The sequence below is a fragment of the Arvicanthis niloticus genome, chromosome 1 (assembly GCF_011762505.2).
Source record: "Arvicanthis niloticus isolate mArvNil1 chromosome 1, mArvNil1.pat.X, whole genome shotgun sequence".
NCBI lineage: Eukaryota > Metazoa > Chordata > Mammalia > Rodentia > Muridae > Arvicanthis > Arvicanthis niloticus.
The window spans coordinates 110,873,562-111,000,768 of record NC_047658.1 but is presented as its reverse complement, the minus strand read 5'-3'; the positions used below and the strand labels follow the sequence as shown (position 1 = coordinate 111,000,768).

The 127,207-nt window shown below is 48.3% G+C and overlaps 2 protein-coding genes and 1 long non-coding RNA gene across 17 annotated transcripts; 2 read left to right on the top strand and 1 right to left on the bottom strand.

Annotated features, from left to right (window-relative positions):
* The first annotated feature begins 10,873 nt into the window (after positions 1–10,873).
* On the top strand, positions 10,874–83,857 carry Ppfia1 (PPFI scaffold protein A1). 13 transcript variants are annotated; one of them, XM_034524558.2, is made up of 32 exons: positions 10,874–11,072; positions 12,070–12,333; positions 39,035–39,136; positions 39,304–39,468; positions 40,042–40,116; positions 40,444–40,545; positions 40,715–40,933; positions 42,334–42,480; positions 43,999–44,133; positions 44,989–45,063; positions 45,415–45,498; positions 47,501–47,632; positions 49,832–49,894; positions 50,418–50,497; positions 52,692–52,827; positions 54,702–54,925; positions 55,884–56,115; positions 58,125–58,154; positions 60,649–60,800; positions 61,760–61,932; positions 62,269–62,362; positions 68,456–68,537; positions 68,629–68,829; positions 71,206–71,268; positions 71,743–71,769; positions 75,260–75,435; positions 75,527–75,624; positions 77,792–77,967; positions 78,460–78,528; positions 79,696–79,864; positions 81,716–81,786; positions 82,617–83,857. In XM_034524558.2, the coding sequence occupies exons 2-31, from the start codon at positions 12,070–12,072 to the stop codon at positions 81,772–81,774; spliced, it is 3,804 nt and encodes a 1,267-aa protein (XP_034380449.1). In that variant the 5' UTR covers positions 10,874–11,072; the 3' UTR covers positions 81,775–81,786; positions 82,617–83,857. The 13 variants fall into 13 exon arrangements, with proteins under 13 accessions (XP_034380449.1, XP_076770437.1, XP_076770459.1 ...); XM_076914322.1 differs by having other exon boundaries at positions 75,257–75,435; XM_076914344.1 differs by lacking the exon at positions 81,716–81,786 and having other exon boundaries at positions 75,257–75,435.
* Positions 60,644–67,305, bottom strand: LOC143434721 (uncharacterized). Its single transcript, XR_013104447.1, has 2 exons — positions 66,450–67,305; positions 60,644–61,139 (listed from the first exon to the last, which is right to left on the bottom strand). It is a non-coding gene; the product is annotated as an uncharacterized LOC143434721 (long non-coding RNA).
* Positions 83,858–90,395: 6,538 nt separating the features above from the next.
* Cttn (cortactin) lies at positions 90,396–126,163 on the top strand. 3 transcript variants are annotated; one of them, XM_034500254.2, is made up of 18 exons: positions 90,396–90,481; positions 94,859–94,952; positions 96,996–97,082; positions 97,601–97,674; positions 99,541–99,670; positions 103,595–103,705; positions 104,926–104,980; positions 106,555–106,665; positions 108,753–108,863; positions 109,286–109,396; positions 110,224–110,334; positions 111,595–111,650; positions 115,184–115,253; positions 118,889–119,037; positions 120,864–120,947; positions 121,997–122,162; positions 123,838–123,909; positions 124,765–126,163. In XM_034500254.2, the coding sequence occupies exons 3-18, from the start codon at positions 96,996–96,998 to the stop codon at positions 124,899–124,901; spliced, it is 1,635 nt and encodes a 544-aa protein (XP_034356145.1). In that variant the 5' UTR covers positions 90,396–90,481; positions 94,859–94,952; the 3' UTR covers positions 124,902–126,163. The 3 variants fall into 3 exon arrangements, with proteins under 3 accessions (XP_034356145.1, XP_034356171.1, XP_034356180.1); XM_034500280.2 differs by lacking the exon at positions 110,224–110,334; XM_034500289.2 differs by lacking the exons at positions 109,286–109,396; positions 110,224–110,334.
* The last annotated feature ends 1,044 nt before the right edge of the window (positions 126,164–127,207 follow it).

Genomic DNA, 127,207 nt, shown 5'->3' with positions numbered 1-127,207 from the left:
CCTTCCACTCCTGTAGACTCCTCCCTGGCCATCCAGCATGCTTTGACTTCACTGCCTCTGACCTAAATCGGGGAATGGAGGCATGCTTTTTTTTTTTTTTTTTTTTTTTTTTTTTTTTTTTTTTGAGATAAGAAAAGTCTCACTTTATAGCCCTGAACTCACAGAGATCCACCTGCCTCTGCCTTCTGAGTGCTGAGATTAAAGCCTGGCTTTAATTTCCAGCCTGGCTGGTTTTGGTTTGAGACACTCTCATCTCTCTCAGGTTGGTTTCAAACTAGATATATAGCTGAAGATGACCTTAAACTCCTGATTCTCTTGCCTCCAGATCCCAAGTGCTAGGATTACATGCATGTATCACCATGCCTTTCTCTTGTTTATTTGGTTTTGTTTTGTTTTTGTTTTTTTGAGACAGGGTTTCTCTGTGTAGCCCTGGCTGTCCTGGAACTCACTCTGTAGACCAGGCTGGCCTCGAACTCAGAAATCTGCCTGCCTCTGCCTCCCAAGTGCTGGGATTAAAGGCGTGCCCAACCACCGCCCGGCCTTTCTCTTGGTTTTAAACCATTATTAAAGTTAGCCTGTGAGAGGCCTGCCCATTAGGTAAAGGCATCTACTGCCAAGTCTGACGACCTGAGCAGGATCCTGGAGACCCACATGGAAAAAGAGAATTGACACCTGCAAGTAGTCTTCTGACCTCCATATATATGTCATGGAATATGTCACACAGACACACACGCGCACGTGCACACACACCCACCCAAATAATGTAATTTTAAGATTTATTAAAATAGTAATTACTAATGAAATGAGCCTTAGGAAAAGGAAGTGTCCTCTCCATGAGGACTCTGGAACATTTGGGGAGGAGCAGCAGGCTGGGAGTACTATCTGCTAGACCGGTGGAGGGCTGTGCTGGCCCAGAATGGGCACTATGTAGACCTCCTGGGGTGCTGTGACAAATGGTCACGCATGGGTGGTTGAAAACAACAGAAATCCACTTCCATTTTGGAAGATGCCTAAAATCAAGGTGCCAGCAAGGCTGACAGTGGTACTTGCCAGTGGTGCTCCCCAGTGATGCTCCCCACTGGTACTCTCCAGTGGCTAGGAAGGGCTCCCTGCAACCTGGTGGTTTACAGACACTTATGGTACCCAATGTCTGCCTCAGTCCCAGTTGAGGGTCTTTTTCACTCTGGGACTCACTTGGCCCCCTCTTTTAGAGGAACTGCAGTTGCTTGATTAGGACCCAGGGTGTGGCTCTGTGACCTCAACCTGAGTCACATCAGCAAAAAGTATTTACAAATAAATGTAGAAGGGGGACTGTTTGGAATGGAAGACTGCCTGAGCAGATCCATTGTAGGAGAGAGAAGGTTTGGGTGGGACCCTGAACAACCCCAGTGCTATCAGAGGACAGAGAGTCCCAGAGGAGAACCAGGGGTTATGTCACAGGAGGGTAGGGAAGGAGAATGAGGAATCAGTAGGGTGCAGAGGTGTGGGATATCAATAGATGCATGAAGCCACCATGGTGACATGCTCCTGAAACCCCAGCATGCAGAAGCTGAAGCAGGACTGTGAACTCTCCAAAGCTCATGAACACCATTGCAGCTTGGGCTCCATTGTAAGACAGAGAGAGGGGCAGGTGGGTATGCCTAGGCACAACTGCCTACCAGGTTTTGCTAAGAGCCACCCCAGGGCCTACCTGGGGAAACCCCAACTACATGGAATTGGGTTTTCCCATTTGAGAGGCTGATGTGAAGATAAGGAAGCCATGGTGTGTGAAGTCTAGGATGCAGAAGTCTGGGCAGACCCAGGGGTTTAGACCAGAAACTACAATGCCTCATGCAGAGTCCAGGGCTTCAGACTGACTGCTAACATTTGTCATGAAGCAGGCTCCAGTGTCTACATCCCTGTAGCCCTGTGGGCCTGCTTTTGAGATTCCCACAGATGTCTGAGTCTAAACTTGTCTGGGCCCTGGCCACATGTGTACTATGCATTTGCCTCCTGGGACACCTGAACATGTGGGTCAAGGTGCAGGAGATTCCCCCTGGGGTAGCCATCATTTTTATGCAGAGCACAAGGTGTCTCCCTGGTAGAGAGGTCTCTCCAGATCTAGGCCCAGATGTAGGTCCCTAGATATCTCAGTGGGAAAAGAGCTACAGAGCCAGCACCCTGCCCCCCTCCCCCCATGGAGAGCCCTCTGCCTTGGCTCTCTTCTAGTTGTTCTTAGAGGTCATTATCTGAAGCCCCATTATCCTTGGGCAAGTCCCTGCCTGGCCAGTGGGTGGGGGTTGCAAGGCCGCCTGCCCCCACACAGCCACATCCTGGGCATACAAACTGGGGTGGGCGTGGGAAAGCAGGGAGGGAGAGTGTGTGAGCATTCATACCAGATAGCCAAGGAGGGATCTCCTCTACAGTCTTCTATATGTCCCAGATGCTACAAGCTGTCATCAGACAGAAGGAGACAGGATCAGGGACCTATTTCCTGTGCAACTTCTCATTCTGTAGCAGAACGAATCTAAGGGCTCTCCAGGTCTCTAGGAAGGGGGAAAGGGCCTCCTGACCTGGGTGGTCCCTGCCTCCAACCTTCAAGGTTGTTTGTCCCTCTGCCTAGAACCCTCCATCCCCTACTCATATGACTGACTGACTTATTCACTCATTCTTCTAACCCCACACTCACAGAGATCTGTCTGCCTACTTCTGTCCTCTGTATTCTTAAGTTGGTTCTTTTAGATGGCTCTTACACTCAGATCCCAGATGGTGCTTCCCAGCACTGTGTTTCTAGAACACGCAGTCTCCTTTTCTTTCTTATAATGGAATTTAGCTTCAAAGCCATGTTTCCTTGCCCACCTGTCTCCTCAGCCCCTGGCAGCACAGGTCATCTGAGTGGGCAGTATTGGATAGGAGCCAAATTCACTGCTCACCGCTTGCCTAGCCTCACCCACTGCCTAGGGCTCTTGGCTTCTCCTCTCCCCACTGGGAGCAAAGCCAGCCAGGAGCAGGATGAAGCACAGGGAACAGAAGCAGCAATGAAATGGGGTCCTCAGCAGGATGGCATCTGGGAGAGGCAAGAACCCAGTCACTGCAGGCCATTACCCAATGTGAAGGGTGAGGACAAGGTGTTAAGGCAGGGAGAACAGGCAGTGCAAAGGCCTGGGACAAGCAAGGGCCACAGAAAAGGTTTGTCAGAAACCAGGGCTGAGTATGGTCTGACTGTGCCAGCTCTGGCAAGAGAGGTCTGCCTGATGCTGGCTGCCCATGAGCCCAGGAGAAAGAACAACACACTGGAAGGCTGAAGGCCTCTGGGCCTCCACTGCCCTTGGCTGCCTCTCTACCCTGCAGACACTAACCAGAATATGGAAAATGCCAGAGAAGGTCAAATAGAGTCAGCAGGATGGCTCATTAGGTAGGGGAACTTGCCACCAAGCCTGACAACCTGAATGTAATCCCAGGGACCCATAAGGGAAAAGGAGAGAATGAACTCCCAGAGGTTGTCCTAGCACCTCCACATATGCACCAGGGCTTGCACACATATGTCACGCACACGACAGACAGACACAGACAGACAGAGAACAGATAGGTAGGTAGGTAGGTAGGTAGATAGACAGACAGACAAACAGACAACAGATAGGTAGGTAGATAGATAATAGGTAGATAGGTAGATAGATAGACAGACAGACAGGTAGATAGACAGACAGTAGACAGCAGAAAAAGTGGCCTGTACTCAGGGTAGCAAGGCACATCTCATCTTCCAGTTCCGGGGGCAGGATAAGACTGTGAGAAGCTGGTCACAGACTGAGAGAACCTGCTTTTCAAGTGGTGCAGGGGTGTAGGTGGGTGACCTGGGATGGGGGTGGGGTGGGGCAAGCACAGCAGCAGAACACCTTTGAGTCTGCAGGGCCCTGTGTGCCATTCCTAGCACCACCAAACAACAACAACCACACCACAGTTGTGGTGCCAGCATCACTAAGGCCATGCTAGGCACGCTACTGAGCTGTAGCTCAGCCCAGCTGCCCACCCTCTTTTCCTCTTTTTCTCTTTTTCTTCTTCCTCCTCCTCCTCTCTCCCTCCCCCCCCCTCTCTCTCTCTCACACACACACACACACACACACACACACACACACGCGGTGTCACTCTGTAACCCAGGATGACCTTGAACCTTCAATCCTCTTGTCTCAGTCTCCTACATGCTAGATCACAGGTATGTACCAATAGGTCTGGAAGCAGTGGATTGTAAAGAAATAAAACCAGGTCTGGAGAGATGCTCAATGGTTAAGAGCACTGACTGCTCTGCCAGCGGTCCTGAGTTCAATTCCCAGCAACCACATGGTGGCTCACAACCATCTGTAATGGGATCCGATGCACTCTTCTAATGTGTCTGAAGACAGCTGCAATGTACTCATATAAATAAAAAAAATCATAAAAGAAAGAAAGAAAGAAAGAAAGAAAGAAAGAAAGAAAACCAGGTACAGTGGGAGATATCTGTAATCCCAGCACTAGGGAGGCTGAGGCAGGAGGATTACAAATTCCAGGTCACTCTGAAAAAATGGAGGTCTCCAAAAACTAATTTAAAAAAGAAAGACACCCACTTGTCCTACCCTTACCTTCAGGCTGTAGCCAGGTCTCTAAATCTGTTCTTTTCTCTGCCCTTCTGATTGTCCACCAGAGGTAAGTAAGAAGCCTTAGCTAAGCTTCGAATAACATTTACATATCAGAACCACTTTCTAGCTGGCTACAACAGCCACACAACAGGGTCTTAATGTGACAAGAATGAGTTCCCTTTGTCCTGGGGGGGCCAAAGGTCAACAGTCAGCAGTCAGAATTTGTCAGCAGGGTGACCCTTCCAGAGGTTCCAGGAGAGATCAGTTTCAAGCCTTGGTGTCCCCTGGCTGTGCTGGCTGCATCACTAAGTCTCTTCTCCATCTTTTCACAGCTTTCCCCTGGTACCTCTGTCCTTTCTTCCGGTCTAAGGACAGTCATTCTCCAATCCCCTCCCTCCAGTCCACGAAGGCACTTGCTCTGAAAATCCAAGGTCCCCGGGATTTGAGAGGGTTCTTTCCAGGAGACTGCAACTGTCAGTGGGGCAGAAAGTATCAAGGCTTTGAGATGGAGGAGGAAGTGTCTCTAGGGTATGGGGTGAAGGAAAGAGATTTGAAGCAGAGAGGGGAAGGATGGGGTCCCTGAGCCTCAGGATGCAGGAGAAGGGGTCTCTAGGCCTTGGGTGAGACTAGAGGGAGACAGATAGTCCTGTCATTCAGCATGGCCATCTGCAGAACTCACTTCTGTCCCCACCCTCCCACATCAAACTAGCTTAGAGCTCTCAGGGTGGATTGGATCCTGTTCCTGTCCTGCAAGGCACCTCCCACTTTGTAATAGAACAGTTGGTGTCATTATTGCTGTGGACTTACCTTCTCCCCACCTCTAACAGCTGGTACTTCTTTTATAGACTGTAGAAGACGCTGGGTCTAAGTGACAGAAATCCCACCTGGGCCACCTCAACCTGGTCCCAGCCGGATCTAAAGAATTTCCCCCCAAGAGGCTAGACTGGATCACAGTGTGACAGCCTGCTTTGGGGGGGAGGAAGGACTCAGGCAAATCTTCCTAGTGGTCTAGTGGTATAGCCTGACTCCTTGGTCCCACCTCCTCAACCTTGGGCTGGGAAGGTCTCAAGGGCTGCAAACAAGTAGAAGAGGTCAGAACACCTACTTTGTGTCTGTCAGTCCACACTGATGACTGGCACACTGGCCTAGCTCATGGTGGAAGAAGAAAGAACTGCTTTCCTACCCCAATGCCACTGTGGGCCTGCCACTGTGATCCTGTCTCCGTGTGCTAGCCTGAGTGAGGTCATTTTGCCATGCTTGGGATTTGTAGGAGCCTTGGTAGGGATTCCACACATTTCCACTGTGCCTCTGGCCTAGCACTGCTGCTCTAACACAACTAGGCCTGCTATACTTGAAGCTTGCTTGGTTTAAGTGGCCCCAGCCTGTGTGCTTCTGTTCCTGGCTCACCATACTGTATATGGCTTTTGCAGGGAAGCCAGGTTCCCAGAAGCCCACTGCAGCAGCAGTACCTCCTGGCATAGATGCACTTCCTCCTGCACAGAGGTTGGCGTTTGCTGTCTGCTTGACCAGCCACTGCTTAACACCTGCTCCTGAGTCAGGAGGTCATCACAGATCTGATCGCCACACTCCAGCTGCTCCAGGTGCCCCTGCTCAAACAAGCCTTGCTAAGAGTGGCCTATTTCATAAAAACAAAAACAACCTCCCCGCTCCCACTATGCTTCTCTCTTGTGATCCCACCCAACAAGACTTCTGTACTACCACAGAACAGAAGGGAGGGAGCATTATCCCTCCCCTCTGCCCCCCAACCCCACTGTTCCATCTCCACTGAGCTGGGAGGAGTTCAAGATTGTGTGGAATGAGGCCCAAGGGCTAGGGACAGTGAGTTCCAGCCTGTGAGAAGAGGAGAGCTGGCCACTCTACCATCTGACAAGTGTTGAGGAAGAGACACGGTACGCTTACCAGACATGTGCAGATCTATAAAGCATGAGAACATTGCACAGGCACGAGCCTGGCTGGCGGAACTCTTCTGTAACCTCTACACATGTGGTGTGGCATACATAGGTTGCCTTTAATCCCAGCACTCAGGAGGTCAAGGCAGGTGGGTCTCTGAGTTCAAGGATAGCTCTAGTCTATATAGCAAGTGAGACCCTGTCTTTAAAAAAGGCAAATATTCTAGTGGTAGAAATATTCATCAGTAAACTGTTTAAAGTTCCTTCAAAGTTGGCAACAGAGAGTGCTGGCTGTTCTATTTTTACGGTTTGAGGTGGCCTATTTCTCTGGTCCCTGTAGGGGGTCATTTTTATTTGATGGTTCTGTTGCTGAACACAGTACTGGTATGCTGCACCAGGCTACAGCTTGCTTGCCTTTCTTTCTTTCTTTCTTTCTTTCTTTCTTTCTTTCTTTCTTTCTTTCTTTCTTTCTTTCTTTCTTCCTAAAGTAAATTTTTATTTAGCTGGGCATGGTGGCATATACCCTTATTCCCACCACTCTGGAGGCAGAGGCAGGCAGATCTCTAAGTTTGAGGCCACTCTGGTCTACATAGCAAGTTCTAAGACACCCCAGGCTATACAGAGAAACCCTGTCTTGAGCCCCACCCTCCATCAATGATTTAATTTGTAGGGTGTTTTGCCTGCATGTATGCCTATGTACCATGTGTGTGCCTGGCATTCTTGGACTTCAGAATAGGGAATCAAATCCCCTGGAACTGGAGTTATAGATAGTTGCGAGCATCTATGTAGGTGCTGAGAATACAATCCAGGTCCTCTAGAGGAACAGCTGGTACTCTTAACCTCTGAGCAGTCCTTCCAGCCCCGATAGCTTGCTTTTCTAACATGAAGATACAAGTAAGTGAGGCTGGCATGGCCCATGTTGCAGGCTGAACACCCTCTAAACAGTTGTCTTCCCTTCATCTGGCTCTATGCTGGGATCTGGGGATTTTGTCAACTCATGAAGCCTTGAGGGATGATGAGGGTCCTGTTACCCATGCTGTGAGGATTGGAGAACTCTCACTATGCAGAACTCTCCTCCCCTTCTCTCTCAGGAGAAATAATAATAATATTGGCTGTGGACCTACAGAACCTAGGTTCAAGTCCTGGGTTCTACACTTTATCTGATGTGGGGTCATTGGATTCAGTCCCCACCTCTCTCTGAGTGCCATGTGTCTAGAAGAACATGTATGGAGTTGTGGAGATAGTGGGATTACAAGGGTCCAGGGATCTTGGGATGAGGCTCTGCAATGTGACTTTTATGTGTGTAGACACACATGTGTAGGTATCTTTCTCAGGAAGGCCTTACACCTTATTCTCTGGCTGGCTAGCTAGTTCCAGGGATTCCTGTGTCTTTATTGCCTCAGGCTGGGGTTACATGGATGCACGGCCAAACCCAGGTTTGCTTGTTTTTTTTTTGTTGTTGTTGTTTTGTTTTTTTATTTTGTCTTCCTTTTGTTTTGGTTTTGGTGGGTGCTGGGGACGAAGCTCATGTCCTCACCCTTACCTGGCAAGTCTGTTACTGAGTTGCCTCTTTAGCCCCAAATTCATTTTTGTTATCACTCATTCCAGATCAACCCAAACAGACCACATTCCCAGCAAGGAAGAACAGGCCTGCCCTTGAGCAAGGTTTCAATACAGAGTCTAACCCAGACAGAAGGAACTGCCTGAGGACTCAAGACAAGCAGGCCTTCAGCCTTTTTGTTTCAGTAGTTCCTTGGACCTGCCTTCTCAGTGGCGGAATGAGAAGCCACATGACAGGCGTGGTGGTGAGCGGTTATCATCACATGCTTGTGAGATTTACCAGGAGGAGTTCCAGGCTAGCCTCTGCTACTTTGTAGCCAGCTTGGGCTGTGTGAGACCTCTTCTCAAAAAAAAGAGGTGGTGGCTGGATGGGACTGGAGAAATGGCTCAGCGGTGAAAAGCACTTGTGGCTCTTGCAGAGGACTCTGCCGGTTTCGTGGCAGCTTGCAACTAAAGGTAACTCCAGTGCATATCCATACACCGTACAAACACACAAGCATTGGAATTAAAAATAAATAAAAAGAAGGGGCTGACGTAACACTGCGTATGATAGCACACACCTTTCATAGCACACACCTTTCATCCTGGCACATGGGAGGTCGAGACAGAAGTGTGGAGAGGTGCACATTAGCCTGTCTCACAGAGCCCTCACCTCTAAAATAAATAAAATGCAGGCCAGTGAGAAGGCTCAGCAGGTAAAAGCACTTGCTATCAAGGCAGATGACCTAAGTTTGATCCTTGGGACCCTCATGATAGAAAGAGGGAAATGCTTCCTGCATGTTGTCCTCTGGCTCCTACCTGCGTGTTGTGGCATATACATATGCAGACATACACAGACTAAACCACTGTGGTTGTCAGCCACGTCTCTTTAATCCAGAGGGATAGTGGCCTTGTAGCTTCTGTTCTTCACAGCTATCTCTGCTGATTTATGGTGTTCGGGAACAGGTGCCAATCTGCGGGAGCCAGGATTTCCACAGCCAGAAAGCCTGAGAAAACCTCTGAGCTTTAGGGACCAGCTGGATGACATCTCTTTTGGTCAGTCCCATCATGCCTCCATGTCTCTCTGGGGTTCCACCTTCCATTCACACATCCTGCAAAGCAGGTACTGCTCGCTGTGGCAGCTCTGCTTCTCAGCTTGTGGTGGAACTTGCTGGAGAAGCATTGTTTTCTTTAGCTTTCTGCCATGGGCTTCACACATGTGCGGAGTGTGGGAGAGGACCAAGTGGAGTATGCCCTGCTGGGCTGCATTTGGTCCTGGGCCAGTGTCTTAGGCTGTATCAGCAGGAGCCTCTGGGGAGACATGAGCATTTCCTCAAATCCAAACCTGAGACCAAGGCAACTGAGGACTTGTGTGGTGGCTGATAGTCTTTGGAGAGCCCCTTAGAGAAGTTGCTGCTCCTATTTTACTGTCTGACTTGTTTTTTTGAGACAAGGTCTCACTGTATAGACTAGGATAATACCTCAAACTCAGAGATCTGCCTGCACCCCTGCTTACTGAGTGTTAGGATTTAAGGTGGGTACTATTGTGCTTGGGTTGTAGTTGTAACTTTGTGATTAATTACTGATTTTTTTTTTTTTTTTTTTTTTTTTTTTTGGTTTTTTTGAGACAGGATTTCTCTGTATAGCCCTGGCTGTCCTGGAACTCACTCTGTAGACCAGGCTGGCCTCGAACTTAGAAATCCGCCTGCCTCTGCCTCCCAAGTGCTGGGATTAAAGGCGTGTGCCACCACTGCCCGGCTAATTACTGACTTAAAACAGGAATCTGGCCATGTAACCCTGACTGTCCTGGTTCTGTATGTAGCCTACACTAGTCGACAGTATTTTTGCCTTGGCCTTTGGAAATTTTTATTGGCTTTTCAGTTACAGTTGACAAACATTTTGTTTTGGCTTCTGGACTATCTTATTGGCTTTAATTTAGAAAAAAAAAAGTTTTGAAACAAGGTCTCAGTACGGACCCCTGGTTGTCCTGAAACTCACTATGTAGACCAGGCTTAGCTTGAACTCAGAGATCTGCCTGTCGCACAAGTGTTGGGAACAAAGGTGTGTAGGCCCTCTGGCTTTTTATTTTTATGTGGAGTCTGGGAATGGAATTCAGGTTCTCATTCTTTCAAGAGTGGCTGAGCCCTTATATTTTGTTGTTGTTGTTGTCTTTACATTTACTCTGTGAGTGTGTGCGTGTGAGAATGTGTGTACATGCATGCACCCACACGATATATGTGTGCAGGTCAGAGGACAACATTCTGGACTATGTGGGCTCTGAGGATCTACTGTAGGTCTTCTGGGTCCCAGGGTTCAAACTCAGTCGTCAGGGTTGATGGCAAACAAAGGGTTGCCTTTGTTTGTATTTTACAGGCAGGGTCTCTAACTGGCAGCAATCCTCCTGCCCCAGACTTCTGAAGGCTAGCCTAGAGGTGAGAGGCAGGAGGTACTTTGCCCGGCCTGTCAGCACTTTCCGGTTCTGCAGGTGGCCTAGCGGGACTCCGCAGAGGTCTTGGGTTTTGGGGGGCGAGTACTCGGGTGACGTCGGGGTTTGGGTGTCGTTAATACACGCGTGGGAATGACAGCACGGAAGCAGGACAGCAAGCGGCGCACACCTGCCAGAGTTCTTTACCTGTGGTTCCACCCGCTGCCCGGTCTCGGCGGGGGTTGGCCTGCCGGGGGAGGGGCGGAGCTAAAGCTAGCAATAGCCAATTGGAGCTCTGGATGGGCCGGCCGCCCACTACGGCGGAGCTGGCGCATGCGCACGGCTCAGCGGCCGACCTCTCCCGCAGGGGGCGGTGCTGACGCTCGCGCCGACGCGCCGGACGTCGGGCACGTTGACGCCGGCGACGCGCCGGGCCCGGTTTTCTGCACTCGCCAGTGTCCCGCGGCGGCGGGCCGGCCTTCGTGACGAGCGGGGCGGCGGGCCCGGGGGCCGGGCGAGGACGCAGCCGCGGGGCTGCGTGGGTCGGCCCGCAGCCGGCCGCCGCCCAAAGGCCGCCGCATAGCCCCGGAGCCGCGCCCGCCGGCCAAGGTGAGGGCGGGCGGAGCGGGCCGCGCAGGGTGGCGGGCCAGGGTCGGCGGGGCCGGGTCGGTGGGGTCAGCGGGCGGGGGTCAGCAGGGTCAACAGAGTTGCGGTTAGCCTGGCCAAACTGGGTTGATAGCAGTTAGGTCCGAGTCAGCTTAGATTGGCCAGACTCAGTGAGGTTGGGGGCAGTGAGGCTGGGGTCAGCTGAGCCAGAACGGGTCAGCGGGTCCTGGTCAGATGCACCTGCAGCGCATTCTCTTCATCCCTCACCCTGTACCCTGACAGCATGCAATCTCTAGTTCCATCTCACCTTTCCCTTCTTCTTCTTCTTCTTTTTTTAACCTAGCTCTGTTGTCCCGACTTCCTAGATTCCCAGTGTGGTATATTTTCTCTTTCTGTTCTTTCCTCGTCTTTGACTATGAACTTATGTAAGTTAGGTTGGCTGACCAACCGTTACACAGCAGCAGGCCTTTGCAAAACACTTCTGTCCAGACCTTAAAAAGCCAATCCAGTTGCTTTTTCCGATGATCACCAGATATCCAGCCTCTCAAGTCAGGGAGCCTGGCAGTCCTTCCCAGGAGCTGACTGCACACATTCCTGGAAGATGCTTGGATCCATAGTGCTGGTGTTTGTCAGTTTCCAGTCTTCTTTCTGTGGTTGAGGGACTGTTTTGAATCTTTCTTCCTGGGGAAAGAACAAAATAAGTTAGCAGAAATTCACTGTCTTCAACTATTAAGTGTGGATTTTAAACAGACCCCACTGGTTGGAGGTAAGCTTCCCAGTCCCTCTTACTCCCAGGACTTTCTCCAACAATCTGCTCTTCATATTGGCCTGTGCATGCTACTTCCTAGAGTGTGCATCCAGAGTGGATGATCGGCTCTGACAGCTATGGGGCTGTCAGCCTTTTTCTCACTAGCCACAGGTGGTGGTTAGAAAGCTGCAGGTTTGTGGATACTTGTGTTCTGCACCTACTGACTGTGGTTTGTATCTTTCCTTTTTCAAGATGATGTGCGAGGTGATGCCGACCATTAGTGAAGCAGAAGGCCCCCCAGGAGGAGGTGGGAGCCATGGGTCAGGCTCCCCTTCACAGCCAGAGGCTGATTCGCATTTTGAGCAGCTCATGGTTTCCATGCTGGAAGAACGAGACCGCCTTCTGGATACACTGAGGGAGACACAAGAAACACTGGCGTTAACCCAGGGAAAATTGCATGAAGTTGGTCATGAAAGAGATTCTTTGCAGAGGCAGCTCAACACTGCACTTCCACAGGTATGCCCCCATCAAACTGAAATCAAAGTGTCTGCCGTTAAATGTCTGAGGGATGGTCTTGTTAATCTATTTAGCTGTTTTGTGTAACCACTTGGGAAGTGATGGTTCTGATGTTTTCTGAGCACCAATAAAATTCTCAGGAATTCAATTTAGGAATAAATGGGTATTCTCCAAAGCTGTGTGACCACCCGTTGCACTCTCATGCCTCTTTGGGAAACTGCCTAGATTTGGGAAAGTACTTCCGTGCTTTTGACAGGGGGCTATGAAGCAATTGAGCTTTGTAGGGTCTCCCGTTCTGTCCTAGACTTGTCCTTGCCTGCTGTGGACCTGTGAGGAGTGGATCTCAGGGGTTGTGTGTCTTACCTCTAGTTTCTATCTCGTGGAGTTCCAATTTCTTAGGGAAATCTTGTGGATAAATAGAACTCATTTCATGGGGAAAGTCTATATAGACTTTCTCCAGAACATTTGTGAGCTGTAACTAAACTTTGTTTCATTGGAGAAAAGATTGAAAATTGAATCCTGAGGCTCTTCTTCCCAGGCAGATGAGACTTTGAGAGCTTGAAATGCCTACTGAGCTTTCAGTATCACAGTTGGACTGGTATGCTAGAACCTCGTCTCTTGGAGTTAAATGCAGAGGCAGTCGTACAGGAAGGAGAAGGCAGTATAGCCAGCAAAGCCCAAGGTGAGAGGCACGTGGAGCAGGGACTGCTTAGATTCCTGCTGACAGCCCACTTTACTCGTTCACGATGGGTGTCTCCATGGTGCTCAAGGAATCTGCACTCTGTGGTGTGTCTGCAGATATCAGTTAGCAAGTCAGTAATGACTGCCTTGCTGCAGCTCTCAGCTGTAAAGTCAGTTCTGAGATGGGACTAAATGTTTGAATGTCCTTTTTAGAAACAGTAATTTGGTGTTAGTGTTGTGTGCTGAGGGTTTTTGTTTGGTGGCTGGAGAGTTGTCTTTTCTTCCTGGAGTCTTAGGAATGAACAGGTTAATTAGGTCAGATTTTGTTGCCTCATGCTCAAGAGGCTTTCAGGATGCCGTGAGTCCTGCTTGCTCTACTTTGCACTTGGGTTTGTGGCAGCTCAAGTATGTATGCATCAGTGGTTGGTCAACATTTAGGTTTTTTGAAAGAATAGGCACAGGGGACACAGAGCTGATGGGTGTTGTGGGTGGTGAGTTTCAGGCAGTGAGAGTCGTCTCACCTGCTGGTAAGCCTGTTGCCAGGTTGTGCTGGCTTCCTGCTCTGCAGTGCCTCATCAAATGTAGGACATGTTTGTGTCCACAGTTACTTCATATCTGACCCGAGTCTGTGTCACAGAGTAAACTTGTTCTAGACTATTCGTTTCCTGGAATCAGGAGCCTCTGGTGGCTAAAAATGTGACCAGATGGGCATGTGTGTACGCTGGAGTCAGTGTCCTTATGCTAGAGCATGTATGAGGACTGCACGGGCCATAAGTGAATGCCTCAGCCAGCTCTCCAGTGATGCTCGGAGAGCTTGGATCAAGTGATGGATAGGACCATGCCTCCTATGAAAATCCGCTCTGCTTCCTGCCATCCGTGACTGTTCTCCCTGCTAATGTGGTCCAGCTCTTCACTATTGGTTCCTGTGCATATGCTTGACTTTCTATAGGAAATCAGTGTTTGTCTTTTGACCCTTCCCTGGACAATTGTGAGACCCACCTTTACTTGCCCTGCAGCATTCTGTGTAGATGGGCCCTACCTGTTCCTTCTTCAGTCAGGGCCCCTGAGGCTGATCCTGGTCTTAATCTCCGAGGATACTTTTGCACTTGGGGAGGTGCAGAACTAGATGTGGTGTGTAATGTTGGAGTGTTCTAAGGAGTGTAGTTGTAGTAGATACCAGCCTCAGAAGTTGCTGCCAAAAGTGGCTGTGGTGACAGTTGGTCCAACCACATGGCCATCAGCAGTGTGAGAAACTGTTATGTGCTGCAAAGCTCCAGGTGGAGAGGTGGCTTCTTGACTGTAACCACCCGCAGCGTAGCAGCTTCTCAGTAGGCACATGAGTGCTGAGCGATCTTTTATTTCTTGTTTGTTGATTAGATTTTCTGTTTCTAATTTGAAGTTTTTTGTTTGTTATGTTTTAAAGATTTATTTATTATGTATACACAGTGGTCTGTCTGCATGTAAGCCTGCAGGCCAGAAGAGGGAACCAGATCTCATTGTGGATGGTTAATAAACCATGATATGGTTGCTGGGAATTGAACTCGGGACCTCTGGAAGAGCAGCCAGTGCGCTGAACCTTTGAGCCATCTCTCCAGCCCCTAGTTTGGAGTTCTTTATACATTCTCTGTACATAGATCTATAGAAGATATTTTTGTTTGTTTGTTTGGTTGGTTGGTTGATTTTGAGACATGATCTCTCTACATAGCCCTGACTATCCTTGAACTCCCTATGTAAGTCAGGCTGGCCCCAAATTCACAGAGATCTACCTGCCTCTGCTGCTCAGTGCTGAGATTAAGGTGTGTGCAACCACATCTCAGTAAAAGAAAAATTTTTTTAAAAATTTATTTTTGTGTGTATGTGTACATATTGGTATGTGTTCCTGTATGTGCACGCATTTGAGTGCAGATGCTCATACACATGTGTGCACATCTGTGTGGAAGGTAGAGTTTGATGTTGTGTGTCTTCCTTGACTGCTCTCTACATTAGTTTTTTAGTATTTATTTTTGTCTTATATGTGTATGTGCCTAAGTGTATGTATGTGTACCATGTGGGTACAGAAGCCTGTGAAGATAAGAGAAATTGGATTCTCTGGAGCTGGATTTACAGACAGTTGTGAGCTGCCATGGAGGTGTTGGAAACTGAACCTGGGCCTGTGCAAGAGCATCAAGTACTCTTACCCATCTGCTTAGCCATCTGTCTGGTCCCTTATTATTTTGAGACAGAGTCTTGTTCAGCACAGAGCTTGGTGGTGTCAGAGTAGCTGGCTTGTGCCTCTGGGGTTGGCTTGGTTTGGCTTTGCCAGCACTAGCATTACAGGCATTATGGCTGCCACACCTGGCCTTTAATTGGATGCTGGGCACCAGAACTCAGGCACTTGTACTTTACCCACTGAGCTATCTCCCCAGCCTGGAAGTTTGCTTTTATACTCTTGTGTTTGCCTTTTCCCTCTGTAGTATCTCATATGTAGACATATATGTTCACAAACATTCTTATATAAAGGTTTTGCTATGTAGCCCAGGGGATATGTTCACAAACATTCCTATATAAAGGTTTTGCTATGTAGCCCAGGGGATAGCTCACACCTTTGATAATCCTGCCTCAGCCTCTCAAGTGCTAGAATTCCAGGTGTGTAACCACATCCAACTCAGTAATATCCTTTTATGAGGAAAAGTTTTAAATTTTAATGCAATTCAATTGGTTGATTTTGGTTCCTCCCCCACCCTCCAAGAATATTTAGTTTTGGTTGTGAGCCTAGCTATTAACTACTGAGCCATCTCTCCAGCCCAAGAATATTTAATTTAGGAGCTGGAGAGTTAGCTCAGTGATTAAGAACACTGGCTGATACTCTAGAGGACCTAGGTTTAATTCCCAGCACCCATATGGCAGCTCATAACTTTCTATAACATCCATACACCTAAGTAATTAAAAAAGAATATTTTGTGTAGGCCAGGCTGGTAGTGTACATCTTTAATCCCAGCTTCCAGGGTGAGGCCAGCCTAGTCTACATAGTAAGTTCCAGGCTAGCTAGGACTACCGAGTGAACCGTCTCAAAAAAAAAAAGAAAGAAAAGAAAAGTCAAATTGTCAAATCCCTACTAGACCCAAAGTACTATTTACTGTGTCCTGATCTGCAGTCTTGAGCTAGGGTGTGACTCAGTGGTAGAGTGATGAAGTGGATGGGTAGCTCCTCTGCTCCAGTGATATCTTTGCCATCTTTGCACAAATGACTGGATGACTGCAGAAGTTGTCTTGAGATCTGATATTTTAAATTTTTTACCTTTGTTCTTTAAGATTTTCTAAGTCTGGCTCATGAAATCTGCTTGGGCCAAAGAGAGGCTTGGTGGGTTAAAGTGCTTCTTCACATGCCTGGAGCCTTGCCTTGGAACTCATGGTGGAAGAAGAGAAGCAGTTCCTCAAAGTTATTGTTTGACCTCTGCATGTGTGCCAACACACACACACACACACACACACGCACGCGCACACACACACACACACAAACACATGCATGCACACACCCATGCAAGCACTCATAGTCACATATAATCAGTCTGCATGACTGGGGTTTTATATGTGAGAATGCCTAATCTACAGATCTCTATGGGGCCAGTGTCTTTTCTGCATTGCTCTTCGAGTCTACAGACAGGACACAGCTATGTAACTATTATTGGTGTGTTGAGATAGAACTGGCTCATTTAAAAAATACTGTCTTGAACATTTTTTTTAGTTTTATGTGTATGGTTATTTTTTCTGCATGGATATCTATTCACCACCTGCATGCAGTACCCTTGAAGACCAGAAAAGGTGTTGGATTCCCTGGGATTGGAGTTATATGTGGTTGTGAGACACCATGTGGGTGCTAGAAATTGAACCCTGGGTCTCCTGGAAGGGTAGCCAGGTGCTCTTAAACTGCTGACCCATATCTCTAGCTCCTAAATAGAACTGGCTTTTGTTTTGTTTTGTTTTGTTTTTGTTTTTGTTTTGTTTTGTTTTGACTTGATCTCTGTTGATCAGGTGAGTTTCAGTTTGTTGCCCAGATTAGCCTCTAATTTGCTAGCTGAGGATCTTAAAATGGGACTACAGGCATGTGTCACCACACACAGTTTATGTGCTACTGGGGATCAGACTCAGAGGTTTTGTCCATGCAAGTATTCTACCAAGTAAGCCACACTCAGCCGTATGTCATGGTCTTTCTAAATGTCAGCCCACAGATCATCCTAGTTCTCAAGCTAAAACTGCATCACTTTTCTGTGTCTGCTGACTCCCAGTGTGGATCATGCCTATTGTCTGGTAGCCTGTTGGGGAGTGTGACACCCCTCCTTCAGGCCTTTCCTGCCCTCTGCCTGTTATCTGTGAAGAGACAATGGTTTTGCTGACTCCAAAGATATTCCAAAATATTGATGTTCCGGCTGGAATGCAGCTCAGTGGTAGAGGGCTTTTCCTAGGGTGTGTGGCCCTAGCTTCCTTCCCTAGCCTCCAGAACAAACTAGCAACAGAAATGCCACATTCTGGCTTTTGCTAAGTTGACAGCTCCTTTTGGTTGAGACAGGGTCTCATGTAGCCTAGGCTGGGCTCGGACTTGTTCAAATCCTCCAGATTGGCCCCTGGGTCCTTCTGCCAAAGCACCATTTAGAGTGTTAAGTTGCTTTCTGGCACAAAATGTGTCCCAGGATTACTTAGTACTTTCTTTCCTGCCTGGTAGCAAACCTTCCTTTAGAGCCCTCGCTCCTTTTGTGGGAAATAATACAAAGTTGCTATCTGGGGCCTGTGCTCCTTGCAACTGGTCACAATCTAGGGGAAAAAAGCTGGATGCAGTGGCAGATGTCTGTAATCCCAGCACGTGGGACTGGAAATGGAAGGGTTCAAAAGCTTAGTCACCTTGACTAAGTAGGGAGCTTGGGTCAGCCTTATAGGAGACCCTGCTTAAAAAACAAAGCAAAACAAAAGTAGTATATACATAAATTAAATAGTTTTACTAATAAAATAATTTAGTAACCTTTTGAATGAAGGTTTTTTTCCCCTTTCCTTTGAGGTGATCCTCTCTAGCCTATGAAGTATATAGGTAGAAGTTACATAGTTATAGAAGTTTCAGCTCCAGCCTCTTGAACATTGCTAACAGGATTTCTTACTGGTTTTGGGGGAAGTGGCTGAAAATAAATATATATTAAGAATGTTTAGTTAAAATAATAATTTTTTTTCAAACCACTACTGGGTTTTAAGTAATTTGATTTAGTATGGCCATACTAACAAAATAATTATATATATTTGATACATAGTTAAGTGTATTCATTCTTACTTATTTAAAATTTTCTGTAGTTAATGATGGACTAATTGTGTGTGAGAGTGAATCAGAGGACAACTTTCTAGGTTCGGTTCTCTTCACCATAAGCTCTGGGGATCAAGTCAGGTTCCCAGGCTGAGCAGCAAGTACCCTAAACCATCTCCCCAGCCCCATTTATTAATTTTTAAAACTTTTTATTGATTCTTTGTGACTTTCACATCATTTACCCCAATTTTATTCATCTCTCACCCCCACCCTCACCCTTCACCCTTACAACCTTCCCATTACAGAGGAAAAAAAAATTCTCCTTGTGGGAGCTGTAGTGTATCCCACAGGATACCCTTTTGTCCACACTTCTTTGCTTGTAAATGTTCATTGCAATGACTCAATGGTCTGTTACTAGGCTTATGACTTGTGTTACACTATCAGTACTGGAACCTCATTGGGATTCCTGTGTCATGGAAATTCTGTAGTTTTGGATCTGTAGACTGGCCCCTTCATGCACTTCAACAGTTCATCTATAGGATTGATGTTTTAGTGGGCCAGTTCAAGGCCCTGGCTTTAGGCCTGAGAAGTATCTGAATTGGTCATTCTGCTGGTTCTGCCTCTTTTGGGGAGGGCTCACCAGGGCCAGCTCTACCCTGCTGCCAAGTTGAGGTCCAGGGCCCACTCTCCCACTCTCATGACCATGTAACCAGCTCTCTTGCCTGTCATTAGGTGGTGAGGGACAAAGGAGGGGAGGAGGGCATCTCACTTTTGTCCGAGCTACAGAAGATTAGGCAGGACTGTCTTTTTCAGCTCATACCCAGGGGGCTGACTCACCTGCAACCCTACTTCCAGATCTAGCTCTATTGTGCTGCCCAGGTGAGGTACAGGGCCTGCTCTCCCTAGTGGTACAGTAGGTGAGGGGTAGGGCCAGCTTTCCTGCTCTGATGACCTCAGAGCCAGCTCTTCTGCCTGCTGAAGGTAGCAAGGGACAAGGTAGGAGCATCTCTCCTTCATCCATGTCAAGGCATGGCAGACAAGTGGCAGGACCAGCTCTCTCATTCTTGTACCCTCAGGGCTGGCTTGCCCATACCCTTGCCATCAGGGTCAGCTCTGCTGTGCAGGGCTTGTTCTCCAGAGTGCTGTAGTTAGTGAGGGATAAGGGAACAGCTCTCATGATCTCATGACCCCTGGACCAGGTCTCCCACCTGCTGCATGTAGTTAGGGCAAGGGGGATGGAGGGTATCTCTCCTTTGTCTGTACCACCACAGGGGAGATGGCAGGGCCAACTCTCCCACACTCATACCCTTGGGGCAGGTTTATCTGCAACTCCTGAAACGTGCAGGATCAGCTCTCCTGCTGTCAGGTCACTTCCCAGTTGTGAAACTCATGTAGGTTTAGACCAGGCTGGCTTCAAAATGCACAGAGATCCACCTGCTTCTGCCTCTACCTCTGCCTCCTGAGTGCCTGGGTTTAAGATATGTGCCATTGCTCCATTTATTAATTTATGATAGGGTCTGTCTTTGCTGCTTAGGGCTGTCTCAAACTTCTGAACTCAAGATTCTCCTCTGTCTCCAAAGTGTTGGAACTCCACATGTAGATCAGATGGCTTTGGAACTCAGCAATCTGTGCCTGTCTCCTTGGTGCTATGATTAAAGACTTGTACCACAACACTGGATTTTTTTTTTTTAAATAACGTGTATGTGTGTGTATGTGTGTCTGTTGTGTGAGTACATTCATGTGTGTGCAGGTACTCATGAAGGCCAGAGGAGTTGGATCCCTTGGAGCTACAGCTCCTGGTGTTTGTGAGCTATCTGATGTGGGTGTCAGAAATTGAACTCTGGTCTTCTGGTAGAGCACTGTGCACTTTTAACCATGAAGCCATTTCTTCAATTCCTGGTTTTTTTTTTTTTTTTGTTGTTGTTGTTTTTTTGTTTTTTTGTTTTTGTTTTTTTGTTTTTGTTTTTTTTGAGACAAGGTCTCTACATAGAGCTCTGACTGTTCTGGAACTTGCTATGTAGATATATAGACAAACTCACAGAGATTGCCTGCCTCTGCCTGCCAAGTGCTGGCTCCACAATCTTAATGTTTCTGTGTTCAAAAGACCAGTTTCTTCTGAACAAGGCAGTTGTTTACTATGAGCCCTTCTAATAAAATTAAGTGATAAACTAGGTTTCTAGTATGCATCAGTGCAGGGCAAACATTTCTGCTCTAAAAGGGAGGCACAAGGATGACAAGGAAGGATCTGACAGTCAAGTGACAGGTTCGGCCCGTCCGTGTCTGGCATCTGGGCACTTGGTGGACTTAGGGCATCAGTAGCTTTGCTGAATACACCTACTTCTGTCATCTGTAGCACATGTCTTGGTGTCTTGGTGAGCTGCATGCTGCCTGCAGGTTTTTTCAGCAGATGTCTTTCAATCTTCTGTCTCCAGGAATCTGGGATCTCCACTGCAATGCAGGTGTCATCTTCACAACTACTCTTTGTAGGGGAATCTGGCCCTGACACACACTGCCTGGCTTCAGAAGCTTTCTGGAATTTGGTGTAAGCCGCTATCTTAATTTGGGCCAAAAGTAATTTGTGGAGGAAAGGGTTTATTTTATCTTACACTTCCGAGTAACAGTTGATCATGAAAGAATCATCAGGGCAGGAACTAATGCAGAGACCAAGGTGGGAAATACTGTTTATTGACTTGCTTCTTATGGATTGCTCGGTCTTCTCCCCCTCCCCCTCCCCCTCCCCCTCCCCCTCCCCCTCCCCCTCCCCCTCCCCATCCCCCTCCGTCTCTCTTCCCTTCTCCCTCTCTCTCCCTTTTTTCCCTAGCATAAAGAAATTTTATGGGAAAGGCGTAGGGACAGAGAAGGACAGAGGGAGGAGAGAGAGGAAGAGGCTGGCTGAGAACATGGAACAGAAAGAAAGAAGATGGAGAGAGAGTGGATAGGAGATGGAGAGAAAGCCATGCTTCTTTCTTATAGCATCCAGGACCACCAGCCCAGGGATGGCACCACCATAGTGGGCTTAGCCCACTATGTATCCTGTATCCCTCACTATTAATGCCTAACAGGCTTGTCTGCAGCCCAATCTCAGTTAAGTCTCCCTTTTCTAGATGACTCTAGCTTGTATCAGGTTGACAAAAACTAGTCAGCACAGCCTCCATGACCCCTCTTTGTCATGGCATATTACGTGCTTGCAAGACCATATGAGTGATGTTGCCAAGTTGGGCTGCCAGATCTAGACATGGTCTGGCCCTGTCATTACAGTTGTGGTGACATCTGTGCACCTTTGTGGCTGAACCTACAGAAACCTTTCCTTGGCCTTGGTTTTGAGCAAGTGATCCCCCCCGTTTGCTTTTTAAGCAAAAGTTCTGTACTTTGGTCTGAATCTGAGTTTTCATGACCTGGAGCCTTCATATGGGTGAAGCCTTGCTTTCAAGACATCTTTGCTGTTGTCCCAGTGTAGACTGTGAATTCCTCTTCAGTGGTGCTAATCTCTAAAGATGACAGTTGTTTCTTCTGCACCTGCTCATAGAAACAAGGAAAGTAACTAATACAGAAAACTGGATCCAATGAAGAAGACTGTTGCTGCTAATCTAACCATGCGATTCTCAGGCCATTGAACCTGGTTTGTGTGAGGCATGGGAAAGACTCATAAGCCCAATGCCCCCCAACCTCAAACTTTGTGTTGGCTCTGTACCACAGAACTAAGTAAGTGAAGTGAGCAGCAGAGGTCCTGCTGTCTTAGGAGTTCCTTATTCTCTGAGTCAGGCCTTCTCTGTGTGTGTGTGTGTGTATATATATATATATATATATATATATATTTTTTTTTTTTTTTTAAGCATTCTGGTCTTTCAAGCTCCTGTCAGAGTGGTTCATTAAGCTCTGTTTACTGCATATCAGGCTTCTCTAGCCTCTAGCTTCAGTCTTTCCCATGCCTCACACAAACCAGGTTCAATGGCCTGAGAATCGAATGGTTAGATTAGCAGCAACAGTCTTCTTCACTGGATCCAGTTTTCTGTATTAGTTACTTTCCTTGTTTCTATGAGCAGGTAACTGGCCAGAAGCAACTTAAGGGAGGAATTGTTTGTTTGGCTTACAGTTTAAGAAGGTTCACTACATAAAGGCAGGAAGGGTCATGATGAAGCCTTAGGCATATGGACATATTACACCCATAAGCAGAAAGCAGGAGATGGTGGATTCAATTCATCTGGCTTCCTGCTTTTTCCATTTTTATTCAGTATGGGAACACATCGTACTGGATGGAGCATCCCACATTTGGGACAGACAGGTCTTTCTCCTTAGTTAAGCCTCTCAGATGTATGTCTGCTAGCTGACTAAATCCCTTAGAGTTGACAATCAAGACCATCAGAGAGGTACAAGGTAGCATATGTCTAGCAAGGCAGAACTGTATGGAATGCCGACAGAGCAGCTTTGTCTCACTGTTGTGTGGCTGTGGATATAGGTCATACTGGGTCCTGAGCAGTTAGTGTAATGGGTCCAGTAATGTGGACAAAATGTTTCCAGTGTGTGTGTGTGTGTGTGTGTGTGTGTGTGTGTGTGTGTGTGCGTGCGTGTGCGCGCGCGCGCGCGCGTGTTTTGTTTTTGTTTTGTTCTTTTTAACTGTGGCTAAAAGCAAGGGTTTGGCAGGCTGCTGGGTTGAGGCCCTTTTGCCAGGGGCGGGACTGTGGAGTTCACCCTTTTGCATTTCACAGAGTCTCATTCTTATTCTGAGGAGGAAATTTCATTTTGCTCCAAAAATAAATTTGGAAGCTTGAAGCATATCCTGCATTTCCATGTTTTTCTGCTTTGCAGATGGACTGACCACCCGCCATCCTGTGCAGCTTAAACTGTGCCAGGGCTAATGCAGACATAACTTTCAAGTGATGGTGATGGCGTGTTGCAGTCCAATCACGCATAGGAAAACTGAAATGCTGCTTGCCAGGAGTTAGTGCTCTTAAGCAGTGGGTCTCTGGAACTCCCGAGCTCTCTTTTTCCTTCACTTCAGAAAAAGTGGGTCAGATAGATGGTGACAGAGGAAATCCTCCTGCAGTGCTGAATGGGTTGGAATATGGACTTGAGGAGTCTGCTGCAGCACTTTTATGCAAATTAAAATGCAAAGGACTTCAGTTCGGTGACTGAACTGGAGGTACAGTTGTTAGAGGGGCCTAAAGGCATTCTGTGTGGCCTTCTACTTTGCTGCTATGTGGCTCTGTCCCATGCCTCTACACCACAGCATTAAGCTCAGGTCAAGAGAGGCCAGGCAAGCTGGTTTCTTGTTTCTTCTGTTGTTTGAAGGCATTTCTTGGTTCTTGTGTTATTTGAAGGCATTATACAAATAGTTAAGTGTGCTTTCTTTTTTATGATGAGTGGAGAGTATTTGGCATGCATAGTTTAAAAGTATGCCTTACCATGTCTCTCACCACTTCTAGTCAGGTACATCCCACTGTACTCTTTTCCCCTGTGACAGCCAGGCCAGGGAGGACGAGTGGTAAGGACAAGTGTGTCCTCAGGCATGAGGACATCTGCCTACTTTTCTCCTGTGTTACATCACACATTCCTGAACTTTGAGTTCTCTTATTGATGGATCATGGATAGTGGTTTCTGGTTTCCATCTAGCAAACACTTGTTGCTTGTCTGTTGTGAGTTCAGTACACCCTGTGCTGAGTACATGGGTACTGGGAAGATGGGGTGCACTGGTTGCCTCTGACCCTGGTTAGCCTCTGATGCTTATAATGGTGCTCTAACAGGCTTGATAGCCCAGTGAGGCCTAGCTTAGGGTTCTGTAGGCACTAAGTGGCGGCATGCATCTGAGTTCAGGCAGTCTGGCTTCAGTGCTCTCTGACGGGGACAAGATTGGGTGCATAGTGGTACCCTTCAGGTGACTCCAGCCTATGGTACTGGACTGCAGTGCTGCTTCTGTGACAGAGGGTCTTCAGTTGTCCTTCTGTCCTTCCATACAACTGTTCTCCATCCCCTTTGGGCCAGAACCTGAGGTAGAGCCAGGCACTGAGTAGTCTAATGCTTTTGTGTTCCTTATGCTGAAAGCATAGTGCAGGAGAATTGGTGGACATAGCACACAAATGTCACAAGCCGATGAGCTGATTTTCTGATGTCTGAGGTTGGTTTCTCTCATACCCAAAGTCTACCCCCTCCCCCGGCAGTGGGGAAGAGATATTTTTAGACAGGGTCTTATTGTGTAACAGCTCTGTCTTGGAACTTGCCTTATTTACCTTAAACTCACAGAGATCCATCTGCCTCTGCCTCCTGAGTGCTGTGATGAAGGGTGTATGTGTGCCAAAATGCCTGGCTCTTTCCCCTACTCCCATGCCCAGAATCTTAAGAGTTCCTTGTTGTTAGATGTCTCAGGTGTAGTGCATTTTGATCATGTTCACTCCATTGCCATCCCTTAGTCTTCTTCCCTTCTCACTGATACCCTTCTTTCCAGCTGGTGCCTCTGCTTCTTAACTGCTGTCTCCTTTCCTGCCAGTCAGCTCTTAGTCCCTGGTAATTGAATACATTGACTGCAACTGTGGTACATTTTGAGATAACTGGAACCACAGAGGAAGTAGAGGTGATGTTTGAGAATGTCATGCCCATGGGCCCTGGTTTGTATGTCGTGTTGGGCATACTTCTCCCTCATCTCTCCCTTTACTGAGCATGTGCTGCATGCAGCCTGTGCAGCCTGGCAGCCTGGCGGAGTGAAAGTCACAGGGCCCTTCAGTAGAGAGGTGGCTTTGGCTCTGTTGTGTACTGTCATCTCTTGGGGCCTAGGGTTCTTTCTCTGCAACATACCGAGTTAGGACAAGGAACAGATCTGCAGATCAAAGTGTGTTAGAGGCACATCTGTCTGGGGTCTTTACAGAGAAGACTGACACCCAGGCTCAGGTGAGCTGTGCTGTGAAGGAGTCCTCGGTGCGCTGTGGAAGTGTGAAAGCAGATGGCTTTAAGCACTCTCTGGCTCAGCATTTTTATCTGCACAGTCACTGAATTATAGGCAGGGACCATGTTTTAGAACCTACCACAGAAGGCCCGTGATTAAAGGTGAACTGAAGGTTGGTCAGGCCAGGTGGGAGGTAGGCAACCTCCTGTAGTGTTGAGGTCTTTTCTCCTGCAGACGGACAGGGCTGCATTCCTGTCTCTAGTATAGGAAAGAGGCTTTGAGACATAGGAAGTGGAGAAAGTCTTCGCCATTGTGCTGGTTCTGTGTTTTATGGAGGGTTGCATGCTAGCGCTTGACTTTGAGGTTTTAAGAGTGTGTGGGTCTGGGATGTTGCTCTATTTCTGCTCTTTGCTGTAAGCCTTAACTGTAGGTTGTGAGGACAGCAGTGTAACGTGCTCGGCACATAGCCTGATGTTCATAGTTAGTCCACATAGGGTGGCCATCAACAGCCTCATTCTTGGGGGCACCAAGGTGAACCATTGTGAAGAAGGTATTTCTCTGAGATTCCAGAAGTTCATGTGATCAGTGAAGGAAGCAGAGATGAAGGAATAAGTGAACACCATAAAGTGTTGAACATCTACAACTTCAGTCCCTCCCCCATAATGTGGGTACTACCGGGGCAGCCACTCTACACTGCTCCGATAGCACCCCCACTATGAAGTTCCCAAGTGCAGTGCCTAAAATCTGCAAGCCAGACAGGTTTTGTATAGACAGCCTGTGGAGAGTTCACAGAGCAGTAACCTGAAGGCCTTTGAGGAGGACTGGTGTTTATGAAGGAAGGCTGTGAGCCATGTGGCTCTTTCTCTCTGTGAAGAGTCTGTATAAGGTGCTGGTCTGGAGCTTGAGCCCTATGTTGCCAATGACACTGCTGGGTACATGGGATCAGTGGCTGCCTCTATAGGAGCCTTCTTTCCCTTCAGCAGTGATGGTGACCAGCCTTTGCTGCAGAGGTTAGGACAGTACATGGTTGGAGTAGTAGCTATTCCTCAGGGGTACATGCTCCTCCTTGGGGGTAGACCATACATAGAAAGGGGGCTCAGATGCTGCATGCCAAAACACAGCACATAGAAGCAGCCTAGCTGAACTGTGACAGGCCTGCAAATCTGTGAAGAGCGAATCAGTATACCTCATGGCAGTAAACCCCACTTCCTCACTGAGATTGTCAGGAAGCTTGCCAGGGGACACTATCGCCAGTGGACATCTGCACAGTCACTGAATTATAGGCAGGGACCATGTTTTAGAACCTACCACAGAAGGCCCGTGATTAAAGGTGAACTGAAGGTTGGTCAGGCCAGGTGTTTCCCAGAGTTCCATCACATCACTGCCCTTGTTACTTTCACTCTGGTCTCTGATGGTCTTTTTCTACACAGACAAGCATGGGCATCTGTGTGGCCATATTGGTATTGACTAGAATACAAGCAATAGACCAATACAAAGCAATACAAAGTCTGCACTGCACTTTTTTTTTTTCTTGTGCAAATGATAGAAATACTTGTTCCAAGAAAGCTGAGCAGTGAATAAAGAGCCTGCTGGGAAGCACATTCTTGTGGGCAGCCCTGCATGCTTCCCTTCTGTACGCCTGTGCTTCCCTCTGTAGAGTTGCAGTTCCTCTGTGCAGGGCCATCTGGGAAGAGCTAGATGCTGGTATAAGCTAACTACAGTAATGTGTACCTGTCCTACCTGGACAGTGGACATAAGAACAGTTGATGACCCTGGCCTGGACATTGCTAGTGCAAGGTAGAGCCTCTGGGATTTAGGCAGAAAGCTTTCTATCTTCATGTAGAGACCATACTTTTCTGTGATTTGAGACCATCATAGTCCTTAGTTGCAATTTAATCCTGGAGAATCTCTTTCTACTGCATAAGGGGGCAATGACACAGAACAGTGAGGTAGAGACTGTCATCTTTTTGAGGATAAGTTAGAGTTGTTCTTTCTTATCACAACCATCAGTGATACCATTGTTGCTCATTTAAAGATGTGGGCTCCTGAGGTAATAGTGGTGGCTCACGCCTTTAATCCCAGCACTTGGGAGGCAGAGGCAGGCGGATTTCTGAGTTCGAGGCCAGCCTGGTCTACAGAGTGAGTTCCAGGACAGCCAGGACACAGAGAAACCCTGTCTCGAAAAACCAAAAAGAAAAGAAAAAAAAAAAAAAAAAAAGAAAAAGAAAGAAAATTTGAGGACCTGAATTCAGTTCCAAGAACCCATATTACAAAGTTGGTTGTTGAGCTAGAGAGATGAATTTTTTTAGAGGATCCAGGTTCAATTCCTAGCACACTTGGCAGCTTTTAAGAATCTATTACTCCTGTTCCAGAAGATCTGATGTTTTCTTCTGGACTCTGCACAGACATACATGCAGACAAAACATCCATACATAAATAATGACAATAGAAACAAAAACTGGGTATGCCATTGCCAGGGAGGTGAAACCATGCGTCTTGCCAGCCAACCAGACTAACCTAAAGGCCAGGAAGAAACACTGTCTTTAAAAACCAAGATGGACAGCTCCTGAGGAATGACACCAAAGGTTGACCCCTGCCCTCCACATTGCACACACACACATAAGTACACACCTTCCTATACACGCATGCACCCATGTATAAGAACATGAATGTATCTGAGAACAAAAACATTAGGGGCTGGAAAGATGACTCTGATTAAGAGTACTCTGGCTGTTTGCTTCTGGAGGAGCCTGGTTCAATTCCCAGTACCCTCATGTTGGTTCATGATTGTGAGGTATGAGGGATCTAAAATCCTCTTGCTTTCACTGACACTTCACACATGTGATATACAAACATCCATGCACATAAAGCAGTTAAATATAGATTTAACTTAATTTTTCTTTCCTTTCCTTCCCTTTCCTCCTCTTCCTCCTCCCCCTCTTCCTTTCCTCTTCCTCCTTTTTTCCTTGTTTTTGAAGACAGGGTTTCTGTGTGCAGCCCTGGCTGTCCTGGAACTTACTCTGTACACCAGACTGGCCTTGAACTTACAAAGATCCCCCTGCCTCTGCCTCCTGAGTGCTTGGATTAAAGGTGTGTGCCACCACTGCCTGGCTATAATTTTTTATCTTATGGGGCACTTAACTTAGTATTTTTGTCCATTTTCTTTTTGCTTAGTAAATTTTGAACTAACAGGGCTTGTGTCTATTATCCCAGCTCCATTCAGGAGCCTGAAGGGAGAGGATCACTGTGTTCCAGACTAATGTAAGGCCCTGTATCAAACCAACAAAAAAGCCAGCCTGCCTGCCACTCTCCCTCCTTTCCTTCTCTCCATCCATCCCTTTCCTTACCCCCTTTAAAGCAGAGTCCCATGAAGCCCAGGCTAGTCTCAAACCTTGAACTCACAATCCTTTTACTTTTGCTTCCCCACTGCTGCCACCATGCCTGGTCTCTGTAGTCTTGGAAATGAAGCCAGGCTTCAAGTGCACTTGGTAGACTCCCCCAGCTGGGCCATACGCAGCCTCTCACACTTCAGTTTGTGATTCTGTTGTCCAGCTTAGTGTCACCACAAAGTAGGAAGGAATCTTTAGTATGGTGCCTTTGATTAGATTCATGCCCTGTTCCTTTTAAGGTGCTGCTTGTTAAGTTATGGGGTAAAACTGCTTGTGATCTTGCATGCTTGTCAAGCTAGTTTACAAAGCCTAAACACTCAGAATCCGCCTTGGAGGTTCAGGATGAACATCGGCTTCATTCGCAGACACTTCAACTTTGCGAGGTGATTAGCCCAGGCTTGGCAATTGACACTGCGTTTTTCAGAATGCAGTAAGATGCTGGTGGTGCTACAGTAGCTGCAGGTGAAGCCTATGTCACCTGAGTGCCTCACAAACAGAGGTTGTGGGAAGAGGCAGCAGCAGAGGTGGAGTGGGACCTGGGATCCCTGGTTGGGTACAGGAAGGCTGTGAGAGGAGGACTGAGAGAGGGAGGAGCAGCAGAGGCCTGGAGGGCTGGGAGCTCTCAGGAGGCTGGCTACTTATAGGACTTTAGTGGGCCCCTGAGAACTTGTGTGGGAGGGTTGTGATGGGCAGTTTGCATAAGCAGAAAGTTGCCCATGTGGGCCAGGGAGATGGGGCATGTCCAGACTCTTCCTGGGTTGACAATAGCCCTTTCTTCTTATCTCCCATCGATCACTCATGTCTCTTTATGTCTTTTCCAGTAGGCAATCATTCTTGCTAGGGAAAACTTCATAAACAAGTATCCAGGGCCTTTCTTTCAAGTTCAGCTGCATTATTTTGTGATCTTGAACACTGGAGCATTTGTGTTTCCTGGGCTGTCAGCAGAACATCAGGAAGTGCTGTAATGAGCTGGCCATACCAGGGCACACAGGTTCCTCAGTGTCAGGAGAACTCTAGAGCAAGACACCTTTCAGTTCTGGTTTTCTACTTAACCTTCCATTCATTTTGGAGCAACTCTGACCCAGGGCGTCCTAAGGCATTCCTGATACAAGCAGAAACGGTGACCTGAAGCTCTTTTGCTTGTGGCCACTGAAGCTGAGGTGTGTGTGCCATCTGTGTCTTCTGCATATGTTACAATGCTAATCAGTATGTCTTGTATTGTCTCAGGTTTTGAAGTAGCTCTAGATACCCCTCAGATGCAGTGTTTGGAGATCCATATGTCAGAATGCTATTCTTAAGTCAACTTGGCAGGAAGGCATCCAGAGTGACTCCATTAGCAGCACAGTTGCACTGTGTAGGGTGTCAAGTTTGTCTTAAGAGACACTTGTGTGCACCTCCCCCTGATGAACAGCCTTGGAAAAGTAAAGTAGTGTCGTGGTGGTCAGTATTTAGATGTTGCCTGAGATCTGCTGACCTGTAAATACGAAGTGGTTCTCAGTTGATGACAAGTGTGAGACTGTGACAAGAATTCTGGGTTTGGTCTTTGCCCTGGTCCATACCTCTTCTTCCCTAAGATTCTTCAGTGTGGTAGGAACATCCTTTGTGGGTCACAAGTGAGTCTGAATGCCCATGGTGTCTTAGGTTGGGGCTGGGCACCAGGAAGTTCAAGGTAACCCCAAGGACTTGAGGGTCTCAGTCCCATTCCTTCCCTAGCCTCTAGGGAGGGGAGAGTGACTAGAGGCCAGTGATGGCATCAGCCTGCCGGGACCTTAAAACCTCAGTAAAAAGTAAAAGAAATGAGATGGGTGTGGTGGCACACACCTGTAGTCCCAGAACTCAGGAGGCAGAATGGGGATCTCCAGGCCAGGCAAGGCCAGGCAGAGCCCCCACCTGGTGTGGGAAGTGGTGAGTGATATGTGAGAGAGAATAGGAAGAACTCTTTGTCTCAAAAGCAAAAAACTAAAACAAGACAAAAGAGTAAAAGACAGAGTGAGCAAGTATCCAGATGGGTAGTGGGCCTGAAGGGAGTATGGCGGCACCTCCTCCCATGTGCCTTGTTCTTGAGGCACACTGGGGTGGTAGCTGTGGTCACCCTTCATCATGGCCTTTACAGTAAAGTAGTGGGCAGATGTAGTCACTATTCCTCAGAGTTTTGTGGGACTCCAGCAAGTGACACAGACCCAATAAGGGGCCTGTAGGAACCCTCAACATATAGGTCACAACCTGGAGGGGTCACTACCTTCAGGGGGCTAGGGAGTGTGTAGTCTTGTGGGGTGGGGCCCAGCTATGGGATCTGATGCTGTGTCTGGTTAGGCCTTGTACAGTCAGATGGAATTGGGAACTCAGATAGTATGTGCTGGAGGAATGCTTTGTGTGTGAAGAATACTCCCCCACTGGTGTGGGAAGTGTTGAGTGGTGTGTGTATGTGTGTGTGTGTGTGTGTGTGTGTGTGTGAGAGAGAGAGAGAGAGAGAGAGAGAGAGAGAGAGAGAGAGAGAGAGAGAGAGATAGGAAGAACTCCATGTGTTTTCCTATCTTCACTGGCCTGTGAGACTAGTATTATGTTATTTTACCAAAGGATTGGCAAGTTACTCAGGGCCCTCCCTCAGGTTGGCAGCCTGTCAGGCCCACAGAGAGCAGACACTCACTGTTACTTCCCACACCTACATGCTGTTTTGTGCTTAATGTTCCATTGCTGACAGCACCACAAGACATGGCCACTGTGATAGGACATGGCAGCAGTTTGTGAGGCACATGCCCAGGGCACATGTCTGGTGTCCCGCAGGTACAGCAGACGGTTCCTTTGCAAGATAGAATGTCAGATGGCTCACCTAAAGATTGGGCTGTTAAGTAGAAAGAACAGTTGTGGTTATTCTGTGGGGAGACTTAAATATATGTAGTAGAGCTATAGGTGATGTGTCTGTATGGAAACAGTGTGCATCTGGAATGTTCTGTCTCACCACTGACTCCCACAGACCTGTGTATTTCAGTCAGCTTGAAAGGCTGAGCTGGAAGCCAGTGCTGGCCATTCAGTCTGTGGTTTGTGGTGAGGTGACCAGAGGAGGAGCTTCTCCTCAGACTCCTGCAGTGGGCACTAGTTGTACTGTGTATGTGATGGCTAAGAAGAGTCAACTTTTGATATCAAATAGAATTCACTTTAGGCTTATGGTTGTTTGCTGTTCTATAGTAGATAATATTCCGTTCTGTCCCTAGTGCTAAAAGAGAGCTTTAAAAAGGCAGGTACTGCAAATCAAGAGAAATTATGCTGGTATTCAAATGAATTAAAGACATTATATGCATGTTTTTAGAAGTAGTGAGGCAGCCAGGCATGATGGTGGTGCATGCCTGTGATCCCAGCACTCAGATGGAGGTAGGAGGATCAGGAGTTCAAAGTCATCCTCTTCCTATAAGGTGAGTTTGATACCAGCTTGGACTGTGTGTGCCATTTGTCTCAGAACCAAAACACACACAAAAGGAAAGGAAAGAGGAAAAGGAAGGGAAAGCAGCTGTCTAGGTGCTGGGCTGTGGGACTAGACCATCGGCCTTGCAGCTGAACCAGTGTAGAATACCCTTGCTCACATTTAGGTGAACACTTATGACTATATGTGGCTTTTAACTCTTTCATCAAAGCATAACAAGCCTTTTCTGTAGGTTATAACTGCATTGGAGAGTGACAGACAGTAAAGTTGATGTGTTCAGTGCTCTGTGATCCATGGCAGTGACATTGACAGAGCACATGTCCTCTGACTTGCACCATTTCTAGTTGTATGGCATAGTAGAGTATTATTTTAGCAATGTTTGAAGCGTGAGTTCTGTTGTCATCAGAGAAACTGAGCTACACACATGGCCTTTAAAAATCAGTGCCGTGCCATAGCTCTGCTCTAAGATGCAGGGGAATTAGCTGAGGATGACTTCACAGATCCCACGTGCTGGCACACAGCAGTCATGCTAGCTGGTTCCTTATTAACCACAGTGCCCTCAGGAACAATAAAAGAGGACAGATGTTGGCTCATCAGGAATGACCACTTGCCAGGAGTGAGGAAATGTCCCAGTTGTTGAGCCCAGATGGTTGGTTAGCCATAGATAGGTCAAGGCCACACCAAGGCTTTCAGGGCTGGCCTCCCACAGAGCTGTTTCAGGTTAGGAGTCCAGAACACGCTCTCTTTAGTTGCTGAGACAGAAGTTGAGAAAGGAGTGTGCTCAGCCCTGAGCCCTGTGTTTGAAACTGCTTCCTGGCCCTTCTGTTCCTCTTGGCAATCACCAGGTCTGATTGGCTGTTTTGCTTCTTGTCTTTTGTGTGTAGCTATGCTGAGCTTGAGTCCATATGTGTATGAATGCTTGTATGTATGTAAGTGCACTGCTTGCATGCCTGGCACCCTCAAAGGCCAGGAGAGGGTACCAGATCCCTTGGAACTGAGTTTCTAGGACAGCTATAAGTCATTGTGTGGGTGGGTGCCGAGAACTGACACTGGTCCCCTAAAAAGTAGCTAGTCCTCTTAACTGCTTAGCCATCTCTAGCCCCCATATTCATGTTTTGCTGGGTCAGTTTAGGTCCTAGCAGACTCCTTAGCATGCAGCCAGGATAGAGCTAGCTCCAGAATACAACCTAGGTCTGTGACCATGGATGTGCTAGTGGAGAGGATAAGCTGAGATCCTTGGGTTTTAAAGGGTATCAGACTTTGAGAACATTTGTGAGCTGTGAAACCCTGAGTCCAGGCTGTTCTTGAAGACTTTCTTAGCATAGATCAATCATGGCAAGTGCAGGGTAGAGATCCAGTACTGTTCCCTGAGTGATGGCAACTGGTGCCACATGTGTCAGGAGACTCTTGTTTGGCAAAAATGCTGCCACTGCCACAAAGAAGGACCTGACAGGACTTCAGTGGCTTCACCTCCATCAATGACAGTCAGCATTGTATCTCCAGCCAGTTACCTGGCTCCCCCCAGGAGTCACAGTGCCATACAAATGGATGATGGGCCTTCTGTCAAGCTAATGGACTAGCAGTTCCACTGCCTGTCAGTAAAGTGGCACATGTTCATCATTCTCATGGGATTGCACAGTCCTGGACCCTGGGTAGAATGAAGAATCTTCACATGTATTCCAAAGGTAAATAAGTATGAAGAGGGAACTTGTGTGATGTACCCGAGATCAGAAAGGCCTTTTCCAACATGGGAAGGGAGCTACCTAGGGAAGCTTTCAGAACGAGCCATGTGCAACTATCAGAAGTGTTGACTCAGGAGGGTGAGGCCTAGAAGTTTGCAGGTAGCTTTTCTGCACAGAACATCTCTACTCCGTAGGTCGTGTCATGTTACCTGAAACCTAGGGTTGGTGTGGTCTGCTGAAACCAGAGCCCAACCAGATGGTATCGTGTTTCTTCCAGGCAGCATCTCCTATGATGGTAGTATCTTTTGTGCCCTCACCAACACTTGGGCATTGCACAGTAGCTGAGCAGACCTGGTGGCAGATGATCTGTTATGGAACTGAGCTTCTGCCTGCTGGAATACTTAGGCCAGCAGGAAAGTGTACAGATCGGGGGCTAGGAGGCTGGTTTTGCTAGCACCCAGCAGGGGAAGTTGAAAAAGAGCTCTGTTGGAAGGGCCCAAAGTTTGAACTGTAGGGTGGTAGCAGCTGTTCTGGAGTAGGTAGATTTGTAAATCTGAGGCAGAGGACCAATACGAGGTGATGTTGAGAAGAAGGGCAGTGACAGTGTGAGGAATGTGGGCTTTCCTGTGGGCAGCTGGCTGTGAGGCAGGGATTATGGCTGAAGCCACCACTGCTCTGTACTTGGAGGGCTTCTGCTACCTGGCACACATGCTTATTAGGTTCATTTTCGATGGCATTGAGGTGTCTGACAGAAGCCATCTAGGAAAGGCTATGCCAAGCAAGTGAATTTCCTGAAGATTGCCCACAGTTTTGCATGGCTGCAGTGGGTGCACTCTGGAGAGGCACAGCCCAGAGACGTTGTCCCAGGATTGCTTCTTGCTGCTGATAATGATTCCTGGGATTTAGCTCAACCTATTGGGTTTTCTTGCAGATCAACTTGAAGATGAATTTTCATGAATTAATGCTGTTTAGATGAATTAATGGCCTTATAGAATTCAAGTAATTTTAGGAAGAAAGTTTAAGGAGATGGCTGTAGTTGTTTTGCCAGAAAGGTATAATAAAGTTAGAATTAAGAACAGAATTTGTCCCTTCCTCACAGAATAGTGAGTAAAGGCTGCGTAATAAAGAGAACAGTGAGCTTTCATAAGTTACACTAAGAAGAGGAGTAGGCTTGGGACAGATTCGTGATGAAGGGGAAACATTCATTCTATGTCAGGTCCAAGGATGAAGCCACAGGTGTGCACTGTGATAAAGCAAGGCCATGTGACACTGTTGCTGTGAACTTATATTGAGCTTATGGAATGCAACACTGCTTTGAACTTACTATGGACATCCTTCTGTTGCTTTCCTTTTGTGTAACATTTATCTGTGAGGTCATTTTATAAAGAATATTTTTGTCTAAGAAGATATAAAAAGGCTAAGAACAAAAATAAAGTTGGGCTGTTAGGGCTCTGCTCCATCTCCCAAATGTATATATGTCTGTCTGTCTATATGTATGCACACTTAAGAGTTCAGAGTTTCTCACTGGGCACTAGTTTTGTTCTGTCAGTAATGTTGACCCAGAAAATGGCCCACTGTTGTCAATGGTGGTGGGTGGTGGTGGTGGTGGTGGTGAATCAGCTGCTATTAACACGACCCCAATTGCAACTCCATACTCTGCTAGTTTTCTGTTACCCTGATGCCAGAATAGGCTTTCAGCAGATGTTATTACTTCTCACCAGTACAAAGGAGCTTTGGTGTTGACCTTATGCCACAGGGCCTTTGTGGAGGAATCTAATAAAAGTCTCAGGTTTTTGTTTGTTTCAGAAAAACAGAAGATAGATTTGAAAGCAGGAAGAAGGGAGACCCAGGGAAAGAGGCAGCTCTGTAGTGGAACAAGCAGTCATGGTGGCTTGATGAAATAGTTAAGATCTGGGAAGTAGATGGCTCCAGAAGAGATGTGTTGGAGGGTGCAGTCAGCCATAGGAGTCCCCAGTGGCAGGTGATATAGGGAGTGGAAGGAGGTGACATACTGTCTGCGTATCAGACCTGTTGTGACTGGGTGCTGATGTTCACTGGCTTAGGAGCTGGAGGCAGGGCAAGAAGTGATCATCCCAGTGTGAGAGTGTGTGAGCCTTATGAGGTATCCAAATAGAAACAGGCACAGATGGGCATAGGGCAGGAGGTAGGACAGGCAGGTGCACCCCAGGGTTACCTATATTCTAAAGTGGCAAAGCAGGAAATGGGGTGCATGGGTGGCTTCTGGCAGCCCTTGTTCTCTAGCAGGCCAAATCAGGAGGGGATGGAAGATAGCTCCTACCCTCAGTGGAGGCTGTGTTGGCCTGAACTCTTCTGGGGAGGAAGTGGGCCTGAAGCCAGGCTGCACAGATGGTAAGGACAGGAGTGGGGCTTGCAGGCCAGGGAGGAATGTGGGCCATCCCTGAGCAAGTTGGCCCCAAGTGGCCAGTCCTTAAGCCCATGCAACTGAGCTTCCACCTTCTTCACAAAGGGTATGTGTATATACACACACACGCATGTGCACATGTATGCATGTATGTCTTGTGGCACATGTGTGGAAGTCAGAGGACAATTTTCAGGAGTCAGTTTTATCTTTTCACAGAGTGTTGGCCTTGTACAAGTGCCTTTACCCACAAGTCATCTTGCTGGCCCCCTTTTTCAAGTTTTAATGCTCAACAATCTATCCTTACGGAGAGATATAAATGGTCACTTTTAGCATCTTCACTGGCTACAGTAGATCACAGCACTAACAGTTCAAATGTATTTTTCTGTAGTTGATCTGTATAAAGAAGAGATGTCCATTTGCTTTTAGCAAAACCAGCCTCCCTGAAAGTCATCCTAACCTGGCACATCAGGTCTCTTCAGCTAGGTGCTTCTTTTCCCACCGAGGCCAGACATGACAGCCAAGTTAGGGGCATGGATTCCACAGACAGGCAACAGCTTTAGGGATAGCCCCTGCTCCAGTTGTTTGGGAGCAACACAGAGACCGAGCTGCACACTGCTAAGTATATGTGGAGGTTGTTTCTATCTTTTGAGACAGGTCCTTTCCATAGTCCAGGCTGGTCTCAAGCTGGTGATCCTCCCTGCTTTTGCCTTCCAAGGGCTAGGATCACAGCAGTGCAGTGCTGTACTCAGTGTTTTAACCTGCTACTGATAGATAATGGTTAGCTACTGACAGGCTGTTGCTTCTGTGGTCATGAGGCTCTGGGTGGGTCCCGAGAGGCAGTGAATCATGGGCGAGATTGTCTCCAGCCCTTTTCTCCCATAGTTTGTGTTAGTGTGTACAGTGGGTGGAGAGATGAGTGTTGGTGTGACAAGGTGTACAGCCCCACCCACATTGACTGCAAGTGGCCTTAGTTATGTGAGTCGGCTTTTTTGTTGAGACTCATTTTACTGTTCCTGGTTTTTCTTTATACTTTGTCCTAAAACGACAAGAATGGGCTCTTTGGGTTTTTTTTTTGAGACAGGGTTTCTCTGTGTAGCCCTGGCTGTCCTGGAACTCACTCTGTAGACCAGGCTGGCCTTGAACTCAGAAATCCGCCTGCCTCTGCCTCCCAAGTGCTGGAATTAAAGGCGTGTGCCACCACTGCCTGGCTCATAAGTACCTTTTTAATCATGGATGTTTTTAGTGCAACAACAAAATAAAATTTAAACACTAAAAGGTGCCATTGATGGTGCTGGCAGAGTATGGAGTGCAGACAGTCACACAAGTGTGGAAGGAGCTAAGCCAAGCATTGTGGACCAAATTTATGAACTAATTTTAGTGGTTAATATTAATTTGTTAATGAACCCTGATAATATAAAATACAAATGGAGATTTATTTTGGGAGGGGTTAATTTTTATGTGTATGAGTGGTTTTCCTACATGTACATATGTATACCGTGTATGTTCTGATGCCCATGAAGGTCATCATGATGTCTGTTACATATGGCAATATCAGTTAATAGCCCTGGCTTGCAGCATCCCTAGGCATGACAACTTGAGGGGTAACTACAGTCTCGACCTACACATAGTCTTGGTGCCTGCTGTTCTTTTTCATCCATTGTATCCTGGGTCTGGAGAGAGCTCAGCAGCTATGAGCACTTGCAGTGCTTGTTAGAGGACTCAGTTTCAGTAACCAGCACCCACAAGGCAATGGACAACAGTTTGTAACTGGGGATCTAATGGCCACTCTTCCAACTGTTGGCCTTCTTCACCCACAGCCTTGGGGCACAGGCAACGTTGCTGGGCCAGTCCGATGAAGCCAGAGTGGGTGACTGGTAGTCAGTTGGCTGAGTGGCAGCAGTTATTGTGGGTGGGCTTTGAACACATGGCCTGCTTTTTGTTTGTTTGCTTTGTTTTTGGTTTTGGGTTTTTGTTGTTTTGTTTTTTTTTTTTTTTTCTTGAAAGCAGGGAAGCCCTGTCTCCTGAAACTTGCTCTGTAGACTAGACTGCTCTTGAACTCAGGATCCACCTGCCTGGATCAAAGTCGTGTATCTGCGTTTTAAAAGTAAAATTGCCTGCCACTCTTTATACTTTGAATGCGTGATTGGCTTTGTATCAGGTGGGCCACTAGCCCAGAGAAACAGCAGGTGAATTACTTCTGAGCAATTATTTCCAAGGGTTTGGCTCCATTGAGAAACTGGAAAGAGCTTGTAGAAACATGGCTTATACTCAGCTTGTCCCTGGTGTCCTGAACACTTAGTAGACAGTGTGAGAAGTACCCTGGGGCAGCACCATGGTTAGCCCCCAGGAGCTCTCCTCATCACTGCAAAAGGTTTGGTCTTATGAAAAATCAATCTTTAAGGTTTCCTTTGGGCACACTTTCTGCTTAGAAGACTAGTCCTGAAATGCCCTAGAGAGAGGAAGTTAGACCAAGCCAGGCTGTAGGGGTTTTGTTGTTGTTGTTGTTGTGTTGTTTGTTTTGAGACAGGGGTTTCTCTGTGTAGTCCTGGCTGTCCTGGAACTTACTTTGTAGACCATGCTGGTCTTGAACTCACAGACATCCTCCTGTCTCAGCCTCCTGAGTGCTAGGATTAAAGGCATGTGGCCACCGTTGTCAGGCACCTTGAAGCTTTTTTCTTTGCTATCTCCAGTGGTGCTAAGTCACGTTGTGTTCAAGTCACTAACAGTGTCTTTACCTGCTCTATTCCTGATCTTCTGAGGTTGCTGACGACGTGGGCTTGGATTGCTCCGTGCCTACTGTCCATGACTGGGACATAGGAGAGGGAAGGTTGCAGGGCTGGATGAAAGGCCTGGGTTATTAGGGAAGCCTGGAGACAGGTCAGTCAGTCCCCCTCTCTTTGGAGGATCAGAGACACCTTCCAATGCATTCTAATGGAGGGCCTTGGGGTCTTTGCTCAGATTTCTGTTTGTGCATGAATTCATTCAATCTTTCTTGTGCTTGTCACTCTCTAGGAATTTGCTGCACTCACGAAGGAACTCAATGTGTGCAGGGAGCAGCTTCTGGAGAGAGAGGAGGAAATCGCGGAACTGAAGGCAGAGAGGAACAACACTAGGGTCAGTCACTTATGCCCTTCCCACCCTGCAGAGGGGTCATCAGCCCATTGGCACCTTTGGGACTTTAGCAGATTTTAATTCAGCCTAGGGGGCTTCTCTGCTTGTTCTATGTTAACTTTATCTTCCCTGTGAGGCAAGCGCTTTACTGCTGCTGGGCTCTGTTGCAGCTGCTTCTGGAGCATCTGGAGTGCCTCGTCTCCAGGCACGAGCGCTCTCTACGGATGACAGTGGTGAAGAGGCAGGCACAGTCACCTGCAGGCGTGTCCAGTGAGGTGGAGGTGCTGAAAGCCCTGAAGTCACTGTTTGAGCACCACAAAGCCTTGGATGAGAAGGTACCATCACCATACCGACAGCTGTGTACCCTGTCAGGGGGCCTTCATTGGCACTGTGACCGTGTTTTATAACTTTGGGAGCGCCTATGAAAAGCTTTTCTCTGTTAGAAGGCACTGACTTGTGGGCTGCTGAACATCTTTGACGTGTTGTCTTAAAATGTTTATATCAGTGTGCTAATAGGAAGTTGGCCCAGGTATGATTCCTAAGGCCTGTAATCCTAGTCTTTGAGAGGTAAGGAGGCTTGCTGAGAGATTGAAGTCTGCTTGGCTACATAGATTAGTAGTAGGCCAGCCTGGGCTATGTGGCAAGTTTCTATCTCAACTTTTTCCTCCCCTCCCAAAAAAGAAAACAATTAGTGGTCTGACTTATTTAGGAACAAGATTTTGTCAAATTAAAAACATACACACCTATAGTCCCTGCACTTAGGAGACTGGGGCAGCTGGGGTTTCCAGATTCCAGTCAGCCTGACTCAAAAGTGGCGGTCAGGTGCCAGTCGGCTGTATTCCATTAACGCTGTGTTGCATTGGGCATACGGCAGGAATCCAAGTGCACACTCAGCCCTTCACTTGCAGGTACGAGAGCGACTACGAGTGGCTCTGGAGAGGTGCAGCTTGTTAGAAGAGGAGCTGGGTGCCACCCACAAAGAGGTAAGCATGGGTTCTGTCATGGAATTGGACCTTACGGTGTTGATTCTTATTACTTGCGTTTACAAGTATAAGCCGGTAATAGACACTGCAGGTTACTTCTTTTTCTAGGTATAGATCAACCTGCTGGGGTCACTGGACTCTGTCTCAGCCCTCAGCCTCTCCCAAGTACCTCTTTCTCTGCGGATGATAGATGGTTTCTAGAGCTCTGCCCTGAGCCCTTGGCTGCACAGCTGTTAGACCCACTTGTCTCCCAAAGCCACTGGCCACCTTTGCTCATCTCTCTTACATAAAGATCTCACACTAGTGAGTTCAACTTGTCTCTTTTAGCTAATGATTCTTAAAGAACAGAATAATCAGAAGAAAACACTGACAGATGGAATGCTTGACGGGAACCATGAACAGGAAAGTGCACCAAGCACCAATGGCAAGGCAAGTCCTTGGCTTTTTGTTCCTGTGGGGTCTCTGGTTTTGTTTTACCATATAGGGCTGTTGGGGAATAGTGGCAAGGTCTATGTCTACTGAGGAGCACACAGGCTCCTCTGAAGATCTGTGTTTTTCTGGAGGATGCCAAATGGTGCCATAAGGCTGTGCTTTTCAGAGATCTTCTGATGGCTCCTTGAGTCATGAAGATCTTGCCAAAGTGCTGGAGCTGCAGGAAGTCATAGACAGGCAGGCAAGAGAGCAGAGCCAGATGAAGGAGCGCCTGGCCTCTCTGTCCAGTCATGCAGCAGAGCTGGAAGAGGATCTAGACACAGCCAGAAAAGACCTCATCAAGTCTGAAGAGATGAATACGAAACTGCAGCGAGAAGTCCGTGAAGTGAGTGTGGGGTGTGCCTGGATTCCTACTCCCTCTGTCTTTTGCTCTCACAGACTGGGATTTTTAGGCTACACACTGGGCTCCCTCTCTTCTGCACCCTTTACATGAGGATCACATGCCTCCATGACTGCTGTAGTGTGTTCTTTCTTACATTCAGTTTCTTCTCACTTGCTCACAGAGCCCACAGACATGACGTTAGTTGTGCTTTTGTAGGGGTGAGCAGAAGTGTGCTAGCTGTTTTCTGTTGTTTTGTATTGTACGGTGCTGAGAACAGAGGTTGTTCACTCTGGTCATCAGGGTCTTTTTATATATATATATATATACCTCATAACCAGTTTTCCTTGGTAAACTACAAGACCCTCTTTAATCATTAGAAAAGAAATGAGGGTTACATGCCTTCTTGTAAAGCCTTTTCTGGCCCATCTGAACCTGTCTTTTGTTACTCCAGGAGGCCCTCACCTTATAGCATGTGTGAGACCAGGGAGCTTTAGTTGTGGAGATGAATGTGATTTATTGTAAGAATACAGGTCAAAGGAAACACTGCATGTATTAGAGAACCTACTAGGTTGTGCTGTTCTTGGGCCATAGGGAATTATTTCTGTGGTAGAGAGTTGAGATTTTTTTTTTTTTTTTTAAGACTTGCCTCTTTAAGAAATTTATTAAGGGGGTTAGAGGGATGGCTCAGTGATTAAAAGCAATGACTGCTCTTCCAGATGACTTGGGTTCAATTCCCAGCACTCACATGGCAACTCAAAACTGTCTATAATTTAATTACAGTTAGAGGAAATCTGACACCCTCACACAGACATACATGCAGGCAAAACATCATTTCAGTACACATGCAATAAAATTATATAATCGCCAACAGTCAGTTAGGAAATAAGGAAGGAGCTAAAAACTGAATTGGGGGATGGAAGTCAGACACCAACTATGCCAAAAGTCGAGTCCTAGGCTTAGTGTTTGGGGTTTGTAGCCTGGGCTTTGCTGCTGATTTCTGTCTCATTTGTCAACATGCTTGAGGTTTGTGAGTCTGTCCAGCTCTTACCTGAGAAAATGAAGTGGTTCTGCCCACAGTGCTCCATAAGCCTGGTTGTTGTTTGAGCAGACACAGGCTACACCTTCACTGCAGGTGCTTTCAGAATCTTGGACGCTTGAAGTGTTGTGTGGGGTGTTTTATCAGTCAAGTCCATGCGTAGTGACATGAGCAGATTGACCAGGCAGAGCTGCTGATCATGTGGGCAAACGTGCTGAAAGTTTGTTGATTCTCACTCAGTTTGTAAAACTTACACTGGGGGAGCAGTGGTTCCATGCTTGAGATGTTTAGTGGCTTTCTCTCTCCTGAGTGTTGTGATGAGTTCTGCATTTCTCATCCCCATCTCCTTCTGGAATCTCCAACGTAGGCAATGGCCCAGAAGGAGGATATGGAGGAGAGAATCACCACCCTTGAGAAACGCTACCTCGCCGCACAGCGTGAAGCCACATCTGTGCATGACCTCAATGACAAACTTGAAAATGAAATTGCAAATAAAGACTCCATGCACCGACAGGTACCGGGCTCTGTGGTACTCCGTTTCTAGCTTTATTTGTGAAGCTGAAGACCTTTCCTTTGTAAATTGCATATTGGAAATCGCGTACTTAAGTCATTTTTCTTGTGACTTACTTCTTAGCAGTTTATAGAACCTTGATTCTTTTATTCCTTTTTTGTTTTGTTTTGTTATGAGTGTTAATGTATGCCTGTGCCTGTATGTGTTGGTGTATACTTACACATTTGCACCTGTATGTGTAGGTGTGTGCATGTGGCAGTCAGAGGTCAAAGTCAGGGGTCTTTTCTCTATTGCTCTCTACCTTTATTTTAATTTCAGATATATTTTTTAAAATTTAAAAAATTTTTAATCTTGTATACTTTTGTGTGGGTACGTCTTTGTGTGAGTGCAGGTGCCTGTGGAATTCAGAAGAACGTATAGGATCCTCTGGAGCTGAAGTTACATACAGGTGGTTGTAAACCAGTGAATGTGGGTGCTGGAAATCAAATTTGAGCCCTCTGGAAGAGCAGCAAATTCTCTTAACCACAGAGCTATTTTTCTAGCCTCTTCACTGTAATTTTTTAAGATAGGGTCTCTCACTGAATGTGGAGCTCATGTCTTGTCTAGACTGACAGGGCAGTGAGTACCAAGGTTCCTGCTAGGCTGCCTCCACAGTGCTGGGGTTACAAGCATGTGCTGCTGACCCATCCCTTTTTAAAACTGTGGGTACTGGGGATTGAACTCAGGCTCTCATGCTTGCACAACAGGCACTTTGCCCATGGAGCTGGCTCCCCTTTGTTGTGTTTCATTGGGAGCCAGTTGCTTCTTTTCAGTCCTTTCATTAACTAAGTGGTGGTAAGAACTTGTTGGCAATGTTGAACAGTACACTCAACAGCAGCACTAGAAGTCAGAGGTGATAGGAGTCGGCCATCATGCTGTTCGTTGTGTGGTCTCGGGTCATTGAGCTAACCAAAAAAACCCAGGCAGGCTGCTTGAAAGGATTTTATTAAGGGCAAAGAGCATTGCTTGACCAAAAATAAATTAGGCAGCTGTGAAAACTGCTGCCATGAAGCAGTGCTTAGAATCAGGAACTAGGGTGAGGCCTCATGTTTGCTGTGGGCACACAGAGCAGGGGAACAGTGCCCACAGACAGTAGCTCCCCCAGAGCAGGGGAACAGTGTCCACAGACAGTAGTTCCCCCCAGAGCATGGGGACAGTGTCCACAGACCATAGCCCCCAGGTCTAACTCCCCACATGCACAGGTTCTTTCTTACTTTACTTAGATTTTCTGCAGTGGGTTTCATATCCAAGCATTTTTAGAACAGTTTGTCACAGGCTGGGCTTTCAGGCAGCACTCTGGGCAGTGACTCATTCTCTGTCAGAATGAGCAACTCACAGGAGTAACTCATTTTTCTTTAAGTATAGGAACTTGTATTTGTTTTGGTTTCTTTCTTTGTTTAAAAAGATAAAGCCTTTAAGCCATAAGGTGCTTTGTCAGGTGTCCGAAGCAGCAGCCTGAACTCCTGATTGTGCCCTTTCTAGACAGAGGACAAGAACCGCCAGTTGCAAGAACGTCTGGAGTTGGCAGAGCAGAAGCTGCAGCAGACCCTGCGCAAAGCTGAGACGCTACCAGAGGTGGAGGCCGAGCTGGCCCAGAGGGTGGCTGCACTCTCCAAGGTGCGCCTGGGCCATGTGGGCTCACAGGCCAGGCCTTGATGTTCTTATCCGTGTGCTTACATCCATGGACTGTCCATGCTGCTGTATGATGGGAGTGCTGTTCCTGTGTAGCTCAAGACCTCTATTCCCCACCAGTCCCCAAACCCCTGTCAGGTGAATGCTGCTGTCCTCAGTGTCAGGTCCAAGACTCACAGCTGCTTGGATTATTTCTCTCAACAAATTGAAGAAAGGTTGTTGCTTCTCTCAGGTCTCTCAAAGATGACATTAGTCTTTCAAGATAGTCAGTTTTTAAGTAATTTCATTCTTTTGAAATTACATTAAAAGGTTTATTTGCTTGTTGAAATGGAGTCTCACTATAGCCCAGTGTGGCCCTAAACTCCTTCCTCTAGTGACTCTCCTTCCTCAGCCATCGAATAGCTGGGACTTGAGGAGCATACTACAATGCTTAAAATTGTGCTTTTAATGTATTGCTTGTGTTTACCATCACTGTTGTTAAGGTGTATGCCCTCTGGGTCCTCACCATCCAGAGCCAAGTAGACAGGAATCAGGAGCCTCCAGAGTGATGACTGGGTTTTAGAGGCAGGAACAACAGCATGCACAGAGGCTGTGGATGTATCCCTGGCAGGATCCTATTCCCTAGGCTTGGTCTTAGTTGCTGGGGAGGGATGGAAGAGGGGCTCACATAAAGACAGCATCCTGTTGGTGAGTGTCGGCCCTGTCCCTACTCCTGGATCTAGCTCTGGGCATCTTGTCCTTGTCAGCTGTAACAGTACCTTGGTCCTCCCCTCTGTGGTCCCCTCCTAAAGTCTCGGTTTCTTTTCTCCCCGCTGTCCTTTCTGTCCTTTCGCTTTATAGTCTGGTCCTTTGCCTTCTGGGAGTTCTGCTGCTAAGGAAGCAAAGCTGTTGGAGCTTACTTCCCAGCTTAGGAAGGTAGACTTGTGCCCTGTGCTTGTGCTTGCTGCTTCCTGCTCTCCATGCTGACCACCAGAGGCACTCAGAGAATGGGATGAGTTGTCCAAGGCAGGGCAGGGTGGGGGACACAGAAAGGCAGTCACTAGCACCTACCACGCTTCAGGTCAGCACACACACAAAAAAAAAGTCACTTCACGGTGTACACATTGAAACCACAGAGGAGGTGCTGATGGGTCTGAGGAAGTGTTGTCCCTTTGCTAGGGTTGACACGGTCTGCATAGCATGAGGTGCTTGCTGCTGCTACCATAGTTTGTAGCCAGTGTGAATGGAAATGAGCAGAGGATCAGCTTCTGTCATCTTTGCCGGCAGGCTGAGGAGAGACATGGCAACATTGAAGAGAGGCTGCGACAGATGGAGGCACAGCTGGAGGAGAAAAATCAGGAGCTGCAGCGGGTACGGATGGGGCTGAGGCTGGCTTCAACAGGTGGGACACAGGCCACTGTAGGCTTAGGCTTCTCTGCCACAGTTCCTTCCTTCTATCTGGTTCTTGTCCTGTTGACCTGACCATGGTCTTTCTGGAATGCACCAGTGTGTTTATTACATACTGGCTGTTGTGTCAGCACCGATGATGGCAGCAGAGGTGTCCCAGGCAGCAGTACTCAGGCACAGTCAGGCTCTTTGAGTTCCAGAGGACTTCTTGCTTTTTTTATCCCCGTAAGAGAACTGTTAGGTCTCCCTAGAGCAGTGATACTCAACCTTTCTAATGCTTTGACTTTTTTTTTTTTTTTTAGATTTATTTATTCATTTTATGTGAGTACACTGTTGTTGTCTTCACACACACCAGAAGAGTGCATCAGATCCCATTACAGATGGTTGTAAGCCACCATGTAGTTGCTGGGAATTGAACTCAGGACCTCTGGAAGAGTAGTCAGTGCTCTTACCCGCTGAGCCATCTCTTCAGCCCCACGCTTCAACCTTTTAATACAGTTTTTTCATATTGTAGTGATCCCAATTATAAAATTATTTTGTTACTTCTTCATAACTGTAATTTTGCTACTGTTAGGAATCACAATGTAAATATCTGATATGAGATGCCTGTGAAAGGGTTGCTTGAATCTTGAGGGGTCTTGACCCATCATTTGAGAACCTGTGCTCTAGAGTTTGTGTGCTAGCCAGAGAGCCCTCCTAAACTCAGAGCAGAGGCCTGTTTGCTTAGGTTACTGGCCCTGTTTGACAGGAGGGATTTAAATCCCATGTTCAGGCCAGAGCATTGATCTGTCCTTAGGCCCTGAATTGCCTCTTAGGATGTGATGGTGTCAGAGCAATTGAATACTAACACACCATAGAGAGCAGCTAGGAGAGTGTTGTTACAGCTGGGTTGTAGGATCTGTCCTAGGAGAGGCAGGCAGAGGACACAGGACACATCCAGACACAGGACAAGTAGCAGTCCTGGACCCTACCTAGTAGCCATGGGCCTACTGTGGAGGGAGGAAGCATGGGTACGTGGCTGTGGAGCCCTTGCACAGCACAGCAGCCAGTGTTTTCTGTCTATTTAAAGCTGCAGAGAACTAGGAGAACTGGGAAGTGATGATTTTAAGCTCCTGTATTAGGTCTTGGGCAACATAGGCTTAGGCACATTGTTAGAGAGCCTGTGAGGCTCACAGTAATACTAAACCCTGAGCAGACAGTCACATCACAGTTGAACTTTCAGCTGTTGGCTTAGAGAGTGTTCAGTTTGAACAGAAACAAGCACACTTTTCAGAGAAAGGCTGTCAAGTGTCTTCCTGGAAAGCCTCCTCCCATGGGGCAGTTATTTTCTCTCAGGCATACTCCGAGGGCCTTGGAAGGTGCTACTACCCATAATTCTCCATACAGGGTTGCTGCGCCTGGTGCAGCCCTTTCTTGGAAATTCAGTCCTGTCTAGGTGTTGAGAACTGAGTGCTGTTGTCTTGAATGTGTGCTGAGCAGGCACAGCTCTAGCCTTGTGTTAGCCCGTTGCAGAGTTACTACATTGTCATTTGTAGTTTTGACTGTAGGCAAAGATGGCCTGCATCCCTACTGATTAAAAGTCAGCTTGTTCAGCCTTCACTTTGTAAATTTAATTTTTTCCCCCTTAAACCTAGACCCAAGCTTTTATTCACACCCAGAGAAATTCCTGGGTCAATATTCAGATGCACCGATTCCTCACATTTCTTCTGTCATCTCCTGGAGCTCTGCTAAGTGTACTCGAGAGCTAGAGATGATTGACGTTCCTGAGACGGTTGCAGGTCTCGGTTTAGCAAAGGCAGTGCCTCTCCAGGATTGTCCTGAGTGTTTCATGTCCCAGAAGCAGTTGTCACTTGAAAGTCCCTTGGGGATAAGAAGATGGGAGCACAGCCTCTGTTGATCATTGGTCCAGTGCTTCTGAAGGGCTGGACGTGAGCTTGAAATTGGAAGCTTTTCCCTCCTGTTCTAGGCAAGGCAGAGAGAAAAGATGAACGAGGAACATAATAAGCGCCTATCTGACACTGTGGACAAGCTGCTCTCGGAATCCAATGAGAGGCTGCAGCTGCATCTGAAGGAGAGAATGGCGGCGCTGGAGGACAAGGTGGGCAGAGGAACTGCTGTGCTCCCTGGGAGATTAGCGCGGGACATGTTCTGCAGACAGGGAAGACATTAGTTAGCTAGTGACTGGCTGTGGTTCTTCCCATTTGAGTGCTGTCTGTGTGTCCATCCCTTCCTTAAATTAATTTATTTTATGTGTCCTGGTATTTTGCCTGCATGTACTACTTGAATGCCTGGTGTCCAAGGAGGTCAGAAGAGGGCCTTGAATCCCTTGGGACTGGAGTTACAGTTAGCTGCTATGTGGTGCTAGAAATCAAACCAAGGCCTTCTGGAAGAGTAACCAGTCCCCTTAACCAGTGTTGAGTACCAGTCTTGACCTGTAGGATGGAGAAGGCCAGTGGCTTCCACAGAGGACCAGGAAGTAAAATACATCTGGCTTTCAGTGCTGGTGCAATCATGTCCTTTTGTGTTCATCATTCCTCACAAGCACTTGTAGTCAGGTCGTCTTTGAATGGTGGGCTTTGTACTAGTACCATTGTACTTAAGCTGGGTGTGGGGCTGCACACCCTGATCCTTGTACTCAGGTTGAGGCAAGACTCTTGAGTTTGGGGCCATCTTGGACTACCTAGTGTCTTAGTGTCACCATTCCTGTGATGTAACAACATGAACAATGCAACTCAGGGAGGAAAGGGTTTATTTGCCTTATGCTTTCGTAGCACTGTTCATCATCAAGGAAGTCAGGACAGGAACTCAAGTGAGGCCATGAGAAGTGCAGCTTACTGGCTTGCTCCTCATGGCTTGCTCATTCTGCTTTGTTACAGAACCCAGTGCTACCAGCCCAGGAGTGGCCCCACTCAGTGAGCTGGGTCCTCCCACATAAATCTAATTAAGAAAATGCCCTACAGACTTGCCTATGGCTGGATCTTCTGGAGGGATTTTCTCCATTGAGGTTCTTTCTGATAAAGACTTGACCTGTGTCAAGTTGATAACAAAACTAGCCAGCACATTGAAACTTTGTTTTCCCAGGTTTCTTTTGACAGAATGGGCTCTAGCTGGCTTAGCCAACAGGCCCCTTATACTAGAGCTTAGCTTTGCCAAACCTCGTCCTTACCTGCACTTGGATTGAGAGTCAGTTTCCATTTCCGTACACAATGCTGTGCTTTAAGAGCATGGCCAGACAGAAGGGATCCAATCCATTCAGCACAGGTAGTCCCAGGTTTCAGCAGTTGCCTTTCTTTCTCTTGATTTGGAAGAAGGCTAAGCCTGGCTTCGAGGGCTTGCATCGTGGAAGGCTCCTGATGACTCAGAGTACATTGAGGTTTAGGGTCTCTACAGAGCGGCCCTGGTGGGCAGCACTTAGGCTCCGACTTCAGATGGCCTGTCCCAGCTGTGCTGTTCTCTCAAGATGTAGCTTAGCGCTATACCGAGGGCAATACTTTCATGGAATTGGGCTGGCGGAAACATAGGAGTCCTGTGAGAGGATTGGAGAGTGCCATTAGAGACCAATCAGAATAGTCAGTCACTCTGACCTCCTCACCCAAGCATTTTCCTTTGCTATGGATAAGCTTTTAAAGTTGTTTTTCCTTCTAGATAGTTCTAATAATAACTCAGACATAATAGCCTTAGTCTAATAATAGCCTTGAACTGCTCCTTTTGCCTCAGTTTCAAGGTCCTGGGTGTACAGGCATGCTGGGGCCTGGCTTTGGACAGTAATGTGTTGTCTTTTACTTTACATGTGAAGCTTAACTTTATGTTTCCTAAGTGGCCAATGAATACCCAAATCTAAAAGTTACTGTAGACCACTTGCAAGAGATTATGAAAATAAATCTGAAAGTCAAGTGCAATGGCTCGCTCATACTTGTCATCTCAGATGCTAAGGCAGGAGGATTGCTGCAGGTCACAGGCTGCTCTGGTCTACAGAACAAGATTGTCTTTTAAAAAACAAACAAACAAAACCTAAAAAGCTAAGCAGCGTCAGCAAAAGCCCTTGCACCACGAGCATGGCACTGTGAGTGTGGCAGACCTACCGTAGGAAGACACAAGTTGTGCACACACAGGGACAGACATTAGCATCTGACCTTACTCGTGCTTAGTATTGGTTGACTGGGCTGTGGCCCTGTTCTTGGTGCCTCCCATGGCCCGGCCCTTCTTTGAGGGCTGCTCTCTGGTTTAAGCAAGTGTAGCCAGTGTATTACATGGAACATTTTGAGGAACCAGCCCTGAAGGACATTTTCTTTTTCAGAATTCTCTACTAAGGGAAGTTGAAAATGCAAAGAAGCAACTAGAAGAGACCCAGCATGATAAGGTACCTCACTCTTTGACTCAGTGAGAATTCTGAGAAGAACTGAGTTATTACGGTGACCGCAGGTATTTGGAGGGAATTGAGACACACTTTCCTGGGGGCTCTTTAGTCCTCACCGTGTGCAGCTCCTTGGAGAGCATGCTGAATAAGTTCTGCACATGTCTGCAACCCTAGGTCCTTGGGAGATCTGTTTGAGACTAATAGCATGGGCCTCTAATAAGAGACAGGGCCAGCAAGGATCTGCTGTGTGGCTTGGGGTGGGAGACAATAAGAACTGGCAGCCTGTGGGTTAGGACGGGTGGGTCCTTTATATATACAGTCAGTGCATGTTATACTCTGGTGTTGCCCCTTTTTAACTTGCCTATCACCAGGAGTACTGCTTTTCATTCATTAGGGCATCCGTGGATTTGGAGACCCAAGTTCTGCTTACTCTAGGACTCAGAAGTGTTCCCAGAATTGAAATGTACCTTATAGGTGCCCAGTCCATGTGAGAGAGTTGCCATAGAAGCTGTTTACTGTTTTCTAGGACCAACTTGTCCTGAATATTGAAGCCCTGAAGGCTGAGCTGGAGCAGATGAGACTGAGAGGTCCTTCACTTCTTCATGGGTATGGTGTCACAGATGGGCTAGTTTTCAGCTCTGTGGGTATGCAAGGGCTTGTTGCTGCCTCTGTGGGCAGCAAGTAGAGTTCCAGAAGGTGGGAACAGGCATCTTAGTATTTAGATGTGCTGACTGAGGTGCCCCGTGATATGACAGGCGAGAGAACATGATTGGAGTGGAAGGACAAGCCTCATAGAGGAGTCCCACTGCAGGAGGGACTGCTGTGAGCAGCTGCTCAAAATCCATTTCCTGGCTTCGGTGCTACATTTGGAACTATCTCATGGAAGGACTCATCTCCTGACAAGGCCACAGTGCTTAGTGCACATCTCTAAAGCACTCTTATCTTGTAGAAGCAGTTCTTCTGGGTCTCACTTTTCTGGTTTTCTTATGAGAGTTGATCTTTAGTAGAATTTACTGAGGTAACACCATTAGATATCAAACAGATTTCCTCTTGGAGCAGGCAAGGAAACTGGAAGGCCTGTGTTATACAAGCTAGGCCTCCTGCAGCCTCTTCTTACCTGACCTACTTTACACCAGGAGGAGAAGATGCCCTTTTTTTTTGGTTTTTCAAGACAAGGTTTCTCTGTGTAGTCTTGGCTGTCCTGGAACTCACTCTGTAGACCAGGCTGGCCTCAAACTCAGAAATCCGCCTGCCTCTGCCTCCCAAGTGCTGGGATTAAAGGCGTGCGCCACCACCGCCCTGCGAGAAGATGCCCTTATAGATCCAGAAACCCTCAGTGCAAAGCAAGAGGGAGAGTCTCCAGGTTGGTCACTGCACTGGAAGATATGACAAGGGCCATGGGATAGAGCAGTCATGGCCAAAGTGATGGAGAGACTAATGCTATCACTGTGGCAGCAACAGACCTGCTGTTGGGAGCCAGTAAGCAGCTTGCTCTCTTGTGCAAGCAAGTGCACAGTGTCCACAAAGCAAGTCCACTTTTTTTTTTTAAAAATTGAAATAAGGTCTCCTGTTGTAACCCAGACTGGCCTCAAATTCATGACACTCCCACCTTTCCCAAATGCCAGGATTCAGGTATGTGTCATCACAGCTGGCTAATGTGTGACTTTTTCAAAAAGGAGTTTTAGGTGTGAAGGGAAGGAGAGGAGCTGAAGGGGACTTAAGATAGAGGAAGTATGTTCATGTTTTCTAGCCTGCGGTGTTAGGTCAGGTGATAGGAGAGGAGGGTGACTGGCTCTGGGAGCCCTGCTATCTTCCTTCTTGCCCTTGAGACATTGGGTGGAACAGAGAGTTGCTGGCCTGTTTGCAGGGGTGTGGCCCTGCCCTGGGAAGGAGGAATTCAGACACAGTGGGACCACTGGCTAGTTTCATAGGACTTGACAGTGAAGTAAGTCACATTGCTGTGATCTGCCCCACAGAGTGGAGAGAGTTGGGAAGTAAGCTTGAAAACAGCATGGGGAGCAGGAGGGCCAGCAGCCCCCAGATCCGAGTCACCTGCAGTTACCATGGAGTTGTGCTCAGCTCCTCAGCGTGCAACTCCGACTGGAGTCATGCTGAAGCAGAGTAGGTTCCTGAGGAATAAGAAGTGAGGGAGTTGGGAGAGAAGCGGAGTTAAAGAGGAAGCCATGAATCTCACATCTTTAAAGCTGCCAAAGGGCTGAGTTGTGAAGTCCCATTGGTCCCCTGTGCAGCTCCAGGGGGAGTTCCCTGAGTTCTCTCTGAAGGAGTTCTGAAGTGAGGGTGTCTACCTTCTTTCCCGGGAAGATTTAGGGCAGCGCTGGGAGGAGGGCAAGTGACTGCTGAGCCCAGGCTCCTGCTGCTCTGCTTCCTCTACATGTTGGCTACAGGAACAGCTAGTGCTCAGGTCCTCCTCAGCTCTGTTACTTTTTCTAGAGTTTTCTTCAACCCAGGGTGTTGTCCTGTGACCCTGTGCACCACTGTGTTAAGTCCTAACTTTTACCTACTCCCAGGAATGCTGTGACCAGCAGCTTGAACTTGGTACAGCAGAAAAGCCACATAGCAGGTGATGGCTACATCCTTGCATGACCTTCCCCTGGAGGAGCTTCTCAAGTGAGCCTCAGATGTTCACACCCATTCCTCCTTCCAGTGTAGTAGCTGGGTGGGTTTTCCTGGCCAGAATTGGGTAGTCAGGAGCTCTCAGACTGGTCTATGGGGACTCTGCACAGAGACCTTTCCAACTTGACACCTTCCTTCTGATTACCTACCTTTTCCTATGTTTCAGCCGACCCCATTTGGGCAGCGTCCCGGACTTCAGGTTCTCTGTGGCAGACGGGCATGTGGATGCTTACAGCACCAGTGCAGTGTTGCGGCGCCCCCAGAAGGGCCGGCTGGCAGCGCTGCGGGACGAGCCCTCCAAGGCAAGGCCTCCGCTTGCGGAACGTCACCTATTCCTCTTGGACAGACTCTCGGTCTCCTTCTTCCCCCATGTTCCTTTCCTTGGCTTTTCTGGCTAAGAGCTTGCTTTTAGGGTATGCTTGCTTTTTGGTTTTAGTTCTCTCTTTAAGAACAGAATTTCTGATAAGATATCCTTTAAGTTGATGCTAATTAGTACGTACTTGAAATAGTAAATAAAAATAAATGAGGCCAGATGTGGTGACACAGCACATATCTATAGTCCTGGCATTCAGGAAGCTGAGGCAGGAGGATTGCCATGAGGTCAAGAGAAGTGCACAGCTGCAGCAGTGAACAGTACAGTATGTACCTAGGTAGTGCTCTGTGGCCAGAGCCATGACGTTCTATGCTGATATCATGGTGACATGTACTTCATAGGCCTCAGGACTCAGAGGCAGCATGACTCAGGGACTCAGGTGCTTATAAATGGGGAAGTTTTGCCAATGTGGATGTAGTGTCTACCAGAGGCCCTTGCTGATGGACCTGCATCGACTTCTCCCAAGCTCACATTTGAAGAAAGCCAGGAGGAAGCCCAGGTCCTTCACTACCTGGGTCTGGGAAGGTGTCAGGCATATTTTCTCAATTACTGTGAGTCATGGTCTGTCCCCACATGGGACCCATAAGAGTTGTCCTCCAGTTGAAGAGAGGAGTTTGTTTTCAAATCTCTGGAGTATATGCCAAGGATCAGAAGCAGGAAATGGGTACCGTGGACACCTGGACTTTAGAGTAGCTAGGCTGTCACTGTGAGTGTTACAGGCTAGGGGAATGACAAGCCAGGAGGGGTGGGTCCTGGGCTCACATGAGAAGCCTGTCTAGGGAGGACCACAGCCAAGCCTGTGCCTGTGCCTGTGCCTGTGCCTGTGCCTGTGCCTGTGCCTGTGCCTGTGCCTGTGCCTGCTGACAGCATGGGCAAGCAGGTGAACAAAGGGTAAGGCAGTTGGTAAGGGCTGATTGCCACTGCCTTGGAGTAGCTCTTATGGAGGAAGGTGCTCTGCCCTCTTTAACCCTTGGGAGTGGAGAGTAAGGAACAGAGATAGATGGGCAGTTGCTGGAGAGGTTTTGCTGGTGAGCAAGGAAGTGGGATGTTGGGTAGGAGGTTGGGGCAGGGTAAGGTTTTCCTGTCTCTGTCTGTTTCAAGATGAGAGATGGGGGGCTATGTTCTTATCTTGGGATAAACCAGCTGAGAGAGGGTGCCACAGCGGATGTAGTCTTCTGGAGGAAAGGGGAAAGCATTCATTAACCACCAGTGGATTTAATACTGGCTGTAGTGGGCAGTGGTCACAACAGGGCTCTTCTCTGTACTGCCCTTTCCCCTGGAAACTCCATCATGGGCCACTGGCTGTGTCCAGGTGCCTGCTTTGCTTTCCTCCTCTGGCTTTTCTTGGTGCTTATCAATACCAGGCTTGGGAAGCTCATACCTAGAGCATCATTTTATGGTAGTTGAGCACGCCCCTTCAATGTGCTCTAGGCTTCCTTTTTAATTTGCACTAAAGTGGGGGACCTGAATATAGATGCTAAATGTCTGAGGCATTACTATCATAGGATAAGTGCTTGCTTTCTCACTTTGAGACAGGCTCAGCATGGGCCCAGTCTGGTTGCCAAATCTACACCCATCTCTGCATCTGCCTTCCAGGTGTTTTGATTACAAGTGTGCTCCACAGTGCCCAGCCTTCCTGTCTGTCAGGTGTCTCTTGTTTAGCAGCAGCTGCTCAGGTGCATAGGCATCTTCCCAGAGCCTTGGACTCTATTAAAATATTTACATTTCTGATAGCAGCTTTTCCTGCCTGTAGGGTACTTGTTGTCACTCTTGCCTGCTGAGACATAGTATTCTTGTTGGTAGGTGCAGACCCTCAATGAACAGGACTGGGAACGGGCCCAACAAGCCAGCGTCTTGGCAAATGTGGCACAGGCATTTGAGAGTGATGTTGATGTGTCTGATGGTGAAGATGACCGAGATACTCTGCTCAGCTCAGTTGATTTGCTGTCACCCAGTGGGCAGGCTGATGCCCAGACACTGGCCATGATGCTTCAGGAACAACTGGATGCTATCAACAAAGAGATCAGGTATGTATCTGTGTATATATAGGGGACACAGGATAGGAAGTATCAGGGTTTGATGGCGTATATCTGTCCCAGCACTTGGGGGTGGAAGCAGGAGGAATAGTAGTTTAAGGCCAGCCTAGACTATAAGTAATTTTGAGGCCAGCCTGGGCTACATGGAACTCTGTTTCAAAATAAAAGCAGCAAACAAGAAAGTAAAAGGTAGAAGAAGATGGGGATGAGATTGGCATAGAAGTTGTGAAGGTGCGAGGGTGGAAGGAAGGAGACTGGGAGGCAGCCAGAGGAGACTGGGGTAGATGCTGTACAGGGGTAGGAATGTTATGATGAGGCCTAGGATGTTGTACACTTGAAAACCCAAGAGAGGAATCTGGCAGGAGGTTACTTTCTTGGGAAGCATGGCATACTTGGAATCAACATCCCCATTACAGCCTCCTACAGCAGAGCATTTGGGGTTCTGAGATAGCCTTTGCCTCTGGCAGCCTACCCCCTTCCCTGCGCCACACTGGGGGAGATAAAACTCTTCGGTCCTTCCATGAATAGAGAGACAGGGCCTAGATTACTCCCTTGCTACTGAGAGTTGTTCCTCGATGGACAGACATAGGGCATGTAGGATGCTGGTGTGTGAAGTGAGGGAATAAGGAACAGAGTGGACCAGAAGCAGTTGGGTTTTCTTTTGTCATCCAGTGCTTAACATACCTTTATCTGTGCTGAGTAAGAGCACAGGAACATTGCAGCTATCAGTGGAGGGGGGCAGTCTGACAATGCTAACATCACCAGTGTTCTGTTGTTACATGCAGGGTCTCGTGATGTATCTCAGATTTGTCTTGAAGGCACTTTTTTCCTGCTGTAGCCTCCAGCTGCTAGGCTCACACACAAGATCCCTACCCCAGCTGGACTTGGCTTGTTCTGTTTACACACATACAGGGCTTCCTGATGCAGTATGGCCTTGTTTATATTTTAGGTTGATACAAGAAGAGAAGGAGAATACAGAGCAGCGTGCCGAGGAGATCGAGAGCAGAGTGGGCAGTGGAAGCTTGGACAATCTTGGTCGTTTTAGATCAATGAGTTCCATTCCCCCCTACCCTGCTTCCTCTCTTGCTGGCTCCTCTCCTCCAGGCAGTGGTCGGTCCACACCAAGAAGGGTCCCTCACAGTCCTGCCCGGGAGGTGGACAGGCTGGGTGTCATGACTCTGGTAAGTGGGGCCTTTTTTACTTCAGCCTGCTGGGGAAGGGTTACACGTGGAAATCACATCTTCCTCCAAGAGGTTCCAGATTATAAAAGCTGTAAGAGTAAAGACAGAGGCAGGTGATCTCTGTGTGTTTGAGTCTAACCTGTTATGTGTAGTGAGTTGGGTTAGCCTGGAGTATATCGAGAGAACCTGTCTTTTTTTTTTTTTTTTTTTTTAAGTTAACTAGTGTTTAGTTAATTGGTAATGTAAAATTGTAAATTAACATATATATATATATATATGTGTGTGTGTGTGTGTGTAACAAGTTAATTGTATAAATTATAATATAAAACCATATAAAATATAATATACATATATATATTATGTAGTTTCATATAATACTTCAGTGAGCAGGCCAGCACATTACCACTTAGTTGTGGGATGCTAGGCAGGGGACTGATGCCAGCTAGAAGGGGCTGTGCTCCCTGTTTGCAGCAGAAGTAACTGGGGAGGTGTTATATGTGGGAAGAGGTGTGGAAAGCCTGTTATGGAGGCCGGTAGAGGGAGCACTGCTTAGCCTGGGCCAGGCTTGGCTTCCATCCCCAACACATTTTAAAAAATGTATAAAGGAGTCCCTTAGCCTTTCACTGGAGGCATGTTTCTAGCCCAGAGGCACAAGGGCCACTCAGAAGACCCATTGGCTATGGCACTAGAACTGATGAGCATCTTGACTACTGGTCAGTTTGGGGCACTGTTGTCACAGAAATTCTGTAACCAGGTGTGCGGATCTCAGGATACCCAGTGGCGTTGAGGGTATGTTTGTGTAGTCCGGAGAGCCACCTGCTGCGCTGCACTTGTTTTGCTGCTGCTTGCATTTGCAGTTTCCAGGGCATTGGCAGTGGCCATGTAATTAAATGGTAGAATCACTTTAATGGCATGTTCAATAGTGTGGGCTGTTGTATTTTGATGCACTGTGTAGTAAGTGTCATTAGTGCAGTAGGTATGTTACCTTTCATGGCCTGGTCTGTGTCTTCATTCTCCTTCCAAACACTTTTTAGGAATAGCTGTGTGTCTTCCTTCAGCTTAGAGCTGCTGACTGTCAGTTTGCTTCCATATCATCCTGACCCCAGATTCCTATCTATCTGCCCAACTAGCACTGTATGCTGGGACAGTCCTCCAGCTCCTGCAGATGACCAGGCACCCAAGGGCACATCTGCTGTAATATGCTGGAAGAATGGATTATTGGGCTTTTTCATGTTAAAAATTTGTTCTGTTACTTGTGTATACTGTGTGAATCCACAGGCAGGAAGTGGGGTGTGACCTTTGATTCTGCAGGGGAGTGTCCTGTGTGAAGTACCTCCTGTACTGATGGGAGCTGTGCACAGGCACAGCCCCTTTTGGTTCTAGTGTCACATGGCTCTCAGCTACCTGCTGCTGTCTTGGATGAACTCTCATCAGAAGCTGTGTATACTGTAAGATGTAAAGGCTCTCCCTGGTACCCCACTATTCCATACATTTTCTCACAGGGGAACCTTTGTTCTTACTGCTTTAAACAATCAACAGGGTTTTGAAGAATTGTAAATAATATTTTAGGTAGGGATTTTACATTAATGTACAGTAGATGGTTAACTCAAAACAGGTTTGTTTGACTTTATATCAGATAATGTACCAGCTCCTGGAGGAATTACTACATTCCAGTGTGTTTGTAACTAGCTGCAGAGGCTGCTGGCTCAGTGAAGTCCGCTGGATTTTAATGCATTCCTATGTTCAGACTCAGCCAAGTAATAACTAGTGTTGCCTCCTGGGAAACCTGCATCTTTTATATAAAATTTCTCTAAAATACATTTAACCTGCATTATTTTTAACTGTCTTAGGAATATTTATTTTCAGTGATTTTTCCTCTCAGTGCTTAACCCGTGTCTGTCCTTCTGGCCCTGCTTATTAGCAAATTTGCCTCACTGGTCCTTGAGTCTTTCCCCCCACATGTGTAGTAAACCTGCTCTCTCTCTCCTTTCTTCACACGCATCTGTCAGCCTAGTGACTTAAGGAAGCACCGGAGACAGGTAAATCACTTGCTGACCTTACACACCCTGTGTCTCCATGAGTAACACACTACTGTGATGTGACGAGAAGTAATTGACATCTCACAGCACATCTCATAGCGGTGTTTAGTCTGACTCTGCATGTCATGATGGTGGTCATGTGGGAAGCCTCCCCTGAAACACTGGGGCAGAAGCATCTGTGTCTAATCGTTGCATGCTTGTCTGCTGTTCAGAATTGAGACTGGGAGTTCCTGAGGCAGAGCTGCAGAGGTGTGCTCTGGGAAAGGCTGGGGCTGGCCTACAGAGAGCTCATGCCAGCCATAGGTCTAATGTGTGGCCAAGGCATTGTTTTTGTTTGTTTGTTTGTTTGTTTGTTATTTAACAATTTTGTTTCTTTGAGAGAAGGTCTTCGTGGCTCAGACTATCCTCGAACTCACTGGGTGGCCTAGATCTGCCTTGAACTCATAGCTTCCCTCAGCCTCCCAAGAGCTGGAACCATTGCATGCATCTCTGTGGGATACAGGTCATCATATTTACTCCATTCATCAGTGTGAGAGCTGAAGCATCTGTTTCATGGTCTAGGGCACAGGCGTGTGTTCAGGTCTGTCTGATTTCAAAAGCTGAGCTGGTAGCCACTTTTTTTTTTTTTTTTTTTATTAAACTCTTGGGCTGTTTGTCAGCTTCCCTGTATCCAGAAGTTGGTGTGTATGCATCATGCTGGACAAAGTTGGGAAGAGCTGGCAGTAGCTCTTAGTGGTTGATACATTCTACCTCTGATCTTCCATGCTCCAGTCAATGAGCCCTGCCCTGTCACCAAACTTCCTAGGCAGCGGCTGCACAGTGGAGTAGTTGTGATTTCCACCCCTCCTGCCCTGATGGTGCTGTGGTTTATTGTCTTTTTTTTTTTTTTTTTTTTTTTTTTTCTTAAATTTAAAAAAAAAAAAAAAAAAAAAAAAAGCTATGTATCTGTGCTGTTCTAACAGTGCCCATGCACAACAGGAAGGTCACAAGTTCTGAGACAGTCTGGGATACAAAGCAAAACCACCCCTTCCCTGCCCCTTGTCCCCAACCAAAGAAACCATGCCACACAAGGTGCCTACAGTGACATAACTCTCCAGTTGCCCTGCATGGTGATCGTCTCAGCCCAGCTGGCTGTGTCAGTGAGGAAGCAGTGTGTGAGCCACACTCCTCTTGAGCATGGAGACCTGGTCTGTAGAGCCAGGCTTGCATTAGATGCTGCACTAGCATGTACCCTTCCTCTCCTTTGCTATCACTGGCAAGTGAAGGTCACTTCCCTACTTGGTTCAATGAGTCCTTGAAGAGTCCTAGTGCCACCCCTTCTTGAAAGAGCACAGAGGGCCCACTTGTGAGTCTCTGTCAGGATTTTGGGACCAGCTTGAGAGCTGTTGTGGGGTAAGGTTCTGTTCAAGAATATGAGAGCGCATGTCTCCAGCATACAGATAGCTCCCGAGCTCATTCTTTGCTTTGTATTTTAAACATTGATTGCATTTTTAGCCGTTAACATTTCCTCCAAAGTTTCTAGCCATGGTATCTTTAGGGAGAAGGATGGAATCTTGGCTTCCTGCACGCTTAGCATGTGCTCCTCAGAGCCTGCCTCAGACTTACGATGTCCGCTGCTGTTTTGAGATCATCTTAGATAGGGAGATGTAGAGTGTGTCTGCTACTAGACAGTGAGTGTCCTGAGCTGAGGCAGCCTGACGCTGAGCAGATGGGCTCCGGTGGGACCAGTGCCCCTTAGTGCCATTCCAGCAGTCAGCTGCCAGTCCTCTTGGGCTTCATGAGACTAGACAGTGCAGGCGGATCCATGGCTGGGTGAAGCTGTTCATGGCCGTGGAGCCTCTGTATGCAGGATTATTTTATCTAAACCAAAGGTCTTAAACTGCATATGTATTTGCACATATAGCTGTAGTCCAAACATCCAGAAACGCAACCATGTACATGGATGTGGCTCATGATCTCAAGCTGTTCTGTGTGTTCCCAAGCCCCAGACAGGAAGGTGCTGGCCACTTGCTGGGGAAGAATCTGCTTCCTCAGTGTTCCCTCGGAGTGGCCTGTTAGAACTCCTGGTCAGTGACAGCTGATTGCCCTGTTGTGTTGGTTAGAATGAGGTTGATAACATGAATCAGGTCTCGGCTGCCTTGTTGGGCACTGGCCTCTGATGTCCCCAGACTACCCCCGGGAGGAGTTGTCAGTGTCCTGTGCCTGCCTGCTCCATACTTTCCCCAGGGAGATAGGCTGTGAGTTACATTGCTTTATGCTGTTTGGTTCCCTTCTGGACAGCAGCCCTCAAGATGGTGTGAACTAAAATGTACAGTGGTGTCTCCTGTAACTCAGGCACTGGGGAAGCTGAAGTGGTAATGCTCACAAGGTCCCATCTCAAAATAAAACTACAAATAAACTGTCTGTCCTCTTGTGCTAGCAGAAAGTGGCTTGTAGATGTTTAAATTGAGGTTTAGTGCACTGTTCACTGTTCTTGCCCTTATCTTTCCCTCAGTTGCCAGCTTCCAGAGAAGAGGTACGAGACGACAAGACAACGATAAAATGTGAAACCTCTCCCCCCTCCTCCCCGAGGCCCCTGCGCTTAGACAGGATGCACAAGGGCGCCCTGCACACGGTCAGCCATGAGGACATCAGGGACTTGAGGAAGTAAGGAGTGGGGCTGAGGACAGCAGCCCCTATTTGGAGCTGTGCTTGTCTGGGGTTTAAGAATATTAACCATAACCTGGAAAAAAACATAAAAGAGTTTCAGGTTATTCAGTTGAAGTTACTGACATGGCCCCAGGTAGTTTCCAGCAGAAGGTCCTGTCTGGGGAACATTGTAAAGAATGGTGCTCCAGGACCTCACAGCCTTGCTCACAAACAGGTGCCTGTGTGGTTCTGGATGCTGCTGCTCTACCAACAGCCTGGCTTCTCCTGTTTTCTGGCCTTCATGGGTCTCCAATTGCTGGACAGTCCATGGTTTCCGCACTTCTTTATTAATGCTTCCTGTCAGAAAAATAGGAGCCGATTAGTTGCTGAGATAGACAGTCATTACATGGCTATTTGTAGAGTTTCTGTGCTGTCCTGAGTAGGGTTGGGGAGGGCATTTGAATGGTAGCTCTCACCCAGCTCTGCAGATAGGAAACATCATTCTTGACTGGTCCCCATGGGCATCTCCTTTCTGCTGCTCCCTCACTTGCTGGCCTGCAAGCAACTCTCTCTGTCTGAGTCTAGGCCTCCTTTGTCATCTAGTTAGAGGCCAGGACTCCTCTTAAGAGGTATATCAAGTCCCAAAGAAGCTGGGGTTTCAGAACCCACCTTCATTCTCAGCATCTTCAGCAGCCTGTGTCACTGCACAGCATACAGTGAGAGATTAGATGCATCTTAGGAACTTTGAGGGGCAGTTATTAAAAATGTAGTGTCTGCTGGGTGTTGTGACTCATGGCTGTAAGCTTGGTGATTTCAAGGCTAAGGCAAGGTTGTCATGAGTTCCAGGTTAGCCTAGGCTAGGGTGAAAGCCTGTCACAAAAACAATCCGGGAAAGTATTGCAGTGCTCGTGTTATGGTACAGACCTCCTGTATTGTGATAACAGCTCCTGGTAAAAGTCCATTTTCTTTCCTTAAAGCTCTACAGGCTCTCAGGATGGTCCCGTGAGCAACCCCAGCAGCAGTAATAGTAGCCAGGACTCTCTCCACAAAGCCCCAAAGAAGAAGGGCATCAAATCCTCCATTGGCCGCTTGTTTGGGAAGAAGGAAAAGGGCCGGCCTGGTCCACTGGGCAAGGAGTCACCAGGGCAAGGTTGGTAGGTTTGCAGTAAGCATTTTAACAAAGGTGTGGGGTGCTTTTGGGTGCCTTCTGGGTCTGCCGTCTCCCACATGCCACCATGCTACTGGATGATCTCTAGGGAATGTGGGAATCTCAAGAGTCTGCAGATACATGACCCAAACAGCAATGGCTAGCAGTTCATATATACAGTTCAGATATACCAAGTGTCCTGTCTTAAGCAGTTTACTGGGCTATTTGGTCAGAACTAGCTCCTGAGTATTTAACCTTAACTCTGCCTTTAGAGAGCAGATCTGAACTTAACTCTGCCATATTAATTCACTTTACTCTGGGGCCTCTGCTTCCTTGTAGCTGGTGTTTCAGAGACAGAGAACTCATCTCAAGATGCCTTGGGACTCAGCAAACTGGGAGGACAAGCTGAGAAAAACCGTAAACTTCAGAAAAAGTAAGCTTCTCATTGTGTCTCCATAAAAGGCAATCTCCGGGGTGAATGGTGCTTAGGTTTCAAATTCTGTACACAACTGTATGTTTGCACAGCCTTCTGAAGAAGTAACTCCATACCAAGGGGAGGAGAGGTGGAGACAGGAGGATCCCTGGAGCTTGCTGGCCAGCCAGTCTAACCAAATGGACAAGCTCCAAGTTCAGTGAGATCCCCCTGTCTCAGAAAGTAGTGTGGAGAATGATAGAGAAGAATGCCTGATGTTTAGCTCTGGCCTCTGCATGTACCCACATACATGAATATACACACATACATACTCACATACCCCCTTCTAACACACACACACACACACACACACACACACACACACACACACCAACAACTACAACCTTTTTTAACCCACACTTCCTGGAGCAGAGAACGTTTTTGACACATAGAAGGTATTTGCCTAGATTCTTGCCACTGTGAGAAATATCCTAGTGAGATAGCATGCTCCAGAACCCTGCTTTAAGTCTGAATCCTGCCCTGCTCTGGTCAGCTCTGTGGTTCTGGGGAATCCTGTCCCCTGAGCCTATTTTCATCTGTAAGATAAAAGTCATAACAGCTCACCCTGGATAGTTTTTCCAAGTATTAAGTGGGATGGTGGGCATCTTAAAAGAGTGATAACTGTTCTGGGATATGAGTGCTAACCTAGAATGCACAAAGTCATGGGCCCTCACCAGCGCTATAGAAACTGGGCATAGTGGCACATGTCAAATCCCAGAGGTAGAGGCAGGAGCATCAGAAGTTCAAGGTCATCTTCTGCTACATAGTAAGTGCAAGGGCAGCTTGAGATACATGAGACCCAGTTTCAAATAGGTCTAAGCCCTGCAAATAGTCCTAAACAACTGAGCTGCAGAGGAGCCACAGTTACTGTTTGGGTTTATGTGAATGGCCTTCTGTGTTTTCTGGTAGATTGTGATCTTTTATCACAGACATACTTAAGCATTTGTAACCTGGGGCTGGAGAGATGGCTCAGTGGTTAAGAGCACTGACTGCTTTTCCAAAGGTCCTGAGTTCAATTCTCAGCAACTACATGGTGCCTCACAACCATCTGTAATGGAATTGATGCCCTCTTCTGGTGGGCAGGTGTGCATGCAGATAGAGAGCACATATACATAAAATGAATAAATAAATCTTGAAAAAAAAATTTGTAACCTATTAAATATCAATTCTGTACTAAGTCTTGAAAGACTAGAGGAGGCAGGCAGATAGGGTGAAACAGTGCACAGAACAGGCAGAAGGTGTAGACCAGAAGTGACAGCTGAACTCAGAAGGAGAAAGAGGCCTTGAGCCTATATTGACTGGGTGGCTCTGCAGAGGGTCTGAGTGCTCTAGAGACAGTGCACTGCACCCGGGCTGGTGCTGGCCTTGCTGTTGAGACTGCCAGTCATGAGCTCTTCCTGTCAGTGCCCCAGGTAAGAACCAGGCTCCACTAGCAGTGCTATGGTCTCCCTAACCTTCAGGACTCTGCAAATGGAAATTTTTAGAAACCTCTTACCATCCAAATTTGATCTGGAATATTGCTGTCTTTGAACTGAGTAAAATGTTTTGAGATATCTTGGGAGTTGCCATTTGGCAATATGAGACTTGGTATTAAAACAGCCTCTTGTCTCCTGGAACAACACTGGGAAACTTCTATGCCCCAGATTCTACTAGTGTGTTGCATTTCACATCACACACCATAATGAAAACAGCAAGGCTGTGTGTAGCCTAGCAGCTGTGTCACCACATTCTTCTCCTTCTAGAGGTTTTATATTCCATTTGAAAGAAAATGGTCTAAATTTCCCCAATGTTTCAGTTTACTTGTGATTCTGAATGTGATCGTAGGGTGCAGAAGGGCAGACCTGTGATCTGTCTTGAACGTGTATAATGTATGTTGTGAGTGTGTGATTGAAGATTCAGACTCATTTCTCAGGAATGCTTCTTGTGGCCAGTCCCTGGCTTAAGGATCAGACGGGCGAGAGCTAGCAAGGACCTACCTGGCAAATTTGCTTAGTAAATGCTCTCATGCTTTGGGAACTTGCTGAGCATGTTTAGGGCAGGGGCTTTCCTCCCTTCCTCAGTGTCCAAAGCCACAAACTTCAGGGCATTCCCAGTTCTGTGTGGTGCTGTGGTGTGCTCACAAGTGGGGAACTGGATGGCGTGGGCACTCTTGCTGTGGGATGCTCCTAAGGATACCAGGCTTACCCTCAATGCTCACCTTCTCAGAGGGTCTTTGCCTGTGTCCTTTCCCTGTCAGAATGATGTCACTGATGTCCTTAGGACTCCTAGCTTGCTCATATGATACAGACATTTGCAGTGACTGGTATCAGGGAAGAAGGGCCCCTTGGCCTTCATTCAGAGCCTCAATGGGACAGTGCTGGCATATTGCAAATAAAATTAGTTGAGTGTGGAGTATGGAGAGCTGCATTGCTTACTGGTATCATGGAGTAGGTGACCAAAAAGCTCCATCTAATCCCTGGGACCTGTCCTTATTACATGGGCCATTCCTCATAGAATTGAGTGCATTTTCAAAACTCTACCAGTTTCCTGCCGCTGTTTCCTTGCTTTGCCTTTGAAATGCTGAGGATGAAGGCCAAGGTTCAGTTGATTGCTTAGCCAGCACTGTGCTGCAGAGCCACACCCTCAGTCCTCCAGGTCTAGTTGTAAAGGCAGTGCTTCTTCTCCATGAGTTGGTGTTACAGCAGCCATTTTACATTTAGGAGCTAGGCGTGGTGGCTCATGTCCACAATTCCAGTTTTAGGGAGTCAGAGACAGGAGGATTATAGATTTGTACTCCTGTTACATCTCACAGCCAGGAAGAGAACTCTGCTACCCTGGTGCCATGTCAGGGATTGTGGGATTGATGCTGAAAGCACCTGTGGCCCCAGGTCAGCACTGTTTCTCTCATGCCTCCAAACAGTCTGACACTCTTGGCTCTTAGACCTGAGGTACAGACAGCTATGTAGGCCGTTTAGAAGATATTCTCTTGGGCTGAGGAGATACCCAGTCTATAAGTACCTGTCGTGTAAACATGAGAACTTGAGATAGGATCTCCAGCGATCACGTGAAATCTGTGTGTGGTGGGGACTCAGAGACAGGTGGATATATCCAGTCTTAGCTACTTTGTTGAGTCTTCTTTTTTCCACCCTTTACCTCACCCCACCCCCCATTTCATCCCCTATCACTAGATAAAAAAGAAAGAAGGATAGAGGGGAGAGAGAGAGATCCCTAAGTCTACTTTATTTTTTCTTTTTTCTTCTTTGAGCACAACTACTAACTACAAACAGCTTCTCTAAATGACCAACCCTGCTTATCAGGGATATACACACACACCCTCTGAAAAATTCCTGGGATTCCAAATGTCATATAATCCCAGAAACTATCTGTAGTTGGCAAAACCATGCCTCTGCTAGAGCACGAGGCAGATCATAACTGCTACAAAGCAGCCTTACATCCCCATACAATATAATTTTTGGGATTAAAACAAAAGCATATACTTACAATATTTCTGTGTTTTTTAAAGTAACCAAAACCCAGAATTGTCAAACTTGTCATTATAGGTGGGTCCTTGGAGCTCAGTGACTAGTCTGTTAGTCTAGCCATTCAATGAGCTCCAGACTTAGTAAGAGACCTGTTTCAAAAAAGTAAGGTGGAGAGCCACTGAGGACGACCTGAAGTCTACTTCTAGGTTCCATATACATACATACACACATACATGTACATATACTACACATATGTACACACACTACATACAGACACACCCCAAGAAAGATTTTTTTTTTAAAGATTTTTGTTTTTGTCACTGTGTTTTAAGGTTTGGGGCCACTGGCTAAAAAAGATTTTGTCACCTGGAAAATTGACTAGTAAGAAAATAAATGTGGCTAGGTGTGGTGGCTCATGCCTTTAATCCTAGCACCTTGTAGGCAGAGGCTGGTGGATCTCTGTGAGTTCAAGGACAGCCTGGTCTACAGAGCAAGTTCTAGGACAGCTGGAGTTACACTCAGAGAAAGTTGTCTCAAAAAACTCAAAGAAAAAAGAAATATCAGTGGGGGTTAAATGTCCTCCTTACCTTTTGTGACAGGGTCTTGCTGTGTAGCTTAGGCTGGCTTCAAACTCATGACAATCCTTCTGCCTCAGCTTCTCAAGTGTTGAGATTATAAGCATGAACTGTCACATCCCTCTTACCACATTTACTTTTATAACAGAAAGGCTCAATGGCTCTGTAGCTAGAAAGTGACTGTTGGCAGTCTGAGTCTGCAGAAGTCCTGCATGGGAAACTGGCGGAGTTAGGAGGGTATTGTGAAGATCAAGGGGTCAGCCCATTCCCACATGCAGTGGAGAGGAAGGAGGTAGTCTGTTCTCACAAGATATCTTGGGATTAAGTCAGCAAACTTTACGTGTCTATAGTTCTGACATTATGTCCCATGACACATGATTGGTGAGAGATGTGCACCCCTCAAGAAATCTGAGACTCAAATGTGCAAGCCTTGTCATGGCTGTGTTTGGGCTATAAGCTTACAAACTGCCCAATAGGGAAGGCTAAGGAGGCAGAGGGAAGCCAGTGCTAGCTAGTCACCTTTTTAGGTCCTGCTTTTTATGATTGATTGTCCTTAGTGTTGTCTTACTGCTTCCTAATTCATGTCCTACTGCTTCAACACTGTTCCTGCTGCTACACGGCTCTAAGAACCAGCAAAGGCTTTTTCTAATGCTGGAGGGAGTTCAGGGTACCCCAAGGGTGCAGCAGACTCCAGGTAGCCACCAAGGGCTGCAGTGTGCTTGCTTAGCTAGCTACCTGTTCTCTGCTTGGATCTGTTACTACTGATAGCCGAAGTCTTAGCAAACGTCTCAGTTGAGGAAGACCTAGTCCATTCAGTATGAACTTAGCTTAGATACTTCGTGGCCAGGCCACATACCCAGAATGGTCACTGCCTTGTGTCCTCAGAGTTTCTATCTTTTGGGGATGATCTGCAAGAAGTGACAGTGCTGCTTCCTGTGGCTTCTCTGCTTGTTCTGATAAGTGACACTAGCTGTCTTTGAGGAAGCAGAAAGTTCACCAGTCACCGAGTGCTCCAAGACACTGGTTCTCTTCCTGAAGCCAGGCTGGTCCCACAGACCTTCACTTCCTGAGCCCCACATGAGCACTCTTGTCTGTCTCTTCTGGTTTTTGAATAGCCCTGTTCCTCAGATCAGAAGTCTCTTCTCTTCTTGAGAAGTGCTGCTGCCCTGAGAATCTGCCCCTAGCCAGCAGGCAGTGACAGAAAGTAGCCATTGGCCATAGGAGCCAACAGTGACTGAAGAAGGCAGGCTTGAAGCTGTCTGTGACATTGTAACTGGAGGGAAAGCTCCTCTCTTGGCGGTTACCATGGAGTCAGGATTTAGGGGTTTGCTTTGATTTGGCAGATCTGCATCTCACATGAAGTATTTGTCTTTAGAAAAAAAAATTCTGGAATTTCTGGCTACTTCACGCGCACACAGTGAGAAATGTAATTTTGAGAAAGAACCTGTGTGTGAGGATAGAAGCCACACCTGATGTGTGCTAGGATGCAGTTTGTCCACTGTGCTGGCTCCCCAGGTCTTCAAACCATTCTGTTTTGTTTCTTGAGACAGGGTCTCTATATGTAGCTCAGGCTGTTTGGATCTCACTATGTAGACCAGGCTTGCCTTGGACTCACAGAGATCTACCCTCCTCTGCCTCCTGAATGCTGGGATTAAAGGCACACCCCATTACCTGCAGTTTTGGGGGTACCATTCTCGTAGGTTTAAGGACACACAGCACTAGGTATCCATCTGCTTGCATGTGCTCTCTTTGTGGCCAAGGTAAAGGGTGTGGTGCCTACAATTCACCCTCATGCTACATGAACTAGGTTTGAGGACTACTGGGTGTCACTCAGGCTGGTGCTCATTCTTTGAGAGAAGGTAGGATTCTCTGGGGATAAAGGCTCAGTAAACAACAGCTAGTGTGCTATGAGTGGTACCAGTAGCTAGAGACTGGAGGAAAGTGGTGAGCACCTGTTGTATTTAGAAACTTGTCCAAGGCCTACTTAACTGGTTCTTTTGAATGTGTCTCCCTCCTAGGCATGAGTTGCTGGAGGAGGCCCGCAGGCAAGGTTTGCCTTTCGCACAGTGGGATGGGCCCACAGTGGTGGTGTGGCTGGAGGTGAGTCCTCTTCACATGCTGCATTATAGGAGCTCACTAAGACCTCTCACACTTGCCTGATATGCTCTGGCCTTCTTGTCTTCATTTCTAGCTCTGGGTTGGGATGCCTGCCTGGTATGTGGCTGCTTGCCGAGCAAATGTCAAGAGTGGTGCCATCATGTCAGCCCTGTCAGACACTGAGATCCAGCGGGAGATTGGCATCAGCAACCCCCTGCACAGACTGAAGCTGCGGCTGGCCATTCAAGAGATAATGTCACTGACTAGCCCTTCTGCCCCACCCACATCTAGGACGGTAAGTCTCTAGTTACATGCTCTTACGTAAGCTCAGGGAGGAAGGACTGTCTCCTGGAAGGCTTCAGACCATTGAACCTGCAACCCCCAGAAGGTCTCATTTAAAACATGGCTGCAGATGCCTTAGAACTTGCTTATAAGAATTAGATGACCCGAGACTAGCAAGCATTTTTGGGCTAGGGTATAGCTCTGTGTAGAGTACTTGCTTAGCATGTGAAAGATACTGGATTCATCCCTGGCATTGGACAAAGGTTTTCGTGAAAGTTTGGCTGAAGTTGAGTGTGAGGCCCATTTGATTTCATGGGAGTATGAGGATCAGAGCTTTGAGTCCAGCAGTGATAACATATTGAGATCCCACTCAAGTTAAAAAATAAAAGCTTTTTTAGAAAAACCTCAAGAAGAAAGGTGTTTAAAGGTAGAAATTGATTCTTAAAAACCTCACATGTAGCCGGGCGGTGGTGGCGCGCACCTTTAATCCCAGCACTTGGGAGGCAGAGGCAGGCGGATTTCTGAGTTCGAGGCCAGCCTGGTCTACAGAGTGAGTTCCAGGACAGCCAGGATTACACAGAGAAACCCTGTCTCGAAAAACCAAAACAACAACAACAACAACAACAAAAACACCTCACATGTGGGGCTGGAGAGACGGCTCAGCATTTAAGAATACTGATTGTTCTTCCAAAGGAGCTGGGTTCAGTTCCCAGCACTCACATGGCAGCTCACAAACTGTCAGTAATTCCAGTTCCAAGGGATCTGGCATCCTTACACAAACATACATGCAGGCAGAATACCAGTGCACATAAAAGTAAAAATAAGTAATTTAAAAACAGAACAAACCCTCACATGCACTTATTGTCCCTGTTGTCCTGGTGGCTTCTGGGCAGGAATTGAGGAAGGGTGTACTCTATACTTGCTCCTCCTGCCTTTTGCCTTTCATTTGCATTCACACAGAATGAGCAGCTTGCTGAGCAGGTCACACACACACCCCGTGACTTCTTCACAGTGCAGCAGTAGGAATCCAGGCCCTCTGACTCTACAGGGCTGGCTGCTGGTCTGGGCCTATGGCTGGTCTGTTGCAGAGGTGGGATTGTGCCTCTTTATCTGCAGTGCTCCCTCTAGATAGGGTGTGGACAGGAGGAGCGCTCCTTCCCTGCCATTTGTCTAGCACAAGGGAAGAACACAGACTTAGTTTGCTGAATTAAAATTCACTGGTGTCCAGCCCCTTTCCTCCTCAGTCTATGAACTCTGTTCCGCACAGGCTCGGTGGCAGCATGTAAGGAGTGAGCTGCTCGAATTGTCTCTGGAGTGCTAGCTCTGCAGAGCACCTTGGATGGTGCTAGTGAGGGATAGCTGCTGCCACCCATTGTCCTGGTCACCAGAGAATGCACTTTTTTTTTTTTTTTTTTCACTAGACAGTAATTTTTCTCTGTAAAAATTAACCAAGGGGGAAAGCCAGACATGGCTGTACTCCTGACTTTGCTGAAACTCTGAAGTATCTTTGAGAGATGCCTTTCTGCAACAGCTTAAGGCCACACTCCAACTCAAATTTAAGGTGGTGAAGTTTTTCTGTTCTCTGTGGGATGAACCCTGGGTTCTGTCTTCAGCTGTGGCTCAGAGCTCTTATCCAGAGAATGGTATTTGTTGCCACAAACCCTCCTGTTTCCTAGTAGTTTCATGTCAGAAAGGCGTGTTCACTGAGGCCCCTCCAAAGTCTTCTTCAGCTATGCTTGTATGGGGAGCTCCCACCATCTTAGCTTGGAAGTGTTGCCTCCATACTATCGGGTACTGGCATAGATTCCTCCCTTGAGCTTATAGTAACAAGCATGTAGATTTTGATCCTGTCTCTAGCTGTGACAAGGAGGCAACCGGGACATGGTATGGTTAATTTTGGCCTGTATGGGCTAGTCCCCTGGTGTATACCTGCCAGCTGGAAGAGGGGCCTTCTGCTGCTGTTGGAATGAGGCTGCTTGTTGGAGGGATTCCTTTAGGAAGTGCTGGAGATAAATGAGACCCAGGGCCTAGCACTGATAGGCAGCTCTGAGCCCCACCTCCAGTCCAGTGAGATTGTTGTAAGATAGTGAGCAGAGTTCTGAGAGAGCCAACATTTCTAGAAGTTTAAAATGCACGTTGTTTTCTTTATTAATACACCTCAGGGGCAGACACAACAGCCCAGCCCTAGAAGCTATGAGTTCTTCTATGTTGAGCAGTTGCTGGCACGGTGTAGCTGCCAGCAGGAGGGCTGGGCTGATTGTGGCTTTTTATCATTTTCTGTGAAGAGTGGCCTTTGCCTCAGGCTCCTGTGCCTGAAGTTTATTTGTGTGCCCTCTCTTTGTCATGCTTCCCTGGCCCTGGGATATGGCTGGTGCACTGGGTACCTTAGACCACAGGAAATGTCTGGTTGACACATGAAGAGATGGAAACGCTCACAGCCTCACCACAAACGGTTAGTCACTGCAGCCTGCGTTTGCAGGACACGTGCTGTGTCAGACCAGCTTGGGCTTTGACCTTTCTGTTGGGAATGAAATGTTAATGTTCAGTTGTTTCACAGACATGTTCCCTCTTAGGTTATCAACTAAGTGTACAAACTGGAGTTTGTTTTGCTTTACTTTTTTCTTCCCAGGATTTTACAGTTGGAGACATGCTCATTTAGATAGAATTAATTTGCCCTGGGGACAGAGCTCAATTTAGCACCCCACTGTGATAGTGGAACCCAGCTTTTCCCTCTTATTGATATGCTGGCATGGAAAGGTTGTGTTTCTTGCATGAAAACCCCAGGCTGCTGGTGCTGCACAGACTGCATGCTGCTGCGATCCCAGCATGCTTACATGTCCAACCATCCACGTTTGCCTGCTTGCCTTACCATAACTTACAAACACTAACGGTTTGTTCTTTTGCCTTCCTAACCGTGTAACATCAGGAAGACGAGGAGGGAAGCTGGGCTCAGGTTGGCGTCTTTCTCTACCTACCTACCTTCACTGTGTGGCCACAGAAAGTGTCTGGGGTGGGGAAGTGTGGAACTTGTCTTTCTGGATTAGAATTCCAGTCTGCTCTGTGTGGTTAATGATTTAAACTCAGACAAGCCAAGCCCAGAGCAGGCTTAGCAACGTCTCATGGACAACTTTGAACATTCTCACAGGAGCCTCTGTGGTGGCTCTTTATGAGCACAGGCTTCTGTCAGTGTGGGGGCCCTCACACAGGAACCCACACCTTTTAAAAGTGTGCACAGAATTCCCTGCTGGAGTGACTTTAGTTTCAAGATTCCCTGGTAGAAAAAGTGTGAAATAATTTGCAAACCTCAAAGACAAGGATGCCTTTCCTGTGTCTCTGTTGGTGTCTTACTGAGTGCTGCCCTAATGCTGCATAGATTTAAAGATCTCACTGGGGAACACTGGGCATTTGCATTTTCCTGCTAAGATTTTGATTACATTTGGGTACTTGTGTTTATCTGTGTCCTGTGTGCACATGCCATAGTGAGGTCAAAGAGCAACGCAGGAGTGTTGCTTCTCTTCCCCATCTGGCTTCCAGAGATGGAACTCTGTTTTCAGGCTTGCTGGTGAGTGCCTCTGCCCACTGAGCCCTCTCTCTCACTGTGCTTGCATTCTCAGTCCCCACATTTGGGCAGCTCAAATGAATGACGGTTTTCCCATCCCTGGATTTTAGCAGCATTCATTGCTGAGGCTGAGCTGTGGACCTGGACAAGTAATATTCTTAGTTTTCTCAGCCACAGGCAGCTGCCTCCCTCTATACCGGTGTCGTTGTGATGTAAAAAAAAAAAAAAAAAAAAAAAAAGACACTGGCTCTGGACCACCGGTCTTGCTGTGCTCTGCCTCTCCCTAACATTACTCAGCCTGGCTAGCAGCTCCTTACAGGATGGGCAGCTGGGTAATTTCTAATCATCGCAGGGAACATGTTCATGCAGAGTGATTCCAGTTCTTTGTAGAAATAGATGCATGTTTCAGGCTAGGAAGTGTGAGCAGCATGCTTTGCAGCAGAGTGTGAAAGAAGGGGCTTGTATCACTCCTTCACAATCCTCTTCCCAACTGAACTGTTAGGCAAAGGCTTCAGCCTGCTCTCCCTCGCAGGATAGCCTGTGGACACTGCAGAACCATCAACAAGTGGTGTGGCCATGATCCTGCTTCTTTGTAGCCTAAGTTTGCTGAGTCTGGGTTGTGTCTGCGCTGTGCAGAGTTTTCCTCTGTCCTAGGGCATCTGGCTCTGTGTGTCCTCTCTTTCCTAGGTTATGTCAGCATCCCAGGAGAAAAGGAGGGCTCCCTGGCCTGAGCCCTCTCTGCAGCAGCCACCACAAAGAAGTGATTGGTGTGCATAGGAAGCATTCAGATGGAACAGTGCCCTTCCTTTATAGGATCTTCCTCAGTCTGCCCTTCAAAGAAGGCAGAGCCAGGCCACTAAATAGCTGAGGGTCCCTGTGCTGATGGACAGTGACATCTTGTGGTGATTCAGAGTGCATAGGGACAGTAATAGAATCGTTCTTTCAGTAGAGCTTCAGTGTCCTTGTTGGGTTTGACTCATTCTTTCTGCCTTGGCTGGAGCAGGTGAACAGTGGAGGGAGGCTGCTTTCATTGCCCAGCATTAAGTCACCTGTTCTCTCTCCCTGTTCATCTCCGCAGGACAGACCTGTTGAGTCATTAGAAGTGATGATTTTAACCCAGGTTTCCAGTTGGTTCTTAGTCTGTAGGAATGGGTCCCTCCCTGTTTATACTGCCTAGCACAACCTGTGTCTTGGCCTGGGGGCTGTTGTGCAGCTTCTTGCCTCAGCTGGTCCTGTCCTTTGTGAATGAAAGGCCTGACTGACTTCCTTCCCTGCTCACTGGCTCTGTGTGTCTTCTTGCCTGGTGCTGGTGGTTCAGTCAGGTAGTTAGAGAGGACACAGCCGCACTTGTGGATGAACAGTCAGTTCTTCCCCTTCTCGGGTGCTCTGTGCTGTTTGGAGGTGAGCTTACTTCATTCCCAGAATGCTGAGTTCTCCACAGTGAAGGGGGAGCCTTTTACAGGTATTTCTGTGTCTTTTATAGTATTATGCTTTTCCACTGTTCACTTCCCCAAATGTTGATCCAGATTGTGCTCCCATGACAGTAAGCCTCTCAGTATCAGGTCTTATTTTAGTATGTTGTTGATTGACTTGATGGCATTACAGATTCTTGCACTGTTATTTTGGAAGTGTGTGTTAATTTACAAATGTTTGGAAGCTATTTTGGTGTTTTTAGCCATTTTTTATCCCTTTGAGACAGAGTCTTGCAGCGTTACCTAGGCTAGCCTCTGACTTTCAGCTTTAAATGGCCATCTCATCTTGGCCTATTGAATAGGTAGGGGAACTATGGATATGTGACCCTGTATTTGGCCAGTTGCTGGTTTCCTTTTTCTTCTATCTTTTCCACCTATCTTTATAGCTCGATCTTGCTCCGTAGCCCAGGCCGACCTTCAACTTGCAGAAGTCCTCAGACCTCAGCCTCATAAGTACTGGAATTACAGATTCTGATTTATTTTTTTGAGTCAGAAAATACTGTGCAGTTTAGCTTCTAAGCATATTGAGAACTGGGGTGTTGCTCTGTGGCCATGTTGTACATGAGGCCTGATTTAGTCTGCACCACACCAAGCCAAACACATTCTGAATGTGTTACGGGTCTGTGTGACTGTCACTCATGACTTGTGAGCAGCCCAGAAAGTTGACTGTGATGTGCCATCCTTGAGATAGTGGCCTCCAGGATGACATAGGCTGGTGGGATGGAGTGTGAGGCTCTGCATTTTGTCTTAGACACTATGGTAGTACCCTCTCAAGAAGAAGAAGGGAAGTGTTGCAGTGTCAGGTGCAGAATTCTGGAAACATAAGTAGACCAAGTTAATTGATAATTGCTGCTTCGATCTGCACTGTGCTAAGTCTTTTCAAGGAAGAGCGGCTTTATGGCACTCCTCTCCTTTGTGCTTTTGGTTGGAAGGAGTATTTATGTCTGTCTTGTTTATAGTTGTATATTTTTCTTTTTCTTCATTGAATTCTGTTAGCTAATAAATTTTTTTCTAATCAACTTTTGCTGCTTTTTAAATAAACATTTTATTTATGAAAAGGTGTTAAAACCAAGGTCAGAATTAGCCAGATATAATTTTAATGGGTCAAGTTGAACCCGCCCTTCAAACTTGTTCATGAGTCGTGGTCATTCTTAGTTGCTGCATTAACAGCTGTTCAGAAGGGGCTCTGCAGTCGGCTGTGGTTTCCTTGGGCGTGTTTCGATAGGTTAACTCAGCAGTGAGCCCTGGACTTTGAATGACTCCTTTTGTCTGAAGTCTTTCTAACTTTTAATATTGGGATGGGAGATGGATCACCCAGGAGTTACTAAGTCCAATGTTGTCATTAGTTTAGTCTTCAGAAAATATGGGAGATTTGAAGTTCATAACTAATGCTACCCACTTACTAAAAGCAGACACTAGCATATGGGGACATGAACCACGAGTGGATCGGTAATGAGTGGCTGCCCAGCCTGGGCCTGCCGCAGTACCGAAGCTACTTCATGGAGTGCCTTGTGGATGCCCGGATGCTGGACCACCTGACTAAGAAAGACCTGCGAGGGCAGCTGAAGATGGTCGACAGCTTCCACAGGCAAGTGGATGCTCACCACGCTTCTCTCTGGCTGAGGCTTGCCCTGTTGCGAGCTCCACATAATCTCTTTTTATTGTGCCTCTGTAAACAGAAACAGTTTCCAGTGTGGAATCATGTGCCTGAGAAGGTTGAATTATGACCGAAAAGAACTAGAAAGAAAAAGAGAAGAGAGTCAGAATGAGACAAGAGGTGAGTTCCCTGCCTGGGCACTGGTCTCCAGCTTCAGTGGGGTGGAGCACCTGCCAAGCAGCACTAGGAGGAATCCTGAAAGGCTCTAGGTGGAGGCACTGGCATTGGTATTGGTACTTTTCCTGTGACATTAGTATGTTGTTCTTTGGTTATATGTGTCCTGTGTGTTGACATTTAAAATTGCAGAACAGTGATGAGTGCTGCATACTCTCTGGGATAAGTATGGCATGCTTAGCTGTGGGGTACACAAGGGTCTTGATCCTACAGGAAAGGTAGGAGGCCCCAAGGCTGGCCTCAGTCTGCTCTTGGAGGATAGCAGCATGGATGGGGGAAGGGCATACAGAAGCAGAGCAGGCTGTAGTGTGGCTGCTCTCCTCTAGGGCTTTCTTCCCTGCTGCAGCCCCAGTGATGGAGACAGTTACTTGCTTGAAGAGACAGTTTCAGAAGTCAGGAAGTCATTGATGATTTTTAGCAGTGGTTCTGAGCTGAGTGGGCACTAGATGTTTTAGTCTCTGTCACTTAATCTCTTTGCTGCTCACCACAGCCCTAGAAATGTTGTTTTTAATAAGAAAAACAAAATACGAAAAAGGTAATACGAAAAGAGGTAGCCAGGCAGTGGTGGTGCACACCTTTAATCCCAGCACTCCTGAGTAAGCAGAGGCAGGAGGAGCTGTATGTATCTGAGGCTAGCCTGGTCTATAGAGTGAATTCCAGAACGATGAAGACTGCACAGAAACCCTGTCTCAAACAACAGCAACAACAACAAAAAGAGAAAAAGAGAAAAAAAACTGCACATTTGAAGGGCAGCATTTGTCCTGTGCTGTTACCTGAGTCCTGGGAATGGCCTCTTTTTCAGAGCAGCATTTGGGGGCAGAATGTTGAATCTGCTGAATTCTTCTCTGGGACCCTCTGGCTTCCTGCACTTGACAGGAACTGTCTTTGGAAGTGCTTGGGCATATGTTTAGACGGACTATTTTTAGCTCTCCATTAGTGCTAATGCAGTACTGTACCTGTTAAAGGTGTAGCCTTCAGAGCCTCTGTGCTAGAGAATGTCTTTAGTTTCTCTGTGAGTACTGGGCATGGTGACATATGTCTGTGACCCCAGCACTCAGGAAGCTAAGGCAAAAAGGACTATGTTTGTTCAAGGCCAACTGAGGCTCCAAAATGAGACCTAGTCTTAAGAAGATAAATGAGACAAACATTGAAGATATTCGCATCATGTGCTGGCTAGTTGGTTTCATGTCACCTTGACACAATCTAGGGTCATTGGAAAGGAGGGGGCCTCAGTTGAGAAAATGTTCCCATAAGATCCAGCTGTAGGAAGGCCTGTAGGGCATTTTCTTAATTAGGATTGATGTGAGAGGGTGCAGTCCATTTTAGTAGTACTGGATTCTATAAGAAAGCAAGTCATGGGAGCAAGCCAGTAAGCAGTGTTCCTCCATGGCCTCTGCATGTTCCTACCCTACATGAATTCCTGCTTTTGATCACGAACTGTGAGTGAAATAAACCCTTTACTCCCCAGGTTGCTTTTGATCATGGTCATCACAGCAATAGTAACCCTAAATAAATAAGGCACATTATAAAGTAAATTAAAATAAAAATGTTTAACTTGAGCAAAAGTTTGAATGCAAGATATGTTGGCTACACAGAAGAGACCCTAGAAGACTTAAGGAGCATGGGCTGGATAGCGATGGAAGCTTCCTCAGCACTGCCCTGGTTCCCTGGGTCACTGCACATTTCTTGGGGAGGAGGGAGTGGGAGTGCCCAGCATCCCAGCAAACTGTGTTCCATGGGTAGCTGCCCGGGACATTCAGACTGAGCAAGTGTCTAGTCAATGGAAGTGGCTCTGTCTGTGATGGGAAGAGTCTGCTTTGGTCCTCAGGTTTGTAGGCTGTAGCTCCACTCTCCATTCTGTTTCTGGAAGTGGAATGAGTTGTCTCTTTCCCCTGGGTTCCCTGGAGTAGTTCCAGTGGCTTCTTAGAATGGCGTGGATAGGATTCCTATGTGAGGGCTGTGGTATCTGTGATGCTGGCACCTGGGGGCTTGGGTCTGTTTCAGGAACACAAGGTCAGGATTTGTACCAGGAACCTTTCTCCTGTGCTGCAGGGAGGGTATTGTGAGTGGAGCATTTCTGAGGCTACTATACACTTCCCTTACTCTCTTGCAGATGTGCTTGTGTGGAGCAATGACCGGGTGATTCGCTGGATCCTGTCGATTGGCCTTAAAGAGTATGCCAACAACCTAATAGAGAGTGGTGTTCATGGAGCGCTTCTGGCCTTGGACGAGACTTTCGACTTCAGTGCCCTGGCACTCTTGTTACAGATTCCAACACAGAATACGCAGGTGACCCCAGAGCTGTCAGGCCTATACCTTGCCAGTGTTCTAGAAGTTCTGATTGCACATGGTCATTTGTCCCCTCCAGTTCAGGGACAGCTTAACATTGCATAGCTAGTGAAGACTTTTTGTAGTTCTATAGTGACGGAATGTCCATAGTCAATAGAAGCTTAGCGCTATGCTTTTATCTGCTTTCTGTTTCAAGCATACTACATGGAAGTTTTATTAATTTAGCTTTTGTGGTAATTGCTTTACTTAATTTTCTTTGCTTCATGAGCATATTTGAAAATGTGAAATTTCCATTTCTCTACAGAGCACCATTACCTCATACTCCCAGCCTCCTGCATAGCACTTACTATGGCTCCTCCCCCCTCAAATCCACCCACAGATTAGATGTGATGTTTGGATTCCATCATGGATAAGAGTGTCCCTGGCAGTGGGCTATACCAGCGTCTTTCTTAGTAATTGATGAAAGCTTTGGTGGATTTTTCACTGTTTTAGGCTCGAGCTGTCTTGGAAAGAGAATTCAACAACCTTTTGGTCACAGGGACTGATCGGAGGTTTGATGAGGTGAGCACTCAGCCTGATGGTCTTGTTCTGTTTGGTTGCTTTTTTTTTTTTCTGGTGTTGGGGCTGGAAATCAGTCACCAAAGTTCAGCTCAGCCCACACGTGTGGTCATGGGTGTTGAGCGGGCCCCATTTCAGTGTATTTTAGCACCATATGGGAAATGCTACTTAAGGAGTGTGGACATAGATTCAAATATATACATATACAGACGCTGGCGTTGAGAGAGCTAATTGCATTGACAGTCTACTGGTGGGCATACCCAGCCCAGAAAAGAATGGGTTTGTTTTGTTTTGCTTGTTTCAAAGTAGGGTTTCTCTGGGGTAGCTATGGTTGTCCTGAAACTCCTTCTATAAGACCATGCTGGCCTCGAACTTGCAGAGATGATTTACCTGGCTCTGCCTCCTGAATACTGTTTTGTTTTGTTTTGGTTTTTTTGAGACAGGGTTTCTCTGTGTAGCCCTGGAACTCACTCTGTAGACCAGACTGGCCTCGGATGATTTTAATTTTTTTTTTTCTATTTAGGGTTTTGTTTTGAGAAAGTGTCTTACTATGTAGCCCAGGCTAGCTTTGAACTTGCAGCATCTTGCCTTAGCCTTCCAAATGATGGGGTCACAATTACCTCAGCATTCCTGGCTGATTGTTGGCTTTTGATGTCCCATAAATGGTTTATCAAGGCATAAAGCTCGGTGAAGCCCAGAAGCAGCAACTATCTTATATTCCAGGAAGAAATGAGCATTCTGCTCCAGCCGAGAGCTCTGTGTCTTGGAGAGAGATGTGTCTGAAAAATATGTTTATTCAAAACTGTTACTTCTCTCCTCTTGAAACCTGTCATCACATGTAAGGACTGTTATCTTTGGGCCTTGAAAAAGTTTGACAAAGAGAACAGAAGCTACCTCTGAAGATACAGGTCTTGTTGGCTGTGTCCCAGTCTGTGAGGTGGTTTCTGTGTGACAGCGTTCACAGCCCTGGACTGATATAAGTTCTGCAGGGATGGCCAGAGGAGTATCTCCACAGCCCTTTTCTGTTGTAGATCTGGACTAGGCAGGCAATTGTGCTGTCGTGGTGAAAGTTAGCTACACACATGCCAGAGCCCTGTGATCCAACAACATTCAAAGAACATGGGCCTGGCTGAGTACTGTCAGTTAGCACTTGTCTCCTTGGTTTGCCAGGATGATGACAAAAGCTTCAGGAGGGCACCTTCCTGGAGGAAGAAGTTCAGACCAAAGGACATCCGTGGCTTAGCCTCTGGCTCTGCAGAGACGTTGCCTGCCAACTTCCGAGTCACCTCCTCTATGTCATCATCTCCCTCTATGCAGCCAAAGAAGGTTCAGATGGACGGTATGTGGTGGGCCCTGCAGCCACCACATGTAGGGAGTGGGCACTGGCTGCTCCCAGGACACTGGAGTGCAGCTGCATGCTCCTTAGGTGTATTTGTTGTTCAGCTAACCCTAACATTGGATCAACACGATTAACCACGGAAGTAACAGAAACTAAGACAATCATTTGATTGAATCTTAACCTGTTTTCCATAGGTTTAATACTGTCTGTTCTTGGGACTAGGTAGAGCCCATGCTGTGAGATCAGACCTTACAGGCAGCACAGGTGTGCCTGCTCTATGTTGCATGCCAAAGCCCTGACCACAACCCGCTCCTAAGTCAGGGTCTTACTGTAGTAGCTTAGGTTGTCTTCAGAGTCATAGTAAACTTCCTGCCTCAGCTTTGTGAAGGCTGGAATTACAGGTATAAGCTACAACAGCTGGCAAATGGTAAACACTGCAGTTCCCACCTCTTTCTGCTCTGTTAGTCATATGTCCCTGTTAATAGGACGGGGAAGATAGGCTGAACTAGATGAGCCCCACCCAGAGATGGTGGGGCACAGCTGACACAGTGGACCCCGGACTTCTGACAAGACAGAAGCCAGAGGTTTGCTTAGAACTTTGATGCTAGAAGGCACATGACCTTGACCAGGCATGTTCTTGAGCAAGCCCTCTGGCTATGCCATGTATTCCTAAGGAGGTTTTAATAACCGACAGCCTTATACTGGAAGCAGCCAAACCTGAGTCCTAACAGGCAAGCTCCTCTTTGCCAATACAGGTGATGGGTTAGCTGTGTTCTTTTGGGATTCTTGGTCTCACTGCACAAACCAGAGACACGCAAAGGAGCAAAGCTTTACTGGGCTGGATTCCTTGAGAGCACATCAGGTAGAAAGCTCTGGCTGCTTTGGCCATGGTTCAGTATTGTGTTTCAGGGGAAGGTCCAGTCTGTCTGCTCATAGCAACTTCATAAGAACCAGTGTGAGCCTGCTGTGTCAGCTTAGCTCAGGATGAATGGGTGCATGTAGGCTTTTCCTTGTTATAACCCGCACTTCCTCAGTCAAGTATTAGTGCTCTAAGAATGGGAGTCTAGAGAGAGAGCAGCCTAGAAAGAGGCGTAGGAGTCTAGGTGGAGGTGGCTTCCTCTACTCTCACATATGAGGAGGCATCTGCTGGCCACCAGCTATGTTCAGAACTTCATCTGAAGGAGGAAAGCAGATTCAGTGTTTCATGGCAGGCATTCCTTCCACTAAGCCAGCTGTCCCAGTGGCTCTGAGAGTGTGGCTGTGGGAACTTAGCATTCTCCTTGTACACAGGCCCATTCTGTCTCCTAAGCCATGCTGGCTGTTATTAAATGACAGCCAGTATCTCAGTGGTTTCCATGGTTTCTGATGGAATCTGAGTTTGGGCATTGGTTTTTTAAGAGAAGCCACTGGCTGTGCTGCCCTTCACCTCTGCCCCATTTCATGGAGCCCTCCACCTTAGGAGTGTGGCTACTGCCATTCCCAGAGCCCCTCCTGGGGCTGGGATTTCCTGTGGATGCTTGGAAGTGTAGTATTCTTGTGTAAGGTCTGGGGTGCAGTCTCAGGAGAAAGATAGTGGTCCCTTTCATAGTGGCCGTTTACATGGACGCCTGAGATTGTGTTTGTGGTGCTTGCTCATTGCTGCTTCTGAGTTAGCTGCCAGTTTCCAGGCTCTCAGAGGGAGCTTCTGGGCTACCATGGCATTCTTGCCTGGCTTCTTCCCCTCAGCAGGCTGTCCTTCCATCATTCCAGAAGTCCTGATAGTGTGGAATGTCTTTTTTTGTCCCCTTGTGTGATGTTTAACACTAACTGCACGCTGTGTTTGCATGCTTCCTCCCATGCTTGTGGAGACAGGTAGTGTGTCCGGAGCACAGAGGTTGGACTCTGCCACAGTCAGGACTTACTCCTGCTAGAGCCTCCTGCTGGTGAGTAGAGAGCTGCTGATCCAGACAACCCCAGTAGAGCCCAGGTGGGCCACTTCATGTCCACCCAGTGTTGGCAGCTTTGGACCATGAGAGCCAACCTCAGTTATTTGGGAACTGAAAGAATACAGTTCTCCTGACACTTGGTGCCACAGGTGGTGGACAGTGACCATGGAGGGTGAAAACCTTGTTTTTTCTCTCTGTGTGTGTCTGTGTGAATGTGTTTGTGAGTGGGTATGTGCATGTGTGAGTGCAGGTGCCAGAAGAGTCCAAATGAGGGTGTCAGATTCCCTACAGCAAGAGTTATATGCAGCTTTGGTCAGCCTGATGTGGTGTTGGGAACAGAACTCAAGTCCTCTGCAGGAGCAGCCAGTGTCCTTAACTGTTGAGCCATCTCTCTAGACTTTCTAGGTGTTGGCTGATGTCATGGAGGGTGAGGGGTGAGAACAGTCCTCTGCACTGGTGTGACTCTTTCAGCTGCTTAAGTACAGCTCCCCATGTGTGGCTCCTCCTGTGCTGTTTAGTCATCAGGTGGCTGCTGGTGCGATACCACGGCCCTCAGTCTAGACGGCTGCTGTTAAAACATCCAGCTAAGGGTGGCTTTCCCAGGTCCAGCCACCCTCATCTCTCTGTACTCCTAAGCCCCCTCTTTCCCAGGATTGCTATCCTACTGGGATCCGGGACTGGTTTTGTTTGTTTGTTTTTGTTTTCTGCTTTTTTAAATTAATATCTTTAGACATATGCTTGGGGACAGGGCCTAGGTGACAGGTGGCTATGGGGTGGCCCTGTGTGGGCAGCCTGTGCTGAGAAGAAGTGTCTCTGTTTACTTGCAGTTTACCCACACTACTTCTACAGATGACGCTGCTGAGGCACGGACGGTGCAGAGTTCATGGAGCCCCATCTGGCAACTCTTGCTATGTGGACCCAAGATATTTTATTACAGAGTTTTTAAACTAGTGAAGAAAAAAAATCATAAATACCATAGAGAAACTATTTTAGAATCGACTGTTTCTTATATTTATGTAAACTTATACTTCCTCATTTATGTAGCTACTTAATCTTTCATGTATATCCAGGCTATAAATATCCTTTTGAGGCAATTCATGTTCGTATACCTAATTTTAGTCTTTTAAATGAATGTACTGTAATGCTTGTGTATAAATCTGAGCAAATATAGGGCTTTTGTAAATTATGCATTTACTGTAATTATTCCTGTTTAATTTTTTAATGATGAACCCCACAGAGGAAAGGATTTTGCTACGTTTATAAAGTCATCATGATACAAGCCATGTGCATTCTCTTCTATCCAGCTCTGCAACAATCATTCTGAAAGAAGCAGACTTTATTTCTTGACGTTTTTCTGTCATATTTTAATGACTGACTTTAACCGTACTTTTTCTAGACAAAATCTCAGCTTCCATTAGGCTTGAGACTGATGGTCAGGACTCTGTGAACAGCCCTTATCCCTGACCACATCCCTGGCCCTGCTCTGGACATGGGTGGACTGTCTTCAGAGGCTGAGCAGGGCAGTGAGCTGGGAGCAGCACTCTACAGGGGCAGGGTGGCCTCACCTGCAGACCGAGCAGCTGATGGAGCCTTGCAGCCAGCTCCCTCCCTCCACACTCTTCAAGGACCAATCACAGGGCAGGTGCTCATTTCCTGGGGCAGAGCAGGTGAGATGGAGACCTCAGCGGAGCGGGCAGCCTGCGACTCCAATAAAGGCCTTATGTTTCTTATGTAAACTGTCTTACATTTATTTGTAACTGTTGTAAGAGTGGACCTAGTTCTCCACTCAGCTGTCTTGGTAGCCTCCTGACTGACTTCAGTGAACTAAGAAGCCACAGGGCTCAGGCACACATGTGTGTATTTATTGTGTAGCTGATGTGGGAGAGGCTTTTATATTTGCTTTCTGCTTTTAATTCATCTGGACAGTTGGTTGTTCTGTTTTTCTGTTAATCGTTTGTGACCCTCCGGATTATATAACAAAGTCTGTGCAGTCGACTTCTGAACTGTTTTTATCACAGTGTTATTTATTGCTTTTTTTCAATAAAGTCCCCAGCATTTTCCACTGCCAGTTAAGAATGCTGTGAACAAGCGTCGGCTGCCTTTTGCTCTGCCGAAGGTGCAGCAAAGTGAGAGATGCCACAGGGCTGGAATGTCCTGGGGACCCCAGGACTGAGGCCAAAGGGTGGCACTAGTGAGAGTGGCCAAAGCAGGCAGCCTCAGAGCCATTCCCCATTAAACTCACCCCAGGCAGTTCTAGGGCCACCGCCCATCTGAGTTTTTCTTCTGAAAGTTGTATCTCCTCAAGACTGACAGCTTTCCCAGGTCATGTCTGAACTGGTATGGATCAGGGTCCTCCTGGCCCTTCCCAGCACAGCTGTGCTTGTGGGCACTGCCTCCTGTTTACAGTAAGTCTGCTGACCTGTGCCACAGACCTACAAAACCTTATTTGCTGGAGGTAACTATTGGGACCAGGGAGATGGCTTTAGTGGGCAAGGTGCTTTGCCTGACAAACAAAAGGACCTGAGTTTAAGTTCCCAGACCCTCCACGTGGTGTGTGTTTGGGGGGGGGGGCTTAGTAATTACAAGCTCACTCTTCCGGAGGACCTGAGTTCAATACCCAGTACCCACATGATAGCTCATGTTTGTTCATGACTGCTTGCTTTGGCCTCCTCCAGCACAGATGCATAAAGTGGTCATATAATTCACATGTTAAAAAGGTTCCTTGGTGCTAGCAATAGGTTGAAAATTTTCAATAGAATGCACGATCGTAGCAGTTTCTTTTCCAAGAGTACTCTGCTGCATGCTGCTTTGCTCTGTGTCTCCTTTGGCAGGAATGGGGATGTAAGCATCCCTGGTTTAATTCTGGTAGAGCCATACTCATGACCAGTACTGAACCACCTCTGAGCCACCCACAGTGAAGCATACCTGGAATACCAGGACTAGGAAACCAGAGCAGAACTTCGGGCTCAATGCCACCCTTGGTGGCACAATAGAAACTGTGTCAAAGATTAAACAAGCAGGGCTGAGTAGATAGTCAGTGGGCAAAAGTAATTGGGAAAAGTAAAAAGTCAGTGGGAGTGCACGTCTGTGGTCCTGATGCAGCTTGATGGGACACGAGAGGATCCCTGGAATCTTACAGGCCTGCTGTAGGCCACAGAGAATAATGAAAGACCACACAGAGATAGAGAATACTCTTTCCAGGGACTAGAGAGCTGGCTCAGCAGTTAAGAGGACACAAATTTGGTTCCTAGCGCCCACATCAGAACACTTACAGCCATCTAACTTCAGGGGCTCTGACACCCTCTTCTGGCCTCTGAGAGCATCAGAACACACACATAAAGGGAAAACTTTGGAAAACAGGCAGCTCTGAGATAAAACTACCCACATCTTTCTTAGCCTGTTTTCCGGCATACACTGCTTTCAAGCTAATTATGGGCTTCGATTTTTTTTTTTTTAGACAGGGTCTCTCTATATACTCTTAGCTGTCTTAGAACTCACTCTGTAGACCAGGCTGACTTTGAACTCGAGAGATTTGTTTGCCTCTGCCTCCTGAGTAATGGGATTAAAAGTGTGCACCACCATACCTTGCTTGTGTGTTTGGATTTTTTTTTGGGGGGGGGGGGTTCGAGACAGGGTTTCTCTGTATAGCCCTGGCTGTCCTGGAACTCACTCTGTAGACTAGGCTGGCCTCGAACTCAGAAATCCGCCTGCCTCTGCCTCCCAAGTGCTGGGATTAAAGGCGTGCGCCACCACCGCCCGGCTGTGTGTTTGGATTTTTGTTATCGGCTGGGATGATAAAAATGGTAGAATAGCCACACAACATAGGCGTAAGGATCTGAGTTCCATCCTCCACAACACATGGGAAGTTGTTTCGATCTGCTTTCATTGTTTTAGAGATTATCAGAGAGGGAAGGGAAAGAGGTAGGTAGGTTGTGTGTGTGTGTGTGTGTGTGTGTGTGTGTGTGTGTGTGTGTGTGTTTTACATGAAGGCCTAAAGAGGATGTTGGATCTGCAGGAACTGAAGTTACAAACAGTTATGACCCACTCATTGTGTGTGCTATGAACTGAAATTCAATCCAGATCCTCTGGAAGAGCAGCAAGTGGCCTTAGCCACTGAAATATTTCTCCAGCACCCTTGGTCCGTTTTGTTTTTCCAGACAGTTTTCCTATGTAAACCTGTCTGGCCCAGAACGTAGCTAGGTAGTCCAGGCTAGCCTTTGATTTAGAGTTATTAAGGTTGGCTACAATGTCAGAGTTGTTTTTGTTCTGGGGCAGAGTCTTGCTTTGTAGCACAAGCTGGGCTTAGATTCTAGGTAGTTATCCTTTCTTGGCCTCCTGAATTCACAGTATATAGACCCAGACAATGAGAACTGGCTTTAAAAGCCACCGTTTCTACTCAGGATTGGTTTTCTGGCATAGGAGCTGATACATCCTTCCCAGACTCCCTTGCACGTGAGTGCCACTTGGATTGGAAGACATGGATGGCCTGGTCATTTGGAGTCCCACATGCTTCAACTCCTATTGCTGGGATGGTGGTAGAGGGCCTCTGACTTCTTTTTGCTGCCACAAGAACAAGTCACAGCAAGCCCAGCACTTTGTTGTGTGTGGTTGGTTAGGTAGGCAGTTTTTGAGGCATGGTCTTTCTACACAGCCCCAGCTGTCCTAGAACTTGCTATGTGATTAGGCCAGCCTCAACTCAGAGTTTCGCTTGCTTCTGCTTCCTTCCCTAATGTGGGAATTGAAGATGTGCACTACTGCTCCTGCCTGGTTTGGTTTTGTTTTGAAACAGGACCTGGCTGTATAACTCAGGCTGGCCTAGAACTGTCATCTTCCTGCCTCAGTCTTCTAAGGCTGGAATCACAGGCCTGCACCACGAAGCCTGGCTTAACATCTTCACAGCACAATTGGTCCAGAAGCTGACATTAGTGTCATTAGACTAAGAGTCAGGTATCTTCATAGTTGCCTCTTTCAGAGGCCCAGGGACCTCTGTGCATTGATATGAAGTCACACAGTCCTCTGAGGGGGAAGTGAGGCAGATTATAGGGAAGATAGAAAAAAGATGCAAGAGACAGAGGGCTGCAGGTCATTATCACGACAGCAGTGAGAGTGTTTCTCATGGCCTTCTTATACTATAGTACCATGGGAAGCAAAGCTACAAGCTAACAGTTTTGCTGAAATTCACACAAGACATTTGTTCTCACCCAAAATCCCCCTATTTTTTCTACCAAGGTCAGTAGAATCTTTGCCCCTTGCCTTGAGCCTCAGGTGCACCTCCTGTTATCAGTCTATGCCTCAGCAGGCTGGGAAGTTTGCCAACAGGTCACTCAGTCAGAGAGAGTCTCTCTCTCTCTCTCTCTCTCAATCTCTCTCTCTCTCTCCCTCTCCCTCTCCCTCTCCCTCTCCCTCTCCCTCTCCCTCTCCCTCTCCCTCTCCCTCTCCCTCTCCCTCTCCCTCCCCCTCTCCCTCTCCCTCCCCCTCCCCCTCCCCCTCCCCCTCCCCCTCCCCCTCCCCCTCCCCCTCCCCCTCCCCCTCCCCCTCCCCCTCCCCCTCCCCCTCCCCCTCCCCCTCCCCCTCCCCCTCCCCCTCCCCCTCCCCCTCCCCCTCCCCCTCCCCCTCCCCCTCCCCCTCCCCCTCCCCCTCTCCCTCTCCCTCTCCTCCGGAGAAGCAGCAACTCTGTGCACTGCCTTTCCTGTTCTGCATTCCAGGGCTCCTGGTTCCTTCCTGAAATCTCTGGTCTCTTCTGGGGCTGAGCTTTGGAGGACACAAACTGGACCCAAAGACAGACAGATCCATACTTGCAAATCAACATTATTTCCACATCTTTAAAGATTGAAGATCTTACTCCTTTATTCATTATTGAATCAAGTAAGATCTATGTGGGAGGCTAGGAGATGGCTAGGGAGATGACTCTGCCAGTAGTGATTGCAGGGCAAACCTGAGGCCCAAGTCCCCAACACCTACACAAAAAGCCAAAGTGGTGTGCACTGGGAATCCCAGACCTGGGCAGGTCAATGAATGGTGGACTGAGGGCTGCTAAGTGGATATATGGCTAGGTGGGTGGGTGGATGGTTGCATGCTTATTTGACCTACCAGGAACCACACCATCCAAGAAACCTAGTCTTACCCTCTCCAGCAGCTATCAACTCCTTAGCTAGTGATGGGAGCCCCAGTCCATTCTGGAATGTTGACTGGAATATTGTGCCGGCATCCACAGCTGTTAGGAGTTCTTGAGTACAGCAGTTCTGCTGTGTCCAGAAGACACTGTTCACTGGATCTTCTGGCCTCAGGCTTTTGTGGATATTATGGGGGCAAATTCTATGTTGGCTGATAGATCTTAATTGGCTTTGAGTCTAGAATATAGCAGCACGTTGTTGAGTGGGTACTTCTTCGGGGCTGAGGGGAAAAGGTGGTAGTTTTGAGGTACACCCCAGACAGTGAAGGGCTTGAAGAAACCAAGACACACAATTGGCTTCTTATTTTAGTAGCATATGAGTCCTGGGAATTGAACTCAGGTTGTCAGGCTTGTGGCAGGCACCTTTGCCCACTGAGCCATCTGACTGACCTGCACATCTAATTCTGAGCTTTTCTCATGTGAGAGAGCAAGAGGGAGTTCCTTATGTGATTTGGAAATTACCTATTTTCTAGCTGTTACCTTTCCTCTCAGAAGGGTAAATAAGTCAAATAAGTCTCGGGTTTGGAGGTGAGCTCTCACCATGGTGCCCAGGCAAAAGCCATCTTCCTGTCTCAGCTGCCCCATCACAGGGAGGGACTCAGGCACACACCACTGTCCCTGGTTCAGGCATAGAGCTTGGCTTTTCAGCTTGAGGTTGTGGAACTTAGCTTGAGTGACTCTGGCCCCACTTGTTGGGCACAGTTTAGGTACTTAGTATAAAATGACACTGCAGTTTTTATTTAACAACCCGTATGAGACCACATTCTTACTAAAACAACAACAAATACCCTTTGCCAGGAAATGGCTCAGTGTTTGCTGTGCAGGCATGAGAGACTGAGTGTGATCCTCAGAACCAAGGAGAGAATGTTGGGTGGAGTGGTGTACGTCTGCAATCCCCTCAGCCGAGAAGCAAAAACAACAGGAGGATCCTTGGGGCTTGCTGGCCAGCCAACTTAGCCTAGTGGATGATCTGCAGGCCAAAGAGATCCCGTCTCAATCAGTGAATGACTTTCCTGAGGAAGATGCCAGAATGTGTCCTTTGACCTCTCTATGTGTGCTCATACACTTGAATGCACACTTACACGTGTGTACCTGCACACATGAACGTGCACACACACATGAAAACATTTTCCTCTGACACCTGACATCTCTTTTTTGCCTCCCTGATCTATCCACAAATTTTGATAATTTAGCTTTTTGTTTTCTGCCCTGTGGTGCTAATGTTGGTACCAGGGCCTTGTACATACTAGACAGGCGCTTTACCTCTGAATTACATCCCTAACTTCCCTCCTTCATCTTCCCTCTCCTCCTCCTCCCCCACTTCTTTCTCTTCCTCCTCCTCCTTCTTCTGAAGGGTGGGGGAAAGAGACAGACAGAGTCCCTCACTGAGCTGATCTGGACCAGACTGGCCTCTAAGTGATCTACCTGCCCCTGCCTTATTAACTAGCTTTTGTTATATAGTCCAGGAGTACCCGCCTAGGGATGGTGCCACCCACAATGGGCTGGTTCTCCTGTATCAAGACAATCATGTCCACAGAATAACCTGAATAAGACAAGTACACATTTGAGAATTTTTTTTTTAAAGGTGATGTGTCAAGTTGACAGTTAATGCCAACTAGGACAGACGGATGAGTGGATGGACAGCTAGGTGGATGGTTGACAGATGGGTGTAGAGGTGGTATGTTGGTTAGTTTTTGTCAACTTGACACAAACTAGAGTAATCTGGGAAGAGGAAACCTCAGTTGATGAATTGCCACCATCAGACTGGCCTAGAGGCAGGTCTGTGGGGGCATTTTCTTGGTTAACGATTGCTACAGAAGGGCCCAACCCACCATTGTGGCTGCCACCCCAACACAGGTAGTCCTGGGATGTGTAAGAAAGCAGCTTGAACCAGCCAGTAAGCAGCACTCCTTCATAGTCTCTGTTTCAGTTCCTGCCCTGCCTGAGTTCCTGTCCTAACTTCCCTCCCTCAGTGATGGACTATAGTTTATGAGCCAAAGAAGCAGTTTTCTCCCCAAGTTGCATTTGATCAGTTTTTTTTTTTTTTTTTAATCACAACACTAGGAACTGGATAGATGGAAGAGAGGGTGAACAGATGGATGGAGAGATGAGTTGGTGGATGGGTAGATGGGCAGAAGAACAGATTGGTGGATGGGTGGGTAGATGATTGACAGGTGAGTGGATGCTGTTGTGTAGATCTGTGTGTGGGTAGAGTTGCAGAGTGCTGGATACATGGTTGAAAGCTGGGTTGAGGGTGAATGTGTGTTGGACAGGGGTTGCCAGGTGTTTCTAAGTCGGGTCTCCGCAGCTGACTGGCGTCCGAGCCGCATGTGAGTCCTGGAACTGTGTGAATCCTGCTTCCCTGATCAGCTATCAGTTAGGAATATGGGGCGGGGACGGCCTGGAATAGGGCGGGATCTTGCGTGGCCCCGGATGCGGCCCCGCCTCCGCGGAACCGGAAGTGAGCGGGCACAGGGAGCGGCGGGGCGCGGCGGGAGCCTGGTGGACCCTGCTGGTGCGGTGAGCGGGGGATGGGCGTCCTAGAGAGTTTCTGGGAGGCAGGAAGGGTGTGGGATGATGAGTTATCAGGGTGCAGGGCCTGGACGGGAGGTTGGGGTACAGGGTCGGGACCGGGACCCAGGGGATCCGGGTGCGGGACAGGGATCGAGGCTCAGGGGTGCGGGGCCAGGAGCCATGGATCGGGGCCTCGGGGTGTAGGACTGGGACCCTGGAGTCAGGATTCCAGGCCAAGACCTGGTGTTTGCGGTGTGGGGCCGTGATTGTGACTTGGGGTGCGGGGCCGGGATCGGGAGTCGGGACCGGGGTGCAGGGCTAGGATCGGGAGTCGGGACCGGGGTGCAGGGCTAGGATCCGGGGTTGGAGTGCAGGGCTAGGAGCGGGGGACCGAGGTGCAGAGCCAAGGCCAAAGGTTCGTTGTGTGGGGCCGGAATTGGGGGATTTGGGTGCATGGTTGGGGTCGGGGTGTGGGGCTGGGATTCGGGGTGCAGAGCCAGAACTGGAGGCTCGAAGCCCCGAGTCGCAAGGTCTGGATAGGGGCGTCGGAGCCCCAGGTATTGGGCAAGGATCGGAGGTTTCGGACTTCAGTGCTGAGCCGTTCATCCGGTCATATGAGGAGTAGCTAGGGGTGCCCAGCCGGTCAGGCTGTAAGGGGGCGGGCCCTAGGACGCAGGCCCTAGGAATCCTGGGCATAAAGGAAGGGGTGGGGTTCCAGAGCAGGATCCCAAGATGAAGTGTGAAGTCGGCTTGCGGTGTTCTGGATCAGAGTGCATAGTTATGGGTCTGTGGTAGTCCGAGTACCAGAACCTAAGAAAAGAATGAAGACCTGAGGCCTGGGGGGGATGCTGTGGGGGTGAGGGGACTTTGGTTCTAGAATCTAGAGGAATGATGAGGGCCTGGGGGAAGTTGGGGAGCCTGGGGAGCCTGGGGTTCCAGAATCCAGTGGAATTATGAGGGTCTGAGGGCCTGTAGAAAGTTGGTAGGGCTGAGCACCCCTGTTCCAGGGCCTCCTGGGATTGATCGCTAGCCCTGTGGGCTGGGCTGAGAGGCCAGCATCTGAGGAGGGGCCTGGGCACCTGAGGGAAATTTGCAATGGGGTCAGTGGAAATCCAAGCTTCTAGCTTGTGTCCTGGAGCTAGGGAGCCTGGAATCCAACTGCCCCTCCTTCTGGGTGTGTGCCCAGTCACTGCAGAGATGTTTGGGCCTGGTCTGTCCCCCTGTTTCCTCTTGGTCTGTGTGAGGGATGGGGACTTGTGGCCAGGGAGAAGGAATTCCATTTTGTGCCCAGTGAAGCAGAGGCTTTAGCCCTTCTTAGTGGTTTACCTGGTTGGATTGACTGGGCCTTGTCAGTAGCCCGAGATCCAGTAAGTCCTCACCACCCAGTAGACCCCCACAGTCAGAATTTACAGCCCCCCTGTCCACCAGGGTCTAGCCTCTATGGATCTGAGGGCCAGCCTCTGCTGGCTCACTCAGAGTGAGTCACCAGTTAGGCCTGGAGTCAATGCTGCTTCTCTATTTGACTGAGAAGGTTTTCACCAGAAATTTGAAGGCGGGAGAAGCAGCTTTAAGTGGGAACTTGAGACGTAGAAGAGTGCAGCGGTGGGGTTGAAGAACTGATTGTGGTACTAGGTCTCCAGAGGCTTCCTCTTCCCGGGCCTTGCTAAACAGCTTCTCTACCCAGCTTTAGCCCTGGCCCTAGAGCTGACCTTTAATTGAGGGCTTGTGACAGTTGTGCCTTTAATACCTTATAAATGCCAGGGAATGTAATTGGCCTTTCAGACCTTTGTCCTGTTAGTTGGAAAGGTACCCGGCTTAACTCGGCATCATCCTGAGCGTCCTTACCTCCTTGTGCCCGTTCTTTGTCCTGGGCATGGTAGTGTCTGCCTACCAGCTTGTCTCTTAGTGGTGTCCTGGGCAGGCTAGCCTACTCTCTCTGTGCATTAGCCCTTGCTGGCCTCAGTAGGCATGGGGTGGAGGTTGCCCTCTCCACAACTCCTGACCCAGCCACGGTTGCTCAGCTGTACTGTAGGTATCAGGTTCAGGGCCTCAAGATGGTGGATTCCTCCATCCTGTGACTAGGTCCTCTGTGTCTGAGCTTTGTGCTGGCTGTGTGGGGCTGAGTAGCTTTCTCTGTCCTTGTCGTTTTTCTTTGTTTTTGCATCAGCTTTATTGATATATAGTTCACCCTACACGTGATCGTCCAATGAAAGGGTTCAGTGGTTATCAGTGCATTCTGAATTGTACAGCTATCACACAAACAGTTTTGGCCTTCTCAGAGTTCAACATAGAATTCACGTGCCTGAGGTCCCAGTGGCTGGGAATGCTGAGGTAGAGGACCTTGCAACCAAGGAGTTCTGGCCAGCCTACAATAAACCTAGAATCTGTCTCTCTGTGTCTCTCTTTCTGCTCCTCCGTCCCACTTCCTTTTTGGCAGTGGTTGGGATGCATTTGAGATGGATCTCTATAGCTTTGATTAGCCTGAAATTCACTACATACACCAGCATGGCCTTGGACTTGCAGCCATTCTCCTGCCTCAGCCTCTAATTGTTGGGATTATAGGCTGTGGGCATACACTACCAGGCTGGGCTGCTCTGATCTGTCCTTTAGAAAAGAAAGAAACTGGATATCTTAGCCTTGACTTTCCCCTGATTAGCTCTCAGCCCTCCTCCCGCATCCCCCGCATCCCATTTGCTGGGGATCAAGTACAGGGCCTTGGACACATAAGGCTTGTATTCCACCCATGAGCTCCAGCCCTGCCTTTCTCCTCTCTGTTTCCTTTTTTGTTTGTTTTGAGATGAAATCTTCCATTAAGCTCCCATGATTAGGCATAACTCCCTCACTGTGCCTGGTATCTTTGTTATTAAACAGGTTAGCTGTCTTTTTAATGAATGATCACTAAGTGCTCTTTATATATTCTGAATCCATTGTTTGAGAACCATTCTTCTTCCACAGGTCATCCTGTCACTTGTTTGCTTCTTGGCAGGGTCTCATTATGTAGCCCAGGCTAGCCTCCCTGAGTTTGGGCTATATGCTGCCGTACAGGTTCTTGTCAGTTTTCCGGTGGTTGTCTTTTGAGGGACAGCATTTAAATGAGAAGGCTCAGTGGGCAAAGGACACTTACCTCCGAGCCTGACACCCTGAGTTCAGTCCCTGGGACCTATGGGTAGAAGAAGTTCAGGATATCTATCCTCCGACTTCCATAGGCATGCCATGACACGTGTGTTGCTTCACAGACACAACCATGCACACAAAGGCAGAGACATACATACATACATACACAGAGTTCTTCCCAGTGTATCTGTTCTGTTTTTGTGTCTTTGTGTTCTTAACGTAACATCTGAGACGTTATCAGCAAATTGCAGTCAGCACCGATCATGTTCATTTCAGTTGTTTTGTGTGTGAGAGTTGGGCACAGGGGCCTCTTTTAGATCCCAGATTGCACAAACTTATTTTTTAGTTGGTCATTTTTATGGTTCTAAAGTTGATAACATTGAGTGTACGGTTGGGAACATAGCTTGGTTGCAGAGTGTTTGTGGCGTTATGAGTAAGACCCCAGTCTCAATGCCAACATTGCCATTCACTGGCTTCATATCTGGCTTCCCATGAGGGTTCTGGGATCAAGCGCAGGTCATCAGACTTGTGCAGTGAGCACGTTTATCTGCTGAGCCATCGCCCAGCCCTGACGAATGGGCTGTAACTAGTGGTTTGTTTCTGTTCTTTTTTTTTTTTTTTTGAGGTGGTTTCACGTAGCCCAGGCTGGCTAAGGATAGGAATCCATAGAACTCCTGGTCCTGCTGCCTCTACCGTGCAACATTGGGATCACAGGTGTGTGCCATTGTGCCAGCTCATTGTTTTAGCTTTTAGAGACGGGCTGTCCTGTCTCTCTGCCACAATTGGGGTCATAGGCGTGTGTGCCATGCCAGGCATGTTTGTGAACACAGTGACAAAATTCCATTGCCTTTCACCTTCATACATTAGAGTGGAAAAGAAATGGGCTCTCAGCTGTACGGTGAGCAGGGCGGGTACTGGCCACAGAGGCTGAGATCTCGAGCTGTGTTTGGGGATGTGTGGGGTGGGTATGTAGAGGGTGGGTGTCTTTCAATCTGCTGAGTCCTCTAGTTCCCGTGGGCCCTGGTTAGAAAGAGGCCGGTCTTCCTGTCCGCTGATGTAATTATAGGCAGCTATATATACCTGTGTTTTGCTTTTTTGAGTCAGGGTTCTTCATTTGTCTGGAAATCACTAAGTAGGCTATATAGCCTACTTATATAGCTATAAATATATGGCATTCCGAGTGTATCTAAAAGTGCCTTCAGGGCTTGGAGTGAGGTTGCCCAGGGAGCCAGGTACAGGTGTGCTGAGCCTCCAGTCTTCTCTTCACAGGTAATCATTGGTCATCGCAGATGCCCTCACATTCTGCCTTGGATTCCTTGGATACGAACAAACTCTGAGCTGCTTTTCCCAGCAGAGGAGAAAGGTTTGTGTGTTGTGAAGGCTCCAGTATGCTTCCTCTTGGGTAAGGTGTGGGAAGGGCTCTCTTCCTGACTCTATGCAGGGAGACACCTAGGGTAGGTGAGGGACAATAACTTTTTCAAGAAGTCTCATGCTGGAGACTAAAGAGAGTTCAGAGGGTATAATGCTAGCCATGCAAGCCTAAGGACCCGAGTTCTGGTCCCAAGCATTCAAGTAAAAGTTGGGCACAGGGCGCACATCTGCGAAGCTCTGGGGGGCAGACCCCTGGAGTTCGCTGGTCAGCAAGCCTAGCCAGTTGACAAGCTCTGCATTCAGTGAAGAGACACTGTCTCAAAACTGAGATGGAACTAGTGAGTCTGCTCAGTGTGTAAGAGCATCGCTGCCAACCAGAGAGCTTAAGTGCAATCTCTGGGACCTGTATAGCGAAGGCAAGAACTGCGTGTGCTGTGGTCACAGCTCTTGATGTTTTAAGATCCTGAGCTAGGGAGGTAGCCCATTATTAAAGCATTCACCACACAAGTGTCGGTTCAGGTCCTCAGAACTTGTGTAAGTGCCAGGTGGGCCTGGTGACCACAGAAGATGGGGGTAGCAGATCCAAAGAGCAGCTGGCTGGTGAGACTAGCCTTATCCATGAGCTCTGGGTCTGACTGAGAGACCTTGCCTCAATGAATAAGGTGCAAGAGTGACGAAGGGCACACATGGGCAGACATGTCTATGACTGCACACATGCAGACATGTGTATTCCCCCAAAATGGAAAAATGAAAAAGAAAAATCTTGTCAAAAGTAGGTCATGTCTGGACCATTCTTGCCCACAGGATTTGCCGTCTTATTAACAGTTTCCTGGGCTGGAGAGATGGCTCAGTTGTTAAGAGCACTGACTGCTCTGCCAGAGGTTCTGAGTTCAATTCCCAGCAACCACATGGTGGCTCACAACCATCTGTAATAAGATCTAATGCCCTCTTCTGGTGTGTCTGAAGACAGCGACAGTGTACCCACATACATGAAATAAATAAATAAATCTTTAAAAAAAAAAAAGTTTCCTATGTGAGGAAGGCTGCACTGTTTCCCCCAATAGATGGCAAATCTGTCCTCTGTCAGCTGCTAGAGGCAGCTTGCAAATTGGTTGTCTACATTAAGACAGTCATCATAGTCCTAGGAAGTCATTGAAGCCAAAATAATCTTTTTAAATTGTGGTAAAATAAACATAACATGACATTTGTCAGGAGTGACGCTTAGGGTACCCCAGAGTTTCATCTGCCACGCCCCCCCAGTGCTGCTTCTGAAGTGTACAGTCACCCTGAGGCTGATCAGGGTGAGGAGAACATGCACACCCCACTTTGTTGATTTGAAATGGGGTTTTACTCTGTAGCCCAGTCTGGTCTGGCCTTAAACTTATAGCAGTCCTCCTGCCTCAGCTTATCTACTGCTCAGATTATAGGTGTGAGTCACCGAACCGCTTTCACTTTTGTAGGTGTGAGTGTTCTGTCTGAATGTGTGTCTGTATCACATGTTTACGGTGCTGTGGAGGCCGGAAGAAGGCATCGAGTCCCCTAGAGCTGGAGTTACAGTGAGCCACCATGTGGGTGCTGGGGACTGAACCTCGGTTTCTGGAAGAGCAGCTAGTGCTCTTTAACCTCTGAGCCATCTCTCCAGTCCCAACCATGTTTTTTGTTTTTTTGCGTTTTTGAGTCAGGGATCTTCAGGTTTGGAAAACTCTAAGGCTAGAGTTTTCTAACCTTAGAGTTTTCTCTTAGGCTAGGCTGGCCAGTGATCCCACAGATCCTCCTGCCTCCCAAGCCACTAGGGTTACAAATGCTCCCATCACAATAAGATTTTTTTTTTCTACATGGTTGCCAAGGCAAGCCTTGCATGGAGCTGTCTCCCCAGCCCCACTTTCAGGACTCTTAATATGAAGCTGTGATTCGTTCAGGTGTCCTGGAGTTCAGTGACTGCCCTCTGGGGGAGGTAGCTTCCTAAGGGTTTGGGTCAAGGCTTCTCTGGGGTCCTGGGTTGACCCTCCCAGGTGACTCTCTGCTGCCCTTGCAGATGTGGAAAGCTTCTGCAGGCCATGCTGTATCCATCACCCAGGATGATGGGGGAGCCGATGACTGGGAGACTGACCCTGATTTTGTGGTAGGAGTCACCAGCCTTACTGGGTGTTTACCTCTGAGGTTCCCAGCCTGCTCCTGCACTGAGCTGGTTAATTTCCTCCAGGGCATGGGGGGGGGGTACAAATTAGGTGTACTAGTAAGGGCCTGGGATATACTAATTAGGGCACAAGATAAAGAAATTAGGGTGCCAGGTGTACTATTTAGGTCTCAGGGCATACTAGTTAGACATGGGATGTACTATATACTTCTCTAGGGTGGGGATTATAGTATTTAGGATATGGGTGTACTAGTTAAAATGTGGGGTGTGTTAGGGTACAGGATATGCTAGTTGGGCGCAAGGTATACTAGTTAAAGCATATATTAGTTTGGGTTCAGGGTGTACGTGGTAGGGGTCGGTCTGCCAGTTAGAGTAGAGGATGTCTTAGTCTTCAAGGTGTAGTTAGGGCATGGAATGCACCACTTACCTCTCCAGGGTGGAGATGTTAGGGGATCGGGAATGCTTTTTAGGGTGTGGGATGTGCTAGCTACTTCTCTTTGCAGAATGATGTGAGTGAAAAGGAACAGAGATGGGGCGCCAAAACTGTGCAGGGATCGGGGCACCAGGAACACATCAAGTAAGTACCTTATGGCACCCCACTCTCCCACACACCCCTCCCATAGGGTGAGGAGATCAGAGTGGGTTTCCCTGCCTCTCCAGGTGAAGATCATTAAGGGTCTAGTGTTCCTGTGTGGGCCTAAGGTGTCAGGCACACGCAGATAATGGACACGAGACAGCTTTTGTAAACCATGTCTTTCAACACAGAAATCAGTAGCATAAACTGTTTGCTCTAAGTGGCAGCTTTTCAGGGTGAAAGATGGCTTTAAGTAACTTTGATCCTAACCATCTTCATTTGGATCATTGTCTGCAAGTTGTCGTGTATCATGGAATTTAGTGCTTGACCCTGGGAGCCCAGCTGCATTCATCAAAGATAGGAGTATGGAATGTACCATGCATTGAGTCTGACCAGCACCTTCTGAAATGCCAAGTCTACAGCAGCTTGCATCCTTGCCAGGGAGAGTAGACAGGCCCTCTGCAGATATCTAGATGCTGTTTTAGGCCCCACAGGTTTCAGGATACATCCTATATTCCACTTTGGTATTTTGGCTACCGTATCTTTGCCTCAGAACATTCGATTAGGTGCCCAGAAGAGGATTGTGTGTGACGGCTTGTAGGAGGATTGTAGTTGATATTTTTATCTATCTCTGAGATAGAGTCCTAGTGAGTTTCCCTTCCTGGTCCCCCCCTCCAGGCTCGTGACATTTTTTCCCACAATGACTCTCTGGATCTGAGTGTAGGGTGACCCAGCCTTCCATAGCAGAGGCTTCAAGTTTCCATAGTGTAATGGTAGAGAGGATGGGGATGAGGTGAACAGGCATCTGCAGCCAAGTGCCTGTGATCTCTGTCCCCATCGATCTAGAACGTGATGGGAAGGGTGGATGGCAATACCCATGTAGCTCTCTGGATGGATTAAGACTCCAGGAGGGGCCATATGGGTGTCCCATGCTTCCTGTCAGGTTGTTGGGGGTGGTGTTTCTCTTTTGCTGCTCATTGTGGTTGGTGGGTTCAGTGTGCCTCTGTCCCCACTCTCAGGCTGTTCACATGCAGAACTGTGGGGTATGTGCTGCTTAGGAGACACCCCAGAGACAGCGGCCTGCAGGCAGCCTGGTTCTGACTGTCCTCACCCGTTCGCCGTTGCTGCTTGTCTTAGTCTGCTCTGCATTGCTCTAATAAAGACACTGACCAAATGCAACCTGGAGAGGAGCAAAGGGCTCGTTTCACCTTTCTGCATATAAGCCCATCACTGAGGGAAGCCAGGTCAGGAACTTGGAGGCAAGAACGAAAGCAGAGGCCATGGAGACTCCTTAGAGCTTACTCCTCATGGTTTGCTTAACTGCTTTCTTATACCGTAACTCAGGCATAGCCCAGAGGTAGCACCCCCCCCCAGTGGGCTCTCCCAGGGGTAGCACCACTCCCAGTGGGATGTGCCGTCCCACATCAGTCATTGATCAAGAAAATGCCTTACAGTAGGTCAGTGTGATAAGGGCATTTTCTCAGTTGAGGTTTTCTCTCCGAGATGACTCTAGCTTGTATCAAGTTGCCACAGTGCTAACCAGCATAGCCAGCTTCTTCTGGTGACCTTGGGGGTTTGCAGGAGGGACTCTGGATGGTAGTTACAGAAATCACCCTTCTATCTGCTGATCTGAGTGAAGGGAAGCTCAGGCTCAACTGCACTGCCTCTGGGGCCGGCTGCAGGGTCTTGTGTGGACTTAGGTCCATTTTCCTCCCACATCCAAGTTGTGACAGCCTCGGAGGCAGGCACAGTGAACACACAGGACAGCAACCTCGCTGACTCACAAGGACATCTCTATCCTGTTTGTCTTGCTGTCGGGTGGGGTGCATGCCTGGACCCTGACGTGGTCCTGCTTTGTCTCCACTCCAGCATTCACAAGCTTCGAGAGAATGTCTTCCAAGAACACCAGACGCTCAAGGAGAAGGAGCTAGAAACGGGACCCAAGGCTTCCCACGGCTATGGTGGGAAGTTCGGTGTGGAGCAGGATAGGATGGACAAAGTAAGTGGCTCCCCAGGCTGGGCTGCTGGCCTGCATGGGTACATGATGTGGGCGGCAGTCACACTTCCTGAGTCACAGTTCGGAGTGGGGTTTGCTGAGGGTGAGGGGCTACTCTGGGGGGGTCCTCTATAGGATGACCTCTGGTGAAACTCTGCTGTGTCTCTAGTAGCTCTTCTTTTACGTTGTCAGAGGCCCCAGTCAGTGGCTGGTATGTAGGGAGGGCTCTCTGGGAGAGATCAGCACCATGGGCTTTGTGAGCACAACAGCGTCTGGAAACATGTGTCTCACAGACGTCATGGTCACTACTGCCTGTGGTTGAGATGAGCAAGCCCACATGGTGAAGTCAGCTCTGAGGGCCCTTTGCAGTAAGGTGCATCACATCTGTGGAGTCCACTGATGCTTAGTTTACATCCTATCTGCATTTGTGAGCCACTCTGCAGCCAGGTTGGGAGGGTGTCCATACTGTCTCAGCTGTGGCTGAGCCCCTGGGAGAGGCATTAATGGGTCTGACTGACAAGCAGATGCTGTGGGCATTTGCTGCATAAATCATCAGTCTGGTGGTGTCTTGCATCTTCTTGCCCCAAGATGAGGGAGTGGAGCCTGCTTGGGGGCTCATTCCAGGTTGGCTGTTTTTTTTTTTTTTTTTCCAGAGAGAAAGTAGCAGTATGTGGGCATGTCTCTGGCAGAGCAGGCCTTTGAGCTCTGCTGATGCTGTAACGGGTGTAGTCTTGAGTGTGCAGTGTGGGATGGTTCTGACGGGCAGACAGTGATGCCGCTGCATAGACATGGAAGCGAGGCTCAGCTGCTGCCCGTCCTGACAGGTGACTCCCTCACACATGGATTATATTCAGCTATGCTAGGCACAGAAGGCCATGGCCGTGTCTCAATGAGAGACCACTGTCCACTAGAGGAGTGGTCTCATTAGCCAGTGTCTTAGTGTTCTATTGCTGTGAAGAGACACCATGACCTTGGCAACTCTTAGAAGGAAAACATTTAACCTGGGCTGGCTTACAGTTCAGAGAGTTTAGTCCATTATGGTCATGGCAGGGACATTGCAACTGCAGGCAGACATGGTGCTGGAGATTAGCTGAGAGTTCTACATTTTGATCTGCAGACAGCAGACAGAAAGAGTAACACTGGGCCTGGCTTGAGAATTTGAAACCCTAAAGCCCACCCCCTGTGACACACTTCCTCCAACAAGGCCGCACCAAATGCTACTCTTTAAGACTCAAATATATGAGTCTGTGGGGGCCATTGTTAGTCAAACCACCACCGCCAGGAATGTTCTGGAGCAACATTCTGAGAAGATGCCTCATGTAGGAAGGAGCTGTGGATGTCAGCTGTGTTTCTGCATGCTGGCACAGAGATGGGCATGTTGGTTCTGACGTGGGCAGTGTGGAAAGCAGAGTCATGTGTACATTCTGAATGAAGTCCAGAATCTTATCCTATCCAAGCGTGAGTAGACCTCACGTGGCAGGAATTGGATACCCGCTGCTGATTTAAGCTGAGTAAGGTGCAGAGAGCCGGAGCATAGAGGCCTCGAGTGACGGTTTGGGGAGAATTGTAACTTAGCAAGGGAGCAAGGGCGAGCTTAATGCAAGCTAAGTGTTGCTCTCTGGTTCATCTGCTCTGTTGCGGACTGGACCTCCATTGGCTCAGATCTCACCATCAGACTTGCAGCTTGCCCTTCATCAAGCCTGGCCCTTCCCTCTCCCTTTGTGCTCACCTGTCTTGGCTTCTGTTTCTCTCGATGACTTCTCATTGCTGCCCTGTGCTGCCAATCTGGAGAGACCCGCCCTTCTGGGCTTCCCCTAGAACTCCCTGCCCTCACTTTGTACCTGGCCTGGTCTTGTATGCTGGGTACCCTGTGCTATAACTATGTACTACCACCTTCTGTGGCTGACTACTCTTACGACTAGACTGCTTGCTCCTAAAATCTTCAGTCCTCCTCCTCAGTTGGCTAGATAGTGGCTCTCAAGCAGTGGGTTACGTTAGCTAGGGTGCTCCATCTTGTTGGCCCCCTAGGCCCTATGCATTGAGGTTAGCCCCTGGCTTGTGTGAACACCTGAGGTCTATTGTCAAAAACCTGAATACGAATGGCTGAGCTGTTCATAGTGTAGTCTTCTCTAGAAACTGGAAAGAGGTGAGTTGCAGAGACTTCTTCAGCCAGGCTCATCCAGTGCAGCACAGACCTGTGAGGATCCAGAACTAGAGCCACCGGGATCCTTTAGGGATCAGGAGATGGTGGCCTGCCATCCCTGCATGGTGAGGTGAAGGCAGATAGTAGATGTGCATCTGCCATAGAAGACCGAAAGCCACTGAGCACACATTTCATCAGCAGGTTGACCAGGGCCAGCTGTCACTTCAGCCCTGTTTTCTCTTTCATTTCTTTCTGATGGACAATCCTGCTGGGAAATCTCTTTGGCATGGCTGCCTCTTTTTCATTCTTCACTGACAGCTTCTCTGTGGGAGCCTAGCGACCAAAGGCAGACCACCGTGCCACATGGGGTTTCACAGACTGTGGCTTGTGGTCTGCCATCAGCTGCTGACCGCAGCTAAGCCTAGGAAGGAGAGAGTAACTCAGCCAAGGCTTTCTCTGTACACTTTGTTCTGCATATCACCAACCTCAGTGGCCTTGAAGAGGGGCGTTGAGGTTGGTGATATGCAGAACAGGGCCCGAGTGCAAGGCCAAAGTGAGCAGTTGGCCAGTCAACGAAGAGAAGTCTGTGATAAATAGGGCTGACACTCCCTGTAGGACAGTCAGAGTTGGGGCTCTGTGTTGCCAGGAGGGCCAATATATAGAGAATCTCTGATGTACTGTGTGGAAGCATCACCTGTCAATAAAAAGATGATGGTCTAGTAGCTGAGGCAGGGAATAGAAGGTGGGACATCCAGCAGAGAAGAGAGAGGGTTCTGGAAGTCAAGACTGTGAAGATTTGCCTCAACGTCTGAGGAAGTTGGGCGTATGAAGCTGAGGAGAGGTATTCATCCAGTCATGTGACAGAACTTAGACGAGTTTAAATTGGATGATTGAGTTACGAGCTACTGGGAACAAGCCAGAACTTAGGGCCTAGATGCTTAGTATCAAATAATAAGCCTTAAGTCATTATTCAGGAAGTGGAAAGCCCATAGTCGCAGTCCAAGAAGACAGTTTTAGAGGCACAGGGCCCTTTGCATCCCCACAGAGATCTGTCCTTGTCTAGGAAGGAGCTACACAGGCATCATCTATCATGAGGAAAGGCCACAGGACTCCTCTGGGAGGCAGTGGCATCACAGACAACTGGTGACAGTGCAGATACCGGCACTGTATATGGAAGGAGCTAGAGGTCTGTTAGGATGTGGGTTGATGCCCCTTGCATTGCCTGTTGGTAGGTCTATAGCCTTGAACAGAAGGCCCCGGGGACCTGCAGCCTTTGGTGAGAGCTGATGTGAGGTTGTTGTGTGGGTAGCAGCACTTGGCTCCTGCCAACGTGGTCTGCACGTCTGGAAGGTGTGGTGTGCAGGTCTGCATTGCCATAGTAGTGCCCATATCTGTTTTAGCGCAGTCACAAAGTGTGTGCTGCTCTGACTCTTGGGTCACAGCCCTGAAAACACCGGACTTGAGATTGTGACTGAGTAAATGGGTCTTCCTGTGTATACCGCAGGCTCTGTCCTTTGTTCATGGCTGGTCCTGTCAAGTTCCTACCTGTCATCGGGGTTGTTAGTCTAGAGGATCCTGGGTTTGGAGTGCAAAGTAGAACCCTGCACCAAGCCTCAGCCAGTTCCAGGCTATGTCCTGGAAGTCGGGACCTCTGAGGCCCCTCAATGACAGGGGTGTCCTCTTTTTAGCCTCCCAAGTAGCTGCAGCAGCAGAGCTGGGGAGTAGGGTTGCCTTGCCACACTGGGCGTGGGTGCATAGTGGTGCATCTTTATTCTTTGTTCCAGTCAGCTGTGGGCCACGAGTACCAGTCAAAGCTTTCCAAGCATTGTTCACAAGTGGACTCAGTCCGGGGCTTCGGAGGCAAGTTCGGTGTCCAGATGGACAGGGTGGATCAGGTGAGTGATGGTCAGGGGCTGCAGGCTCCCTGCCACAGTCTCAGGCTGCACTTGTGGCTGCCCTTTTGAGCCAGTGCAGTGGTGCACAGGTACCCTCCGACCCCGTGGGACTGCAGGAAGGGTGTCTAGGTAAGAACTTAAATGAACGTCTCTGATGCTTGCTGCTCTGACCTAAGTGAGGGGTGCTGACCATCCAGTGGGGACTAGGCAGTGACATGGAGTAATAGGCCTCAGTGTACTTACTACAGGCCTCCCTGTGTGCTTAGCTTCTGACTCAGCTATGGTATGCCATCAGGGACCTTTTTCATTGTCTTCCCTGGATGGATATGATTGACAGGCAGAACCCTCCCTCAGCATGGGTTTGTTGGGAGGCTCTGAAGTAAGCCTGAGACTGTTCTGATTCTCCCGCTTGTGGCTGCCAATGGAGCAGGGAAACACACTGTTTTCAGTGTGCATCCTAACTCTAAGACATAGTAGCAGGGTCTGACCATCGTGTCTGAGGTGTGGGAGGTGCAGAGTCCCACCTCTGAGTCACACAGGAAGCAGAGTGGACGCTGAGGGCAGGCCTGCCATCTTGTTAATGTTCTCAGTAAAGCTTGTTCAGGAAGACTGTGTGGCAGGGGAATTAATTCCAGATCAGCATGCTATGCCTGGAACAAGTCAGCCAAGGAGAGAACCTGCAGGGGATGGAGGGTACTGCACACACAGACCCAGGCAGTGATGATTGGGTTTGTAGTTTGACTATGAAGCCAAAGGTCAGAAAGCAACATTGTTTAAGCCTGGCTCACACCTGTATTCCCAGCACCTGAGAGGCAGAGGCAGGAGGATTGCCCTGAGTTTAAAGTCAGTCTGAGCCACAGGGAGACTCTATATTAACAAACAAAAATCCAAACACTCAAGGATGTAGAGACGACTCAGATAGCAGTGAGAACTTGTGTTTGGACCCCAGCATCCACATAACAAGCAGGCCCAGTATTGGTGTGGAGTGGAGAGGAGACAGGAGGATGGCTACCGGCCTACCTCTTGGTTCAGTGAGACCGTCTCAGAGGCATAAGGAAACAGTGATACAGCAGGACACTGGACAGCCTCTGGCCTTTGTGTATGTGTGGCACACACACCTAACCACATAACTAAAAGCTTGGTTCTTTGTGTGCCCTGAGTTCAGATGGGTCATCTCCATGGTGTTTTAAGTGCCCATCTCTTATGTTTTTGTCCCACAGTCTGCTGTAGGCTTTGAATACCAGGGGAAGACGGAGAAGCATGCCTCCCAGAAAGGTAAGGGGAGTTCTGGTGCAGCCTGGCAGTGAGGACAGGCAAGGAGGCCTCCTCTCTGGGCTCTGGGCTCTGGGGCCATCTGACTGTGGCAAGAGTCTGTGTCCTCATTGTCCGTGGCAGACATAGAGCCTGGTGGCTCCAGTGGAAGCTGCCTTCTCTTTACATGGGCAGAACAGCTTAGTCAGCTCTCTGGTATAGCGGCTGAACAGCAAATGCTAATGTTCCCGGAAGACAGAAACCAGAGTTATGAGCCTGTATTATTGATACTGTGCCCTGAAACATGGGGAAGAGAGTGTTGATTGATTTTCATGATGTCACATGACCCTGGAGCCTCTTTGTTGTTTGAAAGCAAAAAAAAAAAAAAAAAAAAAAAAAAAAAAGTCAAATCGTTTCTTTACAGTACGGGAGGATGTGAACTGAATTGTCTGCACAAAGTTTGAGGGTTGTGCCTCTCCTCATTTTCTCCTTTGAGGCTCTTGGCCAGCAGCCTGAAGGGAGAAAGGGAGCAGAAGTGGCAAAGAGCAGGGTTCAGTCCTGACTATGCGTGGGGTGCCCTCTGTAGACAGCTGCGGTGGTTTGGTTTTATCTCTTTTAAGATAATGTCATGCTATCATGACATTGATACTCAACAGTTGAACTTAACAATTCTCCTGCCTCAGCCTCATAGAGTGCTGGAATTGCAGGTATGTGGTACTTCACCTGACTGTGAATTATCATTTTTGTTTATTTTTGAGATGGGGACTCATTCTGTAGCCTAGACACATGGATCCTGGGGAAGGATCATCAGGCTTGGTGGCAAGCTTTTCCCATGCCATGGGCTCAGTGGCCCCCGACTTTGGTTTCTTGAAGCAGGATCTCACACCATAGACCAGGCTGGCGATTCCTAGTGTGAACTGCTGTGGCCAGTTCATTCTCTCAATACAAAACAGTCTCCTGCAATGGTGGGATGTGAGCTGAAGTCTGCACCGAGTTTGAGGATTGTGCCCCTCCCTGCTTCCTCCTTGGAGGCTCTTGGCCAGCAGCCTGAAGGGAGGAGGGAGCAGAAGTGGCAAAGATCAGGGGTCGGCCTTGAGTGGGTACAGGACGGCCTGTGTAGACTGCTGCAGTGAGAAGCGTCTATTGTTTTAGGGATGGGGTATATTAAGGCGTCTTTAGGGTATGGTGGAAAAGGGCTGATTGGTCATGGCAGCAAGCGAGCAGAAGGGCTGATTGGTTATAGCACAGCACCTAATTATCATGCGGGCAGGAAGTCAGAGTAGCATGTGTGTGCTAAGTTATGTAGCCTTGCAGAGACCTCTGTACAAGGTCACCTTTCAGGCACAGCCAACCAAGGCCAGCCACTTGTGTTCAAGGACTTTCTCAGACAGAGACAGGGATGCCCCAGTGAGAAAGGGAGTCCCCCATTTTGCGCTCAGAAAACCATCCAGTCATGGAGGATTGCTATCTTAATAACAAGGTTCCCCAGCAGAGGTGTCCAGTGTCATCTAAAGAATGCAACCCCTGTGTTCCAAGTAAACATAGTGTGTGTCTCTTGGGAGTCTTAACTCACGCTGATTGCTGTCTTGTCTCCTTAGACTACTCGAGTGGCTTCGGTGGCAAATACGGTGTGCAAGCCGACCGTGTAGACAAGAGTGCCGTGGGCTTTGACTACCAGGGCAAGACAGAGAAGCATGAGTCACAGAAAGGTTGGCTGGGCCTTGAGCTCCTTTGTGGATGAGTGTGCTCTTTTTTTGTTTGTTTTTTGTTCCTGTGTTCCTTCTAATCTTTTCATACTTCAGCTTTCTTTAGACTTATTTATTTTTATTTGATGTGTATGGGTGTGTGGGGGTGTTTTGCGTACATGTATGTATATGTGTTCTGTGTGGAAGCCGGAAGAGGAAATACATTTATAGATGGTTATGAGTGGCTGTGTGGGTGTTAGGAGCCTAAAAAGGGTCCTCTTAACCACTGAACCTCTCTCCAGTGCAGCAGTTTTGAACCTGTGGGTTGTGGCCCCTTGGGGTCGAATGACCCTTTCACAGGAGTCACATAGCAGATATCCTGCATATCAGATATTTACATTACAATTCATAACAGTAGCAAAATTACAGTTATGAAGTAGCAACAGAAATAATTTATGGTTGGGGTTACCACAAGATGAGGAAGTGTGTTAAAGGTCACAGCCCTGGGATAGTTGAGAGCTGCTGCTCTCGAGCCTCTGTATTTTGAGACAGGGTCTCATTTTGTAGGCCAGGAGCTCACCATACAGCCTCATACTTGACTCCATCTTCCTGCCCAGCCTCCTGAATCACAGGTGTGAGTCTGCGTGTGCGTGTGTGTGTTTGCGCACATATGGGGAGGGTTGGGGGAAGCATGCCATGTGTGAATGTCAGAGGACAACTTTGTGGACTCACATCTTCAACCTCTCTGTGGTTTTTAGGGATTGATCTGATGTTAGCAGGCTTGTGTGTCAAATACCTTATTGTGTTTTGTTGTTTGAGACAGGATCTTTATTGTGTAGCTCTGGCTGTCTTGGAACTAGGCTGGTCTGGACCTTGCAAGCACCTTATCTTGTACTTGTGCCTGCTGAGCCATCTTGAAGTTCCCCATCCCACCCCCACCCCTTCTTTTTCTTTTTTTTTTTCTTTTTTTTTCTTTTTTTTTTTTTTTTGAAGATTGATTGGGTTTAGCTGAATAGTCCAGGTTGACTTGGGGGCAGGGGCTGGGAATGTAGCTCAGTGGCAGAGCACAGAATCGGGATTTGAGCACCACATCCTCCAGACCCCTATAATTATGACAAACTCTGCCAAAAGACCCGACTAGGCCATACTGGCTTTCTCGTTCCATGCTGTGTGAAGAGCAGGCCAGCACGGTGTTTACAGACCTCTGCACAGTGGCCTGTCTTCTGCTGTTTGGTTTTTGTGCCCACATGTGTTAGTTCTGTTTAGTGTTTACCAGTATTTAAAATCAAGAGCTTGCATCAAAAAGAAGCCCTTGGATTTCTTTCTTTCTCTCTCTCTTTCTCCTTTTTGTAGATTTACTTATTTACATGATGCTCTGCCTGCATGAACACCTGAATGCCAGAAGAGGTCATCAGATCCCATTACAGATGGTTGTGAGCCACCATGTGGGTGCTAGGGACTGAACTCTGGTCCTCTGCAAGAGCGTCTTGCACTCTTACTGCTGAGCTGTCTCTCCAGCCCTTTTCTGTTTTTCTTTTTGTGTATTTATTTTGTTTATTTTTTATTTATTTAATTTATTTTATTTCGTTGTTTTTTGTTTGTTTGTTTGTTTGTTTGTTTTGCCAAGGCCTCACTTTATAGCCCTGGCTAGCTTTGAACTCAGTGTATATTGGCATTGTTGACTTCAATCCTCAGCAGTTTTCCTGCTTTGGCCTCCTGAGTGCTGGGAGACAGGCATGAGCCACCACACTTGGTCTCTCTTTTCCCAGCATGTTGATCCCAGGGATTGCGCTCAGGTCATCTGCTTAGTGATAAATGCCTTTGATGCTGAGCTATCTTGACAGCCCACAATGTACATTGTTAAAGACCATATAACATGTCCATTTGATCTGTTGCTGGCGTAACTTTTTATGTTTATTTTGTGCATGTGTATAGCTGTGCACATGTGTGGTGGTCAGAGTACTCCTTTATAGGAGTTGTTTCTCTCCTTATACTGTGTACCATGTGGGTTCCAGGGATTGAACTCTGGCCTTCAAACTTTGTGGCAGGCCCTCCCAGCCTTTTAACCCACCCTGTTGCTAGTTTTTCCTACAGTGCTGTTCTTGTTTCAGATTACTCCAAAGGTTTTGGTGGCAAATACGGGATTGACAAGGACAAGGTGGATAAAAGTGCTGTGGGCTTTGAGTATCAAGGCAAGACAGAGAAGCACGAATCCCAGAAAGGTACCTGTTGCTTTCTTTCTCTAGCCAGCCCCTCCCAGGATGACAGGTGTGGCCACAACAGAAGACAAAAATAATGTCACCTGCAGTAGTTTAAATGGTCAGCCTAAGGTGGCCAGTCCCAGCCTGTGGTTACATAAGAACTCAAACAGTGGCCTCATCTTTGACCCTAAGTCTCAGTGTTGCTTTTAGCAGTGTCCTGTCACGCACGCCTGCCTGTGTGTGATGAGACCTCGCTGCCTCGAGGGCCGCATGCGTTGGCCCTGCCTGTTTAACTGCACTCCTAAGATGTGGTTATCTCAAGGGCCTCTGATGGGTGTCAGCCAGGGTCTAGTGAAGTGTGTCTTCTTGCATCTGAAACCCACGTCCTCTTTGTCCTGGGCTGTGCAGTAATGCTAGGGTATGGCTTTCTATTGTGCATGCAGACTATGTAAAAGGCTTTGGAGGAAAGTTTGGTGTGCAGACAGACAGACAGGACAAGTGTGCCCTTGGCTGGGACCATCAGGAGAAGCTGCAGCTGCATGAATCCCAAAAAGGTACCTCCTCTAGCCCACTCTCTGTTTTCCTTAGGGCCCTCTGGGAAGCTCGTGTTTGTTCCTCAGTGAGTCACGTGCTTTATGTCAGCAGTGTTTCTGTCTGAGTTCTGTTCTCACAGTCTGAAGTTGTCCATGTTTCCCCTAGTTCCAGAAATCCCCATAAATGACGGGGGGCGGGGGGATCCCCTCCAACCCCTATGCCAGGGCTGCAGCCCCTGGGAGCCTGGTTACTATGGCACCCTTTAGGGGGCTTTGTCCTCCAGGTTCCTGGATTCTCCTTTATAAGGTGGGCTGTGGTATGTGGAAGGCACACTTCTTTTTGCAGTCCTGGAGATGGAACCCCGGGGCCTGGTCTGTGCTGGGCAGGTTCTGTCTATCTGAGCCTCCCTCAAATCCTTGCACACTTTAATTAGAAGTTTTTCTTGTCACAGTGGGAACCCTGTCCCAGGGAAAGCTGGTTTGAGGAGGGTAAAACTCTGTAGCTGTCTCCAGCTGTCCCTTCAGCACAGGGAGTGGGGCTGATAACTCCTCTGCTGTCCCTCTCCTGTCTGCATCCTGGACAAGGCCCTGCAGGCAGACCTTGAAGCCTGGAGTAGCTTTAAGTAAACTTCACCATCCAGTTCCGATCCTGCTTCTGCATCTCAGCTGAAGTTTACTGACCTTTAAGCTTGTTCCTTAACACTTTGGTCAGTGTTAGATCACTAGGCCCAGGTCAGAGCTCTTACTGTCTAAAGTGATGTACTTGACCATTGCTCGTGCTAAAGTGATTCTAACCTCGCTGTTTCCTCTCTCGGTCATGTTCCTCACTGTCTCACGTGGATCTCCAGACTATAAGACTGGTTTCGGAGGCAAATTTGGTGTTCAGTCCGAGAGGCAGGACTCCTCCGCTGTGGGGTTTGATTACAAGGAGAGATTGGCCAAGCACGAGTCCCAGCAAGGCACAGTTCCCCTGCCTCCTCCCACCAGCCCTTGCAGTGCAGCTGACTTGGAGCAGACTTCAGGGTTTACCGCAGTGCCTGGGACAGTTCCCTGTGCCACCAGTTGTCAGTGATGACCTCCACTCAGTGTCATGCTAGAGCAACATCCTGGAGCTCAGTCCTTTTCCTGTTCTTTTTTTACTCCGACCTTTTGGGTTCAGGTTAGGAGGCACTCTGCAGGCCAGGTTGGTGTAGTATCCACAGCGGACACCCCTGCCCTCATTGCTGCTGACCCCCAGCACTGAGTCTCTGAGCGCCTCCCTATCACCTCTGACCCACAGGGGGTTGGATGTACTCCTTCTCCCAGACCTGATGCTAACTACACACTGGGGTCATGGAGAATGAAAGACCCGTTTTATGTGCTCGCTCCCTGTGTCTTTGTTTACAGTGGTGTGGGGTTTTGTTGCTTTTGTTATTGTTTTTTGGGGTTTTTTTGGCCAGGTGTACACTGTTTTGTGTGTGTGTTTGTTTTGTTTTTCCGACCACACCAACTGTGTGTAGTATTTGTCCTTACTCGGAGCCTCACCTTAGTGCACACTGTGTGGCTGATACAGGCAGGTGGAAGCATGCCCTGGGGATCTCAGAAGCTATTGCAGTTTTTCTCTCCTTAAGAGGTCAGGGTGGGCTGTAGGCTCCCAGATGCCAGCAGATTGTGTGGAGGTGACCATTGGTTCCTGTGATGTCAAGGCTGCATGACTGTCACTTTTATGTGTTTGTGTGTGGCAGCGACAGACATATTTGTCTGGTGGCATTTCCACACAGAGGTGTTTTTTTTTTTTTTTGTTTTTGTTTTGTTTTGTTTTTCTTTTAAAAAGCAAGAGAACAAACCACGGTGGGGCCTCTAATTAGCGCCCAGTAGAACAGGCGCCCGGGAAGCAGATGAGAATAAGGCCCTGGCTGGTGTGAAGACTGTGCTATAGAAGTGTGCACTGCAAAGGCCTGTCCTATGTCCTCCCTCCTTGGCTTCCTTCCCGCAGGCCTGCCGCCCATTCCCTCCCTGTCCCCATTCCTGGAAGCATGCCCACACCTCTCCTGCTCCCTGCCTGCACTGGGCACTGTGGTTAGACAGCTGGCTTTGCCAGAAGAGCCTGTCCGCGGGCAGCTTTCACATCCCTCTGCTCTGGTTTGTGTCCCCGGGCTGTTTGTGAATCCATGCGCATGTACCTGCCACTGCTCTCCTGTCCTCAGCCTCACGTAAGTCTTGCCTTTGCTACCTTTTAGACTATGCCAAAGGATTCGGCGGGAAGTATGGGGTTCAGAAGGATCGGATGGACAAGGTAAGGCTGATGAGCTATGGTGGGGATGTCCTTCCGAGGGATCTTGGCTCCGAACATGGAGGTCTGTCCAGCAACATTAGGCATGTGTCATTCCATGGCCCTGGAGTGGCTACCTGGGAACCCTGCATACGTCATGTATGGGTTCATTCTGTTTCACTTGAGGCTGAGGCCAAGCAAGCTGAGTACTTGGTCACAGCACAGCAGTTAGTGGGAGGGGTCTTGGGTGAAACCCAGGTGCTTGATACAAGTGTCTTGGGGACTATTTGACATTTTTTTTTTTAATGATTTTTTAAATTACGTATACAGTGTTCTGCCTGCACGTATGCCTGCACACCAGAAGAGGGCACCAGATCTCATTATACATGGTTATGAGGCACCATGTGGTTGCTGAGAATTAAACTCAGGATCTTTGGAAGAGCAGCCAGCACTCTTAACCTCTGAGCCATCTCTCCAGCCCTTCTATTTGAACTTTTAATTATTAGCAGAAAGGCAGGCAAGAACCAGTTCTGGAAGAGCTTAGTGTACACTTTTAGTCACTGTCTGTTACCACAGACAGAGAGTTGGACTACCAGTCTTGTTGCAGTTGGCCAGCAGCTGGGACATACTGGGCCTTACCATACCCTCTTTCACTTGTTCCTTCAGATAGGGTCTTGCTGTGCCACCTAAGCTGGCCTGGGACTTGAGATGCTTCTGCCTCGGCCTCCTGAGTTTGGAATTGGTGCCATCTTGTCCAGCATTATCTTTTAGGCATGAAAGCATGTTCCTGTGGTAACAGGTTGTTCCCTCTCTGCAGATCCCCTCATCAGCCTGTTGTTGCTTTTAGTCAGTTCCGGGACCCTGTGGGGTCAGCTGTGAGCTGGTGAAAGAATTGTTTAGTATGTCAGCCAGTGGTGGGGAAAGCTATTGCTAGACAGCTCTGTGGGTTCTCCAGCAGCCTGGCAGGCCTGCTTTCCTCCGCCTGAGGTGAGCTGCGTCTTCTCAGCTGCACAGATGCCAGTCTTCCCTCCTATCCTTGGCTATGGTCACAGATGGCATGCGTGGATCATCCACAGAGTTGTTCTTCCTTTAGACTCAGCTCAGTGTGGTTGGCTCCACCCTAGACATCCCCCATGTCACCAACATATCTCATAGGAGGACTTGAGAGCAAAGCTGGTGGCTTGAGCTAATTGGACCCAAGGAAGCCAGATGAACTGAGTTTATGATTATATGTAGCCAGGTGGTGGCGCACACCTTTAATCCCAGTGCTCAGGCTGCATAGGCAGGCAGATCCCTGAGTTCAAGGCCAGTCTGGTCTACAGAGAGTTTCAGGATAGCCAGGTCTTTACAGAGAAACCCTGTCTCCAAAACAAAATAAAAACCAAATCATTATGTGTATGCATGTGTATACGTAGGTGTGTGTGTACGTGTGTGCACATATATCTGCCATCGAGTATACTTGGTAGTCAAAGGACAACTTGTGTGAGTTGGTTTCTATCATGTGGGTCCCAGGGATTGAACTCAAGTCGTTGGGCTTGAAGGCAAGTGCCTTTGCACAGTGAACCCTCTCATTGGTCCCTGGGCAAAGTTTTGAGGGGAGATAGGAGCTCACCTGCAAAGATGGTCAGTGACAGTGAAGCAGAGGATGTGACAGGAGCCTGGTTTGGGAACACGGTCACCACAGATATGGAAGAGTGAGGGTGGAAAATCTGTTTCCTGCTGTGGGGAAGGCCCTGGGAAGCCTACGGAACATGCAGCCTGTCCGTTACTGGAGGAACCTGAATCCAGATATAGCTGCACGCACCTGTAACCCCAGCACTTGACAGAGCAGAGGTGGGGCTCGGTGTTACTCGAGGCAGTGGTGGAGCCTTGCAGAGTTGGGGGACTTGGGTAGAAAAGATGAGGGTAATAAGGCCCTAGGCAGCCAGGATGCACAGGGCTGCCTCAGTGGCAGGGGAGGGCCATGCAGCATACTGAGGGGCACCCCTCAGGGTTTCACCTCTGCCAGTCAGAATAGACTGAGCAAGGAGGCTGGGTGAGGTGGCAGGAGACCAGGTGTCTGGTGGCTGAGAGCCCTATGGCAGAGGACATGAGGAACTAAGTGTGTTAGTCAGAGGCTGGCATTGAGGAAGTTGTGGTATCTGTGGTTAGTGGTGATGGTGAAGATGGTGACCGCTGACCTTCTGCACTTGGAATCCGGAAATGATGTGGTTAGAATTATCTCATCTCTCCCCCTCCTGCCAGCCAGGCATGGCCATTTTCCCTCTGTCTATTGTCCTGTGGAGAAGCCCAAGGGACTGTAGGGTAGGATCAGGGCCCCAGCTATGCCACAAGGCTTTTCCAAGAGCAGTGGTTCGTTCTTGTAGTGACTAGGATAAGGTAGTAACCTTGATACCAGCCTGTCCTCTCCTAGAGAGGAAAGTGTCTCTCTATGGTGGTTTGTGCCGCTACAAGTGTCCCAGGGACAAGAGTAGCCAACCTTGTTGGGCTCCAGAGCCAGGCTCTGTGGAGAAGGAGGAATGAGGGCTGACATGGGCAGGATGGATCGAGGGCTGAGGAGAAGGAGACTCAGGAAATTGGGAATGGGGTCAAGAAGCTGGGCTGGGGCTGGGGATGGCTCAGAGGTAAAGCTGGCTTAGGGTTGGGGAAGCCCTAAGTATCATCCCAGCACACTTTAGGAAAAAGGGGGTGAAGGAAGGCAGGAGTGAGAAGGAAGCGGAAGGTGTGGAGATGGATCAGGGTTCCTTCAGGCTATTGCAGATCAGACAGCAACCTCCGAAACAACTAGGTGAGGGTTGTTCTGGAAGAGCAGGATGGGGTCAGGTTTAGGGGCAAGGTGTCTGGGAAGAAGAAAAAGGGTAGTGAGGGTAGCTGAGAGGCACAGCTCTGGGGGCTCTCAGCTGGGAGTGGCACCGTAAGGAGATCAAACAGGGTACTAGTTCATCTTTCACGGTCCAGCTTACCCATAGGAGGGAGATGGGCACTAGGGCTAGTGGGGAGGGTCAAGTTGACTGTAACCCATCTGGAGTCAACTGAGTTAAAGGACACTACTCTCACTGGGGAGAGGCCTCTGGACCACCTTTGGCCTCCCTTCTTCATGTGGCATGTGTTGGGAACAGTGAATGCCCTGAACCCTGAATTTCCTTTTAGAAGCCACATGGCTGAGACTGTTGTTGGTGTTAGGACCCTATCGGCCTGTGCTTAGGTCGGCCGCTGGCTTTCTCCATCTCTACCAGAGTAATTCTGGAGCCTGTAAGCATGGGTGTGGGAAGTTGAGACAGCCTATTCCAAGAAGGGGGCCTGGCAAGGTGAGCCTGTGACCCACAGTGACTCACGTTCTAAATTCAGGAGTGTGCAACTGCAGGGTAATCAGTGTGTCTGTGGAAGGAAAGCCAAACCCCAGTGAATCTGTAGAGTACAGGATGGGGCAAGAGCTCTGTGTTGTGAGCGTGTTTTGAAAGTTGAGGAGGGCCCCTCACATTCTCTAGGTTACAGCTGCCCCAGCTGTGAAGGAGTGGGGACAGTAAGGACTCCCTGACTCCTCTCTGTCTCCATAGAACGCATCCACCTTTGAAGAAGTGGTCCAGGTGCCGTCTGCCTATCAGAAGACTGTCCCAATTGAGGCTGGTGAGTGAGTCCTGGTGGTCTGAAAGCACTGTGTGGTTCGTGGGGTACAGTGTTGGTGCCCTGTGGTCTCCTAGGCCTGGCTAAGGGGAAGGCCTCACCCTGTGGAGTATTGGTGAGAGGTGCTGGTGACCAGGTTCTGGGGCAACCTACATGTATCCCCTGAACCCACTCCTCTCACCTACAGCTTTTGACCGGTGGCTCAGAAACATGTCCTTTCAGTTGTCTGCTGGGCGTGTGAGGAGTGAGATGCATCTAGAGAGTGCCGTTTGCATATAGGATAGAAATTTCAATTCACACCAGGAAGTGGTGACTATTGGCCATGGCAAACACAGGATCAGTTCTTGGCCCATTCTGATACTATGAAAGCCATCAGGCCCTTTTGCAAAGGCCTCTGGAGGTACCACTTGTTTTATTGATATCTACTTTGTCTCATATTACAAGGGTCCAGACATGGTGGGATATGACTGTAGTCTCAGCATTTGGGAGACTGAGGCAGGAGGCTTGCCACAAGTTCAAGGCCAGTATGGGTTATGAACTGAGGCTTGGGCCAGCTTGAACTGTAGAGTGAGATCCTGTCTCAAAAAGAGGAAAGAGTAAACAAAATGGTTTTCAAACAATGAGACTGAGGCTCTTACACAGAGAATACAATATGGAATTAGTCTGTGTCAGGCCTCTGAACAGGGTGGCATTGTCATAGGACCACAGGCTTCCCCTGCATGCTCAGCCCTTACAAGGGAACAGGACTGACTGCTAGGCAGGGCAGAGGATGCTCTCGGGGAGCTCTGTGGGCTGTGGTTCCACAGGGCTGGGGGTTCCCCTGGGCTGTGGTCTCTGAACCTTTCCGGAGGCTTGCTCACCCAGCAGCCCGCTCCCTGCACCTTGTCTGGATTCAGTACTAGATGCAGCTGCCCTTTGATACTTTGTGGCTTCTTCTTTTTCCCACCCCTCATCACACATCTTCCCCCTGCCCTCCCAGCTTCACCTTCATCACTAGTTAAGAGACAGAGGATGACAGAAGGGAGAGAGAGAGATCCAAGAATTTAATGTATTTCTTCTTGCTTCTTCTTTGAGCATGACTACTAACTACAACCAACCCCCTGAATGACAGCCCCACCTATTGGTCTTCTATCATTTTTATATCCTCTGAAAAATTCCCAGAATTCCACATATCACACAATCACAGAAACTGTCTGCAGCTGACAAAACCATGCCTCTGCTAGAGCACGAGGTAAATCATAGTCAGCTGCCACAGGCAGTCGGAAGCCGCCCATATCCCACACCTGGGATTAAAACAAAAACATTTTTATAATATTTTTGTGTTTTTTAAAGAAACCAAAATTCCAAAACTCACTACTACCAGATATCTGAATTAAGCCTGCAACTCAACTGTAGAGCCCTTTCCTACAGTCTGTCAGCCATCTCAAAGCCTTTAAATGACAACTGTCATAATCGTATTAATAGGGATGCCATTCCTGTGGTGAAACACCATAACCAGTACAACTTGGGGAGGAAAGGGTTTTGGCTTATGCTTTCATATCACTGTTCATCACTGAAGGAAGTCGGGACAGGAACTCGAGCAGGGCAGGAACCTGGAGGCAGAAGCTGAGTCAGAGGCCATGGAGGATGCTGCATAGTGGCTTGCTCATCATGGCTTGCTGAGCCTGCTTTCTTATAGAACCCAAGATCACCTGCCCAGGGATGGTCCAGCACAGTGGGCCGGGCCTTCCTCCATCAATCACTAATTAAGAAAATGCCCCAGAGCTTACCTGAAGCCTGGGTTTTGTTGTTGTTGTTGTTGTTTTTGAGGCAGGGTTCCCTGTGTATCCATGGCTGTCCCAGAACTCACTCGGTAGACCAGAACTCACTCTGCCTCCCAAGCACTGAGAATAAAGGTGTGCGCCAGCCCTGCCCAGCTACAGCCTGATCTTATGGAGGCGTTTTCTAGGTTGAGACCCTGCAAGGATCTAGTAGGCCTGAGCATGACAAACATGGCTCTGGCAGGTCTTGCCCGGTCCCTGTCCCCCTCCCTTTCCCTTGCTAAACCATTATTAGATCACATTCTTAAAGCCAGCTACCAAGGCCTATTCTCTTATTTGGCTACTTCCTCCTCCTGAGGTTGACCGTCAAGTTCCAGCCATCAAAATGCTATACTGATCAAACCATCCAATCAAAATAAGCCAACCCATCCTGACGGGGTTCCCTTGTTTCCTTTATAATCTGCCATTGCCTGCATACAGGTATATGGGCCTTGTCTGTTTCCTGCCTATCCAGAGGCAGTCCTCAGGGCAAATATCCCTCCCCCCTTCCCTTGTTCCTGTTCACTTCCCCCTCATTCTCTGTCTCTGTCTCTTTTGGTTTTTCAAGACAGGGTTTCTCTGTAGCCCTGGCTGTCCTGGAACTCACTGCCAGCCTTGAACTCAGAAATCCACCTGCCTCTGCCTCCCAAGTGCTGGGATTAAAGGCGTGTGCTACCACTGACCAGCCTCTGTCTCTTTTTCCCTGCCCTTTGTCCCCCTGGGGCAAATCAGTCTCCTCTGTGCTGAGAACTTGGTCTTGGTGTGTCCTGTGCCAATAGTACTCTCAGGGTCCCTCCTCTGCAACGACTCTAACTTGCATCAGGTTGACATAAAGGTAGCCAGCATACCATGGTAGCAGTCACAAATGTCCAAAACTCCAGATTTTAAAATGTTTTTATTTTTTGCATTTGTCTTTGTAGACAGGGTTCTACTCTGTATCCCAGGCCAGCCCTGAGCCCACTGATTAGCTCAGGGTGCCCTTGGGCTTAAAGTCATTCTCCTACCACAGTCTTGATTTAAGCACTGAGATCCCAGGTGTGTGTTATGACACCTGGCCAACCCAGGTGTCACGCTTGACCAACAGCAATACGTTTTTTCCTTGTTTATTATGTATTTGTTTGTTTGTTTCTGTTTTTCTGTTTTGTTTTGAGATAGGGTCTCGTGTAGCCCAGTCTGCCTGGAGCTCCTGGTCCTTTGCCTGAGTCTCTTCAGTGCTAGGATGACATGTTTGCACCACCGCACTTGGCTCAGCAATGGCTTTTCCATACCAGAGAGGCTCACCTTGGAGGAAATACCTGCCAGACACTCAAACCTACTTCCTGTCATGTTTGGGAAAATGGTGTTCTGAGAACAGGGCTGTTCACTTGTGGGCTCAGGGGTGCAGTCAGCCTGCCCCCGAGACAGGCTCACGCTGCTCAAGCCTGACATCCTTCCTGCTCCTGCTCCTGTCTTTTTTCCTCCCCTGTGGTGCCAGGGATGGAACCTGGTCCCTTGTGTATGTCAGGCAAGGGCTCTGTCACTGAGCCACACCGCAGCTCCTCACTGGGGAACTTCTTCTGAGCCATATCCTGTCCTTCCTGGTTACAGAACTTAGCTATTGCTTCATTCAGCCCGAGTCTGTGGTGCTAAGCTATAACAGTGTCTAGCTTAACTCTGGTGCAGACCCAGGCCTTCTAAGGCCCATCAGTCTCCCTTGGGCTTTGTGTGTGATGGCCTGGGTGAGCCGACAGTGCTCTGTAGGTCTCCTTGCGTGAGGATGACTTTGCTGTAAGGTCACCCTGGTGTGGCTTTTGTCCTGGTGGGGTGTTCTAAGACAGACGTGTCCTCTCTTTCCTCCAGTGACCAGCAAAACCAGTAATATCCGTGCTAACTTTGAAAACCTGGCAAAGGAGAGAGAGCAGGAGGACAGGCGGAAGGCAGAAGCCGAGAGAGCTCAGCGGATGGCCAAAGAAAGGCAGGAACAAGAGGAGGCGCGAAGGAAGCTGGAAGTGAGTAATGATGCCGTGTCTGTCCCAGAGCCTCGGCATCTCTGAGTCTGCAGCAGCAGGGCGCTGTGGGAGGAAGGTCCTTTCTGTCACTCTAGTTACTGCTGGGAGTAGAGGGAGCAGGCGTGGGGGCAGGGCTCCGCCCTGAGGTGTATACGATATGCTCGCTTGCTTGCCAATGAGAGGAGTTAATTTGCTCCCGGCTAGATTCAGGAGGGGCTGGTACAGTAGGAAGGCTTGCTTACATGCTCACCCACTATCTGGACACCTTCAGCGCTCATCCTTTCCCTGAGGCCACATGTGTATGTTGGAGATGGCTCTGCAGATAGGTTGTAAAACTGATGAACACTTCCTCCCAAGGAGATGTTGGGGTTGAGACCCCACAGAGGAAGATGTGGGGTCAGGGGATGGTGTGCAGTTTCAGATGACACTGAGAGCAGGGGCTCAGACAATGGACCCCCAGTGTAGTACGTCTCAGAAATGCGGCCACATGTAGAAATGACCATGAGTTTATAAAGTGTACATCTCCCTATAGAGGCCCTGTCTCAGAGTGAGGGTTCACACCTTAGGTTCTGTTTATCCACGGTGCACGTGTGCCATCCCACAACATTCTGTCTCCATTATAGAAATTTCTTCAGGCTGACTTGGTCCTGTGGTTCTGGATCACTGTTGATTTCTGGTGTTAGATTCTCTTGATGCTGATTCTTGTGTTATGTGAGGCTTTTCTGTTCTGCTCACCTCATTTCTTATATCATCTTTTCCTATCAGTTTTGAGCTGACGAGACTAGACCTGACCCCCTTGTGCTTCAGGTTCTATGTGACATTAAACCTACATTTGACAGTGAGGGCCCTTTTTGGCACCCAACTGGGTATAAGGAGTGCCGGGGCAAGCCTTACAGCCTATTGTCACAAATGGGCTAACTCAGCAGCCAGGCTTCCTCATTGTGTTAGAGACTTGAACCATCCAGATCCGTCTTGCCCTCGGATGCACAGGAACACCAATGCCTGGGGTGCCTCATCTTTGGTGATTGCCACAGCTGTTGTAGTGGCATAGGACAGACAGCTCTTTGGTTGCAAAGACTGTGCTAGAGTCTTTATGGTTTTTCTCTCAAGAGCACACAGTGTGACCATTGTTCCCCCAACATAGAAGAGTAGAGAGAGGATGTAAAGTGAATAGGTGAGGTTAAGTCCTGTCTCTGGGGCCTGACTGCGACCTTGAACATCTCCTGTGGGGACATGTGGATCTTAATAAGTTTCCCATGCTACTGTCTGAGCTTGCTCCCCAAGTAGTTAGAACACCTCATACTTGATGCCACAGCCCTGAAGACCAGGGATCCTGAGGGATGTTGCCCAGCTGTGGTCCACTCACTGCCTCTGTTTCTGTCTTCTGTTGCAGTCCTGGGGACTAGGATTTTGCTTGGGGATACTCTATGGAGGTCAACCCTCAGGGGTCATGTCTCCTCAATGTTCAGAAAATATCTACCCACTCAAAGGTCCCTGAAACTCTTCGCCCATGGTAGCTTTGGGTCAGAGCCCAAGTTTGGAAGTGAGCTGAGGGCCAGATGGAGTGGCTGCTTGATGCCACCTCTGTACCTCTGCCCAGTGTCCCTGTCCACTGCACATCTAAGTGCATCTTCCCACCTTGTGATACAGGAGTACCACAGGCCAGAGTCCTCGAGAAGGCATGGCTGTGTGACCCAGTGGTCAGTGCTTTCTATTCTCCCAGCAGTACTTTCTACTCTCCCAACTGGGTGCCACCCCTTACAAAGCTGCAGACTTGACTTTCAGGCAGTCTGGGTAACCATGCGATTGCTGTCCTTCTGTCTTAGGAGCAAGCCAGAGCCAAGAAGCAGACACCCCCTGCATCCCCTCAGCCAGCTGAAGACAGACCACCCTCCAGCCCCATCTATGAGGTGGGTAGTCACGTGTCCAGTTGGCTGCCCTAGACTTTCAGACTCCTGACACCCTCCTCTTCTGTGTCCCTGGAGCAAGGTACCCCCTCCCCCCCACCTCAGGTTGGCTGTTTTCACCTTTGGGCAGCCCAGAACACCATGGCCTTCTTCTTCCTGTGGCTTCTGGGAGGTTAGTAAATGCTGCATGCTCAGTATTTGGTTGTCCTGACCGTGCTCCCTCTGGAATGAACTCTCCCTTGGCCTGCGACAGTATTCTTTCTTAGCCTCTTGTTCTCTGGTCCTTGTGGCCCTCTCACATGAAGCTTTGTAGAGTCCTTGCCTCATCCCGTACTCTGCCTGGACTCAGGGATCCCTCACTGAACTAAGCCTCTCTGTCCACAGACACATCTCATGGACCCCAGCCAGTCCTCATGTACTGCCCTTCCATTAGCTAGGTAACATTGCTCATGGGTTCTATTGTGCACATGGACCATGACTAGGGCTCCGGCGACCATGACCTATTCACCACCAGGATTCATCTCTTTGAACACCTTTGTTTCTTACCCTGCATGCAGTCAGCCTTCCCCTGCAAAACTTTTCAGTGGATATGGCCTTGTAGTAAGCGGCCCAGCCAGCAGAAGCATACCTACCTACATAAGCAGTACCTCCTGTTAGGCCAGGTGCTGGAACACTGGCTCTTTGTTGAGGCTAGGGACAGGGACAGGGACAGGTCTTGTGTCTAGCATATCATCTGGGACCAGGAGCCAAGGGAAGTACCTGAGATACTTTAGTGGGAAGATGGGGCAGGGTCCAATGTCCAGCCACCACAACAGAAACACTGTTAGCATTGCAGTAGGCTCTGTCTGCCACCATCTTGCCACATGGGACTGCTCCTGGACCTGAGTGATCTTCTTGAGCTGTGGCAGCTTGCTCTGCCTGGCTAACCCCCACGGGAAGCTTCTGTCCCCACTCTCTGGGCATGAAGCTCCCATTTTTTGCCTGACTACTTGTGAGTGGGGCTCTTCTGTCCACGGAGGTCCTGTGATAGATGGCTGTGTGTCTCTCCCCAGGATGCAGCTCCGTTCAAAGCCGAGCCAAGCTACCGAGGTAGCGAACCTGAGCCTGAGTACAGCACCGAGGCTGCAGGCGTTCCTGAGGCCAGCAGCCAGCAAGACCTAGCCTACACGTCAGAGCCTGTTTACGAGAGCACAGAGGCTCCTGGCCACTACCAAGCAGGTACTGGATCTGACTCTAGCCATGCCCGGGGAAGGGAGGATTCCTGAGACGTCTTCCCCTTCAGTGTGCTCCTCAGAGGGGTTTGGCCTGCTGTCTGATTGCCCAGGAATGTGAGTTCTGGGTCAGCCCTTGGATTGGAGAAGTTTAGACACAGTAGTGCATTCTATCCTGGAGTCCTGGGAAGGGCCATTCTGTGCTGTGTGAATGTTAAGGCTTCAGTGAGGATCTGCTGTCCTGGTGAGTCCTCCCTTGGGGGCTCTGCCTGTTACCCAACCACCTCAAAGGCCACATCCCCATGCTCTGCAGATGGGCCAGTGCCTAGCAGACAGACAGGGAGCTACATGTTTGCTTGGAGGATGAGGTTCTAATAAGACACTAGACCAGGCGAGTTCTTCAGCCCCTGTAGCAGCGTCTGGGTGGGTGCTGAGCACTTTAGCTGCTCTTAGCCTTTGATGCTGAACCTCCATTGCTCTGTCATTCTTCCTCTTGAGTTTGTGACGTCAGACATTTTGGCTTTTTGGTATTTTGGGGGGGGGGGGGCATGTTTCAGTCTCTGTCTTAGTCACTGTTCTATTACTGTGAAAAGACACTGTGACCAAGGCACTTCTTATAAGGCATTTAATTGGGGCTTGCTTACAGTTTCAGAGGCTTAGTGCATTATCATGATGTCAGGAGCATGGCGGCAGCAGGCATGGCAGCATGGTGCTGAAAAAGTAGTTGAGAGTTATGTCCTGATCCTAAGGCAGGTGGGGAGGGGCAATGCTGGGACCTGGCTTGGGCTTTTGAAACCTCAAAGCCCACCTTCAGTGGCATACTTTCTCCAGCAAGGCAGCACCTCCTAGTCCCACTCCCTGGTAACTAAGTGTGCAGGCATATGAGGTATTTCTTATTTAAACCACTACAGCCTCATTCAGTGTGTAGCCCAGGCTGGCCTACTTGTTACTTGTCCATGTGGCCATACTTCCTGTATGTGTCAGAGTTGGTGTCTAAGCTCTTCTCTTGAAAGCCAAAACCTGTCGTAGTCAGGTTTTCTACTGATGTGATGAAACACAATGAATGACCAAAACAGTTGGGGAAGAAAGGGTTTATTCAGCTTACACGTCCACATCACTGTCCATTACTGAAGGAAGTCAGAACAGGAACTCAAATAGGGCAGGATTGTGGAGGCAGGAGCTGATCCAGAGGCCATGGAGAGGGGAGGAGTGCTGCTTACTGACTTGACCAGCCTGCTTTCTTATGGAACTCAGCATTGCTAGCCCAGGGATGGCACCATCACCCACATGGGTTGAGCCCTTCCCATCAGTCACTAAATAAGAAAATGCCTTATGAGTTGTTTTTGTTGTTGTTTATTCTTTTCCTTTTTTTTTCCCCCCTCCATAGAGATAGGATTTCTCTGTGCAGCTCTGGCTGTCCTAAAATTCACTCTGTAAATGAGACTGGCCTTGAACACAGAGATCCACCTGACTCTGCCTTCTAATAAAGGTGTGCACCACCCCACCGGCACCCAACTAAGTCCTTTTGTTTCTAGGAGGTATCTGGTCCCTCCATCCCAATCCCTGCCACATAGGAACCCAGCTGATGTGAAGAGGTCTCTCTTTTAGCAAGTTTCTCCTCAGTCCTTGGGCAGTATGCTTGCGGGTCCTGACCGTTGCTCAGCAGTTCTGCTTTCTTACAGAGGATGACACCTACGATGGGTATGAGAGTGACCTGGGCATCACAGCCATCGCCCTGTATGACTACCAGGCTGGTAAGGCGCTGTCCGTGGCCTGCGGGCACAGATGTCCCTCCCCAGGGTGAAGTTCACAGCCACTCCCCCCAGACCAGTTCTGGGAACGAGTACAGGCTGTTTTATGCTTGGTTTTGAACCAGGGTCTGCTACCCAGTCTGACCTTGAACTCCCAGGCTTAAACGATCGTGCCTCAGTTTTCCCAGTGGCTGACACCTTAGGTGGACTTTACTGTGCCTGGGTACAATTTCTACAGTGTATCTTGAAGTAACTTTACAGGTGTTACCTGGGATGATGCCAGGGATGCCCATGTCTGTGCCCACCCCTTTGTTTCTCATCTTCTGAAGCCTTGAGGATCTAGAGCTACAGAGCCCCCTTAGTCACAGACCCGCTGTGTGGGCTGGGGACAGGGTTCCACAGGAACATACCCCACTCTCCAGTGCAGATGCCACACACAGGAGGACTTAGAACCAGTGTGGCCCCTCTCTGTCACGTCAGCACGTCCATTCCTCCTGGCTTAGTCCCTTATTACTTGAGCACTGTTTTATGGGATGCATAGCAGGACTCCCTCAAATCCTCAGGCCCCAAGGCCCAGATGGAGAGAGGGCTCTGCTAGTCCTCTCTCTTTCTGAACAGAGACCTGGCATGTATTTTCTGTACACACATGGGTTCTGTGACTTTTGGGCCATCACCTCACATCTTTCTAGAGTCTAAATTTTCATGTATAATCTTAGTAGCCCTCTCTGCCCTCCTTGTCAAGTGTCTTAACAGTGAAGGCCCTCTCCACAACCCTCTCCCCTGCCAGGTGGGTGTCTTAGGTCTCAGTCTCCATGGTCAGATGACGATCCCATCCGAATCTCTTTCTGCTCTCCCTAGCTGGCGACGATGAAATCTCCTTTGACCCTGATGACATCATCACCAACATAGAAATGATTGACGACGGCTGGTGGCGTGGGGTGTGCAAGGGCAGATATGGGCTCTTCCCGGCCAACTATGTGGAGCTGAGGCAGTAGGGCGGCCACCCAGAACCTACCAGCACCAGCACAGGGTTCACACTACAGAGCATCTGCGTGTGTTTGAGTTGGTTTCTGCTTCCGTTTCTGTTTTTGTTCTTTTTCTGAAGGTGGGAAGGGGAATATACATATTGCCTTTATATTTAATATGTCTGCTGATGCTTTGGGGCATGTCCTACCACAGAATTTGCTAATGTCTGATGATCATGTTCACAAAGAACATGGGTGATTACTTTCAGCTATCCCAGGTGTTTTTTGTTTTTTTTTTTTGCCAAGCTGACTATGGTATGTAGCCACTTTAGGGGTTGCGCTTCTCCTGAGGTTGGTGGTATATGTGGTCTTGTGCCCACCTCCCCCATGCCATGACAGTCGGGTTCCCAGGATGGAGACAGTGCTCCTGGAGTGGCCACTCGGTGAGGAGGCTCTCTGGGGTCCAGTGTTTGGAAGAAGAGGAAAGGGGACTAAAGGAAAGTGAGGTCCTGGAGCGGTGACACTGCAAGGGAAGTTGTATCCGTCAGTCCTGACCACTTAGACCAGGACCCCAAGTTTCCTTTATTCTATCTCCTCATCTCAGCTCATCTTCGTACCACCCCTGACACCCCAGTCCCTTTCTCCTGCCTTGCCCTGCAGTGTTACCTTCTCCCATCTGCATTCGAGGCCTATAGCACAAAGTGCATCTCAGAGATGTGCTGGCAGCTTATGCTGGGCTTGGCCTGCAACACGGGAGGCGTGGGGAGGGGGTCTTGGACCTGCTCATGACCCCTGAGCAGCCTGCAGTGTGCTGTATGGCCAGCCACTTGGCTGGGCAGGCAGATAGATACCTTCTCCCTGCAAGCTTCTAGAAGCATGCTCCCTATAGGGAGCTGTGTTCTTTTTGCCAAATACGTTCAATTATAGTCAGCTGATGGATTGATGTGGCCGAACACGGGACTTAGTGAACTGATGCTCCCACCTGGGTGCCTCCCCAGCTTCCTTGAGCAACTGTCCCTAAGATGCTTTCAAGTGTCTGAGACACCAGGAGGCTGGACCACACTGGTTATGCACAGTCAGGCGAACAGCATGTCCTTGTAGACGAGTCCCCGCCTCTGGGACACATGAGGATTGATGCCCGTTTTCTCCCCATGTGCTTTCCTGCAGAATCCTCGCCTTTCCGTTGTTAGGTCAGGTTTTCTATATGAATTACAATCTGGAATTCTGTAGCACACCTCATAGGTATGGAATTTTTTTAAATTAAATATTCAGAATAAACTTTTTTTGATCCATTTGCCGTGTGGTCTCCTGCAGTGCTTGGTCTCCATGTTTTGCTTTGAAGGTGGTGGCATTGGGGCTGAGTTCCCGGGGCTGGCGGCTAGTTCAGGTATCCTTTATCAGGGCTGCACTGTCCCTTGCCAGGGTAGCTGAGCAGCCCCAGCCCTTGAAGGGCCTTGCTCCCTGACGGAAGCTTTTGGCTGAAGTATAATCTCAGGCCCCAGGATCTGAGCAGGGAGCTGGCTCAGCTGGTAAAGTGTTTGCTGCATGTCTTCGGGTTTGTTGCTGTGACAAAGCACCCTTATTAGAACAGCTGTAGGGAACAAGGGTTTACTTAGCCACAAACTCTCCATCATGGTGGAGAAGATACTGCAGCACAGAAACAGCTAGTCCTGTCACATCCATAGTCAGTCCTGCCCACAGATAAGATGGTTCCCACATCAGTTAACATAGTCAAGCCCGCATAGGCATGCCCAGAGGCCTGCATTCTGGGTGAGACAAGGACTGTGCTGCTCAACCTTCCTAATGCAGGCACCCTTTGGTACACTTCCTCAGGTGGTAGTGACACACAACCATAAACTTAATTTCATTGTGTCTTTGTAACTGTAATACTGTTCCTGTTACGAATCATAATGTAACATAATCTGTTTTCTCCAGCAACCCCTGTTTGACCCACAGCTTGAGAACCACTGGTCTAGGTCCTGTCACACTGGAAAACACCATCATAAGTGAACTCAGTCTCCAGTCATGGTGGCACACGCCTTTAATCCCAGCACTTGGGAGGCAGAGGATCTTCTGGTTCAAGGCCAGCCTGGTCTACATAATGAGTTTCAGGACAGCCAAGGCTATACAGAAAAGCCTTGTCTCAAAAAAATCAAACAAACCAAAAAGCCTGGTGCTGGAAGGTGTGCTACATCCTTTAGTCCCAGACAGGTTGATCTCTGAATTCCAGGCCAGGCTTGAGTATACATTAAGAGTATGACTTGAAAACAACAACAAAATGACCAGTGCAGGGGTTGAAGGGGAGGATTGGGAGAGCTGGACAGATGTCTCAATGG

Bases quoted from the DNA above. Each gene is read 5' to 3' on its own strand.
- Cttn (XM_034500254.2), top strand. From the start codon at position 96,996: ATGTGGAAAGCTTCTGCAGGCCATGCTGTATCCATCACCCAGGATGAT. The intron at 97,675-99,540 runs GTAAGTACCTTA...TCTCCACTCCAG, and splicing joins GGGCACCAGGAACACATCAA to CATTCACAAGCTTCGAGAGA. The intron at 123,910-124,764 runs GTAAGGCGCTGT...TGCTCTCCCTAG, and splicing joins CCTGTATGACTACCAGGCTG to CTGGCGACGATGAAATCTCC.
- Ppfia1 (XM_076914322.1), top strand. From the start codon at position 12,070: ATGATGTGCGAGGTGATGCCGACCATTAGTGAAGCAGAAGGCCCCCCA. The intron at 12,334-39,034 runs GTATGCCCCCAT...GTCACTCTCTAG, and splicing joins TCAACACTGCACTTCCACAG to GAATTTGCTGCACTCACGAA. The intron at 42,481-43,998 runs GTACCGGGCTCT...TGCCCTTTCTAG, and splicing joins AAGACTCCATGCACCGACAG to ACAGAGGACAAGAACCGCCA.